Source organism: Chanos chanos, chromosome 1 (genome assembly GCF_902362185.1).
Source record: "Chanos chanos chromosome 1, fChaCha1.1, whole genome shotgun sequence".
Classification (NCBI taxonomy): domain Eukaryota; kingdom Metazoa; phylum Chordata; class Actinopteri; order Gonorynchiformes; family Chanidae; genus Chanos; species Chanos chanos.
The window spans coordinates 12,068,178-12,212,356 of record NC_044495.1 but is presented as its reverse complement, the minus strand read 5'-3'; the positions used below and the strand labels follow the sequence as shown (position 1 = coordinate 12,212,356).

The 144,179-nt window shown below is 42.2% G+C and overlaps 2 protein-coding genes across 2 annotated transcripts; both read left to right on the top strand.

The window, feature by feature from the left end:
* The first annotated feature begins 39,145 nt into the window (after window positions 1-39,145).
* On the top strand, window positions 39,146-95,084 carry dph6 (diphthamine biosynthesis 6). Its single transcript, XM_030785338.1, has 15 exons — window positions 39,146-39,168; window positions 39,409-39,503; window positions 39,620-39,804; window positions 53,352-53,425; window positions 54,620-54,738; window positions 62,158-62,219; window positions 62,474-62,568; window positions 62,833-62,935; window positions 66,919-67,057; window positions 67,418-67,543; window positions 68,784-68,913; window positions 69,163-69,343; window positions 83,538-83,783; window positions 90,055-90,451; window positions 94,833-95,084. Exons 1-15 carry the CDS (start codon window positions 39,146-39,148, stop codon window positions 94,949-94,951), a joined length of 2,094 nt encoding a protein of 697 aa, XP_030641198.1. The 3' UTR covers window positions 94,952-95,084.
* Window positions 95,085-98,018: 2,934 nt separating this feature from the next.
* Window positions 98,019-142,006, top strand: aqr (aquarius intron-binding spliceosomal factor). The gene is made up of 36 exons (XM_030785990.1): window positions 98,019-98,111; window positions 98,407-98,494; window positions 99,027-99,083; window positions 99,167-99,207; window positions 99,396-99,431; window positions 99,548-99,668; window positions 99,916-100,056; window positions 101,116-101,184; window positions 102,442-102,542; window positions 102,687-102,763; window positions 103,703-103,767; window positions 105,336-105,452; window positions 105,684-105,797; window positions 106,729-106,832; window positions 109,423-109,525; window positions 111,865-111,985; window positions 112,251-112,392; window positions 112,647-112,825; window positions 113,731-113,898; window positions 115,973-116,142; window positions 117,099-117,340; window positions 117,754-117,897; window positions 118,340-118,409; window positions 119,571-119,681; window positions 120,230-120,339; window positions 122,739-122,874; window positions 123,851-124,060; window positions 126,767-126,904; window positions 127,225-127,296; window positions 128,126-128,313; window positions 128,696-128,867; window positions 133,090-133,260; window positions 137,346-137,431; window positions 140,067-140,241; window positions 140,469-140,582; window positions 141,380-142,006. The coding sequence occupies exons 2-36, from the start codon at window positions 98,420-98,422 to the stop codon at window positions 141,650-141,652; spliced, it is 4,413 nt and encodes a 1,470-aa protein (XP_030641850.1). The 5' UTR covers window positions 98,019-98,111; window positions 98,407-98,419; the 3' UTR covers window positions 141,653-142,006.
* Window positions 142,007-144,179: the final 2,173 nt, after the last annotated feature.

Here is a 144,179-nt window from a genome sequence, read left to right as displayed (position 1 = left end):
AGTGCTGCCAAAACGTCTTTTTTTTGCCTACTCAACATGCATATTTACTGAACTCTGAACAATGCAATATTTGATCTGATGAAAAATGTAATGGCATCTGCATATTACTATAGTCTTTAAACCTGTCTTGAGAGAAGACATGTGGAAGTAAACTGAGTTGTTTGGGGGCTGCTTGTAAAAGGAAATAGAGACTTTCAGAAGTTTATCTGGTTGGAGTACTTGAGATGATCTGACACAGACACAGAGTCTGTCCTTTACTCCCTTACCCGTCTCAGTGGTGCCCTTAGCCATCTAATTGAATTTGAACCTCGCTAGAATTGTGCTTGAAAACCTTTATTTTTCAATGTTGCCTGTCTCTGAGGAAACTCTGTAAGACAGCACCCGCAATTAAACCTCACTCACTTGCTCGCCAAACCTTATTTCTTCCATTCGTTCAGTCATTTTTCACCTCGCTTTGTATTGACTGCAGGACTTGCTATCGTTCTTCTTCACCACAACAAACGCACATGATGCCCTCATTCAGCATAAGGAAGAGTTCATTTTCCCCTCTCTCTCTCTCTCTCTCTCTCTCTCTCTCTCTCTCTCTCTTTCTCTCTCTCCCTCTCTTTCTCTTTCTCTCTCTCCCTCTCTTGCTGGTGTTGCTGGCCAAACCTTAAACGCCCCCAAAGCTTTTTGTCGATATTATTGATGTAATACGTGGGCATTTTTGAGTGATCCTGCTGTCAGAGGGGCTAATGACAGAGAGCTGAGGGAGGTGATTGAATCGCGCCGACTCGGGGCCGGACGGCACGCGGCCAACGCTGCACCCATCATTGATAAAGTGTCAGGGACTTCAGCCATTTGATTAGCCCTTCGACTAATGCCATGCTAAGCAGAAACATTAATCTGCCCCCCCCCCCCCCACCCTACCCGTTTTTGCAGTAGACTAGGGAAAGGAAAGGGAAGGGAGGGAAGAGAGGAGAGAAGGGAGAGGAAAAAAAAAAAAAAAGACTCTACAGGGAAATTAACCAATGCGGATGAAATGGTGTAGCAAGGAAATTCTTGGATAAATTAACAACGCAATTACATTACATGACATGCCGCAAGATGGATGAGGAAAACTTGGCCAGTATTATGTTCTGTTTTCCAAATTGCAATTTATTTGAGGGCTTTAATGGATGCAGTATTAAAACATCTCGGGCCCCGGTCAGGTTTCATTGTGTGTCACTGAGCCATGATTGATGACCCTCTTCTCCAGCCCCCCGTACCCTCTACTCCCTTAGCCTACTCCCACCACCACCTCCACCACCACCTTGTTTCTCCTCTCCTCTGCATTCTCTGCACATTTACAGAGAATTTTAAACATTAGCTACATTTATATGGATGCAGCAGCGAGCAATTGATTTTCTTATCACTTAATTTCCCTACTCAGTCCTGCCTGCAGTCTGCTGATAAATTTCAGACCACTTGGTTCTGGGGGTCTTAACAACCCCAGTAACCCCTCCCCTTTGGTTTTCTGCATTGTAAATATCTATCGATAATTCTATTTGTCTTCCATAACATCTGGAGTCCCTCTCTATCTATTTCTCTCTCTCTCTCGCTCTCTCGCTCTCTCTCTCTATCAATCTATCTCTTTCTCCGTCTCTGATCATATGTTCATAGCTATCTTTTCATAAGATTTTGTTCCGGTCTAACTGATCACTCATGTTGATTTTTTTTCCTTCTTTAATGAAAAATATAATAGAAAGTATTTTTATTGCTGTAGCAAATGCATTAGTGTGTAAGAAACATCTGGAAGTCATCACCCACGGAGCTTGCAGAGCTATGAAAATATCAGAGCGATTGTATATTACCATTCATAATCATTTACAGGACACTCAGAGCCACATTGTCTTTTACTTTGAAGTAGGAGAAACTCCTTTTAGACAACGACACACCATAAGCCAAAAACAAACCCATCCCAAACCATTTAAAGCTTTTTGCTTAAGTCTTCTGTTTTGCTGGGATTCAGTTTGTGATGCGGCACCTTCCACAACAAGGTTAACAGCATTCAGAATAAATCTGTGCTTTTGCAAAGTCTTTGAATTACATCGGCTCCTCTCAAACCCATGTGCAATATGCATGTGTGTGTGTATGTGTGTGTGTGCGTGTGCATGTGTACGTGTGTCAGTGTTGTTGTTGTTGTTTTTTGGATGTGTGTGTGTGTATGAGATTTATGCAAACTTATAAATAATGAAGGAGTCCTCTCTGACAGAGCACATATTTCACTTAGTGGAAATTACTTTAATGCAGTCACACCGGGTTACATTCCTAATAATGGAACATCACGAACCAACATAGAGGTATGTTCACCCATTTCACGGCATACTCAACTTAGATGCTTTTCTCTTGTGTTTGATCAGTTTTAGTCTTTTAACAGCTTCTTCATCTATTACATACAATAAAAACAGATTCTGGTATTTCCTGTAAATGGCAAATTCAGTGTTCACTTCTGAAAATGTGAACATATTTTTTTTACCCAAATAATGTTATTAAAAATATATGGCATTTACGTAGTGTGATGTCGTAGTGACTGATCAAAAATATTTTCAACACACAAATGGTTTTACCAAATTCATTTGTGGTTGTATAAATATATATGATTATTTATACTATCTGAATAGCATGAAAGACAACATGACCTCATGTCCAATCAACATCCATTACATGCACTTCTGTTGAAGAATGCACATTCAGATATGCCAGTTTATAATTTTATTCAAATTTTATATTTATTTATACATCTCCAACAGAGAGGTTGTTCTCAGAGTTAATTTTAGGAGGTTTCAACAAGACTCTGTGTTTTCCCAGGTCTGAGAGAGAGTGAGAGGTTGTTTTTGGCACCCGGATGGCTTTTAGGGGGCTTTTGTCTAAACAAAGTTTGGGGTTTGTAAATAGCGGAGGTTATCTGGCCATCGTGGCCTCCAGATGGTTTGTGAAGGAGACCACCTGCTATGGGAATGCCTTTAGAGAGAGGGGGGGGGGACAGGAGGTCATTTGGATCCTTCTCTCTCATTCACTCAAAGTCTTCATGTTTAACATTTAGTGACTACAGAAGAGAGAGAGAGGGAGAGGAAACAAAAAAAGAGAAAAAAAATCTTCTGCCTTTGTTTTTCGATACAAAACTGTCCTCTTTTTATGGAAAGATACACAGTTTCTATCTCTCTCCTACACACAAGCCTGTACAAACACACACACGCATACATACGCACGCACGCGCACACACACACACACACGCACACACAACCTTTCCCTCTGGACAAAGCAGCTGGACAGAAATATAGAGGCAGGCCTTGCTGGAGGTCCAGCTTACTCCAGCACAAAAGGGGGGAAAAGTCTTTTGAAGAGGTGGAAGGGCAGAGGGTTGATATCTTGTAAAAAAGAAAAAGACAAAAAAAAAAAAAAAACAAAACCAAAAAACAAAACAACAACAACAAAAAAAAAACAAAACAAAAAAAACAAAACAAAGGTGTACTAATATGCTGGTTGCCAGTGGCCAGACAGAATGAACGGAGAGGCACAGAGGAAAGTGCTTACAATACAAAGCCCTCTTTACTACAGCCTGCAGTCCTGAGCATGAAGCATAAGCCTTTCATTTTAAAGACCATTCTCCACGGACTCTTCTCTCCACACGTCCACGCCAAGGTTCACATAAAAGTCAGAGAACAGTGGCATCGCCAAGGTAGAGATCGACCATATTCCCTGTGCTTTATAAGCTGTCTTTATATACCCTTAGAATGCAGCTGAAATGTATTTATCGTCCCTCTCTGCTCAAACGTATTGCAGAAAAGAAAGTTTGATAACCATGAAAGAATGAATGAGAAATGATACTTGCTGTCGCTGATTTTTTTTTTTTCCTCCGTGTGTTAGATGAATGTACCCCTTGTCCCTTTAGATCAGGAGAGCTTCTGTGGTTCTTGAAATGAAAACATTATGATCTTACATCGAGCCGTGGGCTGTTTTGACATTGTGCTTTGATCAATAGTGTCTCTGTTTTCGTGGTTAAGCTGACACCAGTTAGATGGTGTTGTTTGAGAGGTGGCCAATGAAGATTGGCCATGAATCAAATCAAGTTACGTTCTACTCCTCATAGTCTCTTTTGACACATGTTGGACGACACTGACCACAACAACGGACGGCCCCTTGCTTTTGATAGGCCGATCCCGTCATATTTGCTTTCACTGGTTGGCCGCACTGTCTGTCAATCATTGGTTGAGCATTTTTACTTTGAAAACCATTTAGGAGTTGTGTTAATAGATTACACCATCTTCAGAGGACATATTCAGACCAGAAGGCAGTTAGCTGCGAATGAACTTCCTTTTGGGGTTGGGAAAAGAGGATAGATTATGAATTATGGAATCAAGCGATAACTGAGTTCTATATATTAGTTACTATTCCTACATAAGTATAAAATAAATATATACATCTATAAATACAAACCTGTAGCTAGGGGCTTGGTACAGTTCACTGGCTTTGATGTTCATGTTTAAATCTTCCAACAACTATGAACTAACCAAATGATGTCATCTAACCACTAGCTAAGGACGCTAACTGTTGATACGAAACACAACCATCAAAGCCACTGGAACGCGCCAGACCTGGCTGTTTTTCAGTAAGAGGCAATGTAAACCTGAAGACTTTTTCCTGTTATGCAGGCAGCGTATAGGCATATATAAAATGGTTGCCGTCATCAGACGAGCAGGCTTTGGTGACATGGAGCCAGCGCAGGCTGTTCTCAGCTGGAGCTCAGACACCCCAGACCCCTCATCTCTCCCCTGGCCCGCCACGTTAATTAAACTTGAAAGGTTACAAAAGGTAGGAGCAAATAACAAGGCCGCATATTACATTTAAGTCGTCTCCTCTCCTTACACGCACTTAATAATTCATGCTATCAGAGCGTCTACAAGGAAATGGGGACTCTCTCTCCCTCTCCACCACAGACCGGATCATCTATCTCCTGCTTTCCATTTAGGTAAGGAAGTGTGCACGGCAATGCCTGCTTACCCAGACCAACTATAGAAATAAATATGATTATTTCTTAATGGGGTTTAAAGTTACCCCTCCCTCATTCCCTGGACACCTTCTACTGTGACCGTCCTGACATGGCAGCACGGAAGCCCTGTGAGGGAGACCAACACCAAGCTTCATTTGGAGCTATCCAGTATTAGTGAATTTTGACATTGGAATTTATTATGGTTCTTGGTGCTTTCATTGTCTTTGTATGTATGTATGTATGTATGTATGTATGTATTTATTTATTGTTTTGTTTTTAACATTTCGTTTTTGAAACAATAGCAACAGCAACAGTTGATCACTCTGTCTGAAGACATAAATGTAGATGTTGGATGATCCAAATTACGTGATGAACGTGAAATAAACGTAAAAGATTCAATAAATCTCTGTGTGATACGCATCTTTAATTTTAATACGTTCCACTGGAGCAGCGACAGAAGATATCCAAATTGAGCTCAAAAGCTAACTTTTAAACGAGATGTTCTTCCTAATCTATATTTACCTCTCCTTTTCTCTTCTAGTCCATATAAGCAGTGTTTGCCTAAAGCAATGAATGTTTTGCATGCTGTGACTTGACGCTCGTGTTTCCCAGAGATTGTTTACTGGTATTTATCTGTGTTTACATATTATAACACACCTGAAGTTACGGAGACTTTCCGTCTGAAGTGTTAAATTTGACACACAACGGCACTGAACAGATTTTGTCTGATATCAGGGGCTTATCTCTGACGCCCAATGACTGCCAGATTGGTTTCTAACGACAGTCCGTTTCTCAAATCTTAACACCACAGTTCTTCTGCAGCATGACAACAAAATGTTCAGTCAAAAATGAGTTTACAAAAGCATTTGCAGCGTGTCATTTTCCAATGAATTTACATCTTATATCCTAGAAGAATCTGCATTAAATGAGATGTGTGTTTATTTACTGACTTGTAGGGTCGTGATATCATCTGTAAAAATGCTGTGAAGTGCTGGTGGGCTGAATCTCAGGTTTTGCGACAGAACTCTTTCAGGAATGTTCACCCATTCTTGACACTAAGAATGATGCTGTTTACTGCCTCAGTTCAACTGAACATAGCACTAAGTGTTAATATAGATTCTCTTAAAGAATACCATGGGCACTTCAAATGAATGTTTCTAAATCTGGACAAAAGGCAATTTTTTAATGTGTGTTTTAATGTGTGTTTTAATGTGTGTGCGTGTGTGTGTGTGTGTGTGTGTGTCAGCCTTTTTGCTGAACACTTCCTGATCTGGAAAGCTGGATTGCATGCCTGTGTCTCCCCCTCCAGGACAGCTTGCATATGGCTCGTGTATGTGTGTGTGTGTGTGTGTGTGTTTGTGTGTGTGTGTGTGTGTGTGTGTCTGTGTATGGCTGTGTGTGTGTCTGTGTGTGTCTGTGTGTGTGTATTCACCCTCTCCACAGTCTGTGCTGATAACAAGTGAGTGAGCTCTTGCAGTGATGGATGGTAGCCCTCCATCAGTCTGTCGGGAGAGGCTGGTAAGCCATATGGAAGTGGCATATGGACCTCATGTATATGATGGCACGAGAGGAAGGCAGTGACAGAGATATACATTAAAGACTTTCCTTGCTCTTAAAAATGCAGGGTTCATCAGTTTGCTGTTCGAATATCACTCAACAATTCCTGTGTGCCACACTACACACACACACACACACACACACACACAGAAACAGATGCAGGTTAGTCCTTCTGTTGTGATATTGGGAGGGCTTTAATACCCCCCCAACACCCCCATGTTACATCTGAACGATTTCTTGGTCCTTCTAATTGGAGTGCACAAGCTGCTTTAAAAGCAATCTATTTAAATGGATGGCATACTATGGTGTCTTAACAGCTTCCTACATTCTGCCTAATGATATCTAACAGAGAATGAGATAATACAGCTACACAGAAAAAATTCAAATGTGGATATGAGTAATTTTGCTTGGCAGCACACTCATATGCTCAATACGTTTTTCTTACTATAAACATGCGGCTTTTTTTTTTTTAATTTGGAAATAATAAAAAGGAAATGAGCATGATTTCACTTTAATGGAGTACAAAACTCTTCGGAATGAAGAAACAGTTAACAAAGAAGGATCCAGCTGACCATTTTGGAAAAACTAAAACACCATCTTATCTCGTTTCCAAATATTACCTTTATTGCTTGAACTGGACAGACATTGCATTTTTGCATTGGACCAGAAGTCTCTGTCTCTTCTTGTTTAAATGGACTGTGAAATATAGCTGATAACAGTGCGGATATATTTATAGATGTGGAATTTATAATCAGTCTCTCTTTTTTTTCTCACTTGTCTTCTGGCCCATAGACTGTCTGTAGGGCCGGGGGGGTGGGGGTGGGGGGGGTGGGGAGTGTGGTTCGATTGTTTAAAGCCCCTTTTTAATTGGCTCTTTGTCTGTGCACTCCTAAATGAGCTGGGACACCCACAGAGGGGGTCCCCATTGAGACGGAGGGCCGCTTGACAGCCCCCACAGAGGGGCCTGTCCCAGAATGCCTCAAACCGCCAGGCGTGTGACAGCGACCCACGCTACACCCGTCTGCCCAATTAAAACTCAGCTGTCAGAGAGAGGGATATTATATCCAACAATGTGTGCGTGTGTGTGTGTGTGTGTGTGTGCGTGCGTGCGTGTGTGTGTATGTGTGTATATGTTTGTGTGTGTCTGTGAATGCGAAAGGGTGTGTGTGCGCATGTGTCTGCACGTGTGTCCGAGTGTGTGTGTCTTTGTGTGTGTGTGTGTGTGTGTGCCGGTGTGCACGCGTGCAATCTTTTGCATGTGTGGTGAGCACAGTGCAAGCACCTAGTATGTTCAGAATGATCACAGGTCGAGAGCTGAGATGGAGAGAGTCTTCATTTGTGTGTGTGTTTGTTTGTTTGTCATCTGCGGTGTGAGGTCCTCACGGCGGAGGATGTGGCGGATCCGCGGGCCGATCAGGGGCCGCACTGGTCTTTGCAACAGCAGTTTGGCAGGAGGCAGGAGTGAGCTGGGGGTGCCAGGGAGACTGGCTGGATAGGGTTACATGTGGAGTGATTTGTAATTCTGAGTAATCACTTAGGACAAGCCCTTACACCATTTTATCTGTACATGACTGTGGGCCAAAGTCAATACTCATAGTATAATAATGAGTCGAGGCTAACTGAGCCCTTTTATTAAAGCTCGGAGGAACAAACCTGATGCATGCCTGCTTCCCTTTGAAAGGATCTCTTTCTCTCACCCGAACAAGAAAGAAAAAAAAAAAAAAAGAAAGAAAGAAAACAAGAGTAGGACTCAAAATGGCCGGCAGCAGCTCGCAACTCCACATTGCTTTCCACCACATCCTCCTCGTTTTAGTTTCTAAACAAACAAAAACAAACAAAAGAATTCAAGAAAAAAAAATGCTACAGGTAGGATCCGTTTGAAGATTGTTTTTGCTTTTAGATGTGGTTTTCGTCCCTGTGTGTACGCGCGCGCGCGCGTGTGTGTGTGTGTGTGTGTTTGTGTTTGTGCAAGTGCAACGTATTCACAAAATTTGAGAGAACTGCGAACAAGCATTCAGTGAATTTTCTATACTAAGAAGAGTTGGAAAAATCACCTCACTTTTTTTCACAGCCAGAGAGTTCTGTTTGCCTTTAAATCCAATGACAGTGCATTCTGGTGCATGTTCCTACCTGCAATTTTCCCTGAGGCAACAAATGGGATTACTTTTCTAACATTACAGCTATTGTTCCTTTGTAAGTGTGCGCAAGTTTTAAAGTACTTTTCTGGACATATCCTTTCAGAAAATATACATTGAAAAGTCTCTATATGATATGTAAAGTGTATATTTACAAGGTGCTTATTGCAAGCTTTTGTGGATTCTTTTGCAACTTTTTCACAAATGTCATGTCACAGATATTTCTGTTGTGAATGGGTATTTCCACTGAGGGATTAAACTAACACTCCTCGGTGTAGTTTGACGTCCATGACCCAACCCAAATCTGTTATCTAAGATTTACAAGTGAGTCAAAGTTTGCAGCTAATCCTCGCCAATGGCAAAAATGCAGTTACTGACAGTTTCTCTCTTCTATATAGCTGTGTTTCAACATTACATGGAAGATCACCTCAGAGTCACAAAATCTCTTTGCCTTCTCTTTGCAGAGAGAGAAATAATCTTCCCTCAGAGCCTAAGCTCGATGGTATTTTCTCCTTTTGTTGTTGTTGTTACTGAATATCATCCATCTCTATAAGGATTCAATATGAACAGAGAACAGCAGAGCATTGTTAGGGAAGGTTTAACACCACCTATCCTGGAGGTGAGAGCTAAGAACTTTATCAGATCACAACATTCCTGAGTGCTGCACTGGATCTTATGTATGTATGTGTATCTATATCCATACCTATCTATCTATCTATCTATCTATCTATCTATCTATCTATCTATCTATCTATATCTATATATATATATATCTATATATACACATATACACACACACACACACATACATACATATATATAGATATAGATAGATAGATAGTTTATATACATATCTAAACTTTTTCTCTATGCTTTACTGTGATGCAAAAAGAATTAAAAAAAAACCTACTGTTTAACATGAAACCATATCTCTCTCTTTTTGGAATAAAATGGCCTTTTGCCGTTTACTGTCCTATGGTTTCAGACACACCACGCCCTTGACTGTTGCAGTGTGCAGAAAACATAAACAGTGAAACAGCCTTTAGAAACACCCTTTATACTGCAACATGAATCCAAAAAGTTATAACAAGAAGTTATGATCCAAAAAAAAAAAAAAGAAAGAAAGAAAAAAAATGTTGCATCTGGTTGCCCCCACCCCCAGTAATTATGAAGCAAACTCCAACATTTTGGAGCTCTTACTCAGGTATCCTAATTTATTCAGGTTCATGGTGTGTTTTTAAAAAGTTGGTAAAGGAAAAACAAACATCTTTGTTTCATTTTCACTTGAAAGTGGGTTTGGAATGGGGACAGTAATGCTTTATCTAATACCCTGTTGAACTCTGGAGGAATGAGGAGAGGAGAGCTTCTTTCTCCAGCTGAAAGGCATAAAAACCCAGGAGGCCAGCAGGACCAGAGAGGGGCTGAGTGGAGTGCACTGGGGTCCAATCAGATCATCCTACTGCTTTAAAAAGCTCATCTCCCAACAGCCCTCATTAGGAGTGCTGTCAGAGAAACCTTCTCAGTTGGCACTTGATATCCCATAACTTGCATGTGCATGTGCATGTGCATGTGTGTGTGTGTGTGTGTGTGTGTGTGTGTGTGTGTGTGCGCGTGTGCATGCGTGCGTGCATGTATGCGTGTATGTATATGTGAGTATATGTATACCACAAACACACATATTCTTGTATTCCCACATGCAACACTTGAGGCACAATTTCAGTGTTCTAATACAGATACACATATACTCTCTGTCACTCTTTCGTTGTTCATGCCGAATACTGGCCTGCATCTGGAAGCAAGTCCATGAAAAGTGGCTTCTTCCTGATAGCTGGAAACATTTTCGGCTGAGTGGAAAGCCTCTTCTGGGAGCTGGCCCTTCTCCAGGAACACTTGAGTTGTACAGCTGTCTTACAGCATTTAGAAGCAGCATATGGTACTGGAGTACCATTGTTTCGCCACTAAATACTCCTTCTTCTTCATCATTTGAGTGCAGACCTTTAACGTCAACTTTGTGGAAAAAGAACATTTTTTTTTAAACAGAGTGCTGGAAGCAAAGATATTTTTTTCTTCCTCATAATCCACAGTTAATGTTGGCAGTGATGACATTTTGATACTCAGCCTGAGAGTTTGTGAAACAGCACCATCTGTGTGCTTTTGCCTAATTAGTGTAATGGCCACAAATATTAAAGCAACTGTTTCACATGACAGGCTGCTTCACACGAATGTGTCAGTGTTGCTTTCCTCTCCATGGCTGCACACTCTGAACGCAGCATAGCGCCCTGATTGCAAATCACTTCAGATTGCTAAATAACTTTTTTTTGGGAGCTCAGAAATGCAGTAATGTTTGTAGAACACAAGTGATTAGACACGTAAGTACATCAGATCAAAACAAACAAGCACACATACAACCTGCAAAATAAATATATAAATTTTAGATACATGTTATACATTTTTTAGCTTTTCTTCTTTTGTTCTTTTTTTTTGTTGTTGTTGGGTTTTTTTTTCGGAACGAAAAAAAGACAAGACATTATCAAATAAAACTTAGTTCAATTCTCTCAGAACACATTAGAATCAGTGTAAAGGTTAATGTTTCTGCTAATTTAGAAATGTTAGATTGCTGTCAGAGCGAGGGGAAGATGCTTTTGTAAGTCCTGACATTGTAAATTAAAGCTGTCAGATCCTTTCTATGTGAATGGAGATCAGAGCATGTAGTCACCTAAAATGCCAGACAGCCCAGCAAATAGCCACAGGGAAAATCTTTCTTTTACAATTTTGCCAGCCTCAGACCTGCCTAAGCATTGTGGTTGTCTGTAAGGTAACAGTCTCACCTATGCCAATTTGGATGGGCACAGTTGAGCTTCTTACAGAGTTTATGTGATGTGGAAACATTTACCAGTGGTGGGAAATCAGTCACTGACATTCTGTAATGTAACTAACCATTTAAATTTATAGACAATGATTTACCAAAATTAGGGCACGTAGGCTGACAATCTATCCAACATATTTATCTATCTATCTATTTATCCATCTATCTATCTATCTATCTATCTATCTATCTATCTATCTGTTTGTATCTGTATCTACACCTATTTGGATAGATCTATTTTTTAAAATTGTATGTCTATTAAAGTAGAGGTCTGTGATGACAAGTTCAATAGTTACCTTAAGTAGGAAAAAAAGCATTCAATACGTTTGCCAAGTTGTCTATCGGCAGAGATGATTCCATTTATATCATAACTAAGCCTCACAGGCTGGAAAACATTAAAATCTTACAGCAAAATAAGGAAGCCAATCAAACCCAAGGCAGATAGTAATTAATAGGATTCTGAAAAAGTCCCCCTGAGGCCCTTATAACTGCTGGTCTGTTCATGCTTCGGAAATGACGAGGCCTTGACAGAAAAATAAAGATTACCTCAATGCTTGTGGTGAACTCTCACGTTAGCCCACAAAATGTCTCTTTCATTGATGGGAAATTGCTACAGACATGTGAATCATCTTCTACTTTAATCTTTGAAAACCTTTTGAGATGAAAATGCTATTGAAGCCAAAAACATTCCACCAAAACATTGTGGTATAGTCAGATTACCCAAAACCACCGATCTGAGACGCTTCCAACTCACATCTTGGTGGTTTTTAAAGTCTATGTCGTTGTTTTTCTCCATATGATATAAACATGGAATCCATTGCTTTCTCCAGTCACTCAGACCAGTTCTCATTCAGAACCACGTACGTCACGTAGACCAGTGTGTTTCACCTCCATCTTGTAAAAGGCCAGATATGTTCTCCACAAGTACATCCAGAGCGACTAGCCAAATGTTTGCACCCTCCACTCCATCACTGGTCATTACCACCGTCTGTCAGAGGCTCCTCTAATGGTGTCTCACCTGACATACTAAGAGACAGAGGTAATATCGGTAGGCTGAGCCAGAAAATGAGTTCATCCTGAAAAAAATGCAATCGATAGCGAACTCATCATGCTGTTTTTCGATGGCATGACAAAGTATCCAATTTATTAGCAAATGGCTGGTTTAAGAAGAGAAATACATAGAATAAAAGATCCCTGCTTTGCAGTCGATAGGGCCGCAGCTCTATAGGGAGGGCCCACACATCCTGGAACATGACAGGAGCCAAGATTATTGGACCTCAAGCTTGCGTAAGGGAAAAAAAAAACAATTATGACAAGGATGACACATCTATATGACATCTTCAGGCCAGTGATTTCACTGGCAGCATCGGTCCTTACAAATCGCTATGGAAGGTTAAGGCTCTATAGAGACAGGATGCTGAGTGGATTACCACTCCATGTACAATGGGAATAATGTGCATGTTCCCTTACAAGACATGATGGTTTCCTTGCAACATAATCATTTCCATACCTTTTACCTCTGTTTTGTCTTTCACCGGTGAGAAAGTTAGACAGTTTGAGATATCCATATTCCACTGTTTTAGGTATAACATGGTATGATATTCTAACATGGTATGATAACATGGTATGATAACATGATATGATAACATGGTATGATAACATGGTATGGTATTCTATGACTTTAGTGATGTTTTTGGACAACCAGGCCCAGATGTTGGCTAGAAACAACTCTGGCTGTCGCAAATGCAGGCTGGTAAAGTAAGTGCACTATTTCGTTAAAACAGGAACTCCAGAAAGGGTAACAAAGGGATGACACCATTCATCATTTAGTATCTCTCATGTGTTTCTTTTAATGCATAATCAGCTATCAACATCAACTCTCTCTTTTTTAATGCATGGATGTACAGTTGAATATGTACTATAACTGTTCATAAACACTATGTACCAGTCAAATATTTACTTTGAAGTTGCCATCCATTGAATGCCATTCTTTTCATGTACCAGTTCCTTCCAGTCGGTGCAGTTATCTCCTCTATGCAGTTGGCCTTTTATACAGTGCTGTTAGTACTTTGCTCAAGGTTTGTCTTGCTGTGTCTTTGATTTGACATTCCCTGGTTGTGTCCCATGGCTGTAATGACCCTGCGCTGAGGCTTGGAGGACCTGTGAAAGGGGCCTGAGGTGCTTTACCAGGGTGACTTATTGCAGCGCTGATGAGGCACACTCACACAGGGAAAGGCTGGAAGGTTTTACGGGGGTGGGTGGGGGGGTGGGTTAGTTGGCTAGTGTGCGGGGGGTGCGCAGTGCTACCGCGCACCTTCACGGTCACTAGTGACAACGGATGCTTGGCAGATCTACAGGATGTAATGGACGGCGGGAAATTGCCCCTGGGGGTATCAGTCGTCATGGTGAGCCCCAGCCCAGAGGCCTATAGGATGATTATGCCACAATCTCCAACAGTTTTGGAATTTAGTGAGAGAAACCTTTTATGTTCCACACTAAACATATACCTCTCCGGTCCATACAGTGACTAGCCTATGTAGTGTTAAGGGCAGGTCCAGAGTTGGAGGATTTAATGGGTGACCCTGTCTAGGCTGCTCTGCCTCCTCCTCCTCAGGTTCAACCAGCTGTAAAATGAGGTTCAGGCGGGAGCCCACTGGTAATGAGAAGTGGCATCTCGTTCAGGCTAACCTCGGGAAAATCGCTTCTATAAATACCTTCTATAAATAAAGTGTACCTTGGCCGGGCCTGCACGAGGCTTTTTGAAAAGGTCATCTCTCGCCCATCACTGACTCCCTCCTCTTGTCCTTCTCTCTCCACCCCCCCCCCCCCCCCCCCCCCCCCTTCAGTCTTCCACCATCTTTTACTCTCTCTCTCGCTCTCTCTCTCTCTCACCCCTCTCTCGCTCATGTTTATTTACCACTCATAGTTCATCTCTCCTACTCCTACTCACCTGGTGGCATGGCAGGACCTTGTCTGTTTGTTGCCTTGCCATTTGGCGCTTGAGTCCGAGTGTGACCCAAATCAGGCTGTCATTTGGTGTATGCGAGTGTAACTTGGGAATCGGAAGAAAGTAAAACCGAGCTGTGTTATCAGCAGTTCTGTGACAACTGGCTCAGTAAGTTCTTTCATCTTTATTCTCCACCCCTGACCCCACAACCAGCCCAAAGGATTCATGTCTGTTTTTAACTTATGGACATAGCTATTTCTCTTATTTGACAATAATTTGGTAAAATGTCTACCATAAATCACAGAAGCATTCATAACAACAGATTCAAAGAATATTGCTCTGCAACCACTCCAAGTATATGGTGTTCTTACTTAATGGTCCAACATAAAAAGTTAAGTGTCTGAGCAGAGTAGTTGTAAGGGATGACTCATCTTAGAGTTTGGTCATCCAGTTCCAGACTCGACGAGTTTCAGACATATCAAACTCTCAATGACTGTTTAAAATTGTTGAGCATCCTTCAGACAGGAAATTTTACATTAGTTTCTTTTTCACCCTCCTCTGTCTCCAACTGTTCCCTGTGAGGCCAGTGGTCTATTTTGTCTTAGCCCCCGCCTCAACATCCCTCCTTAACCTATCGAAAGAGAGGGGCTCCAGAGGGTAAGTCAGCATCATACCCTCAACCTTATTCTCACTGAATCCACAGGACTCTAAACCGATTAGCTTCATCCTGTGTAGACCTCAGAACTGAAATCGACGCATCAGAGAACACTTATTGATCATTATTTGTATTGATTAGGCAACCCGTGTAACCTCTGGGGGGATAGCTTTTATTGACCCGACCAAATTAGCGAGAACAAGAGAAGAGTAAATTAGTTTAGGTGCAGCACGTCAACAGGAATATGACCGCATGTTTCAATAGGTTTCTATCGCAGATTAGATTGGGAGGACATCTGTCCAGAAATTGATATACCAATACCAATTGGTTGATAAGCTCTTAATCGAGTAACTAAGAATGCCACTGGAGTAATATATATTCTCTAAGAGGAGAAGATTGCATTAGGTGGACCATGGTTGGATGTACAATAGACTTCCTGCAGAGAGAGAGAGGTTATTGGGGTTTCTGAGGCTATAGTGTCAAAATAGGATCTATTGTCCTGTGGCAGCAGCTGTCTGTTCAGTATAACCCTTTGAGACTAAGCATGTTTTTGATTCTGACCTGCCTCTGACCCATTGACCTGTTGTCTCTCCTGAGTGCAATGCACTGTTGGCCTGTGTTCCCTCACTCCAATGAAACACCATTACATCACCAACATAGCAGATCCCCCTTTTCCAGCTACCCTAGACTCTCATTAAAGTATTGGAAATCTGGGCTTTCTCCATCATCAAATATTGATGCCTTGTGCAAAACAAATGGGTAAATAAGTCATGAAAAAAACAAAACAAAACAAAGAAAACACACAACAGGATGTGAGGAGGAGCAAAACAGCAGGCTTTTTCACTACTGAACGTTCTGCACTGACTATAGTAGAAATGGAACAGGAAAAGACATAGAACCTTAACATTATTCTTCACTATAGGGGTCTAGAGAGAATATATTGTGAATATTACTTTTTTAAAAAAAAATTAATAGGTAAAGCTGAAAAGCAACCATCTTTCTGTTCAGACTATCTGTACGAAACCCTATTGACTTGCTGTAAATGGTCTGAGCTGTGCCATAAATGACGATTGGAGATTTCACTATAAAAACAGCGAATGAGACTACGCTTTTGTGTATCTGTTGGCTGCATCGGAGAAGCAGTTTGACCTAAGCCACAGTCATCCTAATATTTATAGTGCTGAAATGTATCCACAGAAAGACCAAAAGTTTGTTCCCTGACATGCACAGAGTGAAAAAATACAAGAAAATAGCCACTTCCCCTCAAATGTCCCGGGGGGTCTCATTTTGTGGACATCATTTTTTTGGGTCAGTGAGTTAATGCTAAAAATACATCCTGCCAAAAGCCCTCCATTTATCTGGGTGGGTATTCTATGTCACGCTCAGCGTGGGTAATTCTCAGTGGGACTCCCCAGCACTGTGGAAGACAAGACTTAGTGGTAAAGTTAGACATTATCTGCATTGTGATAGGCTGACTGCCTTCTCATCCTGCTGCACACGCTGCTGTCTGCAGCTGTAATTAGAAGGCCTACGTGACAGACCCCACACTTACAGCCAGCTTTGCTTTGCTTTCTTACAACGTCGCACATTATCCTTCACGTCTCTCTGTAGGTTTTTAATGACGTGCTGTGGGAGCAACCTGCAGTCTTACCGTTTACTGTGAAAAAGTTGCGAAGCGATCCATCCCGGTAAAATCTTGTACGCCTATATTTTGTTTTTCTTCTCCATTGGTCAATTTGCCGTATGTCCTGGTAAAGGCACGGGTCACTAAGTGCAGCACGCGCCAGTGCGACGGCCGTAACGTCTAAAAGAGACAGCACTAAGGTTCTTGGGTTCTTTAGCATACGGGGAATTTTTTTTTTTTACCCATCTCACCCTCCCACCCCAAAGAATTCAGAGAACTGTCAGAAGAGCGTATGGGTCAGATATGCGTTTATGGAACACAAAAGAAACATCAGCGGGAATGGGAAAGCTGTCAGTGGGATTTGCACAGTTAAAAGGCAGCGGTGGTCTGCTCTGACACGGCAGGCTCTGTGCAGGGGCTTTTAAAAGCTGACAGTGGCCATTCTCCATCACTCCCTGATGAAAGAGACAAGACCATACCCGTCACCCATATAAAACACTGCACTTATAGCGCTCATCACTGTCACACAGAGAATTAGCATTAGTGTCCTTTCTTTACCTTGCCACTTGCTTCGAAGATAAAGAAAAAAAATAGAGAATGTGTCTAAGCAATTGTTTAAAAGAAAAAAAATTCCATCAAAAATATATAAATAATTAAATTTGGGGAAAAAAAGAAAAAAAAAAAGGTCCGCAGGTTTTGCAGAATACACTAACACTAACATCTAAGAAAATGATATTTCGCTTGACAGGTTTTTTTTAGTAAACTTTCAAAAGAAAATTTAAGATCGCAGGTGGTGTTTTGAGCCCCCTGTGGAAAAAGCTACAAGGTCATTTCGTATAAAAACAGATATTCGCGTTACCGCCTTCAGTTGCCTCCGTCTTATCCATTCGGAGCGTCCTGACGGTAGAGGCCATTAAAATATCTTTGAGCGTTCTTGATGCCTTTCGGGAAGGTCCTGGCACAGAACGCTGATGAGAGGAGAGGAGGGACAAATTCCTCCCACTCCCCACTGCCACTACCTTTATCTGCTGGCCTATTAACAACTGTTACTGGGGTTTTAATTACACCCCTGTGATCTTGGGAGAGTGGCGGCTGCGTGTCATCTCCCTCCCGGGGGATGGCGTGTAATTACATGCATCCATCCGAGGAGCCCAGTCTGCGGCTGCCCCGCTCCTCCTCCGACGCCGTTGCGATAATCACGCCATCTCCACCAACATCTGTTCGCTTGAACGACGAGTCCAAAAAGGCTCAGGCCTGTCAAATCTGGGTGCATCTTCACCTTTGACCCCTACAAACACTGTCCCAGCTAATTTGTTTACTCATCTGGTTGTGGGGAGAAAAGGTATAATCTCAAACACATCACGAACAACATGAATTAAAAAAAAAAAAAAAAAAATCTGTTTTTGTAATGTAACAAAGAGCTGCTTTTTTTTGTTTTGTTTTGTTTACACAAATCTTTTCTATCTGTTTGAAGATAGACTGGCCAATGAATTGTGCATTAAAAGTAGAATTTCAAAATTTCAGCAAAATTAATAAACAAATCAGAAAAACATAGGGCAAAGGATTAAATAGAAATGCAATATTTTAACTTCTATTCAGTTTTTAAATGTTTTTATTTGTGTGTGTGTGTGTGTGTTGCACTGCTTTTTCCACTTCTCTCTTCCTCTCCTGCACCAAGCCCACCTTTTATGTTGGCCTCAGTTGCCAATGCATGGTAAGCACCCTGGCAGCTTTTTTTTTTTTTTTTAAAGCATTATATTCACTAGATGGATCATACCCAGGTACCACAACTTGAGAGTCCACTGATTTATTCATGTCATATCAGCTCCATAACCTTCAGCAAAGCTGATGCTTCCATGATTGACAGCTCTCTCTATGAGAGCCTATTGATTTCTGCAAAATACAAGTGATTCAAAAAAGTTTTCCCAGTAAAATATCATAATAAATAAAGGAGAGAGCAGACCAAAAGAGCAATATAAAACACTGATAAAGAATGCATGAGATCTCTCAAAGAGTTCCAGTCCTGGAACTTTTAGAATTAGGAGCCAATACGAGAAACATAACACGGAAAAGCCATTTTTAAAGTAAAAGCAACCACTGTTTTACATAGAGAGAAGACAGGAGCCATTTCACATTAGACAGATGGGAAGAAAGCCACAAGGCTTCTGAGACACTCATATTGGCAAGAGAAATGTGAATAAAGCGACATTGGGCCCATCTTCATTTGGAATGGGAACGGGTTGGGAGGTTAAGGCTTTCTAAATGAGGGTCTGTTCTTATCAGAGAGCTCCAGAGACAGCTCCGTCTGATCTGCTGACATTGGTGCACTTTATATTCTTCAGCTTCACGCTGCTGAAAATTTACACATTTGTCTCACATGAAGTCTCATCTCAATTCAGCGTTTTTGTTCATTTCTTCTCTGACAACTACTTTCGCCTTCTCCTCTTCCTCTTCTCCCTTTTCTTCTTCTTCTTCTTCTTCTTCTTCTTCTTCATCTCCTTCTTCTTCTTCTGTTTCAACCTTTTCTTGTTTTTCTTTTGGCAAGCTGTTGTCTCGCCAGTATAAACTCAGGAGAACATTGCAGTGCCTGAATTGTGCTGGCAGAGTAATTGACATAAATCTCTCATCTCATCAGAGTCTCCGCCAGCCCTTCCTTTATGTTCACTTGTGTTTTTTTTTTTGTTTTTTTTGTTTTTGATGTGGATTTAGTGAAGAGAGCTTAGAATGACTCACCCAAGACTCAACTTCAGATGTGACTCCCAGGTCTCCCGTGTTTGGGCTTTATCCATTTCAGACGTCTCCATGAAAAGAGAAACTTGTCTCACTCCATCCATGTCGTCTCGTCTCAACTCCCTCTCTCCTCCCTGTATCTTTTCTTTTCTTTTCTTTCTTTTTTTTTTCACCATGACTTAAGACCCTGGGCCAAGATTTCATGGGAAGCGAAGAGGCAGCAGGCGAGCGAAAAGCTGAATTAAGGAGTAATCAGCGCTCAAATCTGTAGAGACCATAAAGTCATTTCCCCCTTTTCTCCACTGATGAGATACAGGAGGCGTTCTCAGAGCTTTCTCGTAATGAGAACACTGAACGTTTTCTGACCACATTCTGAACATCGAAGCACTTAAGGAACACGGGCGGACGAAAGAAGGGGTAAATAAAGATATAGCTTGCATTTTTATCTCTGACAAGGAAGAAAAAAAAAACTATGAACAAAAGCAGCTTCAAAAAAGAGAGGAAATACTTTTGATCAAAGGGATTGTGGAGGAAATGTCATGCATTAAGCAGGTCGGACTTTTTAAAAGCGGTTTTATTTATTCAGTTTTCTTTCTTTTTTTTCTTTTTTTTAAGAAAGTCACAGACCACCATTTGGCAGCTATGACATTAACGAGCAATGTATTAGAGGGGGGAAAAGTCATAAATATGCATAGAGATATTAGGACGGTGTTAACGGTAAGCACCTGTCTACTTAACACTGACAGGAAATCTGTGAGTGACTTTCTGAAACCACCCCCCCACCACCCTCCCTGCCGCCCTCACCCCCCCTTCCCAAAGCCACATGTGTCCTTATTTAATGTCCCATGTCTTCCTCTGAGACAGCAGCACTGACAGTCTGCTTTTCAAATATATATGCAATTTTCCCCCTTTTTTCTCTTTTCTTTTCTTTTCTTTTTTTTAGCATCAGTTGTTCAAGGTCGTGGTAACCTGTTTGTTTGTTTCTTTCTGGCAAAGAATGCAATACAGTTGCAATGTTAATAATGCATTTTCCTTGTTTTTGAGACTTTTGTATTTCCTGATCTATAGGCTATGTCAACCTCTAAATCCACTGAAACTCTACATGTCAAAGGATGTGCATTCATTTGAGGTTTTTTTGGGAGGGGAAGCTGTCTTTTGGTATTAGCTTTGACTGAACATATTATTTTGTATGTGGCACATGCATAATTTTATAAGACGTTTGTGAAAAGGGGGTTAATCTGGAGATTTCCCCAGTATAATCTTTCCTTAAGTTCATACTTTAGATTAAGTTTTGCATCCAAATATATATATATATATATATATATATATATATATATATATATATATATATTTTTTTTTTTTTTTTTTTGATAAAATATTTGATGAATATTAAGATCTTTGGTACAATGTAACTTCAGCACAGGTTTTTAGAGGAACAAATTTCTGTCACAGTTTCACAATTTCATGTAATCAAAACTGCTGGTGTTTGTGGAGCTACATCACAAACACAAGTACTTAACATTTTTAGTCTGTTAGTGACCAGCTATGAAAATATCCACAAATATGATTATGCGGCAAAATTATTCAGTCCACAAATTTTGTCTTATTATACTTGCAAAAAACCGCATGTAGTTACATTGTTATAACATGGTTATCTGTTATGTGTTATAACAACCCTTTTGTCAAATTCATTCAGTCAGTCATTCATTTTCCTAACCTCTTATCCTTATTAGGGTCATGGGGTCATTTCTTAAATGTGATGCTAAATTTCAAACATCATACGACTCTGAAAAAGAGGGGAGAATGCTTTGTTATCCAATGCATATAGTGAAATATTCCAGCTATGCATCTGAGTGTGGTTGCTCTGAACTGTTTGAGAGTGTGGTTTGGTTGACTGAAGACTGAGTTTGTCCTTGGACAGGGTGAGGGTGACTGGGACATTCCCTGCTGTTTGTTTGCAGAATGCCATGACTTTACAGCAGTCTGCCTGTCACACCCCAGGAGTCCAGGCCCAGACAGCAGCCAGACCAAAGGTGCTGTTGTTTACCATAGTCTTCCCTCTTCTAACCCTTTCTCCGCTGTTTCTCTCACCGCAAGGCAGTCAGACCTCCTTCTGTTCCTGAGTCATCACTCCCAGTGATCTATATGGGGGTGGGGGGGTGGATTAAGGGGAGACAAGTGCTTTTGGGATGGGGGGAATGGGGGGGTGGGGAGGCAGGGTCGAAACACAACAAGCTGTGCAGAGAACAAGGTGTTCAAGGATGCTGAGCAGGATTCAGGTTCAGTCGAGGTGGTGGCTACAGTCCACTCTCTCCACCTCATGGAGAGTAGCATGCAAACACACACACACACACACACACACGCGTAAACTAAAACAAGCTCAAGACATGTCTTTAAAATGCCTTTGAAGACTTGTGCCGCAGCAGTCCCTTGGGTTGTCGAGTAAACAGCACAGCGACCAGCTCTGATGATGAAAACAGCTCTTCTCACCATTGGCACCAAGCATGTGTGGATCTCCTCCTGGGACTCCCTCAACGCATATCTGAATCGTTTGAGTTGGGAAGTTTCAAAGATAATACGAAAGATATTAATTTTGAAATATTTCCCATTTACTGTTTTGGAAAATCTTTATGCTCCTACTGATGAGAGAGAGAGAGAGAGAGCAAGAGAGGGAGAGAGAGAGAGAGAGAGATGGAGAGACTATCCATTTTCCTTCACCCAATACGCATACATCTGACATGACCAGGTCAGTTTGGGTTTGTTTAGACCCTTCAGCTGCTCACACTCTGTTCTTCCATTTTCTTTTCATTTTTAGCCACAGGCATACTTGGTCACAGATTGGAGCTGTGATGGGCCCACAAACTCAGGCTTTTGAGCAAACTTCACATGCAGTCAGCCGGCTTTTATTGTCTTAATCTCACCTTAATCTGTGTGTCTCTGGTAAAACCACTTCCAGTTTTGTTCAAACACAGTTTTTAATCTGGCCTAAAGTGTCTATTGAGCAATGCACAAGAATTCTTAAGGGAAGAAAAAATATATTCACATGAAAATTAAATACATTTTTCAGAACTAAGTTGAAATGAACGGTTAACATGTTTAAAAATCAAATGTTGTGGATAAATTCTGATTACAGTAATATATCTGATGTGTCATACCAAACTTATTGGATAAAATGTAAATCGCATCTTGTGACACTAACATTTTGATGGAATTTGTTTTTTTTATATTCTGTACTTTAAAATCACATTATGTCTGATTCAGTCTCACAGAGTAAGTGATCATCCAGTCATGAGCCTGCTTTTGTGCCTGAGGGGTAGATACACTGTATTGAATCTGTGATGTCTTTTCTTTTCTTTTCTTTTCTTTTCTTTTCTTTTCTTTTCTTTTCTTTGCTTTGCTTTGCTTTTCTTTTCTTTTCTTTTCTTTCCTTTTCCTTCTTATGAAGAGAAGAAAATCCATCCCGTCCCCGTGGGCTCATCCCAAAACACGGTCAGCACAGCATGTGCTCGGTTTGAGATCAGATCGCACGATATTTCCTAATGGAATTTTCTAATGGCATAAAACAATAAATCTGAGCTTAAATGTGTGTAAGGTCTTTTGTGAAAAGGGAAACAGGCCAGCCATATTTCCACATAATCACACAGTACACATCCCTCATCCCTTTCTTCCCTTAGCATTAGTAGAGATGACAAATAGCCAGACATGAATCTCTACACTGATTCACTGATGACAAAGTCTTGATTCACCAAAAACTTAACTGAGGGGAGTTTGGGAGGCTTCCGCCATAAAGAGAACCTGCATGATGCCCCCAGCTAAAAGATTTGAAGTCTGAAGATGGATGGAACCACTCCCTTTCTCCCTTTCCATCCGTCGGAGGTCAATGATTTCCCTTCCCATGTCAGAGGAGAAATAAACAGCAGGACGTTAGGGAGGAGGAGGAGGAGGAGGAGGAGGAGGAGGGTTTGGGGGGGGGGGGGGGGGGGGCTATTTCTGGTGCATGTCTGGGTTTATGAACTCTGTTGTGAGCTTCAGATCTCTATCTCAGAGAGAACCCCCCCTTACCCCCCCCCCCCCCTTTCTACCTTCATTGCATATTTTTTTGTTTATGCTTGGGTGCAGCCATGGCTGCTCCTGATAGTTTCGGGTCAGACATGACTGGCTATGGGTTACTCTAAATAAATACACAGGGACTAGCACAGGAAGGAGCGGGTAAACTGCACTTTGCCGCTGGATCGCCCTTGATTAATCAGCAGGCAGATTCGGGGTGACTGTTTGTGTACACACACACCAAGTCCCTGAGTAGGGGGGACAGAATGGGGCTAGCTTGGAATGACTGGACTCAGGGACTGGTTGACCGGGTGTGTGTACTTGTTTACTGGCCGTGAGTGGACCGGGATCTTTGGAACACTTGATCTGCCGCCATAGGAGGGAGAGAGGCAGGCTGAAACACATGGCCTGTTGTTGGGCATAGGCTGAGAACGTAATGCACAACGGAAAAGTGTGTGTGTGTGTGTGTGTGTGTGTGTGTGTGTGTGTGTGTGTGTGTGTGTCGTTGCCTGTCTGTCTGCTTCTCTTTTTCATATTTTTGCTCATGGGAAAATACAAAACTATGGGAGAAGCATTTAATCATATTGAGGAAGACTGAAAACCTGACCTTTCTATCAGATAATGTAAACTAATACAGAAAGAAATTCAGCCCTGTCATTTCATCACAGCCACATCTCTTCACACGACTGCACTCTAAAAATAACCCACTACCAAAATATCTTAAATTACCAAATCTGGCCTTTCATATGAGTAGTGTTTTGATAGACCACCTCTCCTTTCTGAATCCACTTCTCAGCAGTTCACAGTCACACGTGTCCAAATTCGTGATCTTCTGAAGCTGAAGGGCAACTTCCTCCCACTGCTTAGAAAACCCAAAGCCTCACGGTATATTGCCCTGGTTTATGGATTCCATCGGTCTGTTCTCTTCTCTCCCGCTCATCTCTTCTTGTTTGGTTGTGTCCATCCCTCCACCCAACCCTGGGGCAGTTATCATTAGAACCGTGAGTGGCCTCTCACCTGTCAGCTTCAGTCTGGTTGGGGTCGCTATAAAGTCCGTTGGCCAGGGACCTTGAGCCTGCCTGGCCCTGGGCAGCACCGCTCCTATCCTCAGGCAATGTGTGGCCCCATGTGGTGCCTCTGCCCAGCAAAAAGCTTATCTACTCTGATTGCAGCAATAGACTTCAACCTCAACCTACCACCCCTGAGGAGAAGAGAAGAGGTGCATAGTTGGAGGAAGAGAGGAAGACAGAGAGAGAGAGAGCGCACAAAGGGGTAAGGTCTATGAAGTAAATAGTGATACCGAAAGAGCGAGAGCGAGAGAGAGAGAGAGAGAGAGAGAGAGAGAGAAAGGGAGGAGGGGGTCTTGCCTGGAGCATGAGCTGAGGCAAAGTGCATCTCTCAAACGCGTTATGCAGTGAGAGACCACCGCAGGCACATTTCCCCCTGCAGGACTCTCACAAGCCAAAGCCTTTCATACTGCACATGTGCCAAACAAAAACCAGCAAGCACTCTCTCTTCACAACTAACAACCTGAATATGATGTCTTTCACACGCCGGGCCCTGATCTTCCACTCTACTGCAGGTTAGTGGACAAACCCAGGTTTACGCTCTTCTATTCTTATTGCTTTTGATTACATTTAATTTCATTGCATTTAAATGTAATTGAATTGAAATGAATGTAATTTATTTCGCATGTTTATATCACATCTCACTTTCTTTTCTTTTTTCTTTTTTTTTTACCTTTGCAATTATATGCTTTCAGCCTCTGTGTGTGCACTGTGTCTCATATTGTGATAGATTTGATTTCTCTGCTATAATACAACGTGGAAGACAAGGCCATATGCCACCAATTGCAGCTAATTGCTCCGGATAGAGATTATCGACATTAAAAAAACAGCCAGCATTTGAAGCGTCATTAATTTTCCTTGCATGTTTTTTTTTTCTGTTTTGTGATGAAATTGCTTGGCACAGACTGGTCCAACTTCTTATCATCATTACAGACACACTGCAATCACAATTCCATAATCACAGCTTCCCGCAGCGGAATGGACTTGGGGCTGTGGCCAAACAGACGTTAATGTGGGCCTCAACGGGCCACTACATTGCCGACAAACCGGGCCAAACAGATGGGAGTCAGCTATGAAACATGGACACACCAGAACACAGTTTTCTGGCCAGAGAAAACAGCATATCAGCTACACACACTCATGAGGACACACTTCTGTATTCTGCTATAGAATCACCGAAACACCAATGAGCAGGTCTGGAAACCCTTGAAAAACAAGATTGCAATCAGTTGACTGATTGCAGCTCTGCTGACTGCTCTTTAAAACAATTAGCCTAAAAGTCTCTCAGTAGAATGAAAACATTGTTGTTGACAGTGCTATGAAACAATGGAGAGGGCTTTATCGATCTAACTGATTTTGGGAAATCATGGCAGGGTCAGCCTCATTACAAAAGCCCTCAAAACCATTTCATTTCTAAAGTCCTGTGTAATCTAAGATGGGTGTAACGAAACACCTCCCAAAGAAACTCAAGAGTCTTGATCTTGTATGTGTAATGTTTGCATTTCTCGCTCCATGGTGATGAAGAGGTTCCATTTCCAGTTCCGTTTTCCCTCGTCGTTGTCCTAGTTCTAGATGAATCGTCCGATCATCCGTTTCTGAATTTTCAGTGTTCATGTCTTTGATGGAACGTGAGGAGATAGGTGGACCTTCCTTCTTTTCTCTCATGCCTATTCTTCCTATATGTTTCTCCACTGGTTATTAAAGCCTTTGGTCAAATCATTCTGCCCCCCCCCCCTGCCCATACCTCCACCCACCCCTCCCCATCCTTTATTCTCAGTATTCATGCTATATGGACACAAGTGTTTCCTCTCTCTTTTCCTGACTGGAACACTGCTCCGGAACGGGACAGGAATGCCTCTCTGTCAACACCGTCTCCACATCTCCGTCTGTCTCTGCGAAGACTTGACTATTGAGTGATAACTTTTTTTTTTTTTTTCCACAGAATATCAGCATGGTAAGAGCTCTAGCCTACACAAATTTCCCACACAAGGTAGTAAATAGAGTGCATGTTCGCCCTTCGGAAATAGGAAAAAAAAAAAAAAACACAACAGATGGAGAGAAAACCAATGAGGACCTCTGACTCCACGCTTAGGAATATACCTGATCTTACTGTTCCCTCTCAAAGACCAGTAGAGAGTGATTGGACCCTTCAGTTTTAAAAATAGCATCTGCAACGGGATCGTAAATCTGTCCTATGTGCTCTTGGCTTTTGTGTTTTCTCCTCTCTAATTGTTCGGTGTCTTTGTGCCGTAAATCTTTCTGAGGAGAGCTATTAGCTAAACTGTTTGGCTGGGACCGAACACACAGTGGCTCAGTGAAAAACCAGAGGGTGTCCAAAGTCACACGACCTGAACAAGGAGTGTGTCAAGAGTCAGAGCCAAAGACGTCATTTCACCGTATTACACTTCCTACACTGAAAGTGACTAGACATTTTGTAGTTACATTTCCACAAAGTTGAAATTTGAATAGGATGCCAGAGATCATGAGTCTTCTGGTCCTACATTTTGAAAAAAAATACATTCTGCTACGTGTAATTCTGGTTGTTTGCTTAAATTACCATTTGATGAGCAGGCCTACTCATAACTGGTCACTATCATTTGCATTTTTAGATGAAAAAAAAATTTGGGGTTTCCCAGAAATTCCCAACCCCAGGACTGTTGAGTCAGGAGTCATCCCAAGATCCCCCTAAATATATATATATAAATATATATATATAAATATATATATATATATATATATATATTTAAGAAGTCCCCATATCTTGGATTTATTCATCATGCATTACCATTTTATCACATATGTTTTGTGAATAGGTAGATATTAACAGCTCATCTTAACAGAGGCTGGAAAGACCTTAAGGTTGTATAGTAGCAGTTATGTGTAATCCCCTGAACCTGTACTGTACGCTGCTGCGGAGACCACTAAGTAGACTTAAATGTACCATGACTGTGTTACTTTTAAACACTGTAATTACTGGATACAAACTGAACCCAGTGCCTTGGTGCATTATATGTAACATTCTTCCACCGGTTTCTCTCTCTTTCTTCTGTCCTCTCTCAAATTCCAGTCATTCCTCTTCAAATCTTTCAAGTTCAGTGCCAAACTGGAGAATAATAGCATCATTTCTGTGATCATTATCATGTTAAGAGCTTCTACGCACACTGGGTTTGAGAAGATATTATAAGTGTTGTAAATTTATGACTAATCTATATAAAAAGCTGTAGTAATGTACCCTATTATGGCCATGAATCAGATCAACGCTGGGACCAGAGGTGCAAATGACCTTAACCGTTTAATTAAATGTAATTGAATTGAATTTATTTTAAAGTCATCCTTTCTGTGTCATTTTTTTATGACCCGGGATGAGATTGGTAACCATGCTGTTTCCTCTCACTGTTAAACACATAGAGTGTAGTGTATTGCTGGGTTAATGGGACAGATAATTGACAGAGGGCCATAGGAGGTTAGTAATAGACATTTAATTGACTTCTATCAATTTGTTACACCCAGAGAATCTCTGCCTGTCTGTTCTCATTCACACAAGGGCCTAATTTAGTCCTCAAACTGGGCTTACACACTCTCACAGCAAACACAGTGAAAGACAGACTTTACGCACTAATTTGCTGATTTAATGGGAAAGTAAGGGATGAGACTATCTGACAAAACAATATGAAAGGTTTCGAATTATGCTAAACAACAAGAAAAATCACTAGAATGAACAGAAGTAAAGCAACTGACATATTTCTGGCAAGTGCAAGGACTGAGAAAGAGTTTAGATTAGAAGGATTCAGTTCAGATTTTGTGAAAAGGTATATGAGCGTGTGCAGAGACTAAATACATAACAGTGTACAGAACCACAGCAAAAACAAGTGAAGAAAGTATTAAAGGTGAACTTTTTTTTAAACGGGCAAGTTAAAGTCTCCTGTCCGCCCAGAACATACACTTGCTCTTTAATTGATGGTAATTGTATGCACAAGAATTTGACAGAATGTAAATAGTGTGGATTGAGGATGGCAGTGGGACATTTATCACTCGGATGACTTTGACTGCTTAAAGAGAGAGAGAGAGAGAGAGAGAGAGAGAGAGAGAGAGAGAGAGAGAGAGCGAGATGACAGATGAAGTTTGTACGAAGATGGGGGCCGGACGTGGAGAGGTGTTAGAAGGTTGAAGATATTTCTCACAGGCAATTATTGAAAGTGTTTTCCGCTGACATCATAGTCTAAGCCTCATATATCAACGCTGCAATGCAACACGCATATGAAATACTGGTCAGGCTTCAGTGGAAAACATTGAGCCATAAAAATTAGTGGATTATTTATGAGATGAGATGAGATATTTCATCACATTTACCTGTTCTCAACCTTTTTTTTTTCCCTGGATCTTTTCTCAAACTCTTGTCTGAATTTGTCCAGCTCTTCATGCTTCCTGTTATTAGCTGTAGTCATTATTGTAACTTAAGCTCATGGTACAATCATCTCAATAACTAAATTTGTCAAAGGGAATAGTAAATGAAACATTACACAGTAGATGACACTGGAATCACACTCCTTAGCTCAAATAAAAACCTCAGAGATTCAGACAGAGAGAGATGAAACATGAAACAGACAGAGGGTTATACATGTAAAGTTTAAAACTCACGGGAGAGTTTTGTCTGGGATAAGAAGTCTCTCTCTCTCTCTCTCTCTTTCTGTGTGTGTGTGTGTGTGTGTGTGTGCATGTGTGAGTGTGTTTGTGTGTGTGTGTGTGTGTGTGTGTGTGTTTGTATGTGAGTGTGTGTGGGTGTGGGCATTTGTGTATGAGACCCCTGTGCATGGTGTAGCTTTGTCCTGCTGCAGGAAATGGCGGATACAGAGCTCTTGAATCAGCTATCTCAGAGCCAACCGCCTCCTTCCCCGTGAGGATAGTGTGGTGTAGCGTGGACAGGCTTCGGGGAGGGGGGGTGATGGTGGGAGGAGGTTTGGATCATCTGGCCAGGCTGACGCTTACACAGACACACACAAGCGCACCAGTGCTGGTACGGGAAGGACTTTCTGTAAATCTCCAAATTCCTATCAGGAGCAGCAAGAGGAAGAGGTCCTCTCTGTATCCACCAAACCCAGACAACACAGATCGTCCTCTCCTATTATGGATGTGGGATCGAAGAAGCAGTTGACCTCTTTTATGTGCTGGAGGCACTCTTGAATCCCACCTCTTCTCTTACTCACTCTCCCCCTTTCTCTCTCTCTCTCTCTCTCTCTCTCTCTCTCTCCAGCTGGGTTCTCTCACAGTAAGCCCTTTGACAGTAATGTCCGAAATAACAGAACTCTCATACATGGGACATCTGTGGAGATGTTGGATAACATCCCTCCTCCCTACCTCGTACGTTTGCATAAACAAAATTGGAATCTTCCCTCTTGGAAGCTCTTGAGAACATCAGAGGGCCTTGGTTTCATCTGTTTGTCCTCCGCGCTCTCTCTTTAGGCACATGTCCACATGGCCTGGCCATGAACTATGACTAAAAGAGGTTAGCCAAGGGCTAATGGTAAGGACGGGGAGGGTGTGGTGTGGTGGTGACGGTGTGTGTGTGTCTGCGTGTGTGTGTGTGTTTTTGCGTGTGATGTCGTGTGTGTGTGATAAACACAGGGCAGAGGAAAGCCGATCAGGATGTGTCTTTTATAGCCACCCCTGTACTTAAGGTATCAGACCTGCTTTTAGCCAACAGATGAATCCTGCATTGACGGAAATGACGGGGGGTCATCGGGGGGTAGGTCAGGGTTTGGAAGAGGTTACATGGAGGTCAATCGCTGGGCCACGGCCGTTGCTTGGGCACCTCATATCCAGTCTAACCCCGGGGCCAGAACAGACAAATCCTTCCCCTCTCCACCCCCTTGGCTGTGAACAGTCACCCCCCCCCACCCCGTACCTCCCCACCCCAAACACTGTCTCAGACCTTGTTTCATTTTCATTAGGCTTCTCCTGCTGGGGTCTGAACTTGTTGCCCCGTCTGAACTGGCGTGACAGCTCAGTAAATCAGGGCGCTTTAGTGGAGTAGCTTCTCTTTTTTTATACAGTTTAATCACAGGACTCCCGCCGCAACCAAGATTAGGCCAGCGTGTGGAATTCGCCAATAAAACAGTCAGCGAGCGAGGAGAGACACTGATGTGGGGCTTCTCATGGTGAAATTGCTGATAGAACATGTTCTATTTCTTACTGAAGCATTGTCAGGACATGGCATGGAAGATGGGCTTTTTTTTCTGCTGCCTACAATCAATCGCTTGGGAGCAACAGGTCTAAGGCTGTAAAGTTGAGGTCAAATCCTGAGTTGTATATGGTTTCTCATCTGGGGTGGGGACATTAAAGCATCAGCCAAAGAGCTTGGTGAAGGCCTTGGCTTTTTTGTTTTTATTTATGGTTAGTCACAGGCTGGGAATTGTTTGAAATGATCAGATGCCAAGTCTCACAAAAAGCACTGTCGCTTTTAAAAAAAAAAAGTTAACTCTTTCATCACACTGACACACGTGTCTACATTCACAAACACACAGATTCGCAAGATTCTTTGTGAGGTGAAAAATATCACCTTGTGAAAGTTTCCAGAAAAGTGAGAACATTGGTCAGTCTTTTCATAATGTGTTTTAAAGCTAAAATGTTCGTGCTTTTCTCATACAAGCTGTTACATCAGTTTATCAGAAAAAAAGTTATCACTAGTTCAAGGTTATGTGTAAACTGATTTATATGAACCATGCAGCTGTTGCAACTGTGCATGCATGCAACCATTTCAACATATCAAAATGGAAACAAAGGGGAGGGCAGGAAGTGTCACGATTCACCGCCAGCAACAAAAACCTCCACCGACCAATCATATCCCACAATCCGCTCACCTCTTAATCATTCAAATATTGTTTATTACAATAAAAATCTTACCATTCATTTCAGTACAGTACTCAGGCTCTCACAGTGGTCTATTACACTACACACTTCTTCCTTTAGAGTATTTTCTCTGCTCTCGGGAAAGAAGCAGACCACTGAGAAAGATGTAAAGAGAAGCATACTGTGGGTGAGAAAATGAGTGTTTGGGATACGACTGGACTGAAACCTGGCCTTTATCGAGAAGGACAAGCATATGTGGATGTTTCTTTAAAAAAAAAATGGAGAGGCTGGAGATGAGACAGCTGTAGCAGAACACAGCATAAAATTACAATTCTGAATGGGCCAAAGATTAGAGACATCAAGACAATGTGAATGTGAAAATAAATGTCTTTTTTAACTCAAACATCTGGGCTTGGTTAGATTTTTCAAGGCCAGAACTTGGAATGGGATCGTTCCAGCGGGGTAATGTTAACTTTCCAGTCCAACACATCAAAACTTACCGTAACAAACATTACACACATACAGTATTTTGGGTGCGATTATACCATTTCCTACAGAAAACAGGCCTGTCTTACTTGGACTGGCTGCCTCAGACCACTCTTCAAAGCTCCTAAGGGTGGTGAGTCAGACGGATAATAACTCTGATTGGAGGAAATAATCTTTCCCATGTGGCTTTGGTGGTTTCCCAGCTCACTGAGAAGTGTACTTGCCCTCATCCTTTGACTGACCCAGGATGTGTGCAAGTATTCAATCACCTAGTCTTGTCTTTGCAGATAAGGAATTTTCTCTCTCTATCTCACACTCTCTCACTTTCTCCCTCAGTTTGTCTATCTGAAGTTCTCACTCTACAATATCTTTCGCTCTCACTTTCTCTCTCTCTCACTCTCTCTCTCTCTCTTGTCTCCCCCTCTCTCCCTCCCTATCCCTCCATATTCTCCTTGCTGCGCCTCCTCTGCTGAGGCCAGTGTGTGCATTGTGGAGGATATTTATAGAATCTCTGTTGACACTGGACGGCATGTGGAGAAATAGCCGCAGCTCAAAACCACAAGACAAACGACCACTCTGCCTGCCTCTGTTTTCCTGATGAGCGGGCCTGGCCTGGATGAGTGGGAGCCTAGGTGACGTCTTACTGTGGCTGGGCTTGGAAGTGAGAGAGCAACCTTAAGAACAGCCCATCACATTAGTCAGTAGTATAAAGACCACAGAGGCACTGAGTGTCGACAGTTATTTCAAGCTTTTCATCAGCAAGCTTTATTTACTTTGGTTTCTGTACAAAAAGACCTTACAACCTCTGTAATCCTATTCTTTCTCTCTCTCTCTCTCACTCTCTCTCTCTCTCTCTCACTTTCTATCTATCTCTCTCTTTGTATTCTTTTGGTGTGTAGTGATTACATCTCTGATTGCAGAGACCTTACTTTTAGTCGTGCGAAGGTAAGCGTTCACCCAGTGAGCGAGACATTCAGAGTTTTACAGCAGTTGGAGTCCATTAGCCGCAATAAGAGAACGTGGATGGGATGCAGATGCAAACTACTGTGGACGAAAGTGGGCAGAAACTCCTGAATCCGTACGTCCCTTCAAAGAAGCACCCCTTCACCCACCCCAACCAAACCATAGACACCCCCCCCACCCACCCACCGCCCCAAGCCCGCCTCACACCAGTGACCCACCGTCGGGAGGGCAGGTGGTGTATGTGATTAGAGAGCTTTATTACATCATCTGAGACACAACCCGGCAACCAGACATACAAACACATACACACACACACACACACACACACACACAGATACAGAGCCCCACTCTGAAAACAGACAAGCTTACTTGGCATTGGGCAGGATAGGGTGATCCAAGAAAAGCAATGCAAACCCACAAGAGAACTGGGGCTTTTGTGTTTGCAGAGTGTCACACTTCATCACGAAGGAAAGCCATAACAGAGCCTGGAGGAGCTTTGAAGCCCAGGCAGGGTGTGCGGGGATCGCCTCTGTGGCTACCTCTGATGTCAGATCCAATATTCTGATTGCGAGCTATTTCCCGGATTAAGATTGTGTTTGTCGGGTGAGAGTGAAACCGTCCGCGTATAGGATATCAGAGAGCAGACATTCTAATTACTTCATCCCACTTCGGTTAGCAGACAAAAGGTAAAAAAAAAAAAAAAAAACGAAAGAAAGAAAGAAAAAAAAAGATGAGGAAGAATAGAGTTCTCTCATGTACCCACAGATCCAATCTACTGACTCTAACATATAGCACTGTAAGGGGTCTTTATACAGACCGGAGAGAAAATAAAGAAAAGCAGAGGACATTTTGATCATTTCAACTTCTGCCGCATGCGTGAGGCCTAATTTGCTTCGCTGTTCTACTCTAGCAACTTAAAATTCATTATCACAAAATATGCTTCAATGTCATCAGTTCACCGCATTGGTAACTCGAACTTCTTCAGTTGAGATCATCTCCACATCTCCCTAATTCTTGCAAGCTCGAAATTCACAAAATGTCACCAAATCATTGAATCATCATAACGCAAACTCTTCAACACAAATAGTGCTGTACAAACATGACATGTCATAAATAAAGTCCTCTTTAACTAACGTAGCATCCAATGCTCTGATCAGATCTCTGAGAAAAAAAACCCAACAACTTAAAATTAAAGATCAGTATAGGAATAATAGGGGCCTGTGTTGATTCCCCCTACTCCTAATAATTATGACCTTGGATTATATAGAACGTAGGTCTCTGTAAAATGTTGAAATGCTTGAGTATGAGATTGTGTTTGGCTGAGCTGTGGAGTCAGGTGACAGCAGCGTGGACTGCTTCTTTTCTGGGCTGTTTTATAATTAAGGGGATCTTGTACTCTAATGAACCACATCCTTTTGGCTGTGACTTCACAGAAGGTTAGAAAAAAAGAAATAAAAGAGAGTAATTTGATTCTGGGATTTTTATGAGTAAATCAAAGCACTTTCAAATCAAGAAAGAATTCTGATAGTTTTGGGAAATAGCATTTGTTCTTCATTGGTGCCCCCAAAACATCCCAAAAGGCAACTCTGTTGATTCTTTGGAATTCAGTAACAGTTCTATTAATAAAAGTATGATAATCAGCACTGATAGTCAGACACAGGAAGTCCCAAACTGAAAAGAGAGGAGAGAAGCAAGACAGAACATGCAGAAGTTTTATAGAAAAGATGAAAAGCAAGTGACTTTGTTAACTGGTGTGATTTCATCTACCCCGTTACCCAGTTTTAAAACAAACACATTTTATCTGCTTTTTCTGGCAAGTAAAATGATGGTAAGAGGCCAGAATTTTCTAGGCAAATATAATACATCCTCTGTCATTATTAGCCAACTGACAACATCGTGGTGCAATGTAGGGATCAAGCTTAATTTGAATCAAATCTAGTTTCATTTAGTACATGTCTCCTAAAACTTCCAATCAAGGTTCAGTTAGCCAGAGACATTAATGGCCCTGCTAATCCATTTAGAGCCCCTCACAATAACAGTTAATTGTCTGTAAAAATGCGTACAGATGTCTGCTTGGTTTGTTTACAAATGGCCTTGGATGTGGTTAGGCTGCAAAGAGCCCTCATTAAGAAGATGGTGCTCAGAAAAATGAGGTTCTGAATTGTGAGAGGACAGGGAATTGCACTGTTGGTTTAAATCAATGAAGTCAATGACCAGTTATTAAATATTAATAAAAAGAATAATCAATAATCTCCATATTAGTTGGATTTGAGATGTCGAAAGGACTTAAGTTCTTCTCTGTGGTCTAATTATATCCAGAGGTACAGAGATGAGCGACAGACCTGGCTCTTGACAAGTCAGCATTATGAGTTACGGCCTGTTGCTTAAAGAGTGCTAATTTAAAACACTGGCATAAACATTTGGGCACTCTTTCCAAGTGGAGAAGATACACTGACAGTGTATATATGTTAGAGGGAATAAATACACCTCTTGACTTAGCACGGCTGGCTCTTGTGAAAGCCATTTCCCTTTAGAGGGAGTAACACAGTATCCCGGCAACATCATCAAAGGATATCAAAACAAACCAAGTATCTCTGAGGTAATGTTGAACTTCATCATTAGGCAATCCCATGAAAAGAAAATGCAGAACTTTAAGATCAAGGTTCCAGAAGAAACTCATCGTGCTACACTGCTACAGTGAAGAGATACACAGATAGGAGTAATCATTGATTGTTCTTCATAACAAAAGAAGGAATAAGAAAGGGGAAGAAGAGAGAGGATAAAACTGAAATAAAGGCTTTGCAGTCTCTTTGAAAATGCTGAAACAAGTACAACAAATACAATTTTTTATACAAAATTTAAATATTAAGAGAATTTAAAGATTTATTCACAAAACTTTTTTTTCACACCACACATTCTTTTATTTAAAAAAAAGAAAAGAAAAGAAAAGAAAAAAGCAGAAGAGCACATTTTAAAAGTTGTTTACAAAATTCTACAAGAAAAACTTGTGGATGCCAAACAACCAGCACTACAATGTCCTTTAGGGAGCATTGGCAGCGATATTAGTGACAGGAAGGAGCGTGTTGTTTGTATTGTGGAGAACTGAGATAATATCCTGTTGGATCCATGACAGTCAGGTGTGCTAAAAGTGTGTTGAGGTTGAAAGAGTGGACACAGGGCAGAGTATTCCGGGTGCTGCAGGTTTCCCATTCTCCAAGGAATGTTTTAGCACTGAAACACATCAAATACCAAACCGGTCGACAAATCATAGGAAAGATCTGTTCTTTGTCTACGGCCAATATGAAGAATGAGAACCCAAACTGAGTTCTGCTGTGAGTCAGAGTCAGGATTCTAAAGTAGTTTGAAAACCAACAGAACCAACTGGTTTAAGCTTAACCGCAAATACAGTTTCATCAGGACGGAAATACTTATCACATGACGTAGGTGCACTTCCAGTAGTTGCAGCTCTGCTGTTTTGTAATTGTTGGAAAACTGCAAACGGTCCTTTTAAAACTGAGTAAAACAAGTTCATAGAGCCTGCATTCTCTTGTGATTGTACTGTACATTCCTGGTCTGACTGTGTCCCAGTGCAAGATCCAAACATAGGCCAGTTCTTCTTAGGAACATTTGACATTAAACATGTATTGTTTTATCACTCAAAAATACCTAGAACAAACAATACAGATGGTGGCAATTTATTCAGTTGCTATGTATCTTAAAGGTAATTGCCTTCCTCTCTAATCCAAAAACTTTGGGTAATTCCAAAATATGTTTTTTTTGTTGTTGTTGTTGCAAAATGTTCTACAGACTGACCCTCCACATCACAGTGAATAGATTCTGTACAGGTCGTCCTTTAAAAAGATAGATGGGAAAAGGGAAAAGGCAGCATGTGACGACTCTTTCCTCATGCTGTCTCCAACCTTGACTGGACTGTCCAAGTGCTCAATATATCTACCCATGATTTCAGACCTTACTTTCTCATTACACCCAAAGTTTTTGTGTCCTTGTGCTACAAAAATTAGTTTGTGTATCTGTGTAAATCAACTGTCATATGCACACGCTCTTTTAAGGAAAAGGCCAAGGGTGTCGTTCGATTTCCTCTGCCTTGCCTCCATATTTATGCGTCTCATATTCACTTCATTGCCTGTGCCTCAGTAATGCTATCCATCAACACTTTTATTCCCTCGATGTCAACAAAAGGACATAAAATTCTCTTTTAAACCGACGGAGCACCAAAACAGATAACAACAAACAACGAAGTTCTTTATTAAAGCTTTCAACAAAAAGAGGCACATAATAAAATAATATTGCTAAGTATGGTCATTTAGTGCAGACAGGATCAATGTTTTTTAATTACAAAAAAACAGCATTAGCTACATGTAGTATTAAGTACCAGATGGAAATTAAGTCAATGGCTAGTGCCTAGTACTACAAACTCTATCTTAAGATTTAATCTTTATGTATTTAGGTTACCAAGGGAGGGACAATCAAAGCACAGCTGGTTATTTTCACTAAATGTTGTTTTTTCTAAAGAAATGTCTGTGGTTCTTCAACACACACAGAGGGAAAATTATATTCTCATAATGAAGTAAGCAATTATTGTAGGGGTGAATCATACAGCTTTATGGTAACTGAGTGTCATAAGATGTCATGCTGTCAATCAAACATAAACATAATATTTCATACTTTACCGAAAACAAAAATCCAATGTAAGGCTGCATATCCACTGGGGGACAAATACTGGCACTGGCGTAAAAAATAAGCAGTTAAACAATTCTTTTATTAAGTCACAAACAGAAAGCACTCCATATGTATGTATATTACACATACGTAGTTTAGGCTACTCTGGACTCTGGTATATACACAGAGATTGCTAAACCATAGTCTGCCTAACCAAGTATTGTTGAGTTTTCAAAAAAAAAAAAGAGAGAGAGAGAGAGAGAGAGAAAAGAACATCTGAAAAAAAGAAAAAAAAAAAGGTTGAGAAAATGTCTCTTTCAATTTTGTACATTCAGACAAAATCAGTTGCCTTTGGCCTGCTTAGGGGCACAAAAGGTGAGGAAGGCAAAAGAAGGCAATGCAATTATTCTGTTCTGGCACAACAACGAAGAGCTAAAGGAGCTTCAAAGGTTTACCTCTAAGCCACAGTGCTTTCTCAGAGGAACATTTCTACCTGTGTGAACACCACAGCTTGGTCTTCGCCTGTCTCTCTAAGGCTACAAACATAAGGGCTGGATGGATTTTTCTCTACTGGTTAAGGAGCCGGCAACTTACCTCCACTAACAAATATTTGATTGTTATTTGTACATAATTCATAACATTTACCCCAAACAATGTTTCTAAAATATGTGTGAGATAACCTTCATGATTACCGCTGATGTGAAAGACACATCAGTTCAGCAGCTGACAAACCATTCAGTGCATTGTAATAATTTGCCTACAATAAATTATGCTAATGTATATCATTCTATTAAAGTCGTCACAAGAGTACCAGGTAAATTCAAAAGAACTGACTTCTGCAGTTGTTGAAGCGACTGCGGTATATCTGACGTCGAAAATAACTTTTAACTTTTAGTCAGCATTTCAAACGAAACAAAAATAGTTATATTTTACAAGAGGGGTACTGAAGCCTACATTTCCATCTGTTCCTGCCGTAATCCAAGATTTATACCAGTGTTCAACGATTAAACAAGCTATTATGTATTTGATAATATACAGTTAATATGGGTGTATGTGATTCTTCGAAAGACGGTCGTAATTCTCTGTCATGACAAGTATCTGCACATGGAAACTCCGCAAAGAGCGCTGACAGTGGACTCATGAGACTCAGCCTTCTTAAACACGCTTAAACAGAGTCCTGAAAATAATTCGAAGAATATATCCATTTACATCGTCTGTTTGAGTACCATACAAATTAAAGTTATCAGTACATGTTGCTACATGATGTGTACATGAATAACATCTAACTGTGCTTAAAAGTACCAATAAATGCCGCTGCTTTTCAAACAGGCATAGGCAGAGGCAGCCTCAGTTGCGGGTCCTGTCTCCTCCCGGTAAAAACTTGATCCACGTTTCGGCAGGGAAACATCTTGTTGTGGAACGATAATCGTGTCCTGTGCTGCCTAACTCTGATACATTTGGCCTCAAGGCTATGTTTAAGGCCACTAAATATTGTTCTGCATTGTTCGTGGGGCAGTTTTGAATAAAGAAAATGAAAGTTGTGGCGTTAATAAGGTAATTTGTCTCTGCTCTTGGAATGTAACGTAGCCTACGCTACGTCAACATACTGGCTGTCATCACCTCGATTCCTTCTGTAAAATATGAACTATAACGTCTGTCACAAGCACATTTCACTCTCAGAACAAGCAAATAAATAATACAAATAACATACAAACTAAGCAATGTGAAACACCGAAGCAGTACAGGTGACCGTGTTACTGTAGTAACCCTCTTTGTCGTTTCTGTCATCTCCAGCGGTGGTAAAGACAGTTGTTACAACATGATGCAGTGCGTGGCCGCCGGGCATTCAGTTGTCGCTCTTGCCAACCTGCGCCCAGCTCACAATACAGGTAAGAATACCCAAGTCCTGATACAACACAAAGCACAATACATATAAAACGCTGTCTAAATATTAACATGGCGACTGATAAAAGTTAACAAACATTTCTCTTCTTTTTTTTACTAGATGAATTAGACAGTTACATGTATCAGACTGTTGGCTTTCAGGCCATTGACCTGTATGCAGAGGCTATGGGTCTTCCTCTCTACAGGCGGACCATAGAAGGTCACAGTTTGGATACTGAGAAAGAGTACACTCCCACAGAAGGGGATGAGGTAGAAGACCTGTATCATCTTCTGAAGCTGGTCAAGGTAATCTTAAGATCATCTCTTTGATGCCCCTATGTAATTCAGCAAGCATATACTATAATACTCTTCATATAGGGGTGGGAGTGTGTGTATGTGTGTGTACCAAGTTTGTTCCCTGAACATTTATGTGTATATTGCTGCAGCAAAATAACCAATTTTATAGAACTGAGACCGATTTAAATTCCAATTTCAATGATGAAAAATGCTGTTTTCTTCTACCGTAATATGCACTGTTTTCTACAGCTGTGGCATATCTTTCACACTTTCAGAGAGGCACATTCTCCCTAAAATGCCACTTCTCTTCCTGTCACACTAGGGCATACAATGAACATTTGTGTCATTTTTCCTTTACGCGTTTATAATTTCACATTTATGAACACATCCATTCCAGGCATTCATTTTTTGAGGAGGCAAACTTATTTTAATGTAGTAATAATTAATTTTTCTGCCCCTCAAAATCATTGTTACTGAATCACTGTTAAAATTGTGCCACTCAGACAAGTGTTGTGGAATTTTGCCCTCTAGACAAGTATTCTCTAAAGTAGCTCTTGCATATGCATCTATATATATATGGGCTCAGTTTAACTGCCTTTCGGCTTGTCAGCTGTGGAATCTATACCCTCTTTGTACTTTTTGATATAGTGGAAAAACAACCTGACATTAATATAGTATTAAATGTTTTATCAGAGAGGTTAGAAAATATTCATTTTGGAAGGGTCAAATAATTGATGAAGCTGTTGTTAGAGAGGAATCTTCTGACAGCTTTTTTCTTGAACTTTCTGTGTGTGTGTGTGTGTGTGTGTGTGTTTGTGTTTGTGTTTCACACCTTTGGCACCCAGAACATAGCCAACCGAGATCTTCCTCACACCTCATTTCAAGTGCTCTCTCAGTATCCACCTCTCTCTCTTTCTCTCTCTCTCTCTCTCTCTCCCTCTCCGTCTCTCTCTCTCTCCCTCTCCCTCTCTCACCCTCTCTCTCACTCTTTGACAGAGTGAACAAACTCCCCTCTTCCTGCATTTCAGGGTACTGTGAATCTTTTCCTCTCATTTTTACATCACAACAGCAAGCATCAAATTTTAAGGGCTTGTTACTTTGGGGGTGGGTAGGTGTGTCAGATGTCTTGACATGGTGTAAACAGGAAGGGGAGGGAGTGTATGATCTCCCTGTAGGTCTATGTGCAAACATGTTCATTCAGCACTGGGCCTTCAGTGGACATGTCCAATATGAGACATCCAGAGGCTGATGGAAAAGGCTTGTGAACCTCAGCCTGCCTCAAGCCCTTCTCACTTATTCTTTCTCTCCATATTTCACTTGTTTCTAACTTTCTCTGTCGCAGCCTACCCCCACTACCTCTCTCTTCTTCTCTCTTCCCTCTCCTTTGTCTATCACCCTCCTCCTTCTCTCATTCTACCTTTTACCTCCTGGTCTGCCTCCTTCTCCTTCCATTTCTCTCATTTTCTCCCTCTCCCTCTCTCTCTCTCTCTGCCATTTTATTTTATTTTTATTTTTTTTTAAGCTCTAATAGTCTCCAGAAAGCCCTCCCTCCACCCTCCTGTGTTTTCTCTGTCCCTGGTATCACCTCAGACTCAGTGATTGCTGAGTTTCCCTAATTTCCCATTTCCAGGGTTGTAGTGGCGTGACCTCCCTTGTCCTCCTCAGCCTCGTATGGGCCCACAGGCCGCTGTGCTGGAGCCGTCCTCAGATTGTTTACCACAGTCACGATGATCTGTGGACTCGCAGCAGTGTTTGATAAACACACATTTCCCCTCTTTATCAGGAACACGACTGAAAGCGTGGTTTCACCCTCCCCCACCCCTCGTCTCTCTCTCTCGCTCTCTCTCTGTCTCTCTCTCTCTCTCTCTCTCTGTTTCCTTTAGGAAGGAGAACTTTTGTAATTGATGAAGACTCATTGTTGAGCCTCAGTCTGAACTTTTCATTAAACATACTCTGAACTTTTTATTTTCCTCAGTTTTTGCTTTAATTTCTCAGCCAAAATAAAGTTAGATGTTCTTAAGCTGAGTGAGAATTCACTAGCTTCACCATCATAAGCAACTTTTTTCCTTTTAAGAAGACTGAATGTGTAAAGGCTCTGAATTTATTCTTCTCAGGTTTGGCTCATTGTTTGATTTGTGTTGAAGAATTTAAAAAAAAAAAAAAAAAAAAAAAAAAAGCTCTCCGATAATTAGCTGTAAAATCGCCCTCACAGGAAAAGAACATTTCTAGCATCAAAAATGTGTTCTGTTTGGGAAATGTGATATTTTGAAAGATTCAAGCTAGCAGTGTGAATTAATTAGATGTTATTAAAATCTATTTGGCAAATGACACTTGAACATAGATGAAAGAATTTTTTTTTTCAGTGCTCTGTTGAAGCTGTGCGGATCAGTTCCCCCCTCCCTTTTTTTCCACTTTTTTTTTTTTTTCGAGTCGGAGTTTGTCGACTTTGCTCAGACCATGGGGCAACAGTGCCACCTATAGCCGTTTTCTTGAAACGCACCTCTTTGTCTCAGAAACTCATTTTGTTGCTTCAAAGAATCTGTCGGCCCATTCAGAGATCAAAAGAATGTACCATCCTCTCTGGCAGTATTGTTAATGAAAAAATGTAAAAAAAAAAACAACCAAAAAACAAAAAAACTCAAATCAAAACAAAAAAATGTAGTTCTTCATTTAGTTCTTCTTTATATATTAGTGGCGATAATCTCATAATGACAGTGTGGCCTTGCCCTCAGTCGCTCCATCATCCTTGGTGACTGTCGATCTTTTTAAATCCTTTTTGATGTGTGTAATCTGAGAGACAGGAGTCACAGCATACCTCATGCAAGGGATGACGAGGCTGACCTTTGAACTTGATTTTTTTCGAAAGAGAAATAACTGTTTTGTCAGCAGCACAAGGGATCTTTCGTTTTTCTTTTTTTTTTTCTCCTTTTTATTTAACGTCAGCATTGATTGCAGGGATATGGCCAGAGATTGATGTGCTCTTTTCTTTAAGTATCTCATAAATCAACCAAGAGATTGAATGTCAGCTTTATCTTACTTGTGTGGAAGGATTAAACATTCTGAAAAGAAGAAATAAGAAAAAAAAAAGGAAAAAATGGCCTTGCTTGGCATCTTGATGGCAGTTCAGGAATGATTTTTTTTCTTTTTTTACAGGCACATTTAGCTCTCTCTCTCACACACACACACACACACACACACACACACACACACACACACACACACACACACTTTCCTTTGGGTCTCTTGAAACCCAGCATGTTTATCAAGAATATGTATCAAGATGCAAAAGAAATTGATATTGAATATGTCAAATCAAATTAAGGTGGTATTTGTGTTCTGTCCTTTTGCTTGCCCATACACTCAGTACAGCAGAATAGTTCTGCCAGTGATTCAGATTAGCACTGTCAGTCACCTCTGGCTGAAACGTCAGCTGCCTAAGGCTACTCAGAAGGTTAATATTAGTCATTTAAAATCTTTCCTGTGTCTCATTGTCTCTACAGTCTATGAAAGGAACAGGAGCTCTCTGTGTGTCTGTGTGCATGTGTGCACGGGCGTGTGTGTGTGTGTGTGTGTGTGTGAGGGCATGCGTATTTGCGTGCTCTTTTCTTCAAAGGTCAAGTCAGAGGCCTTCTGGTACAAGATAACAAGTTCACGTCTGCTTCCTTTGCTCCCCTGAGTTGAAAACAGAACTCTTCACGTATTTTTCCATATCTTCTTGATGAGCTCATGTTTAGAAATTACAACTGTACTCCACAGACATAGCTTCAAACAATGTGAAAACATATTTCCATGGTGCCGCGTAACTAGGCTGTGAGAATTGCTGACCACTAGCATTTGCTGATCTCCTGTGGAGTTCTCGGAGACTAGGCTCTGTTCTTACCGGAGAGTGATTTATTTTTTTTTTAATTTTCCTTGAGAAAAACAATTATGGATTTTTAGGACTTTGCTCTGTGAATTTCGTGCAACACATTGTACTCTCTATTTTACGTGCTGCTGTTTTGTCAGTATTAATGTAGAAGGGAGTAAAACTTCAAACCTTCCACTGTATGGTTAGTTTTAGATTGTCTGTGCAAACTTATTGAGCAAATTTGCCGAGAGCGTTGAGTTTTGTTAGGCAAATAATGGGGTATTCATGATGGTATCTGCAAAGTAAGCCTGGGAAAATGCAAAAACTTGACATTTCTGTCAAATTTTGGTCCCAGGTGTGATAGAGTACAAATATTAAATGATTCAAACTTTTCCCTCATCTGTAACTCATCACACCTTTTTAAGAAAACAGTAAAAAGAATATTACTATTTTGATAAGTCATATCCTGGGGCAGTGTAGATCCCCCTCTCTTTCTGTTTTTCTCTCTTTCTCTCTTTTCCTCTTCTCTCTCTGTCTCTTCATGTCATAGAAACAGGTTGAAGAGCAATGCATTGCCTTTTTAGATGTTGAAACATTTCCCTCCCTCTGTGTGTGTAGATCTTATCCATGTCTTAAACACTCTCTGCATTCCCTAGACACTCTTTCCGCACCATTATCGACATAAGCAGACAAGCTCCTTTCACCTGAGACTAGGGTCCATCAGGCTAGTCCAAACACACGTTTGTTTTCTTTCTTTTTTTTTTTGGGTCTCTAGACTCTATTGGACGTTGTAACTTTTATCTGGAGCCTTTAGAAGGTGTCCGTAGCCAGTGCTGCATGTGCCCTTCTGGAGGTTTCCAGCTGTGAGGGCATGAGCCGAGACACAGAGCTGGGAACCAGTGAGCCACGCTGATCGATCAAGCTCACAGTGGTGTCGGAAACCCCCGCACAACGGTGCAGAAAAAAAAGAAAAAGAAAGAAAATCCGTCTCTGATTGCCGCCACGTTACAGCGCCAAAAAAGAAAAGAGCTAAACAAGAATGAATACCATCAGACCTGCTCACTCTGAAAACCCTGACACTGTAGGTCAGTCCCATGGCACATTGGATCAATAGAAAATCTAACATGAGAAAAGTGCTCTCTATTTGGAGGCCCGTGTAAGCAGGTACAACACGCTGTGCGTTAGCCAGAGTAAACACCCTATAGCCCGAATTTTCTGTTAGTGGGCTGATTGTTAATTTTTAATTTAGTGACTGGTATGGCTAGCCAAAGCCTTTAGTGTCAATTTGTACTGGCTTGGATTTTCTGTGTGCTGTGTATTTTTAGCATTCGAAATTATTACACCTGCACTAATGTCTTTTTTCCTTTTTTGGCGGGGGTTTTGGGGAGGGAGAGATTTATGCGGGCTTTAAATACAGTCAAAGTCTCGTCTTTACTGGAAAGAATGGGCGCGTTTGCTTGTTTTCCGCATGAGGAAGGCCACCAGAACCGCTCTGATAATGGTTACTCGCATTGTTTTCTGGCCGTGTGGAAGTGGCAGGACAGGATCTATTTAGACCCAAGCACATTCCCCCCCCCCACCCCTACCGTTAACAGTCACACAAACATTAGATAAAGAGCCTTGCCTAAAGCCTTTGTAATTTGTTTGTATTTTTCTGCCTAATGTACTTTGTTCAATCTTGTTTAGAGATGATTGCAAAGATAGCCTTATCGTGGCTTGCCAAGGGCATGAGCAGCTTACACTGGTCGTTCCAATGGAGAATGTTATTTTATTTTTTATTTTTTTTTTAAATCCATGAAGCTTGGCCGCCAAGGCAAATTGTAGACATAGCTCGGAGTTATTTGCATCAAATCTCTGTAAACCAGGTCCAAGCATTACTCTTTTTTTGAATACACTTTGAGGGATAGTTCCAGCTGAGATAGTGTCGCTGTCTTGATTGACCCACTGCTGCTGCGAGTTTGATACAGTCTATTTGTGCTCGCGGAAACTAAAGAACAATGTTTGAGAGAAAAGCCCCCGACGCAAATTATTCTGCGCTCGTATTCGTAAAATGTGTCAGGGCTGCTGCAAGGAATCACATTAAAAGCAAATTTCGGAGTAATATCACTTCTGCCGCAGAGTAGAGAGTGATGTTGGAAGAAAATGCTAATGTACGCATGTGGTTGAAACATTTGTTCACTGTAATTAAGTCTGTGACAAACTGTATTTTTTCTCTGTAAGAACTACACCTGTTCAATATTGCTGCTCGAACTGCAGATCTTTCTTTTCATGAAAGGTCTTGAAAAGCCACTGTCTTACTGATACTATGCCAATTTCTAAGCGCAAATTTTAGCTCCTTTAGAAGTTCTTTTAAGCTATAAAGCTCCTCATAAAGAGCTTTTATTCCAAAGTTTAAAACTACATACAAAGTTCTCCAGAAAGCCTAGGTAATTAGTTCTCTAAGATACTGTATGAAAACCCATACTGAACAAAGTGCTTGACAGCGTCTGATGTTTAGATGGTGTACAGGGTTTTTGTCGGGTTCTCTCTTAGACCTCACCGACAGAAATGAAACTGAGGATTCCAAAGATGTCGGGAGTTTCTACTGTTTATTCATAAATAAAGCTGGGGAAGGTTTCCTATTCGGTCTGTAGTTTTGAATCGAACTTTTTACCACTTTTTCTTCACCAATAAAACATTTTGAACTGGAGACAGTCCAAGAACAACAACACGGTTTTACCAAGCCAGAAATGTCAAGTGAGAGGGGCTCCTTCGCTCTGCATGGACTGTATTCCTCTGGCATGAACTCCTGAGAGAAAGAAGACATTTTACCTTTTTTATATGGGAATATGTCATTGGCACGGCTGGAATATGTCTGCTTCTTCTCATCTGGCCACATAGCTGAGGGATCACTATCAGTCTTGTACCCACAAATATTCAGATGACTTCTCTGTTTGGCTCTAGTGAGGTACATTCCTCAAGAGGGTTATTTGTGGCGGGCTTTATACCCCCTGTAGATTAGGCTATAACCAACAAAAGAAAAACAGGGTCTGGAGCCTGGGCAGCGTGTTAGACCTGTGGCTGCTCCCACCCTGTCGGCCAGAGAGGGAAGAAGGGGGAAGGCTTGCGAAGATGTCTGAGGCTCAAAAGTTGTTGACAGTGAAAGGGAGATGGTTCCCCTCTGTTTTTAGTGCCTTCTTCTTTAATAAGGTCCTCTGGAACAGCTCCGAAGTAGTAAAGGTTTTTGTTTTTGTTTTTTTTTTAAGCTTTCACTGAAGTGGTCGGTGTTGTTGTAGGAATGTGTGAATAGCAGATGACACACTGGCGTGGTGTAGTTTACTCTCCATGTCAGTCTGTTAGATATTGGCCAGTGCAGGGTATGGGAGCGAAGCCCAGTTTCTACCTGTTTATGCCTTTTGACAGAAGTCATGTCAGGACAAGGGTTTGCTGTTTTATTCTTTGCTTGTGGATGCAGAGTGTCAAATATCACAGGCTTCAACAACGCCAGACACTGACAAGTACTCCTAACTTCTTGTAAGACTGAAGTACTTTCTTCCCCTTCTAAATTATCAAAGTGATTAAAACGAATGGACTTTGTGCTACTTCCCAGCTAGGCTGTATTTCAGCTTTTAGTTTTTCCATAAATGTTGATATGGAAAATCTTTTTTTTTTTTTTTTTTTAAACGTACTCTGAATTTGTTCTGTAACCAGCCCTTTGTGCTTGGCTTGGCTCAGCTTTCGGCTTTGGCCTGTCTTGACGTCTGGCAGCCCTGTTTACGTAACCGTATATATTTAAGAGAGAACTCGTGAAACGTTAATCTCTCTCTACTTTTTAAACCTGATGAATTTCTACGTTTTCCAGCTGTGTGGCATGGCATATTTATGTGCGAGTCCATCTACGAAAACAGCTCTGTCAGTCCCGATGAATCACAGCTAGAGTTGTGTGTATACTGCAGGCCATAAGACTCCACACAAATAACCAAGGTGGCTTCTTTACAAAAAAAAAAAAAGACTCACTTTTTTCCAGATAGAAGAGTTGAAACTTTCTTCTTCTTTTTTTTTTTTTATTCTGTGCTGATAGGATGTAAGGCAGAAGGACAATCTAGGTGGGAAGGTCATGATTTTGTGGCTTGCATACTGTAAAGTTGCTCATTATGGTTAGATAGAATGATTTATACGCTTTGCAGTGTCCCCATGAAATATATATATTTTTCACCATAAAAAATAAATTTAACCTGCTCTCTCTTCTGTAAAGACAGTCAAGTGTGTTTAAGCTCTCACCGGTTTGTGTCTTGTTGCCGAGAATCATCCCTCTGTTCGCTTTAGAAAGAGAGGCAAAGAGTAAATCATAGTTAAAGAGACGTTTCGAAAGGACAGTACCAAAAAGGAGAGTACCTCCAAGGCACAGCTCTGGTCAAAGAACATTAACCGCCTGTGAGTTCACAACACATGACTATACGCTGATGTTATGTTAAAAGTCAAGAGAGTTACAGTATAATCAGTACAACATATTTCCCACAGATGGGTTTAATATTTAGTTGCCTAAGGTGGCATTTGTTTTTACCTGAATAACAAATATTAAAGGCATTTCATAAAATTATCATTTTCTATGTTTACTCTTATCATGTTCATCTTGTGTTAGAGTAACACTTATCTTAGTCCTTGATGTCAACGGTTTATTTAGTTGTCATATATATATAAAAAAATTTTTAATATATGCTTCACAACAGTGGTTGGTACAAATGAAAAATGAATTTAAAAAAGGAAGAAATAAAATGACTGTCAGTTTCTGACCTTAGAACGTAGGACGGTTTCTGTCTCTTTCTCAAGCAGCTGTTGAGTGTGTTTGGAGTTAAATGACATGCCCTGTGAGTGTTTGGAGATTTTATTAAGCACAAATTACTTGACCCAGCATGTATCATCACTACAGGGTCCCCCAGCCGCTCCAGCAGGGCTCCTGTGTGGCACAGAGCAATCCTATTACAACTGGGTGGAGAGCTGATGTAATGGAGGGGCCCCATTAAAATCATGTTGGGTCCAGTCACTCACTGATGGATCCTGGAGAGGGGTGGGATAAGGGTGTGTGTGTGTGTGTGTGTGTGTGTGTGTGTGTGTGTCAGAATGACAGCGAGGATGTGCCTCGGCGTGTGCTGGTCCTGACTGCCCTTGAGCAAACTGTCATTCAAAGCACTTCAATTAATTTCTTAGCTGTCTTCCAGACTCGTCATGCCACGGGCAGAGGGCACAATGAGCACAAAATTATGTAAACAGTATGCAGCAAGACTGAGACTTGACCCGCTACATTTATTTGTTATGTTTTTGATCAGTTAGGTAGCTGGTTGAACTTAAGGGGAAGTTCTACACATGTTTTCATTTTCTAAGCATCATGTTCTTACCTCAAAAGAACTCCGTAAATGCATGACTTAGTAACAGTTAACACCCTTATATGGAAACAGTTTGAGTACAATAAGGGAAACAGAAATTTAGCTTGTTTTAAGGAAAGAACACCAAAGTGATAAGATGAAACACTGGCAGACTTTTCCTTAAAATGTTTTTTTTTTTTTTTTATTTTAGGTTTATGTCTGTTTTCTGTCTACATGTCACTCTTCTCTGGCTCTACCATTTTAAGTCATACTATGCAGAACCTCCCCTGCCTGGAGTCCCTGCCTGTGAAGAAAAGAGAGAAGAAACTGCTCTTTGCTTTAATGCTGTATTACTAACCTCATGTTTATGACTTGGAGAGATGAGTTATGGAAACATGGAAATAACACCTTCAAGTACTATTTCGAATGATTCTTAGCCATGAATTCACTTGTCATGGTAATAAGACACCAGTTTATCTTTCAGTTCATTTTTTCTTTTGTGTGTGTGTGCATTCGGTTGTCCACACAGACAGTTCTTTCTAGACCTCTGCTCAAGTCGGTTTCCGGCACCTTCTACCGCTTGACGCTCGCGGGCTATCCGGACGATCCGAACAAATAGATCCCGTGGATCTTTGTCCTGCGCTTCGTAACGACACCACATCACATTTGGGACTTCGAAAGTGGGATTGGATAATTGTTTCTTTTTGTAGTTCACGTCTCCGCTTTAATCATCTCCACTCTAACATCTTAATCATCCAGCCAAGTACATACATTTTCATAAGAGACATTAGGGGCTTAGATTTAATGAATTCAGCAATTAGTAGCACACATTAATGAGTGGAAAGGGGGATAAGCAGCTCCACTGACAGGCGTGTGTGTGTGTGTGTGTGTGTGTGTGTGTGTGTGTGTGTGCGTGCGTGCGTGCGCTTCCCGGCCCTGACGCTCCCAGTCATCCCTCTTCATTTATCCTCTTATGCTCAGAGCTTTGTAAATAAAAGAAAGAGAGAGAGAGAGAGACTTTTAACCTTTAATAGCTCTTTATTCCAAACCCCTCAGAACTCCAACAAGGGCATGAAAAGGCAAAAGAAGCAGTAGTAGCTGTGCTAACCGTGGTCCACTCTCGAAGCGGTAGCACCGAAAGAGAGGGGGGAAGAAAAGCTAACGAGATGATTTAGGGGCCAGGGCGATTTTGACAAACCGCGACCGTACGCCAGGTCCCGTTTTCACAAGCTTTTATATTCTGGGCCAAGGGGTTACTCGCTATTTGTACTAGTGCGTATTCTGCGCATGAATATTTTTTTTACGCGTTTGATAGGGTTACTTTTATAAGTATCGTGGTAATACTTTCACTTCTAAAAGTTGTTTTTCATCGAGATATTCATGATCCGGCTCAGTCTTTTTTTTTTTCCTGAAAGTTATTAAAAACACGGATAAATATTTCACACAGCGTGAAATCTAAATTTATGTTTTTATAATGTAATGAAGACATGGAACAATTCTGCAATATCCATTTCTCTAGATCGTATGTCTTTGGCCCCCACTGATGCCGTCACCACCCCTTCTCGACCGACAATAATTCCTCCCGCTTTTTCCCACATAGGATGAGAAAATATGCCCAGAATTTGTGAAATCTGAGCGGCTCAGTTTGTTCAGGCTCCCCGTTTGTCGTTTTGCGAGCGAAACTAGTCCTTCTCTCATTCCTGTCAGTCTCACAGCAATGACTAGAACAGCATGAAAAAACAAAGCGGCATCCAAAAATAACCTCTTTCTCCAGGCCCTCTCACTCCGTTTTGTTTATAAACGGTCTAGGGCTGAAAATGGACATTAGACAGAAATGGGTGTGAGAATGTCTCTTCTCCTGTCCCCACAACATTGGAAGGAACGGGCAGTGAGGGGCTATTATTATCGTGTGATGCTGTCCGTCTATTATTGTAATTCATGTCTTAGCATGGAGCTAGCTGAAAGCCTAAATCCATTGTTATCATAGTCTCTCTCTCTCTGTCTCTGTCTCTGTCTCTCGCTCCCTCTCACTCTTTCTTTCTCTCTCTCACTCCCTCTGTGTCTGTTTGACTGTTTGTTGCTCCCTATCTCTCTGTCTCTGTCTCTGTCTCTCTCTCTCTCTCTCTCTCTCTCTCTATCTCTCTATCAAATGTGCAGGACCAAGGCCTAACTGCTTTGTGCACTGTTGTAAACCTCGCAGAGAAGCGACTGCCGTCTTGCAGTTGCTTTGCTCTCATAGAAACTGACAGACATTTTTTAGGCGGGGAAATTGCATTAAAAAAGATTTTTCCGCCCCGAGGCTCTCTTAAATATAGCAGTGATCACATCTGAATTAGCACTGAAACTCCTTACTCCCAGTCTGACAGTCAGAGTCATGTAGCCTTTCCAGTGCCGTGCAGCCAGAGAGGCAGGAGTCCAGATTTACTGTCCGCTTCATGTAGGCGCTGCCTGAGTGGAGAGTGGAGGGCCATGCTGATGAACACTGTGTGTTGTGTTGTGACTGGTGTTGATACAGTGTTAGTCATCGACTTGGGATGTTTCTTTATGGCATGTTATGCTACTGTCTGCCAGTGTGATACTACTGGGAAAGTACTGAATGATTTTTATATTGTTAAACATCCTCCGTCTACGTAATGTACTCGCCCTGTCCCCAGTTAGATGAACCAAGTGTGTAAGAGAGTGTGTATGTGTGTGTATGTGTGTGTCTGTGTGTGTCTGTGTTTGTGAGTGAGAGAGAGACTAGAGACTGGACACAGTGTCTGTCTCCCTTTCTATTACACTCCTGCCTGAGGCTGCTGTATAACCATGTCTCTCATACACACACACACACACACACACACACACACGCACACGCACACACACACACACAGACACACAAAGAGAGAGATATATTTATACATATATGTTCATTATCAGATTAGCTGACACATAATGGTGGAAACAGCATTGGTCCCTGAGGCAGTGCATGGATTTCATTTAAAAAGTATCAAAGGTTTACACAGGCGCCTGTTTTAATCAGCATGTTGATCAGACAGAGAGAAATTGCGGGAGAAGACTACGGGGAGGGGGAGGTTATCTTAAGGACCAGTAGCCTGGGAAATTGATAATGCTACGAGGTAATTTACTGACAACTTGTGCATCCCCTGAGTGTACAACTGGACCCCAATTCTAATTACAGCACATGTAATGTCCTAATGAAGCAGTGTGTGTGTGTGCGCGCGCGTGTGCATGAGTGTGTGTGTGTGTGTGCATGCGTGCATGTGCGCACACGAAGGACGTACACATGCACATGTGTGCACATGAGGGCCCTTCCGATCTGTCCTCTTTTCCTGGGACTAAATACAAACTCTTCGCAGCCTTCAATGCAAATGTCAGTCTCCCTCTGGAACATGTGGATATCAGTGTATATACAGTTGATAGAATAAAATACATATGCTCTTAACAGAATCAAACATTTAATTATCTCAACACTACAAAGCAAATAAACAAATGCACATTAGGAGTATCTAAAGCCCAAGTTATATACACAGTTGTTGAGCAGTAGTTTGTGCTCTCCATCTCAGCCTTCACTCAGTGGCCTGTACTATGGAGCAGCAGTTCATGTTAGTCAAAGTAGCCGTGTGTAGTCTATTTGGTAAAGGTTTCAAGCATGGCCCTTAAGCCTGCCGCTGAGTGCTGGAGTGGGCTTTGGTTGTGTTAGTGTGACAGAGGGAGTTTGGGGCACAGAAGCAGTTTGTGTGAATGGGAATTGGAAGGCCTTGGTGCTTTTGTTTAGAGAGACAGTTACAGATGTGAAAGGCTGGATTGAGGGTTAGTGTTTGTGGATGGACAGCACTAAGGGTCAGTGCAAGGAGGTTGCTGATAAGAAAGGGAGAGCAAATGTGAAGAAGTCAAGACTAGGGTGGGCTGTGTGTGTGTGTGTGTGTGTGTTTCTAGGGGATGTGCGCAGAGGTCAGGAAGACCATGATAACTTTGCTGTGTAAACATCCCCTTCTCTCTATCTGATGAAGGAAAAGGCTTGCTATTGAGCTTGCTGTTTTCTCAGTCTTGCTGTGTGTGTGTTTTTGTGTGTGCGTGTGTGTGAACGTAACTGAGGTTTTTTTTTTTTTTTTTCGCTCTCTTTCCCTAAAAGCCATCGTATACCTCAGTCTCTCCTTAAAGGAAGAGTTACTTAATTATCATTTTTAGATTTAAAAACAGTCTCAAACAGTGACTCAGAAACTCCATCTGCCTGTGAGAAACTTTTCGTCATGACAATGAGCCTGAAGTTTCTTACAACATTAGCACTGTTGATAGAGCCACAGAGGGAAAATTTTGCTTGAAACTCTTTTATGATGTATTTTTCCCTCTCTCTTCCTGTTCTCCAGGAAAAGGAGGGAGTAGAAGCTGTGTCAGTTGGGGCCATTTTGTCTGACTACCAAAGAGTTCGTGTGGAAAATGTGTAAGTTGTCCATCTTTTTTTTTCAGTGTTTCAAAATGAGACTCTCCTCACTTTATCACCAGAACGGTTTCAATACGTGGTGGGGGGGGGGGTGCCGTAACCTAAAAACACTGCCCTTCCCTTAGGTAAACAGCAGGAATTGAATATTGCTTCAAAGTGTAATCAAAAATGCAACATGTTAGGTTAAAACAGTCGACTTTTTGGGTGAGGTGACACTTCAAGCGTGACTGTTAAACATGTTGATAGCCTACACACCTCTACAAAATTTTACACACTATTTTCTGTCCCACACGTCCGTATCTGGCATTTGGAGTGGAACAGCCTCTCTCACTCTCTCGCTGGCCTCCTTCTCTGCCAGTGATGAAGGCCCCTGGGCTGGGGCCCCATCGCTCTCACCTCTGCCTGCCCTGTCGCTTTACTAAAGTCTTGTCTGTCTCTCACACATTCCAGCACAAGGCTCTTTCAGCTAGTGTTCCTCAGCGTTGCCTCTCTCTCTCTCTCTCTCTCTCTCTCTCTATCTCTCTCTCTCTCCCTCCCTCTCTCTCTCCCTCTCTCTCTCTCCCTCTCGCCCTGTCGACAAATACCACTGTCACTCAGTCATTGTTCCAGTCCCCCCTCACCCCGGGCAAACAGACGCACACAGCCGCATGGTTTCGGCTCCGGTTACCTGTGCCATCACGCTACCTGACAGGCAGAGACGTTACAGGGTGGCGTGGCCTTATTGTAATTACACTTTTAATTTACACCCTCCACTGCGTCTAAGCCAGCGGCTTTGAAATGGCCGTCCATGCGTGTGCCATTGGAGCACAGCAGTGGCACCGAGCCCAGACAGGGAAAGTTAAGCTAAGTGCCTTTGAAGTAGTTGAGGTTGTGGCAAGTGTCTCCTTGAGTACCTTGCTCTCTCTCTCTCTCTCTCTCTCTCTCTCTCTCTCTCTCTCTCTCTCTCTCTCTCTGTCTCTCTCTCTCTCTCTCTCTCTCTCTCTCTCTCTCTCTCTTTCTCTCTCCCTCTCTTCCTTTCTTTCTGTCACTCTCTCGTTCTCCCTGCCTTTCTCTGCTTATTTCCCTGTCTTTGTCTCCCTTTCTTTCTTTCTTTCTTTCTTTCTTTCTTTCTTTCTCTCTGTCTTTCTTTCTTTTTTTCTTTGTGGGCCTTACCATGTTTATCATACTCTTGTTTTCCCTCTCTCTCTCTCACAGGTGCTGTAGGCTAAGGCTCCAGCCTCTTGCCTACCTGTGGCGCCGGGATCAGGCGGAGCTGTTGTCGGAGATGATATCGAGTGACATCCACGCCCTCCTCATCAAAGTGGCCGCTTTCGGTGGGTGAACAGGCAGCGACAGAGCAGTCCGGTGACCACACCCTGCTATTGTCGGCTTAGAGCTCTTCTCTTTTACTCTTGAACCCTCTCTCTGTTGGGTCGTCCAGGGAGGGGGATTAGAGGGGTGGAGGGGGGCAGTGTAACCAAAGAGAGATTAAACCTGAAATAACCAATCTGAGCTTTGTAGACATGTTGAGATTTGAGCCACCAATGGACTCAGTGGAGCAGAGAACAATATGAAAAAGAGAGAGAGAGAGAGAGAGAGAGAGAGAGAGAGATGAAGTGGAAGAAAGATCACACAGATGATTACATGTCACATTAATGAAACCCGTTAATTATTGCGTGCTACTGCTGAGGCATTGTTCTTGTTTTGTTTTTTTTTTGTTGGTTTTTTTTTCCCCTTCGGAAAAGCTGAGACACATTTCTGAGTCCTGGCATATCTCACAACACACGGGGCGTAATTTAAGTTTGGATTAAGTATCTCACATCTCATTTTAAAACCTCTAAAATGGCAGCGTGACAGAGAAGAGAGGTTGGTGCCTTGACACCTGTTTTTGTCTTTCTCACTCACTGTGATGCCCTGAGAGAGATATGGATCAGGTTGCTGACTAAGAGAATTAAAAAAACACACACACTCACTCACACAAAACCAAGTTGTTATTTTTTTTTTGTTTTTTTTTTTTTGGTTCCTGCGGCTTGTTCCCTGTATGAAGACAGAGATGTGTATCTGCTTGTCGTATGCAGAAAGAAGAAAATGATAAATGATAATATGGCTTGCAAATGGGTTCCTTTCTTCATTCTCAAGCTACTTGTAGTAATAAATCATCGTTTGAAAACTGTTTACTTGCTCCTAAGTGACTGACATTGCCTTCGATCCTAATCATTGGAGAAGTGGCGTAGCCTGACTGCTACTTTGAAAGACCTGTTCGCATGAACATTTTCATCTGAGAGAACATTTATTACATGTGTCTACAATTGGAATGAAGTTTAGGTCGGGCTGAAAAAAACGGTCTGGCAGCATACCGTAAAAAAAAAGAACAAAAATGTGTCCAAGCTATACTCAGGGCCTTTTTTTAATCCCTTGTGTGTGGTTGTTCATTTTTTTTTTTTTTTGTTTACATGATTATCCTATTTGACCCTAAATATTATAGCAGGTATAAGAGTATGAAATAGCCTTATTTATGTAAGAACTGGAGTGAACTTTGTTCATTATTTCTTTGTACTTTTCCAATGTAGAAATAGAGGGGTTTTTTAGTCCTGTGTTTATTTATTTATTTGAGACAGTACAGTATATTAGGAGCTTGTTCTTTTGGTTTAATACTAGTGCTCACGCTGGTCCTTTTTTAAACTTGGTAGAAGAAGTAGCAGTCTAACTAGAGAGGAGCTAATTTTGCTAATTACCTTCCCCCTTCTAAACAACATCTTCGTTTGCTGTGGAATACAAAGGCCCTTTGTATGTGTGTTAGGAATGCTTCTCTGACAGACCCTTGAGAAACCTTTCAAACCCCCCCCCAAAGCAAACCGCAATGTCAGAACACAGCAAAACTCAAAGTCCTCCGGCCTTACCAGGGAAGCCATGACCTGCTCTTGACAAATAGCTCTCTAAAAGCAAATTTTCTGCATTTCTGGAGGATTATAATTAGAAAGGAAAACCACCAGAGGTGTGTGTATGTGCGTATGTGTGCGCGCCGCGTGTGTGTACGTGTGCATCTGTGTGTCTGTGTTTTTCTCCTTAGCTACAGGTAGAGAGGCAAGATCTTATCAACGCTGACTCCTCCCCCGTCCCCAGGCGTCAGTAATTAGGAATGAGAGAGTGGAATCAGTGTGCAGTGCCTGGGGCTGGTTAGAGACAGAGCTGAAATAAGTGCAGCTTTCATCTGAGCAGGTTGGAGCAGCTCTGTGTGTGTTAGGGGAAAGTATAGGGTAACAGAAGAGAGGCTGTACGTGAGTGGAAGGTAGAGGTTTACCCATACAGACCCCAGATGGAGGTAAACACTCCCCTCCCACTGAAGGGGTCATGGCTGGATTTGAAACGACAAATGTCTGGATGCGGTTTTTGTGTGTGTGTGTGTGTGTGTGTGTGTGTGTGTGTGTGTGTGTGTGTCTGTCTGTGTCTTTCTGTGTGTGTGTGTGTGTGTGTGTGTGTGTGTGCTTTTAGGGTGGGTGGTAGCTGAATTTAAAGTCTCTTTAATAATAGTGCCTGAAAAGACAAGTGAGAACACTTGATAAAGAACAAGGAGTAACAGTGATGGGCGGAAATTTATTCAAACATGTATTTTAGCATTTCAAATCACTGTCCACCTGTTAATAAAAAGCACATTTTTAGGGTCTTAAGTAATGTCAGAGCAACTTTTAACTTTCTATGCTAACATTATAATTAATTATGTAACTAACTAATAATTAACTAACTTTCTGAGAGTTTCAAACAGATTATGTAAATCAAGAGACATACGATTTTCAGGTTATAACCTCCAAAAGGGCTGCTAACTATCTAGCCAAAGCAGTAGCAGTATCAACTATTTTTGTGAGTAGCCCATTGGTTAATTCATTTTAGGTTGTCATACCTTTTACTTGTGTCTGTGATCGCCATAAGATAATGCTTCCCTAATTAGGGAGCACATTATTCCTCATCAAATTTTCATTGTTCATCCTACAACAAACAATGAGGCAACAACCCTATGTTTTCTCTCCGTAAGGTGTTTTTTTATTATTATTAATTAAGGTACTTAATGTATATTTAATCTATATACTTAATGTATAAGGTACTTTATGCATATTTTAGGGTTTTTGTTTTTTTAGAAGGAATAACTCTTTTACATTTTAAGTCCCAGGCCAAGGGAAGGGAAAGATTGTCTTAGTATTGAACTGTGACAATAATAGTAAAGTTCAAATGACAAGTTTATCTGGCCTCAAGTTTTCCATTTACTCCAACAGATATCTTAAAGCTGCTTCTAGCTATTACACAGGAAGTCAGCTTTCATTGCCTTTTCACTGGCTGCAGCCAAATTAGTCTGGAGAGTCGTATCGTAATTTGCTGTTGACATTTGTTGCACTGCTAGCAGTAAACCACTGTGATAGATACAATTAGTGTGAGTTTCACACAGTGACAGTAAATGGAAAAATAAGCCCTTAGGTTTCTCTGGCTAACCTTGACTGGGGTCGTATGTTTCCCAGGTTGCTTAGGATAAGTTTCTAAGCTCTGCAAAACAAAACAAAGTCAAGAATTTTGACATTTTCTTACAAGACATCCCCACAAAATCTTTCTTTTTTTTTTTTTTTTTGAAAGTTTTACCATTACCTTTTTCAAAAACCCTTCAAATAAACCCCTCAACACGCAAGTCTGTGCGTTAATTAATAATCTTCACCTATATGAAGCTTATGTTTAGTCAGGTTAGAGTAAAATCATTTGTTGTGTAGATTTTCTCCTTCTGCACATGTCTCGTGTTAAAACGGTAAAAAAAAAAAGGGATAAAGTCTCTGTGAGAAGACTAGATAATGATCAGATGAGGTTATAATTACGTGCGTTCACTTTATTTCATTCGCCGGCTAAAAAGATTACAGCCCTGACTGAATCACGTTTAGTAGCTTCACTGGTATTCCATGCACAGGCATTGAATTTTAGATACCGTCTCAAACAAATTTCACATGTACCTTAATCTTCTCATCTGACGTTTTTTTTTTCTTTTTTTTTTCGTACCTACCCTCCCTCTCACCCCTCTGTGCCTCTCACTCTTTCTCTCTTTCTTTCTTACAGATGGGCTGATACCGAACAGGCGATTGTTTTCAGTAAGGTCTTTTAGAACATTGTTCAAAAGAAGGAGAAGCTCACCTGCCAGAAAGAAATGCTTATTTCAGGCGTTTAAAAAGCTAATATGTTGCACATCGTGAATCTAGTTTTCTCTTCTTTTCTCTTAGAAAGCGGGGATTAAAGCCAAGCTGTCAGTTGAAGTGCCAGATTGTAAGACAACCTGTGCGTGCCTGATACTTTTTACCGCGGGCAATAGCTCAAAGCCCTTAGACTTTAATTTAGATTTATGCTCAGACGGAGAGGAAAAGGTCCTTAGCTGATTTCATTTCAATTGAATAAGTAACAAAGGCAAAGGAGCTCTTCTTTTTTTTTTCCTTCGGTTGATATAAGTAAATAGGACCGTGAATGAGAGCTGATGTAAAAGCTATGTACTGCATTAATCCTAAATCTGATTGATAAGCATCTTAATTGTCTGCTGTGGAGGACATATGCAATCCCTTGATTTATACATTTATTCAGTGTATAATAGATAGGGATCCAGCTTTGTCTGAGTGTTCTGAATAGTTTAGTCAGTACTCAGACCTGCCTGTCCATCTTTCAAACAGCTATATTGTGGGTCGTATCTTTTGTATTTAGTCCTGGTCTGTATAATTGATACACGTTAACCAAAGCAATGTCGAAACTGTGCTAACTTTCTGCATGCCACGATGCAATTTTTCCCCTTATTTTGAGGTAATTTAGTTTAAGGCAGGGCCTTGAAATCCATTTCCATGTTGCTCGATGGTCCTGTTTGAAAGTTCACTGACTTTAATTGCTGTTTTATAGGATAATACGGACTGTAATCCTTTTAAAGGCGAGCCATTCTTTTTGGTTTCGCTAGAACCTTGTCTGTGTAAAGTGCACAGAGGCTGCACTGGAAAGCAGACGAATGGCAGTGTGGAGTGGGACTCTTTGGCTTTAATACGGCGTAATGAGGTTAGATAATTGGGTTTAGGTCAGGTAGTAAAACAGGTAGAGAGGAGACTGAGATGTGAAACTCATGTAAATGAATGCTGAAGCTCACTATTAAAATAGCTCAGCTCCAATGCAGACCAGTCATGTTCATCTCGCACACATTTTCCTTGTATGTTTTCCTATAATGCTGGTGCAGGTCTGTTTTTATTTGATATCCAGTTAATATAATGTGAACGGACTGGCATCTTGACTAATTTGCTGAATACATTTTTTCAGTTCATCTTGTTTAGCAACTGAATTTCTGGAAACACGTCACATTTTAGACTCCTCTGGTGTTACGAGATTAGTAAAAATATAAATTGATTATTCTTTGATTACAGGATGAGTTTATCCTTGTTGTGTGAAGTAATCACTTCTCATTTATGTAGTATCGTGAAAAGTTGTTGTCAAAAGAAATATGACATTATATTGCATAGTTCTTTTTCTACCTCCTGTGTGACACTATTGCATGTAAATATCAAATCACATATCATATTTTATTTAAGAGAATCACGTTAATGAAGATAGAAAGGGGGCGGGGGGGGGGGCTTAACTCTCAAAGCAAATTGAACTCAACCATTGAAACGTGTTAAAAGGCATAACTAATTAAAACAGATATTTAAATGGAATTGAATTTTAATGGCTATTCTCTGCATTACCTTTGTGTGTGGGGTTAAGATGAGAGGATCTGGAGATTAGATATTCTCACACTAATTACAGACGTCATTCCCTTGGGTGGAGGAAATGAGGCCCGTTCCTTCTTCCCTGCCCAGAATCCCGCGCTTCCCTGCAGCTCCGAAAGAGGCTGAACCAAGTGTGGAATTACGAGCGGCTCTGCTGGTAACCTCCTTTTTGAAGAGCATGTCTCCCTCAGGGGCTTAGCAGATAGGACCTTGACCTTTGAGGTTGTCAAGGGGAAAAAAAAAACACAGAAACTTGAAGAATAGATAATGTGTGATTTTTCTTCCAGAAAGTTACAGCTAAATCTGATCTGTCAATTAAGCTGAAGAACTCGGTCCGCATTTCCATAAGCTCACGCGCTTTGCGGATCGAACGGATAGACCAAGACACGCTTTTTATTGCCGGCTTGCAAAAATGTTAGACTCATTGGATTTTTTCCTTTAATTTCAAATCACAATTCAATAATGAAACATTCTGATTAACTGTTGTCGGTCAGTCAGCTTTCAAACACGCCTGCTACCCTTTCCTAAACAAGCCTTTCCATCCTTCACAAACCAGAAAAACCTTGCAGATGTTGAGAACTTGGTGTTTGGCTAGGCTACATGACAGCGGGTGTTGCTAGGCTTCAGATAATTCCAGTGGGACCATTCCCAGGCAGAAGTCTGAGCAAAAGCAGGCGTCTGGGGCCAGAGGAAGAGTCTCTTATGGCCGCTCTCAGCTTTATTTGGAGGTTTTGAGGAGATGGCTCTGCAGAGCAGCCAGTGTGTTTAGATTTCTCACAGAGCTAAGTCCTCTCACAGGCCCTGCCATGAGCTGAGCCTGGACTTTTGCAGTCATAGGTAATGACATGAGCGCCTTTTGTGTTTGTTTATGAAGAAAGGGAGACGAAAAGGTTTTGTTTACTGGGAAAACCGGATCAGAACCAGGTGGAGTTGGAGTTGGTACGAGTTAGCGGGAGTGATTGGGAATCAGTGGCAGCTAACGGGGGGGTTAGTGAGGGGGTGTGTCTGTTTCAAGCAAAGCGTGATGATGATGATGATCATCATCATCACAATGGTGATGATGATGATGATGATGATGATGATGATGATGATGACGACGACGAAGACTCTGGGAGAGTGAAGAGTCAGTTGTGACATGCTGGAAGTGGTTTGCGATAAGTTGACCCTGCGTGTTAATGGAAATTAGTAATACTGGAATGTGTTTGTCCTGAAAGATGCTTATCAGTCAGGTGATGTATGAGCATGGACTTCAGAAGAACGGGTGTCGTAGAGAGGAAGGAGGAGGGAATGAGAGAAGAGTGAGACATAAGAAAGAGAGGGAGAGAGGGCAGGAGATATATGTATATGTCAGTGACTGTTGGGAGTGTTCTTTAGAAATTGGAAACTCACTTATCACATTCTCCTCTTCTCCCTTTTCCTGTGTGTTTTTTTTTAGCACTCTTTCACCCTCCTCCTGCTCCCTGTCTCTTCTTTCTGTCTCTGTATTCTCTCTCTCTCTCTCTCTCTCTCTCTCTCTCTCTCTCTCTCTCTCTCTCTCTGCGTACCATCCTCTCGTGTATTGAGCACATCTGTGGTGCCTGACTCACTTCCCCAATGCCATTTAAGGGGAGAAAGCCAAATAAACAGGATCTCCCTAGTTTATGTTCACGAAGGAACCAAGCAGGGGCTTGCTTTTCAGCACGACTGAAAACTGTTAACCTTACCCCAGAGAGATTTGTGTACACAATTTGCAAAGTCAAATAAATATGAAACCAGGCCAAGTTCTGTGTGTGTGTGTGTGTGTGTGTGTGTGTGTGTGTGTGTGTGTGTGTGTGTGTGCACGCGTGTGCGTGTATGTGTGTGTGGGTGCGTCTGTGTGATGGACAACACGGCCGTCCTCTTGCTGTCATCCTCAATTGCTGTGCTGTGTCTCTGATCAGGGCCCTCCTCGGGCTCTCTCTCTCTTTCTCTCTCTCTCTCTCTCTCTCTCTCTCTCCCTGTGTGTGTGTCTGGCAGGCCTTGATCCTGAGAAGCATCTTGGAAAATCTCTGGCCCAGATGGAAGACTATCTGAAACAGGTCAGAATCTTTCTCTCTGTCATAGACTTCAAGTCTTAATCTGAACCTACTGGCTATCCCTGTTTTTCACCTCAGATGAACTTACAGGTTCTTATCAGTCAAACTAACATTGATGTCTACCCTTCCGTTATTCAGTCAGCTCCCTCAATTAAGAACAAAAATAAGCTTGGCATGGTAAAACAAGACACCAGGCAAATAAGAAGAAAAGAAATATTTACGAATTATTGTGTCATTTCATCTCATCTCTCTGGCAGCTTTCTGAGAAATACGGAGTTCATATATGTGGAGAGGGAGGAGAGTATGAGACGTTTACCACAGACTGTCCTCTATTCAAGAAAAGGATTGTCATGTGAGTTACATTCAGGCACTGGAGGGCAGCTTTTCTGTAATTAAAGGCCCAAACCCTGACCTTTAAAGGGAAATCTGGAAACTCCAAAGTTTTTTTTCTGCATTCAAATCAGATCCAGATGGAAGGCCGGGATAACTGGAATGCTGTGGCTACACATAAATGTGATGTTTGTTTATTTCATGTAATTAGAAATGTTTCAGCCTTTCTTTTTTTTTTTTTTTTTTTTTTTTTTCTTTTGTGACAATGTTGTTGCTGTTGTTCTAGTGATTCCATGGAGACGGTTATCCACTCCGCAGATGCCTTTGCCCCCGTTGGTTACCTGCGTCTCACACAGATGCATACGGAGGACAAAAGCAGCGTGAGTGCTGTGAAGTGATTCGCAGGTCCATTATGTAGCAGGCCCATTTGCATACACACACACACGCGCACACACACAGACACCCCCATCCCCAGACCTTCAGTAATGTCCCAAGCATCTTGTGGCACATGAACAAGAATTTCTCTTAAGCACCGGTCGCAGCGGAAGCAAGCAAAATAAGTCACTCGTCAAAAAAAGGGTTGTCGGAAAGAGAATAAACACATTAGATCCCTGTGGTATTTTGGTTTGCCTTTGCATTTCAATACAAAAAGTTGACCTCGCAAACCTTTGACTTGGAACGACCAGAAGAATACTAACTTCTAGCTAACAAATGTTATCATTATCTGGTGAACTTGCACATCAGCGTGATCACTGGATATGTTATTTTTAAATTGCTTAGACCATTACATGATTACTGCTGTTGTTAGATATTTTATGATTTTGTGTATGGCGATGTGTAGTCGTATGCGCAAACATATGACCCCTTGGCCCTTATAGTTCTTACTTACAATTTTGTAAAATGTTAATTACCAGAATGAAAACGTGACCACAGATGCTTACCAAATCCAGGTATACCGATAGCTACACCTGAGAAGTCTTAAATCATGCCAATATGTAGCCAACTACCATGATCCACTGTAGAATCATGCCAGATTGTGAAGCTGTCGAGACTTTGTTACCCTATATGGACTTGACCTTAGTTAAGAAAGCCAAAAAAAAGTGAAGTTTACTAGCAGTTATTTTAACGCGTTATGTGCTGCACTAGTTTGCCAGACTGGCAGCATATTACGTCTATTATATGACAATAAGCATTACACATTGACCTCTGATCTCATGACAAACCGCATATTTCATATTTTACTCTTGGGAATGTTAAAACAAAGTGAATTTCAGGGTTAATCACAACACTTGGAGCTGAAATGAATTTGATTGGCTCGTGCGGGTTCCCATCTAAAGTTTCTACTGTGACGTCATCGTCTTTTTCAGTTTATTCTCCTTGTTTGGTGGTGTTGTCATCCCATTTATTTAAAAGGCACATGCACACACCCTTACATTTAACTTTGTCTCCATTTGAAATCAGCCATAATTATGTGAATTTATTTACGTGAATTGTATAAAATAGTTTGTATTTAGGACATTTTATCATTTGTATATATATGTAATTGCCATTTTATATTTCTGGCCCAGAGGAAGCACTGAGTACGCAGGGAAATTGCCCGTATTAAATTAAGTCAGAGCGGAGAGTGTTTGTATAATCCACTCTTGGAAGCAACGATTATGTAAACACTTTTTTAGTGTTAATATAAATCAACACTCGGCAGAGTAAATGCGGTCGTGAAATTACTGCAGAACAGTGCCCTCCTCCAGATAGTTGTAACACTTAAGGTGTTAATGGACATAAAACCTCTCTAAAATCAGCTCTGCGCAAGTCTGGGACATTTTATACTGGAGAATCAACACTTGCAAATGTGCTGTGTGGCCACAGCTTTAGTTCAAAGTCCTCCCTTGGCTCAGAACAGAACTGTAATATTCTCAGCGTTCACCATCGTCCATGTGGTTTGCAGCTTTCGTGGCTTTGATGCTGCAACGAGTCCCGATATTTTTGGAAAAAGAGGATAATCCATTAAAGGATTTTCATTTTCCCGTTGTCATCATTGCAGCAAGTTGAGAGTTTTACAGTCCAACTTGTCATCAAATACAGTATTTATTTTGCTGCAGTTGGATCTCTGTGGCCCACTAATGCATTTTGATGTGGCTTTCGACTTTATTCTTTTTCCACGTCTTGATTTCTCATGTAGACATCATCAAAAAGAAAACTTGGAGTGAACTGAAATTGTATTTTAACCTTGGCTCGTAAACATATTTACTTCAGCATGAGCACAACAAGCAGAGAAACTGAATGAGATGCTGTTGATGCTACAGTGAAACCGAACCCTAGAGTGAATGAGAAGTTTGTTGAAGCTCTCTTCTCTCTGGTTTTGACATGGAAAAGAGGAAAGCACTTTTAAGAGCTGATGAGAACTGTTCTCTAGAGGCTTTTCTCTTTTTTTCCCCCTCTCTCTCCCTCCATCTCTCTCTCTCTCTCTCTCTCTCTCTCTCTCTCGCTCGGCCTACTTTGACGTTTGCAATATTCGTTCCTGCCTGAAACTTGGCCTGGTTTAATAAACATGTCTGCTCTCATTAAGGCACATTCTGTTCAGGTAGGTGGAGGGAACAAGGCAGGGAAAAGCACGCTGGCTTCGCCCAAATAGCTGCCACCAGAGAGGGGGCCAGAAAACCAGAGAAAGTGTGAGAGAACACACACAGAGGAAGGTTATTGTTGCCCTAAAGTCTACATAGACCATGTCAATATGAGGCCAAACATAGTTGTTTTTTTTGTTTTTTTTTTTATATATTTGTTTATTTTGCATCCTCTCCCTTCTTAGTCTCCCTCTCTGCATCTGTCAATGAGAGCTCTGTCTGTCCATAGGTTTGGTGTTGGAGGCTTGTTTTGATGGGTGAAGTGAGTTAAGCCCTGTTTAGCCCTCTGGGTTTATGCTGGGTGGGCAGACTCAATCTAAACCCACAGTCTTCACCCGCCACACCTGGACCTGCGGTGACCTCACAAAGCTGAACTAGAACTCCAGCATGGCTTAGAGACATCAGCCCTATCTCTTTAATTGTATTATATCCACACACAGGTTTAAAAGAGCAAGGGCCAGTTAAAGGCTTGGCTCTACTGGGACAAGACTGATTATCACACAGCCTGTCAGACTGTTGGTATATAAGCATGTATTAGTTATAGTTATACCTGGTGTATGTGTTTGAAGTTGGCGTTTATGTAAAGTGAAATTTAAAGTGGTCGTGCAGCAGTGGAGGGCCAGAGGTTCCAACAGGCTGCAGCTTCTTCTCTCAACGCTGTTGGCAGTGTGTGTGTTTTGGGTCACCATCAGGGTAGGGAACAGGCTGCTTGCGGCCCAGAGAGAAGAGAGGATTTATTGTTTGTGTGTATGTGTGTGTGTTGGGGAGCATATACTCTTTGCGTTGCATATGGGGTGGGCTAGCTGTTCTAAGTTCCGGGGGGGGGGGGGGGGTGGGGGGGGTTTGAAAAAAACATAGCCTGTAAACCTAACCCCCCCCCCTAGCCAGTGAGCCCAAAGCCCATCCTGTGTCGCCTACCTCTCCGCCCCCCCTCCCCCCCCAGGTTGACGAGGGAAGAATAGGGAGGTTCCAGGGCTTGGTCCAGGGGAGAAGCTCCCCTCATCCAGCAGTCCAAAGCTCTCTCCATCAACCTGACGGATTCACACTGACACCAGCTCCAGAGCAAATGGCAGCGGGCAGGGCTCTCCTAAGAGGGGGGGAGGGGGGGCGCATTTGCCTTGAGTTAATGCTAGTCATGCTCTTCTCTAAGCACCGCACAGGGGCTGCAGTATAATTAATTTGATTATCATATGGCCAACTGACGCCGACAGCAGGGGATTCAAGAGATATGAAATATTTATTAAAGTGTAGAGTACTCTCTGAGGACTTTGTCAGGTAATATGTATTCCTTTTGAGATTCCTCTTTTTTCATTTTGGTTGTCCGAAAAGAGAGAGAGAGAGAGAGAGAGAGAGAGAATTGTAAATAAACAGGTGGGAAAAAAAAGAACAAAAAGAGATCTGTTATGTCTCAAACATGTCATGCATCAAGTGGTGGGTGAGTTTTGAGTGACAGTTGAAATGATTGCATTTACAGTATCAAAAAAAAAGCAACCCCAACTAGATGTAATTCATGAATATATTAACATGATTTTCATATGCATCCACCTTCAAGTCATTTTTTGTTGTTTTTGAACATGTCAAGAAAAAGAGTGAAATGTCTGACATGCATACTGTATTAGTGAAAAAACTAATTATGGCTTCAGCTTTTTTGGCCCAGCTTTCCTCTATTTTTCAGCATTTGTGTGTAGTTGTTTTTTGTTTTTTTTTCCTGATTTATTCCTGTCTGGGTTTCTTTGCAGGGATGTAGAGAGAATACTCTACCCCTTGATACTTGTCCTTGCCAAAGCGCTATTGACAAGGTGACTGAAGAGGCAGAATATGCTGATAAGACCCGAGACGTCCAGGAAGAATTTACATCAGCTGCTGACCTTACTTGTCAACAGGGCCATGGTGAGGGGTTTGCATGCATGTGTGTGTGTGTGTGTGTATATATGCAAGTGTGTTTGCGTAGGCATGCAGGTTTATCTGTTGTTTTTTATGTATTTTATGCATTATTTGGATATAATAGCTATTGTCAGTGTGTGTTTATGCATATTAAGTGTGTGCGTGTGTGTGCGTGCGCGCGTGTATGTGCGTATGTAAGTATGTATGTATATACTTATGTATGTATGTATTTATATATGTATTCAGTAGCACAATTTTAGTGTTTGTTGTTTAATGACAAAAATGTTACAGTTGTCACGAAAAATTAGAACATTTCAGTCCAACATGTTTTCACCCATTTAATCATTTTCTTATGTGGTGTTTAAGAATGCCAGCCTTCTAGCTCACCCAGAAGCTCACTGGGCTATCAGTGGCTGGCCGGCATTAGCGGCCTACAGTGTGAAAAACCAGACATCCAGATCCAAACCCGGCAGGCCTTTCAAACGCTGCAAGGTAAGAGGCTACAAAGCAGAAGATCAGAGCACCCAAAAAGACTTTAACAGATCTCATCTCAGAAAAACAAGAAACAGCTTTGAAATCCTTTTTTTGCCTTTTTCTTTGTATCGTAGCCGCCTCAGACACTCACAGCACAGCGCCGTAGCTTCTGTAATCTGCAGCGGCTGAAACGCGGATAGAGCATAAAAATTCCCCCATGATGGCTAAAATGTGGATAGACACTGAAATCTCCCAAGAGAAGCCCGTTTGGGATTCGGTTTACCAGAGGTGATATGCAGGGTAGACGATAAATAAATAGGAAAGATGTTGAAATGGATGCGCTTCTGGGAACTTTGGTGCACTTGAAGCCTTTGTTTTGTTTTTTTTTCTCGAAGATTCACTGCCTAAAACAGCCTATTTAGAGCACAGACAGCAAATAGTCCTTTTGTTCCAAAGACCGCTTTTTTTAGTTCTCCTTGTTGTGTTAGCAAAATGCACTTTTAAAAGGCATGGTGGGGGCATAAGGGGGTTCTTTATTCAGGGATGCTCTTTTCAAGTCGGGGGTGCAAGCGGCACATGTCAGGGACCCTGTCCATCACGACGATGGGATCGCAAGCTCGCAAAACAAGGACAGACACTTCAAATTAAACTGGGAGAACGATGCTGCCGCTTCAAAACATACACACGCTTGTGCACACGCGTGCTCTGCCTTTTTTTTTTTTTTTTTTTTGCCCGCAGAACTTTTTTAAAGTGCGGGCTTTACAAAAGATGCTGTTCGTTTTTTTTTTTTTGTAAAGAAAGAGAGGCCCAAGATGAAAAGCATATTTAATGTTTATCGTCTTACTTTGCCGTACAGCCTTCACAGCTCTGAGACAATGCGAAGCAAGTTAATATTTCATGAACAGCCGCTTTGTATGAGTGTACTGTGTGAAGTGCGCCGAAAAGCCAGTGTCTGCAAAGGAAAAACAAACTAGACATCGCACGAGACGAGAACGGAAGAGAGAGAGAGAGAGAGAGAGAGAGGCCTTGCTTGGAGACTAGCATTCAGCCATTCTCATCCCTAGTGTCCCGTTGTGTTGGTGACAAATTTCAATAGTTGCGCATATCAGTATTGCTGTTATCAGCAGTCTAAATTTTCATGTGTGCAAGACCAAAACTTTTAGAAAATTGATGACGTTGTTTTTTGGGGGGTTTTTTTGTATATATTTGTGTATTTGTGGGTTTTTTTTAAAAGAGTATACATCATGCTTGTCATCAGGTATGCTGAAGGAAAGAGGATTTGAGCTAAAGCACGTGGTCCTGGTTCACCTTTACGTGAGAGACATGGAACATTTCAGTAAAGTGAACTCTGTCTACAGCTCCTTCTTTGGTCACAACCCACCTGCCAGGTAAAACCTTCATCAGCTTCACTATCTGAACGACCAGGACCCGAGCAAAAAAAAACCAGACCAAACTCATAAACTCAGGGGAACAAACAAACAAATAAAAGTATTAAGAAGGAGATCGCTTAAATCAAAACGTATAAAAGTCAGTACACATCTTTGAGAAATATCCCTTCCTCCTACTACTCTGCCTTTCTCACGCAGATGTCCTCACGTGTCTCCTTGCCCTCTCGCTGTATGTGTGTATCCCTGCAGGGTGTGTGTTCAGGCCCCATTGCCTCCTGGGCAGCTCCTTCAGATGGACTGCTTGCTCCATGACTGGACCCAGGGTATCCAGGAGGAGGACATGAGCCAGAGGAGGAGAGAAACTCTCCATGTTCAGAGCCTTTCTCATTGGGCCCCAGCCAACACAGGGCCCTACAGCCAAGCCGTACGGGTAAGTCCACAACAGTCTATATCACTTAGCTTCCCGATGACAAACTCACACAGTAGATGGGCGGGAAACTGCGAGTTAAACATTGAAAGAAAAGAAAAAGTGTAAGTTATTTAATGAGTTTTAGAACGTGTTAACTTTTGTGTTTACCTCGTGAAATGTTTGAACCTGGGAAAGAAGAAAAAAAAAAAAAAAAAAAGAAGAAATCTGGACAATTGAAACGCGTCAGGTGGCATCAATCAGTGACGCAAATGTGTGTGTGTGTGTGTGTCCATGTACACTTGTGTGGGTATATTAGATTTGTTTTGTGTAAAGTCTGTTGTGAAAACAAACAGCTAATGCAATTCCAGAGCGCGACAGGGCCGGTTTAATATGGCGATTCCTTGCGTGACTGCTGGCGTTGTTTACACAGTCAGAAAAGGGATTATACTTGTCAAGTTACTGTCAACAACACAAGTGTCCATCTCTTCCTCTCTCCATTGATCTCTCCTTCAGATTTTCCCTGTGAATGAAAACATGTGTGGAAGAGCTTTAACATGCCACACTCTCTCTCTTTCAGTCATACATTTTTTTTCCAGAGATTAGACTGTCAAATTATTTGCGCAAACATGAAATTTAAGGTCTTTTTGTATTTCTCTTACTTTCCCCTGCGTTCCTTTGCTATGAGTCTTTGGAAATAAGGTTTGTGAATGTGGGGTTTGTTAAGAATCGAAGATTTTTTTCTTTGCCGTTGCTCTGCCGCGCGTACCGAGACAATACGGTATGTGATGATTATTGCCATCATTTTAATAATGGTGAAGTAACATTGAGTCATTACTATACCTACCGCCCTGCAATTCCACTCAGAGCACTGCGTTGTCGAATTTGATTGAATTCTCACACAGATTAATCTCTGTTGAATTAGCCAGCATAATAACACAAATATTCCGTATCAGTCACTTGCTCTTGTGACGTCGTCATGTTAAGGCCTATTTTGGATCAGCGCTTGACGCCTTCATGTTGAATTCATTAGGTCGGAAAAGTATATTAACAATGTTTTAATGCGCTAGACAGTTCCCCATATTGATACAATTACCCCCTCGCTGTGCCGATGCGTAAGTGTTGCCCCCCACGACTCGATCTTAATGAGAAAGTGTGTTTTGGGGCTGATGGTGAAGCCACGTACCCAGAGAATGGGCTCTTTGCCATTCAGTACTGTAGAGGGGCTCACAGGGAATCGCACACAAATCCCCTCCCTCTCTCTCTCTCTCTCTCTCTCTCTCTCTCTCTCTCTCTGTCTCTCTCTCTCTCTCTCTCTCTCTGTCTCTCTCTCTTTTTCTCAGAGAAATAATTAGTGATTAATTGTTAAATCCCATTAAAAGCAGAGAATGGTTTAATTTAGCATGAGTGCTTTTTGGGCATCTTAATTATTTCCTTGAAATTACCGTCTCTCTCGACCGTTGTTCCGGCGTTCTTTTTTTTTCTTTTTTTTTTTTTATTCTGAAATCTTTTTGGGCATTAACGCAGGAATTGCACCACAAACGTTCGATATCATTACTGGATGTACATGGAAGTCCTCTAATTGCCTTAAATGTGTAAATGTATTCAGTGTAGTGGTATAAAACAGGGAACAGTTGAGTCTAGTATGTGCAGGTTTTTAGTCTTCTAGATGGAGCATGCAGACAGCTTGCCCGGTATGTCACTTACCTCTGGGGATTTTGAAGATAGTTTGGGATATCTGTCATAGAGTGAGCTTGATGTGTTCTGTCTGCTCAACCTTTATTCCGCTTTCCAGAGAATCTGCTGAGATTCTTTGGCTCTGTGACAGATTCTTATCGGCGTTGATTTACAGAATTAGTTAACCTTTACGCTGTTGTTGTAGGTTGCTCTAGGCCCTTCAATATGTTTTGCGATCATTTCGGTGAAATCAACCGGGAGGCACAGAAATGATAATTTAATTTGTGTGTTGATTATGCCTATTTCTATCAGTTATACCCTTGATTGGGTTCTGGTTTGGGGTCATGTTTAGCATAATAATTCCGTTACAGTTAATGAGGAATTTTGGGTGCGTGACAGATTTTATTTTGATCATTGTGCTGCCTTGAGATACGATTCAAGAGGTCAGAGTTCTTCCAACCAATTTGTTTTTGTTTTGTTATTTTGATAGTTATTGCTGATTTAATGTGCCTCATGGTGACTTGAATTTGTCACAATTTGCATAATTTGTTTATCAAGTATAAAGGAATTACAATAGCGTCTATAACTCCTTTAATGACTAGCTGGTTACACTTGTAAACACGCTCAGAAGAATTAACTCACGCACTGTTTTAAAAGATCCATGAAGCTTTCTTCTTCACCCCTCCTTAAAGATTTACAGTCCTCATCAGTTGTTCTCTTCTTCAAACAAGAAAAAAAAAAGGGGGGGGGGGGGCGGTGGGGGAGGGAGAGCGGGGAGAGAAATTTTCTTTGTGAAGAAAATCAATTTTCTTTCATAACAGACGATTAGGCATGCATGTTGGCAGATGGTTAGAGATGACCCTTCATTAACCAAAGTCATACTTAACAGCACGAGGTCCAAAACGCCCAACGCTGCACACCTTCGCTATTTGATGCGGCCCGTTCGCTCTCGTTTCCTAGCCGCGGAAAAGAACTTGCTTGATTTCATAACAATAATATGATTTAGGATCCTCCCAGTCCCCCCCCCCCCCCCAACCTTTTTCTAAATAAATAAATAAGCTACAGAAACACTATTGACTGCTAAACAACAGATCCCTTGTTAAATTAAGATAAATACTTTACCCATGAGACATTTGGCTGTAAATTCTATTTACAGATTAAATTTTCAGGGCTTGTTGGGGGCTTACTGCAGTGATATTCCCAGGTTTGGGAATACTCCCCACTCCCCTCTCTTCCCAATGGGAATCGGGGGCTTATTTTGTGGAAACCTCATGTGGGATCTGGAATTGGATTTGCATTGGATTTGGGAAATTGTCAAATGGACAATCGAGCAGTGGGGAAAGTGGATCTGACGCTCACAATTAGCATCAGCAGGAGGAGCAGACTGTTCCAGCTGCAGCAGAATTTAGATCATCTTCCTCACGGGGCCTAAATGTGTTAAAACAATGAGCTAGGCTGTGGCTCAGTCTCTCATTGGTGGGTTCTTAGGTTAAGTTCAGGCAGCAGTTTCTGTGTGTCTGTGTGTGTGTGTGTGTGTGTGTGTGTGTGTGTGTGTGTGTGTGTGTGTGTGTGTCTGTGTGTGTGCCTGTGTCTGCGTCTGTATATTTGTGTGTGTGTGTGTGTGTGTGTGTGTGTGTGTGCTTTTACACTTAGTTCTGACATGAGTCTCCTCTTGAAATTACAGCACCAGAGGACTGTGGCGTGAATTGACATGGTTTAAGGCTGTGCCAATGGCTTTTTATAAAACTGTCTTTGATTCACAACAGTTTTCTTATGGAGAGAAAAAAAAAAAAAAAACTCAAACATAATCCTATAATTAAGTGCACACATATATTTTTTTTTTCCATGGTACTCTTTTCCCTCTAAATGTATCATAAAGAGAAGAAGAGGAGAGAAATGATTTGAAAGCTTTACTCTTTCCCCTTATGAAGTTATTCAGCACACTCTGCCAAAGGAGGCAGCATCCACCTCAATTACTACAGGATGGCAATTAACCAAAAAGCAAAGCCCCTAAAACTCACGGAGGCCACATGGGTCTTATACATGACGGGGGGAGGAGGATATACAGGGTGTACAGATTAATTAGGACGTTTAACTTCATTTTTAATACAACAAAATTAATACTATAAAAGTACGAGATCTCGAAGGAGGCATCTTGTCAGACATTTGACGATCTCCCCTTCGCCGTAATCTATTAAAACCGCTCTTTTATCTCACCTCGCCCCTGTCATATTTTATGGATTTTTTCATAAACACAGCCTATACTTCATAAATGTCTCAATTTTCTAGTCTATTAACATTACTTCAGAAGCAGTTGATAAAAGAGGCAGGCATGCGTGAAATAATGCGGCAATAATATGAAGTGCTGGAGGCTAGAACTGTGGGATGGATCTCCAGCGATGAGGCTGAAACAATGCAGGGATGCTATCAGCTCTAATAAAAGAACAAATGATCACTTTTGAGAGAGAGAGAGAGAGAGAGAGAGAGCGAGGGAGAAAGAGAGAGAGAGAGAAAGAGAGAGAGAGCAGTTGTGGAGCAATTGAGCACAAGAAAAATGGGGCTTCTGAGCCGCGTGTTTGATCAAACCTCACAACACACTTCTCGCGCGTATCATCTACAGACTCTGCTGCCTGCAGAAGTATTTTGATCTGTTTCTTTTATTTGCTGCTCCGATCTGAACGCGTGCAAATGTACGAGCTGATTGCCTCATACAAGTTTCGAGAGCGTGAACTACCACTTGTAAAAAAAAAGCCATTCGACCGCTGGTTATGTTAAGAGTGAACGTAAAAACTGTATTTTGACAGACGAGGTAAGACTTTTTTTTGGTCAGCCGCACCCTCTTACTCGGGCCCGTCATGGACGAGGACATCACCATACTCATTCTAGAAGGATCAGACTGATGGATCTTATTCAAACCTGTCTTTTCAGTTTTCCCTGTAAGTTCGGAGTCAACCGGACTCACTTGAACCTGCCGAATACGCCTCCCATCTTTCCAAGTCCGTTTTGTTTTCTATGAGTGGAATGTGGTTGTGGGATCCCTGAAGGGGGGGTTGGGGTGGGATGGGGATTTGAGAAACACACACCTGTTTACTCCCACGCTGCCCCTTGTACCTGGACCCCAGCTATATCACCCAAAAGTCAGGTTTGACCTGGATGAGTCACTTGTGACAAGCCCCAGCTTTGATAGATGACTGACAGCCGGAGAGCGGCACATGCCGCGTGGCAGCAGTGTGTTGCATGGAGAACAGGCCTCGTAACGTTTGTCTTTCAGGTTTTTTCCCGCTCTCTGTCTCATCTGTGAAGTGAATCACATCTCCCCCCTGCTTTCTCTCCTCCCTCTCTGTTTGTACGCTAGCTGGATGGTCAGAGTTGTATGGCAGATTTAACTGGACAATGATAACTGAGCCACAGACACACACACACACTCCTGTTCTCGTCCTTTCTGTACGCACAAGCATTTGTGCGTTGACACAAGTGCTTTGCCCATGACTGGCTGCCCTTTGAGCTTACCAGACCGCGGCACACGCTGAGATGTAGGACAGGGCGCGCACACGCACGCGCACGCGCGCTTGTGTGTGTGTGTGTGTGTGTGTGTGTCAGAGTGTGTGGACGTGAGGTCATCTGTGATACAATGAGGGGGTGGTTTATATGGGGGTGGTGGACAGCAGGGTGTGTGTGTGTGTGTTATATGCAGGGAGGGGTAATTATTTCTCTTCCCTCTACCGCCCTCCCCCTGCCCCCCCCCCCCCCCTTCCACCCGTGCCCACATGGAGCCTGACCTGCAGTGGCAGCAGTCATTTTCCGGAATCATCTCCCACGTTAGGTGCATTATCTGCCGTCGCACAACGCAGCCGGGGCCGGTATTAGCTTGTACCGGGCAGAGGACACGAGGAGGACTGGATCTGTCATAGTGAATCTGGTTCCTGGAGCCCTGTACCGCTGCTTTCTGTGGCCTCAGTCCCACACACTCCTTCATTAATGGCCCAAGCCTTGACAACTGATCCTAATTACCTCTGAATGGCTCTTCATGTATTATTGGTGCCTGACTGCCTTGGTTCATGTCAACAAGCCACAGGAAGGAGGACACACACGCACACACACACACACATAGACACACACACACACACACGCTCAGCCAAACAATGCAGCAATAGCCGTGACCACAAACCCACCTAACCTCACTGAAGATGTCTTAAGATCGCGTTTTGCGTTAGAGCGTCATACAACACTGGTGAACTCTCCCTCCATTTTCCATTTTAATTCACTACAGTCAGTACAATGCATCTTGTGTTTCTTTTTCTTCCTCAACTACTGCAGGAACATCCTGTATATTGCATTGCAGCCATAAGCAGAGTTTTTTTTTTCAGTTTTTAATTTAAGCTTTGCAATCTGTCTCGAGAGTGATTTAAATAACTTTGAGAGCACTTAAAGTTTGCTTACTCAGTGATAGCAGCGACAAGCATTACTAAGTATCGTTGTGTAATTCTTTTAAGGATGATACACTCCCCAAAAACATTTGACTAATGCACTCATTCAGTGAGTGGTGGAATGAATCAGAGGTTTTGTGTAAAATACCATCAATACTTTAAAACCCATCAAATCTAAAGATCCTTGTTTTTCTTTCTTTTTTTTCCCTTCTTTCTTTATTTCTTTATTTCTTTTTGGAGAGAGGCGACATAGGTAAATAACTGAAAAGCAAATGCATATATAAAAGGAGGAAACAACGAGCGCTGTCCGTTTTCATCACCGTCTCAAAGAGAAGAGATGTATAACCGTTCTATTACTATGGTAACAAGTCCTTCTATTCCTGCATGCCAGTGTGCGTCTGTGTGTGTGCGCCTGCAGTGATGTGAGGCCAGAACTGACAGGACAGGCGGGGGCAGAGAGAGAGAGAGAGAGAGAGAGAGAGAGAGGGATGGGGGTGAAAGAGAGGGATTCTCTGATGTTCAGTTGTAGATAAATTGAGCTAGATTTGAATGGTAATCAGAGAGAATTATTACCCAGGTGGTCTGTCTTTAATGTGTGGCTTAAAGGGGAAAATTTTGCATTGAGTTTTTGTCTCAGCAACTATTTTTAGCTTGTTTTTTTGACCTTTTTTTTTAAATGGTTGAAATGGTGTAATTCCTTCATGTGGATGATGAGGGCAGGTGCCTAAAGTAAAATATGATTATCGCGTATTCACGTGATGACAGCTGGCTGCGACTTTTTTTTCTTAATTTATCAGGAGGCGACAGTTCGGTTTTAGTGACTGTGGCCGAAACTGATAGCGTGGTGGTATTAACATTTATGTTTCATTTACTTTTCAGCCCCTCACTTTGTCATTCATTTCTCATGGAGACCTTCCTCAGAGTGGTAACTTTTAACCTGAGTCATTCATTTTTTATCAGCCATTGTCATTCTGGTTCATTCCGCACATATGAAAGCATAACAGATAAATTATAGACTGTGTTCCTGTTTCAACAAGCCTCTGTGACTGGACACACTGTATTCAGGTTTAGTCCTATTTATTATTCATTTGAGTGTATTTTGTAAATGTGAGTGGAATTTTGTGAATGTTCGTCCTGAAACTCTTGATGGTAAAGAAAAATGTGAACTGAACCAAAAGGTTCAAGGTGAGAAGCAGAAAATTCTTATATAAAAGAGAGTGTCTAAAGAGACAAAAACAGAAATCTTTTACGTTTTGCGGAGACAAAACTTGCACAGACAAGAAGACGTACTTTTTTTTTTTTCAACTTCTATATTAGAGTAAAATCCTATTAAAAAATCTTATTAAAAGATGGGAAGCTATGATGTGCTATGCTCACACTAAAGAGAAACAGTATAAACCCTGAATGTCTTATCGATCCCCCCCCCAAAAGCATCTTGATTTACAAAGGCTTTCAATTTAGCTATCAACGAATATTGATTTTAATGATGTAGTGTTCTGTTTTTTATGCCGTTTTAATGACGTAAATAGCACTGATGTATTTTTTTTTTTTTTTTTAAACTGTTTCCAATTAAAGCGGGGCTAGTTTTTGTATGCTGTGGAAAACTGTAGGAGAGGACATGAGACATCTGAAACCTGAGCCAGAGAGAGGAGCACAGAGTGATGTCTTTGATGCAGTCATACTGCCATCTTTTGAATAGAAACAGAACTGCAGTGACAGTCAAGGAGCTTCTCTCTCTCTCGCTCTCTCTCTCTCTCTCTCTCTCTCTCTCTCTCTCTCTCTCTCTCTCTCTCACACACACACACACACACACACAGTGGCGTTTTGATATTTTTTTTTTCCCTGGCTTATATTTATAGCTGTCTTCTTCAGGTTGTCCATTCCCTCTAAGCAGTGCTCTCTTGGTAACCTTGGTATGTCCGAAGGCTTGTGTGCTACCTGCTAAATGATTGTCTCACAGGCAGAGACAGGCTGACTGTCCCATCTGGAACCACTGCTTCCCCAATGTGACAGGGCTGACAAGAGACAGGGAAACAGGGAGGACAAAAGTCTCCATCTCACACAGTATGGCCGCTCCACCCACCCCCACGCACACACACACACACACACACACACGCATTTATTACAGACATACCATCCTAAATACACAAATGAAAGCCACAGAAAGTTTGTTCCATCATTTGTTCAGACGATGTCTTCTTCTTCTTCTTTTTTTTTTATTGACCGTCCAGTCCCAGGTCCAGATGGCCACTGATTTTGATATGCGCCACATACACTGGGAATTTGACATTAAGAAAAAGGTTGTGTTGACCATGAAACCAAACAAACAAACAAAAATCTAGAAAAGAAAGAAAGCGGTGGTCGCAGCTGGAAGTAGAGAATGAACGGTGGTGGGGGGGGGCAGTGTGGGGTGTGGGGGGGGCAGTGTGGGGTGTGGGGGGGGGGGGGCGTGGGGGTGGCGGTGGACGACGGGGATGCTGCTTCAGCATCATTCAATCAGACAACATGCCCCTCAGCTGAAATGGCGATTCCCCTCGCCCAGTCCCTCGAATTAGAGAGATTAGCAAGAAAGCGCATAACGCGGGATGATGGAATTTGTCATAATTTGCATTGTCCTGGAAAGATGCAGTTTGATAGAGCGATGAATCGAAAAGCTTGTCATGTCCCACGGGCAGGTCATAGAGGAAGCTTGGCAGAAATGATTTTTGCGATATGTGCATCAGTCGTAAACGCCTCACAACCAATTTGTCAAAAAAGCAGAGGGCCAGACAGTTGACGGCGGCAGGGCAGTTTGTGCCCCCTAACGCAAAGAGAAAAACATGCCCCCTTCATCATTGCCCCTTAGTACACTAGTGTTCATCGTTTTTCAACCGACATTGTGACTCCCTCATTCTGCTACAATCATATGATTTTATTTTTCATTCAAAACATATCTTCTTGCGATATTTTTATATGTTAATAAATCATTTATTTAACATGTGCTGGAGGGAATCATGTAATTAAATTAAACACACACACACACACAAAATACACTGAAGTGAAAACATAACAGTGAAAACTGGTTTGATAGACAGGCATATTTTCCAGTCTTGTTTATTCTGGTGTGTGTGTGAAGTGGGTATCTTTTTTTGCAGTCTCTCCTGACCTTGCTTACACTCTCAAACAGCCCCATGGAGCAGAGTAATCAGCATAAAGTTGACAAAAGCCGACGTGACAGTGTTACTTATCCACGCGGGCGTCTCTGGCAATGGGCTTGTCGGGGTCAGACAGCCAGGGATGCTGGGTATTTGCGGCTGAGTGAAGGGAACAGAGAAAAGAGGCCAGTGCCCGTGCAAAATGGTCCCGTTTTCATTTCCTCACCAGCTCATCATTCCTACATTTCTGTCCGACGCTCTGAGATTTGCCGTTATGATCATGAGGTGTTTTTTTTTTTTTTTTTTTTTAACAAATATGTCTGTAATTGTGTTATCTTTCCCACCCCCAACCCCCCCGTCAATATGCACCCAGAGACCCAGAGCCTGTTCTAAGAGGCTCCTTGTATATCAGCTGTCCTTTGTGCGTTTCGCTATTCGGCTATTTATGTCGCTCTTAAAGTTACACTGATTTTGTGTGACAGTTGAGCATATATGAGCAAGGCTTTAAGTAGAACACAAGCACAACAAAACAAAACACACACACACACACGCAAAAAAAAAAAAAAAAACAAAACACTAAAACAAAACTAATTTTTATCTATTTCTTTATTTATTTCCTTCTCTCTGAGTGGTGATGACTGTTGTCTTTAACAAAGCCGGTAGAAAAGGAAAGCAATTTTTTTTTTTTTTTTTTTTTTGGCGGTTGTGCTGAACATTTTCTCCGTGTAGAAATGAGGTGTCAGAGCAGGAGATTTTACCTTAGGGCGTAGCGCTGTGTGAGCCCATCTCTTAACATCTCTCATAGTCAGACGTGATTGGCTCTGAGCACACTAATGGTGAAAGAGCTCAAAGACCTGAAGCAAGCCGAAAATGCAGTCACAGCGCAGAAAGCCCGACAAACCCGACTCCTTATCAAATACACTAAATAATCAAGGTACACGCTGCCCACAACAAACGCCTCTCAAGACTTTAAACGACTCCAAAAAGGATAGCTCAGCGCATGCATGAGATACGTGCAAAACTCTTCTCGCTGAAGCGTGTTCATGTTCGGTCTTGAAAATGAATGTTTGTTATTATGGGAGCTGAATTATTCGATGTGATAAAGTAATGCAATAACTCCCCCTCTCTGTAGTACGTAGTACTACAAGTTCTACATCCAACAGTTACATCCAACAAATTCTGTCCTCTCTTATCTATCACCAATGCAACGAAATACTAAATCAAAGCCTCTAAAAAAAAAAAAAAAAAAAAAAAGGGAAGAAAAAAAACAATACTTAGACCAGCTTTTCACATTTCACTGTAAACGTTTGTGTCATTGTCTGTGTGTACATATATGCTTCCGTTCTCTTGCTGTCATTATGTATGAGGATTCGGTGAGAGAAATATGACCATTATCATGTCTGACAGGACTCTGAGCTGATTTTTCTGACCATGTCTTTGGACAGAGAGCTGAAGCTGTCTCCTCACAAACAGCAGGCAACTTTACACAAGCTCTTGTCCCACACCTTGAGCTGTCTAAAAGCCTTACCGGTGTCCATCATGTCATCTCCACTCACCTGCCTTGCTTCTCAAGACAAACACCGATATGTACAGTTGGTCATGTAATGCAGATTTCTATTAAACTGCTTTCCCTGTAGTGAAGAGTGGAGAGGTGTCATAGCCAGCTTCAGCATTGCCACCCCCACCCGCACCCCCAGCCCAACCCCACCCCGCCCCACGCCTGTCTGAGTGGAACATTTACATACACGTAAAAACGTGGAACCCGACAGAGACCTTGAGGCTGGCTGACCTTTTGACAGGTCATTGACTTTATGAAAAATGATGGTGTTTAAGTCGCGAAATAAAGGTCAATAAAGCGTGAAGCCAAAACACGCATTTAATTAATGCTTAAGAGGCAAAGCATGCTGGGGTCTAGCCGTAGACATACTGAGGTTTGAAGAGTTCTGCTACTTGGGTTTTTAATTTGGAAGCTATTTAGAAATGACTTGAGTCTCTGAGATGCGCTGGTACCATATTAACAAAAATCCTGCATTTCAGAAATGAACTTCTGTGTGACTCAGTCGTGAGTAATTAGTGTAAAATGCCCAATTCAAAGACTCAAGGATCTCAGCTTACCCTGTCTCAAAAAGAGTTCATATGGATCTTCTCAGAAATTGTAGCCATTTAAGTTGATTCTTGGGGGAAAAAAATAAACAATAAACAAAAAAAGTCTTTGTTGGTTAAAGGAAGTTAAACGAAATATGGCATTGTTTGACCCCTATGAATATTAATGAGTCTCTCTCTCTGCTCCATTAAAAATGCATGGAGTATTGTGGCTGTTGATCAGGTTTTGGACGCACATGCAAATTGGACTGTCTTCCCTGTCAGCGCCGAGTATGAATAATGGAGTTGTGTTGTATGTTCAGGGACACACCATTGACAGTCAATTAACAAGTTTGATTGGTGTGTGAACTCATTCTTTTGAACTGTTAATTTTATGTAAATAGTATTCACCAATTTTTCTCCCACTTGCAGGTTCACAGTAAAAAGCCACGGTCCTAACCCCCCTCCACACACACACACACACACACACACACACACACATACACACACAGTAATGTGAGAGAGCCCCTTAATAATTGATCACCATACACCTGCTTTCCAAAGCTATGGGAGTTTTTCAGGTTAACAGTAGAAGGGGGCCCTTGCTGTGGTTTCTTTTGATATTCAAATCACAAATAATGGCCCAATAAAAAAAAAAAAGAAAGCGGTGTGCTTTTTTGATGGCTCTCTCGTTAGGAGTTTTTCCTGGTGCCGGATTCCGCGGGTAAGATCCGAGGGCATTTGAAGGCTCGCGCCGGTGACGGTCGGTTGTTGACGGTTTGCTGTTGATGTTGCATTTAGATTATGCTGACTTGTATGACACCGCTCGTGCTTGACCAAATAAGACTCCCAGGTAAATGATCCACTGATTGATCCAGTCGTAAGAAAGCCCTGAGCGCCCCTCCTCCCTCTCCCCGCCCATCCTCTACACGTCTCCTTGTCTCTGCTGCCGTACTGGTAATTTGGAGGCAGCGGAGACAGATGCTGAAGATTCATCAAAGTTGACAAGTCAGCCCAGGAGCAAGGAATCATGGGAAACGCGTATGATTATGAGAGTAGATGTGACTGACTACCCCTCCAGCAAAAGCGCTTATTGTTGATCTGATATTCTCAAAACATGTTCTACAAAGCACTGATATTAATATGAAGGGGGGGGGGGGGGCTTGTTAGAGCAGAATGCTAAAAACAAAAAAAAATGCGTTCAGAAAAGGAGACAGAGTATCTGTCTCTAACTTTCTTAACATGTAGTCAAACATGTAGTCCCTTTAAATATCATTCTCATTTTCATGTTTCGTGCAGTATTGACCTGACCAGAAAGCTGTCTGTGCCTGTAGACATTAAATTAAGACAAGAGGGAGAGGTGACGTGGGACATTATGCTGTTAGTAATATCGGGGGTCTGTATTTAGCCTGGTAATCCAGTCTGGAAATGCAACACCCATTTGAGTATGCTAATCAGTTAAAAACGTTGCTGTTAACACCACACATCAATTGATTAAATAGGCTCTGATCCCTTACAAGGTCATCATGCTAACGGGCCAGGATCTTCTGCGGTGAAAAGTCTTTGCCAGAGACCCAATTAACACCGTGTCACCCATAGCTATTTACCCTGGCCATGGTGCACCGGTGAGAGTTTGATCTTTTCAGTGTAATGGTCACCCCTAGAGGTCTCCCAGGACCTGACCTCTCAAATGTCAAACAGTGACACGCATATCTGATGGAATTAATCGTATAGATTTTTACCGCCAAGATTATCGAGTGGACAAACTTCCTGGAGAGAGCGTTTGTCTTGGATTCCCGGCTAATTATCAAATTGCTAATTATGCTTATGAAGCACACACGTGAACGATGCACACTTTTTAAACACCCATCTGTGTAGAGGTGCTGTGCTTTCATTGGCAGTGTGAACCGTGTATTAAAGGTGCTAAAATAACATAGAGGGTGTAATCTTTTAATTGATGTTTCCATATTCAAACACAGACCTTTTATAGATGGTAATTTGAGGCCCATTTCTCAGATGTTAAACTAGGACTAATGTTCAGAATATTCAAGACTGATATTCTCTGTCCTATGGAGAACGACAAAGCTGCAGTGAATACAATCTCCCAGAAAACCATACCTGCAACAACGGGCCTATTAAAAATCTCTCTGAAGCTGAAATTTTGTTTTGTGCAATTCCCATGTCTTGCCTCGCATGCAGAGGTCGTCGTGAAATCAAATCACGGAGTTGGCGTCATTTGATTTTCGGAACAGTCCAATGTCGTCACAGGCCATTTTTCTGTTCAAAAGCAGAAAATCTTTTATCATTTTTGACATGTTTCCCAACCTGCTGCAGTGGTATAGCCGCCTGCAGCTCGCTGGGAGTACGTAATCGTGTTTCAAGCAATAGATTGATTTTGAAGAGGAATTTATTTCCAGAAACCAGCTATGCTTACGTTGGCCTTATGGCTAGCCAAATAGATGTATTAGAAACATCTAAAAAGTAATATCAACCCAAGGGAAAGATTGTGTTCGCTATGGCAGAGTCAAATGATGAATTAAGAGTAACTTGAATATTTAGAACATTACTCTTGAAAAAAAAAAGTAATTCTATCACATTGAACTTTTCACTGATTTTGTCATAGTTTTAATTGGTAGCGATACAGATTTCTATCCATTATAATAGTGATGACTTACACACATGTTTTTAGGGATGAAATATAAAACTAGACTCCACTTGATAATTGCTTGAACTCTAGCAGTCCGTGGGGTTAGAGTAAGTCTTTGTCTTAAATGTAGTTATTTAGTTACTTATTGATTGACTGATTGATCTTGAAATCCATTTAAAAATAGAATTAATCTAACTTTGCTGTGTGTTTTTATATTTTTACGTTTGTGTGTGTGTGTGTGTGTGTGACAGGTGGAGGAGAGCGTGTTCTGCGCTGGTCAGATCGCCCTTATTCCCTGCACCATGAAGCTTCTGGATGGAGGCGCGGGCAGTCAGAGTCAGCTCTGCTTTAGCCACATGGAGAAAGTTCTGGAAGTGATGGGGTCTCACCTGACCCTGGCCCATGCCCTGCAAGCCCACTGCTATGTCACCCACAGCAGACACATCCCCACCGTCACTGCTGCCTGGAACAAGAAACTACGGGAAATCCACACCGAGGTGAGCCTCCGACACCCAGCTGTCTTACGTTCAAACTGAACCATTTTGTAATCCTTTCACCATTGTGCTTTTACTGTTAATCAGTTCTGTTGACGGGACTTTAATGCACTCCACGGGATGTGATGATAGCTGGATTTTGATTTTAAAGGCTGAAGGCTTTGAGATTTTAAACCTTTAGCCTCATATTCTTCCTTTATTTGCAGTTAAGGATGGCTATGGTATAAAGAGATGTGAATGAAATACTTGAGATGGTCGTGTAAGACTTTATAGTCTTTACCAATCAAATGATAGTGTTTTACATGTTAAAACTATAGAGGACAGCACTCATTGTACATGATGTCAGATAGTTAAATTCTTAAACAAAAATAGTGGAATTGAAACACTGAAACGCTACTCATGGCTCTCCCTTGCCTCCTTACCCCGTCTAAAGAAAAAAAAAAAAAAGAGGGGGGGGGGGGGGGGGAAAAGGCAAAGCCAGGAAGAGGTTGGTATTTACCAGCACTTGCCCTCATGAAAAGTTGATGTTGTGGGAAACGCTGGTGTCTTTGATAATATGAAGCTTGGCACAGAGGCAGATGTCTTCCTTAGAGCCTCCCTAATCCTTTACCCCACTCCACCACCTCTTAGAGCTTTCCTGGAAACCTCAGAGCAGCTTAAACCTCCCCTCCGCCCCACCCTCCCAAAAAAAAAACAAAAAAAAAAAAAAACAGCCTCCTCAGAGAGCCCAAACTGCACATGGCTAATAAGGGCAGCAGGTTTCCCCCAGCCTGGCTGCTCCCTCTCCAGTAATCCGCTGATCTCTGGCAGGAGAGGTGGCATAAACTCATCCCTCCACATGGAGAGATGAGATGATTGGAGGCGACTGACACTATAGCTTGGCCTCTTCCCAGGCTCCCTAAACAGGTTTGGAGATGATGTCGAGTGCAGAGGAAGGAGGGAGATCACCTCCGTGGTCTCCACAGATGGTTTTTTGTCGTTTTAGGAACTTTGCATATCGCGGGACGGGTTCGCTAAGGGACAAAATGCGTCAGAGACGTCCGAGATTCAGTCAGAGGGCCAAGGCTAAAAGTCATCCAAGTTTGTCAACATCAGCCACCTGTTTAGAAATCTCTGCTGATCCGTCATCCTCTGAATCAGATTAAAGATTTGCGGGTTGTTTTTATTTGTGTGGACTTTGACTCCAAAAACCTCTGATACGCTAAAAGTCATCTCGTCATAATCTGGATCGTTGTGAAAGAAAGAATAGGTTGTCAAGATGTAGAAAAAAAAAAATCGCGTTTTAGAGTCTCTCACTGGAATCTCTCGTGTGTGTGTGTGTGTGTGTGTGTGTGTCTGTGTGCGTCTTTGTGTGTGTGTGTGTGTGTGTGTCTGTGAGCTTTTAATGGATATAGTAACTGTGTTGGGGATTGTGTTGAGTCAGGTTTGTGTACTACTGCACACTCTGTCTGTTTTATCCATTCCTTATTGAACTGGTTCTCCCTTGGGGGAGTGGGTGGGGGGGGGTTTAGGTGAATGGCCTGCGCTCATTTGAAGTGAGTGTAATGAGAATATTTAACACAGGTCAGACCCAGATAACACAGCCCCCTTGGAGAGAAAGAGGGAATATCTTCCCCACCTGCCTGTTTCCCAGTTGTGCCAACACTCCTTCAGTTACAAAGGGCAACTCAGAGAGAGCAGTGAACAGTGTTCTATGATGGAATAATTCAGGGACAAAGAAAAACTGCTGAATGCAGACATCAGTTATCTAATCTGGTACAAGGACTGGCAGTTAAATTTTCCTTTATGGGACTTGATAATGCAGTGATTTTATTCATTCAGGACACCTCAGATACCAGTGGAAAAAGTACAGTGATTCACAAATGCTGTCTCACCAGTAAGTCACTTTTGTGACTGAAATGGAGTATCACAAAACAAACAAAAAACAAACAAAGGCTGGAAGGCACAGTGTAATGCCAGTCAGCTCCAATACCATTTTTATGTGATGTGTAATAAATATGAATAAATTGTTAAAAACAGCAAAGCGTAACAGAAATATTCTTTTGTGTTGCTTACAAATAAGTGTTTCTAGGTCCTTTTGGATTGTAAAAAAATATGTCAAATGGGATCAAGCAGTTCAGTCTTTGCTTTTCAAACAAATGTAGTTTAATTTGACATATTCAAGAGAAGAAATTAGATTTTTTCCATTTTGTTCAAGTTGCCAGAGCGGTCCGAACCAACCGGCTCCATGTTCTAGTTCTAATGTTCCATTCAAGCTCATTTTCTGAGTAATTACAGTGTTTCCACTTACAGAGCCTTAGCTGCTTGGATCTAGGCCTCGGGAAATGTGACGTAATAAACGAGAGCGCAAGAGCTCCCAGAAATTTGGTAAATCTGTCTACTTTGTTTTGTTTTTTTACTCTCAGTCATTACTCTTAAATTAACACATTTAGCAGACTGGACTGCACTTTACTCCAAACGATTTCTTCGGTGACTTGTTTCAGGCGGAGAGAGAAAACCGATCGTTATTTTTGCCGTCGCCAGTCCTGGACTGATCGTTAATAATTGTTTACGTGTCACACGTCCTGTCTTGTTTGTTTCGATGATTTAGGACAAAAGATGTGTTGGCAGACCTGTGCTACAGTATCCGATACGCTCAAGTGACACGACTCAAACCTGTCTCTCTGTTGTTTTCTTTTTTCTTTTTTTTTTTCCTTCGTTTTTTTTTTTTTGTACTTTAATAGCGTAGCATTTATCGCGTGGACCTTGGGCACAGCTTGGGAATGCCCCGGTAATGGGAGTGGTGCTGAGGGGAAATGGGGGGTGCTGGGGTGGAAGGATCTTTAATAGAAACACGAGAACAGTTCTGCTTCAGACGCCATGGACGCCCGGGCTGTTGCCGTGCGTTGATAATTTCTCTAATCAAGTGGATGAAAAAGCTTGCAGGGTTAATTGGGAGCACAGGGAGAATGCAGTGCCTGTGTGTATGTGAAATAATATTTATAAAGTGGTGCGATTGGAGGACCACCAGTGCGTGTGTTTATATGTATATTTTGGGTGTGTGTTTTTGCGTGTGTGTTTGTGTTTTTGTGTGTCATTGTGTGTGATGAAGTTTCTCTATTATTATACAATACTATCTTTCACTACGTTGTTCCAGAATTTTTGATACCTTTTTTTTTAACATGAAAATACAGAATGTCACACATATTGTATATTGAATACTGAGAACCATACTACAATCAAAGACCAGGAACACGGTTGACCAAAATCTACTCATATTGTCCCATTCAGCTGCTTCCAGCGGGGGGGTAGTTATTTTGTTTGGTGTATTGTGATGGGTCACAGTATACAGTAGTAATTTTCCTCATGGTCTCTAAGCTAGAACAGGCAGGCCAGTATTTGTATGACATTTGGAGAGTAGTATCAGGCACTGAGGACAATGGAGGCCAATCTCATTTTATTGTGAGATCTTCATGTTGTAGTCATGACAACTTCAACTGCTCTTTGGTTGTTTATTTTTGTCCTTTCTTTGCCCTCCACAAGTCTTCAGTCTTTAGCTTCACGCATCCACCTTTGGCCTGGTCCAATGCCATTCCCCCAGGCATCATGATGTATTCACCTTTAGTATAAGTGTGTATATATATGTATGTGTGTGTGTGTGTGTGTGTGTACACACACACACACACACACACACACACACATATATATATGTATATATATATATATTGGTTTTCTTTGTTTTGTACTCAGTTTATGTACTCAGGTGCTACTCTACAGACATCTTGTAAAGTTGAGTCTTGATGCTTTGTGTTCGATACTGCTAAACAGATTCATTTGACACTGCGAATGCTCTGCATCCCACTTAACGGCACAATTCCTAAAAATGTTGGATAACTCAAAATACTTTAGGAAACCCATCACAGATTAAGGAATCTGTTCACTGAGACTTTGTTGAAAGTTCTGCATGGTATTACTTGTGTTTATATGAATCAGTCCGCTCTAGCTTCTTTGAGTATTCCTGTCTTATCTGGGTTTTATTGTGACATGTCTCTGAATATTCAGGCAACTTTTTAAGTTTGGTCGGAGTAGTTTTGCAGGGCGGTGCTAGGATGGTAGTCGCAGCCTGCTGCGGCAGCGCGGGTCTCGGTTTAAACCCGTGGTTTATTCCCATGTAAGGAGAGAAAAAGCAGGAAAGCAGTGGCCCAAACCAAGGCCACAGCGTCCAGTCGATGAAGGCTTCACGCTGGGCAGGAAATGTAGGGGAACTGCCTAAACATCCAGGGCACATCAGCTCCCTGCTGTTCAGCCGGCTTTACACCACTTCCTTATTATGGTGTTTACCGTTCGGCTTTCACGCCTACAACCGCCCCCCCCCCCCCCCCCCGGTCCTCCCCTTCCACCACCGCACCCCCTCAGAGACTGTAGTTCACACGCGCGCCTAGTGCTTGAAGAGGGAGAGAGAGAGGGAAGAAAAAAGAAGAGGTCAGATAGGGAGACAGAGAGTGCAGGAAGAGAGAGAGAGAGAGGGAGAGGGATAGAGAGTTGGAGGAGGAAGACGAGGTTTAAAGAAAAACAAACAGAAATAGAAGGAGCTTGTGGAAGCATTGAGAACACAGCTGGTTTACCTTGTTCTCCTCTGGTCTTGTGAACGTGCCTGCTGGTTGCCTCGCCATGAAGGGGGACCCTAATGACACCGGTGGATCGCATCAAAAGACCCCCAACTGTCCCCAACTCACTGCCAGCTTCACGGACGGTCCGCAGCCTTCGCCGTATATCAACCAACATCACCTTTTTCTTTTATTGGATGAATCTAGTAAATGTATTCTTGTCAAGTGGGAATTTGGCAGTGTGGCAGAGAGTGTTTTAAGTGCTCACTACAGATATCTTGATAAAGTGTCTGTGGTGCACTCTAGACCAGTGGAGACAAATTCACCATCTTATTCTCCGATTCTCGGTCTGTTTACCTTCTCTCGACTAAAATTGAAGTGTGAAAAAAAGAGAAAATGGGGTGGGTTGTTGATTTAACCGTCTTTGACAAGTCATGGAAAAAAAAGAATGATGAAGTTTGTTTTTTCTTTTTTTTAAATGGAGCCTGACCTGAGAGCTCTCTCTCTCTCTCTCTCTCTCTCTCTCTCTCTCTGCGTCAGTAGTGGTACAGAACCATGGGGCTGGCCTTTAAGCCTGGCTGAGCAGTCTCCTACGTCCCCATGTCACTGTGCCCTCAACCCCCAATGACTATTGACAAGTGAAGGGCTCATCCCCTCCAGGGGAATACCTTATGTCCACTAAGTGCTAATCTAACATTTATCAAAGCAGGAACCTTATATGAATCCTGTCATAGCACTTGGAGCAAATGGGTTCCTCAGCACACAAACACACACACACACACACAAACACACACGCACACACACAAATGCATTCACCCATCCTCCATTGTTCATGTTGTCCTCTGTTTTCATGTTGTCATAGACTCTTTAAGGCAAACAGGAGAGGTGGTTTGCTGGTTGATTCACAATTAGACCTTTCACAAAAGTTTAATCTGGAGGTAGAAATGCTGGGTTGGTGTAAATGGCAGATTGAGTCAGATATAGGGGCTCTGACTGGAACGGGGACAAAGCAGCACTCCTGCCTCAGTCAGTGATTTTCTATCTCTCTCTCTCTCTTTTTTTTTGTGCGAATTTCAAAATAAAGTGTATATAACCTGTCATTATTCTGCACTCACGAAGTGGGGTGTAAGTGGATGAAAATTGATCCAGTAAATTGAAAAGGGGGTTAAGTGTTTTTGCCCTATCGACTCCAGACAAAATGACTGTTTTATAAAACTCTCATTTTGCCCCATTAGCAGATGAGGCCCTGTGTGTGCAGTATTATTTGAGGGGCACACATTACACAGGGAGAGCGGTCCAAAGACATTTCAGAGGTGATAATGGCCTGCACACATAGACACAGAGGGAAAAAAAAAAAAAAAAAAGAAAAGATTTTAACTCTACAGAAGGCCTCGTTTAAACCCATCACGGCGCTTTGCTAATAAACGCGTGGCATCGTGAAATGGCTCGAAATAGCTAAAACAGTTCTAGAATCTTCTGCCTTGAAATGATACCTTTGTAAACATTTCTTTTTTCACTCAGTCCTGTCAAGAAATGCACTTAAAACGTCTTGCCTTTTTTATCGTGATGGAGAAAGGCTTTCTTTTCCTCCCAAATGCGAACGTAACGTCAAAAAATCCGTAATGAAATTTCATCTCGATGTTTATATAAGGTTAAGGGACAATTTCTTTGATGGTGTTCCCTTACAGGAGAATTCTTACGGTGAAACGGAGATGCAGACGGGTCCCCTGGTGGTTTCTGTAGTCCCGTCCTTACCCAGAGGTGCGTCAGTAGAGCTGCACGTCATCGCCGCCCACGACGATCCCAGAGACAGGACTTCCTTTCACATGAGCGCCGAAGTCCCGGGCTGCTCCGTCGACTGGCAGGTCATACAGTCAAGCAGCTGCCAGTGTGGCACTTTGTCTCTGCACGTGTCCCCGTGTGGGCCCACCCTAGTCCCAGACATCCAGACTGCAGACCCTGTTCTCGCATCGCTGGCCTCCGCGTTCCAGGACACAGCGCAGAAGATGGAGGGTCGTCTCTTGCTGCTGTGTGCCAGGGTTTTCTACAGGAGCAGTAATGCTCTGGCCAGAGAGATTGCAACAAGTAAGTGCTTTCCCCCACTTAACCCCCCACTGCAGTCATGTTCCCCAGTACACCCCCAAGTGCCATCATTCAATTCAGTTACGTTTAGAATATCATTTCCCAATTACACACAAAAAAATAGAATTAAAAAAAAAAGCTGCAAAGAGCTCTAGCATCATAGGGCATGCTTCTTTATGACAATTTAAGTGATCCATTGCTTTTGTTTGTTGGACTATATGTACAAGGGTTATTCAGATAGAAAAGTTTAAAATAAGTATAATTTATTAAGAAAAAAAGACGTATTTTTTCATTCCGCTCTAAGCATAACACTTAGAGGTGCCAATTGCTTCAAGAACGCCCAGTTACCAAGGCAATGTAATCACGTTACATGTAGACTTGGGAATGTTATGCTAGTTTGGTTATTTTGATTCATCCTCAGATTTGATGTAGTCTGTTGTCACTCATGTGGTTTGCTTGCTGTTCCACGCTCACACACACACAAAAAAAGAACTCAGGGTGTTCCCTCGTAAAGAAGAGAACTTTTTTTTTTTCTCTCGTCCCCAGCGAGCCATCACATCTCTAGAAAAGAAGAAGCCAGACATTAGTCACCCCGACACTGTTGTTGTCTCTCTTTCAAACGATCAATTAGAGCTTTATAATGCAGGCCAAAGCCTGGGATTATACTGTCCTGTTTTGTCTGTCTCATCAAAGCCTGTTATTGTGGGAAATGAAATGATGGTCATAGATGATGAATAGGAGTGTAAATTGTCTTATGACTGGGTGTCTGGACCACACTGCTATGAGTTATGTTTTGTTTAATGTGATGCTAATTTGGAACACGTTGTACATGGGGACATGGTCGCTTTTTCAGAAAGGCAGAATTCAGTTTTCAAAGCTGCTGAGGCCTGTCGGTTCAGCGTGTTGTCTTAAATCTTGTTGTCTGACTAAACAAGAAATACTAAGCAATACAAGAAATCTAAATAAATAAATAAAACGGAAGCCAGAGATAATCCATACATATGACAGATGGTTAGCTTGTGCTTACAGCGCGACTGCAGTAGTCGAACAAATTTGAGCGAAAAAAAAGACACCACTGAGACGTCTCAGACGGCTGGCACATAAAGTGGGCCATATGACACGATCATATAACATATGTGCACACGTGTATTGACTTTTGGGTGAAGTGGAGTCTGTTACTGTCTCCTGGTAGACGTCCTCATGCCCTTAGAGACCGCCACGGGCCGGGTTTCACGGGTCAGAGCCGTGCTTCGGCGGGCAAAAAAAAAAAAAAAAAAAAAGGGGTATACTGTGCCTCTGGTGTCTAATGTACAAACAAAGAAAGAGAGAAAAAAGAAAGCAGTTTAATGTAAGAAAGACAGACAAGAAGGAAGCAAGGATTTTTTTAAAAAAAATAAGGAGAGTGCAATCAAACAAATGTAGGCATTTTGGTTTGGTCCTGAGCTTGGCACTGATGCTGAGAGTAGAGCTAAAACACCAGTTTTACAATGGGATACAGCTCTTACAGCTTCCCAAATCACAGAGGTTCACAGCTTTAAGATTAAGGACCGTTCTTGGAAATTCATTTATTTGTCACACACACACAGCCATACACAGTACAACGTGCAGTGAAATGCTTACTGTCCGAATGATAAAAAGAGCAAGACAGAGATAAGGATAAAAAAAAAAAAAGAAACAGAATAAACGGAACATTAATAGAATGTAAACTGAATATAAAGAATGTAATATAGGGGGAGAATTGAAAAACACAGTATAAAATATATAAGAGAAGGTAAGAAACAGGAGTAAAGTGCAGATATGTTTAGTTTATGTGCAAGGTAGTGCGCTGTGAAATATCAACATCAACATCAACATCAGGCTGAGCTAGTTTGGTAAACAAGATGAGATGAGATGATTAGCAGGTAAATGAGATGAGATGAATAGCAGAGCGTCCAACCTTATGCTCCTGACCTTCAGTAACGTTCTCCATTAACAGTCTTTTGACAATATACCCAGTAGTTGCTGCGAGATACAAAGAACCAACAGTCTGGCCTGTAGTCGGGCGGCCCCCCCTTTTTTTGAAAAGCACTAGCGTGCAGTCTAAGTTTATCTGTCTTTGGCGTCCTGTAGCGCACAGAGAAACGCCGCTGAGCTCCTTTGGCCTTCCAGCCACGTTGTTCACTCACCTCGGCCCTAAACGAAGCATTTTCATGAGCCAATGCCTGCTAATTACGCACTCGTTTGCCGGCTAATTTGAAACAGTTTGAGATTCACTCTAGCACAACAAAACGGCTCACTGAGGGCTCCCCCCCCCCCTCGCTAAAAGCCCTGTGGGTCCGCGCAAGAGTCAACCATTTCACATAAACACTCTCTCCACGCCCGCCCTGCCAATACCTCATTACATTTCGCTTTTATACTCAAAGAGAAGCGACGTTTAGACGCCAAATGAAACCGAATCAAGGTTCCAGATGAAAAAAAAGTACGTCCCTTTTAATAAAGTTTTAGTCATTGCTTTAGAGAATATGCAATGATTTATGATAAGCGGTGATTTTTTTTTTTCTTTTTTTCTTTTTTTTTTCCAGTTTGCTGTGAAGCAGAATAATAGCTGCTACCCTTGGGTTGATGGTTTAGTTCCATGCCAGTGCTAATGTGATTGCTTTTAAGATGGGTGTAATGGTCTCAAACCACTTCCTCCCTCTGGGGCAGTACACCATGCAGGCTGGCTTAGGGGAGGCAGTGGGGGGGGGGGGGGGGGGGGGGGATCACACATCCTGGAAATCCAACAGAATTGTGGACCGAGCCACAAACACGCTCCATCACACAATCAGTCAAGTTGTCCTGGTCACCTTACTTCACCTTCAATCTTGTAACAATGTATAATGGCCTATCTTTGAGCTCAAAGACAAAATAAATAGATAAAATAAAAAAAACCTACAACAAAGTCTGACATGAAACAGTGCTCTTTTTTTTTTTTTTGGAGCTACGATAAAGACACCTTTTGTCCTAATGTTAGCATTGTTTCCCTGTGATCTCTCTGGTAATCTGTGTCATTCACAATTCATCTCGGGAGGATTTCTACATCCAGGGGTGAACATCACGCTAAGATAAGAGAGCACTATTTTTCTTTTATGGAATACACCCGCCCACCCACCACCTAAAAAAAAAAAAATCTCTCTTTTCATCTGCTCTGTTTTTAGTCAAAGTACATAGCAGCTAATTACACAGTTTGAGATCTTTGAGGTTGCGTTTGAGGCGCTGTGTCAGCTCTCGGTGAAAACGATCGCGCCACCGCCACGAACAGAGCAATAACCTTTCTGTCCCAATTTTCCCTTCGCAAGTTCGCATTTGTCATTTAGACCTCTCCTTTCCAGCCTCACGGATACGCCGTCGGCTTGTGGCAGTTTGAATGAATGCAGAGTGCAAAAATGCGCATTGACCTCATCTTCAAACACTGTACACGTTAAAAATACACGGGGCAGGCGCACTGTCGGAGGTATTGGGACATGCGAAGGCCTTAGATATGAACTATCATATCCAAAGGGAAGGATGCAATGCAGAGAACATGTTGACACTATCCCCCTAAACAAAGTTAACAACCAGTGACATCCAGCTAACCAATGGGAGCACTGTTCTCCAATTAGTGTGGGAGAGATGGAGCGGCAGCCCCTCAGCTAGTGAACAGACTGCCATAAAAAGGCCACGGCCGGCCGACCGGGGTCTCAGATATCCAACAACTTTTCATCCCCGACAACCTCATGACCACCTCCCATCGCCGCCTCCCCTGAGCAAATGACGCCCCCCCCCCCCCCCCCCCCCCCCCGATACTTTGTGCCTTTAACACTGATGAAGGGATTTCAGATCAATTCTACAAGATCTCCATAACAAGCTGCTAATTTGTCCTTAATGACACTGCCCAAAAGCTTTGCGTTTCCTATAAGTGTGTGTGTGTGTGTGTGTGTGTGCGTGTGCGTGTGTGTGTGTTAAAGAAGCAGCGCAGTGGGGGTGTAGAGCTTAGTGTCCATCCTCTCTTTGTCCATATGTTTGCACTGCAGGGACTTGAGAAGAGGGCTCAGCAGTCTGCCAGGCATTCTGAGGTCGTCAATAATTTCAGAATAGTTGATGTGCTCGGCGGTCGAAGGGTTAAGTGTAGCCTTTCTCTCTCGGGGCACGTCCAGTGGGACGGCCATCTCTGGGCCCGGTGTTGGTGCCCCAATGCTACTTTACAAGACTAGAACCTTTGACTTTGAATGAGAGAACTTTGGACTTATTTGTGCGTGCACGTGTGTGTCTGTGTGTGTGTGTGTGCGTGCGTGTGTGTGTGTGTGTGTGTGTGTGTGTGTGTGTGTGCGTGTGTCCGTGTGTGTTTGTTTGTATGCATGTGTGTATGTTTGGTTTCTTTCCTCAGGGCTCGCAGGCTGTCTGAAGACTGTTCTGGGCCAGAGGACTCCGGCCGTGGTGCTGGTTCCGGTTTGGGACCTGCCAGACAGACGCCTCCTCCACGTCTCCTGCTGGCTTAGCGCGTAATGAAGTATGGACCGCAGAGGCGTTAAGCATCAGTGGACTCAGGCTATTTCTGTGGGACAGAACACTCCAGGACCTCCTGCTGCCCACTCCAGACTGCCGCACAGATGACCTCACACCCATGAGTGGAAGTTTTCTTTCTTTCTGAGAACCACTGATTGTCCAACAGACATTTCACACTTAGCTACCCCAACTACCAACCCTCTGAGACACCATTGCTATCAATCAGCCAAACTAGGTTCATGAAACAGGAAGAGAGAGAGTGTGTGTTTAATGTCTTAATTTTTAGTTCTCTATAGTTTATATGTACATGCGGTTGTGTATTTATGTGTGATCCAGTTTGTCATCTCCACCTCTTTCTACTATAACACAACCCACAGTGAACAGTGAAGTGGTATACAGAGGCTCTAGTGTGTCTCTCCAGCTCAGATTTGGACCTGTAGTCCTTAATCTACCTCTCTCTGTCTCTCTCTCTCTCTCCATCTGAATTTTACAAAGTCTTACACAGAAGGTCAGGACCTGGGTGAAAGCAGCCTTGCTGTAATTGATGAGTGGTGTGTTTGGATTTGCTCTCTGACTCAGACAGATGAGAGACTTGTTTGTTTGTCCCTCATGCTTCACCAGTCAGAAATGTGTTATTATTGTGTAATGGGCAGTCAGAGCAAAACACCTGAAAAAGATTCAAGCTCTTTATATTCCATATTGATTCTCTAAGAGTGCGGTCATAAGGAAAGTGCTCTTCTTAACTGGGTAGGTTTCCATACTGAGCATGCCAAGTGTGTGTGTGAGTGTGAGTGTGAGTGTGTGTGTGTGTGTGTGTGTGTGTCATTAACCGTTTCTCCTGGAACAGATCTTTTTCTCTAAAGATCATGAGCCGTATCGATGTATTCAATTGAACTTGAATTCGTCTCTACTCGAGCTCCTCTCCTCATTCTGCCTGACGTGGTCGTACCCTCACCGCCAATCGATCTGCACCCCTCTCTTTCTGTCATTTCTTTTCTTTTTTTTTTTTTTTCTTTTAATCAGTTGTGAAAAATAAAATCGAAGAGACAAACACACCCTGTAGATTTCATGGAAAAATTAAAAAGCAAACAACCAGCTGTCAGCGAAAATAAAGAAAGGTCCAGACCTCAGTTCTCTCTTTAATATGTTTGATCGTCCTCATAACTGTAACTTGTACCCTTATGAGCATAATAACAGCAGTCTAGTGGTTTGTTTTGTTTTGTCTTGTCTGTCTGTGCGAGTGTGTGTTTACACACATGCATCTACCATGTAATTATCATCTACACTTAGTAAATTAAAAAAAAAATGATGTGACTCTCTTTCTGGTTTGTTTTATGGGCAACTCTCTGTAACTGTCACCAGACTCTTTAGAGACATCACACACGCTGTATACGTTTATATACAGGCTGTGTTGTCAAATAATGTGTAAAGTCACAGCTCATCTTCTCAGAGGGTAAGTTTTTAAAATTTATTTTTTTCATCATCTCACATGCTCTGCATTTCACAACACCCACAAGCGTTACCACACAATACCAGACAACTGCCAGTGACACCAGCATCAGCATAAACCCCGAGTTTCACTCATACTCACACACAAACACACACACAAACAAACTGAGACTTCATGTCTGCATTCACAAACCCCTGTCAGTTTTATTTGAGGGTTTTTTGAGATGCCAAACCATGTGCCAAATTGTGAGGTTCTCCTTCATAGTTAAAATATGAGTTACAACTGATTCCACAAGTTTTTTTTCTTCCATTTTTAATATTCTGTCCTTCATACTGGGGTCAAGAGAAACAGCCATGTAAAGACATAGTTTGCTTCTTTGTGTGTGACAAACTAAGCCATGAGGTTCCGTGTAACTGATGTGACTGTGTAATTTATCTGAAGGTTACAGTACATATAGTAAGCAGCAATAGCTGTGTGCTCCCGTCTGGATCTGTGTCTACACCTGTTTATGAAATACACTTTGTGCTGTCACTTGTCAGAAGAGAAGTTACGTGGTCCAACAAACGAGTCAACGTTTCAGAAACTCTTTCTGATGATCGGTTACAGTGTTGTGCTGTTCGTTCAAATAACCGAGGTTTCTTGGTACATTTAGTGGTGTTTAGCTCCCCCTTGTGGCGTGATTAGACAATGCTTTATTACTGGGAAGGTTACATAGCCGTATCAAGGGGACTCCGTTTAGATTGGAATGTTTTTCCAGAAATATAACTCGACCCAAGAAAATACTCATGACATTTTTTATGTCAAAATGAATTGACATGAATGTAAAGTATTATAACTTATAGCTCATACATATAAAGTCAAATTCTTGTGTGTGTGTGTGCTTCAGTGACTACACAAATACATTTACATTTACATTCACATTAATTCATTTCGCAGGCGATTTTATCCAAAGCGACTTCCATTACAGATAGAGTACAAAACCGAGCAAATGGCCACTGAGGAGCTGATTTTTGCGTAAGTGCCGCCGCTAAATTCATTATCAGGCTAGATACGCACGTAAGTATACTTGTAGCTCACTTGTAGCTTAAAGTTAGGAGAATAATAGAGTGAGCTACAAGTGGGTCAAAGGGCCCCCGTGATAGAAACTATTGCGTGCCGAGTATCGCACTTAGAAGCTCGCTCGCAGGGGAAAGGAACAAAAAGGAACCAAACAGTGCACGCATGCAAAATACACTTAACCATACGATCGAAATGTTCCTGCACAGTCCAGTCTTGAATACGGTACTGTTCCAATGCTTTCAAAGTTTTTACAGAGAACTGAAACAGTACATTGTACATTTTGAAGTTTGGGGGAATTTTTAACATTTGTCAGATGTTAAGCCGTGTCAGAAATGTAAGTTATATGTGTTAAGTACACCTAGGGAGTAAAAACTAATAACTTGTGACGGTATCTCTGTACATTACTATTCCATTTAAGGTCTCATCTTCTCAAAACAACAGTAGTATCGTAACAGTGATAGGAACGAATGACTGGGTCTTGTGTCCCACCGGATAGGGGGAAATTTAAAAAGTGTGTACCGGAAATGTGTCGCAGTTTAATCGTTTCCCCGGACGCTCATGCGTGTGGCTAGCTGAGTTAGCTGCTTGCGTTAATTGTGCGAAGACGCCAACAGACGGCTACGTTTGAATGACGTTCTGATATTAATAAAGGTTGGTCGAGTCTTTATATTGTTCAGATAGTAACAGGAGAAGGAAACTTATGTATGCTCACGATAAAATACTTTTCAATTTTTAATTTGGTGAAAATATCAGTGCCGCTAATTAGAGCCATTCAAAGTAACTTACAAGGTAGCTGAATGAATGTTATCAACGACAAAGTTACACAGTCTAGCTGCATCCCGAGGCACGGTTTGTTTTCCCTTGGTTACAGTCCTGTGTTAAGCTTTGTGTTTTGTACTGTGCGAGCCGTAACTTGATTGTATGGGTTTGTTTTGATTTCCTGTAGTGAGGTAAACACGATGGAGAAAGACGCGCGGGTGAAGAAGACATCAGCACCATCCGTGTCACAGATTAATGCTGAATATGTCACACAGGTAACCAGAACTCAGGTTGGACATTTCAGTGCAAGGCGTCACGTCAAAGCAAAGACGCAAGTGGTATACGTCTGATATCTACTCGTTGCATCTAAGTCCAAGAATATCATTTCGATATGATACTCATTGCTTCACTATTTATATAAGCAAAACATATGAGGTGGTAATCAAAGTAAGTTTCCGTTACCGTTACTTCTTAAATCAGTATGAGCATTTAGCCGTTAGTGGACTTCTTAATTTGTAGATAGTATTCATGTTTACCTTTTTTGTTGACAAATACAAAGTTGATACTTTGATGTAGTTAACAACGGGAGATATTGGCGTGAGGTGCACCGGTCTACATGCGAGACGAGATATTTTCACTTGTGTGAAATAAGCTGAATATCGCCTCGACAAAGAGTTGAACTTCATCCTGCTCTTAAGAGTTTTTGGACTTACTATGGAGCAGACAACAATACTTACAACAGTAGGTATTGTTGTACTCTTTCCAACAGTATGATCATTTGAACCTGCCTTTGTCCCCATTCTCTAGGTGTCCAACAAGTACTGGGCCCCCCATGTGAAAAATAAACTGCCATTTGACCCAAAGGTGAGTCTCTCCCATTGTTTGAGAAAATGAGTTTCTTTGGATAACAGTCATTCTGAATTATCTCCCTGTGTTCTCGCCCTTAGCTCATAGAGGACATCTACCAGAATGAGATCCTCAAATCCAAGTAAGTGAATATTACTGAACATCAGAATGAATCTGCTTTTATGTCACTAGAGATTGATCTCTGTCTATAGGCATTATCCCTGTTGAACTGCTGTGTTTAACTGTGTCTCACTCATAACAGAGAAGTGTTCAGATCACTAACCTGAGTTTGCTGTTGTTGTTTTTTTGTTTGTTTGTTTGTTTTTCCAGATTTGCCATCAGAAAAATCATGTTGTTGGAATTCAGGTGAGTTAGCTATTTACAGAATGTGTGGTTTGTATATTTCATGTTACCTCGATGTGTACGGGTCCTTGATTTGTTGTGTAATATGTTTTTATTTCTTTGTGTTTAACGCCTTGCAGTCAGTACCTGGAGAATTACCTGTGGGTGAACTATACACCTGAAGTGTCCAGCAATAGTTACCTCATGTCCATCTGCTGCATCGTCAATGAGAAATTCAGAGAAAATGTACCTGCATGGGAGGTGAGTGTCTACATCCACAGAAACATTCAAGAAAATCAAGTTTGTTTTTGACATTAAGATTGCATCAGTTTCAAAGTTAAAGTGGATACGGATTCAACAAAACAAAAAGTTCAGTTCAAAGGACTTCTTTGCATCATGTGTATATATATATATATATATATATATATATATATTCACGTTTCCTTTGGTTGTTTTCTGTCTCTGCCTCCCTCTCTCTCTCACTTACATTTTTTCCTTTGTTTTGCAGGTGTTTAAAAAAGAGCCCACTCATTTCCCATACTTCTTTAAGTGTGTGATGGAGGCGTGTTTGGCAGGAGAGGAGCTCGGTCTGTCTCTACGGGAACAGACAGTACTGCTCCTCTTCCTCGATCACTGTTTCAACAGTCTGGTACGTCCGTCTCAAGCGACCAACAGCTCATTCAGCACATTATTCATTTGAGTTGAACCTTTTTTTGTTTATGTGTCGATTCGTCCCAGTTACTTATTTTGTAAATCCATTAATTCCCTCTTATTCACGTACACACTCTGAGACCAAGTAGATATTACATGTCTTTCTGCTCGTTAAATGTTCTTGAAAGTGTTGTGAAGTCAGGAGAAACCTGTTAGAAATGTTTGAAGAATTTGACGACTGAGTAGGTTTGTGGATTATAGCTGCAATAGACATGTACTCTTTACTTTTCTCATACTTTGATACTGTCTTTTCTCAGTTCTTTTTCCACAACAGTGTAAATTCATTCAATTTTTGCGGTTACTAAGTTATATGAATACACCACATGTCCAGCCATAAGCCTATGCTGTATGTCTCACTGTAACAGAACTGGACTTAATCTCTAGTGTATGACAGAGTGTTTTAAGATAATGTTTGCCACAATCGGACGATGACAGCATTTTAAAAAGTCTATCTGATCCATCTAGAGTATATGTGTAAAAACCCCCATCACCATTGAAACACCACATTGTTGCTAGTTGGATGTACCCCAGCCGTTACTTAGTCGGATGGTCAGGTTTCAGTAATCAATCAAGTGGGAAAGTCCGTCTCAACTCCCACAGTTGGAATTTGGGAAGAATTTATGTAGTATTTGCCTGACCTCTCACTCAGTACTATAATTCATGTATTTATTCATATATTACTATATTTCGTTCAGCACTAGAAAACATCAGTCTGAAATCCAGATCAAGCTTTCTGTTATATCACCTAGCACCCATTAGGTGGCAGTGTTGCCCTGTAGTTGCATTTTACAGGCCAGATTGCGACAAGGTTTGAGTGATTCCTTGTAAATGAGCCATGTGTGTCTTGGTGAATTCTTGTGCTGTTCCACACCCTTCCTTTTTGGCTGCCTCCCACAGAATCTGTACAGTCTCATCACACGTATAGCTGCAGCATGTTGAAGTTGCTGTGGGATTGAGGTGGGGTTGTGATGCTGTTGCGTGTATGTCTCTGTTGCAGGAGGTGGATCTGATACGTGAGGAGGTGCAGCAGCTCATCTCTCTGCCCATGTGGATGTGTCTCCTCCCAGTAAGCTCCGCAGTCTAGACCACACCTTCCACAGTCCCTCACACTGCATCTCTTCCCCGTCACTGTCTTTACACACCAAAGCTCACACACCTTTATCTTTACCCTGTCTTATATCTATACACACCAAACCTCACACACCTTTATCTTTACCCTGTATCTGTCTATACACACCAAACCTCACACACCTTTATCTTACCCTGTCTTATATCTATACACACCAAACCTCACACACCTTTATCTTTACCCTGTCTCTGTCTATACACACCAAACCTCACACACCTTTATCTTTACCCTGTCTTATATCTATACACACCAAACCTCACACACCTTTATCTTTACCCTGTCTCTGTCTATACACACCAAACCTCACACACCTTTATCTTTACCCTGTCTCTGTCTATACACACCAAACCTCACACACCTTTATCTTTACCCTGTCTTATATCTATACACACCAAACCTCACACACCTTTATCTTTACCCTGTCTCTGTCTATACACACCAAACCTCACACACCTTTATCTTTACCCTGTCTTATATCTATACACACCAAACCTCACACACCTTTATCTTTACCCTGTCTCTGTCTATACACACCAAACCTCACACACCTTTATCTTTACCCTGTCTCTGTCTATACACACCAAACCTCACACACCTTTATCTTTACCCTGTATCTGTCTATACACACCAAACCTCACACACCTTTATCTTTACCCTGTCTTATATCTATACACACCAAACCTCACACACCTTTATCTTTACCCTGTCTCTGTCTATACACACCAACGTTAAACACATTTATCTCTGAACTCGTTTTCTTACACTTCTCTCTTTCCTATTAGAGTGTAAATGTTCTGGTTATTCCTGAGTGGGAAATCAAAGAGTAATGCATAGTAAATCGACCCCCCCCCCCCTCTGTACAGATATTACAGATATACAGATACTTTTGGAAACATGCTAATATGCCGTTATATTTTTCACAATAATTATGCAGCCAATTCTAGGTTTCTGCACAACAGCATTTTGGTTTCAGAAATACACACCAAATTTTCTGTTTTACACTGGGGGAAAAAATAAAAAGGGCAGAACGTAATATGCAGTAGTCCAATGAGTAATTTTTGTTTTAAAGCTGTACACCTTAGTTACTAACACACAATCATCAGTCCCTCCTCTGATCCGGCATTGAAAGGTGTTACAGATTTACCCAGTCATCGATATTCGAGACCGAACTTCTGCTGTTCCGTTTTATTACAGTCGAGACTCCAACACGAGATGAAGAAAGTTCCCAAACTGCAGAAGTTCTGGAATCTCATCAAGAAGAATTACGACAAAATGGATTCCAAGGCCGCGGAGCAGTAAGACACGTTTCCAGTCTTCTCTGCTCTCCTCTGGCTGTCAGTGACATTTTAGCACAATTAATCCTGTGCCAGTGTTATGTACCACTCATCATATGTCTCCGTTTTTTTCTCTCTTTTTTTTTTTCTTCTTCTTCCCCTCAGAGCCAAGAAAGAGCGAACATTCCTTTCATCTCTCATTAAAAAATTCCTCGGAGTTCTGATGTCCATTCCTCCATCCGGTAATCATCCTTATTCACGAGGGCTGTTTAACAGAAACATTTTTATGGATATGACATGCCGTAAATCCCGCTATTCTTCTCCCAAATGAAAGTCCCATGTCACTAAACTGATTTTAAGCACTCCCAGTCTTCAGAGCATCCATTTTCCTGGACACGCCGTCATTTCTCAGAAGTTTTAGAAAGGAACGAGCCGCCCCAAAGAAGCAGAAGTTAAACGAGTTATCAGAGAGGATACAGTTTTATAATGGACCACCCTTTTCTTCTCCCTCTGCCCTTTTATGTTAAAACCATGTCAGAGACTCTGCTGGTCCTTTACGGTCTGTTCGGGTGCAGACGCGCACGAGTCTGTTTTAGTTTGTCTCCGTGCATTTTCACGATGCGACCCACCTCTGAAAGAGGAGCAGTCGTCCCAGCTGCTTCCGACCCCCGCGTTGTTGATCCTCGCCGACACGAGCCGTCCACCGACCGGCCGAGTGGGCCGAGTGGCAGTCCAAATCAGAAGGGGTCAGCACACACCTCAGGGTTAGGCAGGGGTGCCCCCTCCCCAACTCTGGAGGAGAGCCTAATTCTACCTGTCAGCCCCTGCCATGCACTCCACCCCCCCCCCCCCCCAATTCACCTAAAAATTCCCCTAATCTCTTGGAGACAACGGGGTTGTCCGTTCGGGTTACATACAGCGTGCTGTAGTCTTGGTAGACACGTGTTTTGAACACTAAAATCTCCCACGAGGCTGGCTTACCTGTGTCTTCGCCCTGTGTTTTGAACACTAAAATCTCCCACGAGGCTGGCATACCTGTGTCTTCGCCCTGTGTTTTGAACACTAAAATCTCCCACGAGGCTGGCTTACCTGTGTCTTCGCCCTGTGGTGGACACGTTTTGTGGGTAAACACGTTTATTGCTGAAAGTAATTGTCTCTCTCTCTCTCTCTCTCCCTCCCAGGTCCCCTGTCCATGGAGAAAGTACACTACTGTGAGAGGTTTATAGAGCTGATGATTGACCTGGAGGTAAGAGATTTGAAACATATAAACTGTGAATGATGTCACCTTTTTGTTCTGTTTTTTTTCTTTTCTCTTTCCAGACTCAACGTTTTTTTTTATTGTGGAAGGTGGTTTTTAGAAAATCGAAAATGAAACGTTGTAGAGAACAGAGATCAATAAGGCTGGCGGCCAAGAGCACCAGTCACTGTTCTTCCTCAACCAGTTCCTCTTGTGTTTCCACAAAGCCTCAGGTTCGACTGGTCTATGGGCACCACCTGCATGCTCACCCCTGGGCTTTTAGTATTTACAGTGCACAAGAAGAGCTTGAACTTTTCCAGAAGTTTCTCTGCTTAGGTGTAATTGAACCCATATCATTTTCGAGTTTGAGCTGTCTGTGAGGCATCTCATTAAAACCGCGCGGCCACTGGACAGCCTCTAATTATTCCTTCAGAAAAACCATCCCTGTTACAGAGTGTACTTAGATATTTATTGCATTCTTACAAGGGGCCAAATGGAAGTGAAGAGTTATACAGTATCCTGTGATGTCAAGTGGTGACGACCTGTCCTTTCTGTCTAAGTTCACTGCCGTCTTAACTCCCTCTGACATGTCCCAGAGAAACTCTGACTGACTGGGCACTTACACAATCAGTGCCTTAATATGACTCTCCTGTCTTCTAGATTTTTCTGCCCCCCCCCTCCAAAAAAAAAACACCAGCTGTTCCAGTCTTCCATTCTAATGACCTGCTGGTTTTGTGACAATGTTTGTTGTGTAATGAACTACACAGATAAAAAATGAAATTGATTCGAGTTTAGATGACAGCTTCTCGCTTCCTGTGCTTTGGATGACAGGACAGATACACACAGTAAAAACTACATACAGCCTCGGTCTCAAAGCTCAGGTGTCAGGTCACATAGGGGCTTTCTTTGTGTCGGTTATCGGATTCATTTTTTTTTTTTTTTTTACCAATGTGGTGGATTGTTCTTTTTCTGGAAGGAGAACTTGTGTCTCTGTGAATTGATCTTATGTGACACACTATCGCTTTACTTCCTGGCAGTAGGACAACTGTTTGTCCCTTGAGAAAGGTTCATCTCGCTATTCTTTTCCAAAGCCACGTCTGAAATCCATATTGTATCTGCAGATGGAAGGGAGAGATTGAAACCTCTATTTTGTGAAATTGAAGAAAGGAGTTTGTCTTGGTCATTGTCTTCCTTCATCAGTCTTAGTTTCCCTTCTTTTTTCACACGTCACTAGGGCACTATTCTGCCCTCCGTTTCTCTTACTCTTTTTCCATCTGTTTGCATCCTCTTTCTCTCTCTCTCTCTCTCTCCATCCTTCCTTTCCCCTCACAGTCAGTGTCATCTCTCCATATAGTTACACCTTTTAATGGAGTGAATATAAAATACATTATACTAAATAACCTAGTAGAATTTCCATTAATAACTATCAGGAGGATTAAAACGGAGGTAAAAGAAAATACAATCAAACGGTAACAGGTTGTTGTTGTTTTTTTTTTTTCATGCGAACGAGACTGGCGTGATTTTCGCCATCGCTGTGAGATGAGAATGTTGGGTTTGACCGTGGTCTCTTTTGGCAGGCGCTCCTACCCACTCGACGTTGGTTTAACACCGTTCTGGATGATTCTCACCTGGTGGTCAACTGCCACCTGTCCAGCCTCACGGAGAGAGAGAAGGAAGGTCACCTTTTCTGTCAGGTAGGAGCAAACGGCACTGAGAGGCAGGATTAGAGAGGAGAATATAGACACGGACAGTTGTCCTTCACAACAGGAACCTTTCTCACAGCATTAAACAGATGTGTGGAAAAGTTATTTGCCTCCGTTTGGTGTTTTGATTTGATAAAAATGGTGTATGCCATCATAAACCAACTCTCTGTCTGTACATCTGTGTCTTTTTTTGATTGTTTGTTTGTAATCCCTCTCTTCCAGTTGCTGGACATGCTGAAGTTCTACACTGGCTTTGAAATTAATGACCAAACGGGTAACGCTCTCACCGAGAAGGAGATGACCACCCTCCATTATGACAGAATTACCTCTCTGCAGGTAAATACACACACACACCTACACATACACACACACACACACACACACACCAGCACGCGTAGCAAGCTGAGGAGCTCTCTGTTCTCTGACTGTACTGCTAGGATCTCTCACTCTGGCTTTGTCACAGTGGGAGGAGCAACGCTGAAATCAATGAATGGGTCCGGCAGTCACATTTATTAGTTGTAATTCGTTTAGCGCGAGTCTTTTACGTATTAATAATGTAATAGCTCCCCGTCCGTGTCTTTTACCTCACACTTGGAGAATTCATCAGAAACACATAAGGTCGTTTGAGTCAGAGTGACTCTTCAGCCAATTAAACGTAAATTCCGTGAAAACCTCGCTAACATCTTGACTTAGACAGTCATCGTCATTGTTTATTTCCAACTCAGATGCTCAAAGAATCTTAAGAAAATCCCAAGAATCCCACCTAACCTAACTGCGACACCAGTTTTTCAAGTTCCGTGCTCTTTAAAATCTTCGCCGAAGAACTTTTCCTCAGCCTGGTAGAGGTAACCTGAGGACTCTCTTACAGAATTCTCCTTTACCTTGTCTCCTGTACTGCCCAGTATACATCAGTACACACCGTTCAGATTTCTCCTTCATCTGGCTCCGGATCTGTGCTCCTCTCTCCTTAATCACCAGTACAAAGAGACTGCAAAGAGATGAAAGAGAGAGTGCAGGGAGACTTGAGGTTTTAAATAAATTCACTTTGTAAAAATCAGAACAGTTTGTGACTCGGTCTGGCGTGTGATGGCTTACTCTCCGTGCAACTGCCTGCATCCGCGTAGAGAACGGAGTCAGGTGGGCGAAGGAAGCTCTGATTGGATCCTCTGAGCTTCCTTAGATGAATTTTGCTGTTTATTGACAGAACACAGAGAAGCTACTGAATTTGATATCCTTTTTTTTTTTTTTTTTTTTCTGTCCCCCTCAGAGAGCTGCCTTTGCCCATTTCCCAGAGCTGAATGACTTTGCCCTGTCTAACGTGGCAACTGTAGACACGCGAGAATCCCTCACCAAACACTTTGGTCATCTGAGGTAAGAGAAGACAAATGAAGTGTTCCTTCATGAAAGGACACAAAGCGTGTGTGTTTGTGTGTGAGTGAGTGTGTGTGTGTGCGTGCGTGCGTGCGTGTGTATTTGTTCTGATCTGAGGTTCATCTTTAACATTGCCATAGTCAATTAAAAACGTACTTAACATCCATATCAAGCTGTCATGTTTTCAAAGCGCCGTATAATAAAACGTCAGTAGGCGCAGTTGAAGTGCTTTGAAGACTGTTATCTAAAGTCATTACTATACATCTGCCTGAACCCTACATCACAGTGCAACTGAACTGCATCAGAGTCAATGGAGCATGTAGCGTTAGCAGTGTTATCCCACATGCTAAGTGACAGAAGGCGAGACCTCAAGCCCACACGCTCTGCAGATAAATGTTGCGTTACTCATTTAATCAATTTGCAAGAGCTTGAAAATAAACTCTTTGAACAGCTGTGTTTGTCAGATCTTATTAACAGGGGCATTCTGGAAAAGCCCACTCTGCCCTAATAGAGGCCTGTGTGTGTGTGTGTGTGTGAGAAAGAGAGAGATTCTTCTTGCCTGCCTGGGTTTGAAATGTTTTCGTATTGCTTGAGGTGGCACACTGATCACTCAGCATAGTCTCTGACTCTTCTGGGGTGTGTGTGTGTGTGTGTGTGTGTGTGTGTGTGTGTGGACACGCGCAACGGCTATTGCCTGGCACAGCACTCGTTACTGTCTCTCAAGATTCCTCTGCTCCCAAACTGTCAGTCCTAGGTTTTGGGCTGTGAGCTGACAGAGTGCTTGCTTCAGTCAAATCAAACACACACTATCAGTCTGCACAGTCTTTGTGTGGATTTTCTCTCCCTCTTTCTGCCCTCTCTCTCTCTCTCTCTCTCTCTCTCTCTCTCTCTCTCTCTCTCTCTCTCTCTGTACCAGTGGATAGAGCAAACACACTGCTGTCACACAGTAGCTCTCCTCTTAGTAGCCAAAGCTGCTTTTGGCAAACTCCAGTTTTGCTGATAAGTGTTTAACTCTGCACTTTTTCGCTCAGAGCCCTCTAATGCTGGATTTTTAAAGCATTGTCCAAACTAAGCCGGTTGTTTCCCACCATTTAAAATTGATCCATTAAGTCCTCAAAATACACAAGTGCCATGTTATCATTTCCACACAAGTCTCACTATTTTTTTCTTTTTTCCCCCTAAATTGATGTTGGAGTGTTAAGCTGTTGGTGGGAGCAGCACAGGGCTTTGAGTCTTATGAACACCAAAGTTACAGCTGTTTGTCTATTACTTCAACTCCGGCCATTTAAACATCACTGACTCTAGAGAAGCATCCGGAAGCCCTTTCTGCAAGTTTCAGCAGCAGAATTCTTAATTCAGAGTGAATTAGTGGCTTACTATGGAAAAGGCTGCAGTCAGTTGACCTTTTATCATCCGGTACAGAGTCTGGAGAGATTCTGACATTCATAGTAACGTCCCAGTTCTGAGCTCTAGAATGGACTGTTATTTTATTGGCTCCTTATGCAAATTGTTGCTTAGCGACAAAACTAAACCACACCTCTCGTGTTCCGCTGTGATAGTTTTTGGTTTGAAATCATGCCCCGGAATTTCAGACATTGCCAGTAAACGTGTGTGATTCAGTGGAGAAAAAAAAAAACATGTCGATTAGTCACCCTTAACTGAGGGTTGAACGTGATGTTTGTGCTAAGTGTCCAGGCGACAATTGGACTGGAGCCTCACTGGTTTGTGTAATCAGCATTCAGAGGTCGGGCAGAGCCTGGGTTCTACATTTCATTGATGAAAGCCTCTGTAAGTGGGTGACCCCTTGTGCCCGTGTCTGCACAGAATCCCAGTCAGGAGATCAGATTATAGAAACATCACGTAAGCATTAGGGAAATTCAGTATTAATGCTATGTTTTTGTCTTGCCTTGAGAAAGGTAAAAGCTGTCATGAGTAAATATAATACATAGTGCAGGAGAAAGGGGTTTTGTTGTTGTGTGGAAGCCTAAACCAAAGGCTTTACTGAAGGGGAATCATTGCCTCCAGCAGCACAATAAATCCAGCATTAAAGACAGGGAGGTGCTTTTAAAAAGCCCACCACACAGGGACCATGTTGACATACCTTCTGAAAGAGATGGAGAGAGAGAGAGGTTTGATTTTCATAGCCCTCTTTTATTGATGCGGACACGTCAACGTGCTGACTGCGCAAAACAATGGCGTGAGAGGAGTAAAGCAGAGAGGAGAAGGTGTGGTCGACCAGCAGGGGGCTGGATTGATCCATCCTGAATGTATGGCTTTGGGTACCAAACTGGTCTTCTGCACATATCCCTGACAGAAACTGCGAGCATACTACTGAACTCCGTTCATATAATTACTTCATCTTATCTCGTTTTTTTCCATCAAACTTTTCCTTTTTTTTTTTTTTTTTTTTTTTTTTTTTTTTAAAGGTCAAAATGCCACGCTATTTTGAACTACTGCCCTTTTGATGCAATGAGCTTTGTGTGTTTGTTTGAGAGATATGAGGGCTTAGAAGAAAGGACCTTTTAAGCTTCAAATCCTTCCTCTTTCCATCTCTCTCTCTCTCTCTCTCTCTCTCTCTCTCTCTCTGTAGTCCCAACACACTCCATCGGGTGGCCTCGTACCTGTGTCTTCTGCCCGAGCTGCCAGAGGGGACGGATACAACCCATGACAAGGAATTCCTCCTGGAACTGTTGGTAGGTGCTAAAAAAAAAAAAAACAGAGAAGGAGGTAGCATTTTTCAAACATCAGGAGACTCAAGAAGTACTCAACCAGCTTCAGAATTTGACTTTTCGTCAAAAGGTGACTGACTGTTCAACACGAAGTGCAGGTTGGCATGGCACGGCGAAAGCCATTAATGGAAGATGCTGACCTTGAAATGCAGATTCAGATCTCCTTATGGGCATCTCGTTGTTAAATCCAATTAGCATTTGAAGTTGGTTGTTGGTCTTGGCAGTGATTGGGGTGTGTGTGTGTGTGTGTGTGTGTGTGTGTGTTGTAAGTGGAGTGGGTAGGATTCAAGGATTCTACCAGACCTTTCTCTAATTGCCCCCTGTACGCCCTGTGTTCTCTACATGAAGCTTCTCTTTAAATTCTCCAGCAGTCAAACCTCCTCTCAATGCAGTCATCAGTGGCCCCAGCTCTTAATGACTCTCTCCAAAGTCTCCTCCAAAAGGGGTTAGGAGAAGCTCCTACATAATTAACCGGTAGTATTGTTGAGAGCCAACGTCAGGCAGCTAATTTGCGTGTCCTGGGTTGCCCCGAGCAACTAGCGAATCTCAAAGGCGTTGGGTCCTTTGGTGAATACGTGTGACATAGGCAGCCAAAGGGAAGCAGAGCAGGTCACCAAACAAGATACAAACACTTTAATTAAGCTTTAAACACTTAATTAAGTTTCCTGCCTCAGATGCGTGGAGATATGAATTGTCTTCTAGAAAAGTTGCGCTTGTTAGGAGTAGCCTCCCTTTGGAAACACAGTGTTATCGCTTGAATTCCAATCTCCAGTAGTTCCACAGCTTATCTTAATTGGCAAAAAAACAGTGACTCTCAAACATAAACATAGTCATTTCAACCTTAGTAATAAAAAGTTACAAAACAAGTTTTATGACTGGTTTTATATGGAGTTTCCAGAAGTGATACTTTTTGTCACACTTTACATTTTCTTATATTTGACAGCTCAGCAAGTGCCAAGTTCAACAGTATTTTTTTTTCCCAGAAGGCATTGCACTTCCTGCAGAGCTGAGATCAGAGGAGTGAGAATTTCTAAGGTGTCACCGAGTGAATGCACTCACCGTCGCGATGCGAGTTTTACAGATTGGATTCGACTCTCAATCCTCGTGTATATTTTCCCCTTGTATGTTTAATCAGATTGAAATAAGTTGTTGATAGAATGCTCCACGGGTCCCTGCTACCTCTGCTGGTGTTTTCTTTTAGGTGTGTATATGTGTGGGGGTTTTTTTTGTCTTACCACTTCTGCTTAGATGATTTCTTTTGAAACCGAGGGTTTCAAGCAGTTAGAGCTGTTTCTCGGGTTTTCCCCTCACACAACCAGCTTCACACTTTGTTGTCTTTCACCTGCCTTCACACAATTTTTTATTTTTTTTTTTTATTTCTAAGAATGCAGGAACACCAAGAGGGAGCGCTAGGTTTCTCTCTTCATCAGATACTCTCTCGACAGAATGCGCTGTGCCCAGAGAAATGGGATTGTTTTTGGAGTCATCGCGGTACTCTGACATGTCAAAATCTAGGAGGCAGTTAAGGCTTGGCTTTGTTTAGAGGAGGCTATGCATTGATATAGCAGAAAGACGGTGTTCTTTTTCTGACAGGCCCTAGAATAAGGCTAGTCCAGTCTTTCCATACATGTTGTACCCCTGTAAGACTTTTCTGTCCAATTCTTAGCCATCCTAACTGTCTCTACATCTCAGTAGCGCACGTAGACGTGGATCTGCTGAATCAGCTGTTTTGTGAAGCGGTTGAAGCCAAAGCCTACATACCCATGCAGGTGTCTTTTCTCCAAGCTGAGAAAAGAGCCAAACAGACAAACCGTCACTGCCTAGGGACAGTTTCTCTATTGTTCATTTGAGAATAGTTAAGAGCTTGGCATGAATATAACCCCTACCAACCCTGGCTTTATCACCAAACTCAAGAGCTGGAGAGACTCCACTCTGTCATGATGTTCAGCTCTTCCCCTTTTAGGGCAGCAACTCTGTTTTAGGTCAGATGTTGGCTGAAATATTGTCTCTCTAAGTCATGTAAGTGCTGCTCTTTGGCTCTCTGCCATCTTTTAAGAAGTAAATAGTCCCAAAACTGAGCGTTGATAATGGTTTTCCACAGGCAGATGATAACGTATGTGACCAGCTTTGACCTGATTTTTGTAAAGCTGGGCCTGTAACTCCCACTGTGACCTGTTTATTTAGAGTAGATAAGCCGGGGAAAGGCGTGTTGGAGCAGCAGATTCATTAACCCAATTTCTCTCTCTCTCTCTTTCTCTTTCTCTCTCTTTCTTTCCCTCCCTATCTCTTTCTCAAACGCCCAGGTGTCCCGCCACGAAAGAAGAATCTCCCAGATCGAACAGTTAAACCAGATGCCTCTTTATCCAACTGAGAAGATTATCTGGGATGAAAATATTGTTCCGACTGAGTACTATTCAGGCGAAGGTGGGGATTCCTGTAGATTGTAATCCTTTCCTGCTTAGTCAGTCACACAAACTTTCTCTCTCACAACTTTCCCGGTTTACGTGAAAAATGAAGGAAATTTTATTGGAAACGATTTCCATTAGCTTCCTAATTTCCATTAGCTGTTAGTAGTCTCTGTCCCATTAGCTGTTAGCAGTTAGAAGCATACACACTCAAGTCTAACTGAAAAGACTGGCAACCGAGTTTGGGCGTAAAATCGACTTAAAAGTGTTCTTTGACATTTTAGGTTGTTTGGCTCTTCCAAAGCTGAATTTGCAGTTCCTCACTCTCCATGATTACCTTTTGCGAAACTTCAACCTGTTCCGTTTGGAGTCTACCTATGAGATCAGACAAGATATTGAGGATGTCGTATCTCGAATGAAGCCATGGTAAGAAACATCCGCTTGACAGAGAGCAAAATGTCTCTCGTGTTTCTATGATATGAAATTCATTTTTGAGATTTTCATCCAACTAAATTCCATCAAGCACCTGACAACTTACAGCTTTGTACAAATTCTGAACCAGTGGCCACTAGCATGTTGGTGGTATACTGCATCTTTTTGAACCATTGAAATGGCAAGATGTTCTGAAAGAGTAGAGTTTTACAATCTATTCTCTCTCTCTCTCTCTCTCTCTCTCTCAGGCAGTCTGAGTATGGGGGTGTTGTGTTTGGCGGCTGGGCTAGGATGGCCCAGACTATTGTGTCATTTTCAATAGTGGAGGTGGCCAAGCCCAACATCGGTGAGAACTGGCCTGCTCGAGTCCGAGCTGACGTCACAGTCAACCTGAACATACGGGACCAGATCAAATCTGAGTGGGAGGGTGAGTCTTTCTGGATCTTTCCGTCGCCTCTCCTTTTCTTCATTCCTGTACTTATTCACTCTCTCACACAGACACAAACACACACATCGTCTCTCTCTCTCTTTTTCCTCTGCTGACGAAATTGTCCCTGTGACCCCAGAGAACGCTGTTTTTCACGTCTTCAGTCTGCTTCTTCATTTTATTTGTTTCATCTTTGACTCGAAGCAAGTCTTACGGGTTCAGTTTTATTCAATATCTAAATGCTAAAGTCTGCTCAAAGCACCGTAGTGATTTGCATTCATTTATTTGGGGTAAATACACAACATATTCCCATCATAGTGTAAACACTATCAGAAATAATTCCAAGGCCATTGAACAGGCATTGTACGATGGGTGTGTAAAGAAATTCTGACAAGAACAAATATGCTAATGGTCTTGTCCTCTGGGAAAGCTTAGGAAAGGATGTCTTGCATAGCATTAGTGAAATGAATACATGCCCAGGGTATTAATCAGACTCCCAGCTCTCATTACCTTAAAACAATAGCGCTTCATAGGGGATGCTATTGAGAATACCCTGGTGCTGGATATGAGCGTGGTTCTGCATCTCTTTTTTTTTTTTTTGTATTCAAAATCATACATTCTTTTTTTTTTTCTTTTACTCTCTCTCTCTCTCTTTGTCTTTGAGTCGTGGATTTGGCTCTAGCAGTAGGTGCCTTCTCTCTTGCTACTATGTCTGTATAATTAGGACCTTATGTTTTAAAGATTAGCTGATGCTGACGGAGCAATTTTTGGATCTCTCTTTCTCTCTCTCTCTCTCTCTCTTTCTCTTCTCCTATTCTGCTTCCTCTCACCCCCCCCCTCTCTATCTCTCTCTCTCTCGCTCTCGCTCTCTCTCTCTTTCCCTCTCTTTCCGTCCTCTTCGCCAGGTCTGCGGAAACACGATGTTTGCTTTCTGATCACGGTGCGGCCCAACCTGCCTTACGGAACACGGTTTGACCGCAGACAGCCCTTTGTGGAGCAGGCTGGGCTGGTGTACGTGAGGGGTTGTGAAGTGCAAGGGATGCTGGATGACAAGGGACGCGTCATCGAAGAAGGTAGACCACACCCACAAAACATGACCACCTGTTTCCATGACCACATCCATCGAAACTGAAGAAGAGTTTCACCCCTCCCTTTTTTTTCTGCTGTGCTCTTACTGGAGAATTATTCTCCGATGGGTTTTGATGGGTTTCAGTGGCTCAGATGGAATATTCTAGCAATTTTGAAGCAATTAGCTGGCAGTCAGCAATTCGCTTGAAAAAAACAGGACTATGCGAGCCTGTGGTTTGCGCGAGCCCTGTCACATGTGTGTTTTAAAAATGGAAATGTGATTTTGACAATATGGAACTATTGATGTTTTTTTTTTTTTAATCATTACTCACTTTTTGACACCTAAATCAACTTTTTTCATTTAGCATTAAACTGAACATAAATGAACCAATATCTAAATATTAGTTTGTGGGATGTTTTATTTCAAATTTGTTTTTATTTAAATAATAATTCATTTTCATGACTTTTTGATTATCGTTAATATATTCTTTGGGATCTTTGTCAGACTTATCATACACTGTTCCAAATATAGTCTGAGGCCTGAGAACAAAAGGCTTTTATGTTTACCAGTTAAGAGGATATTAACTTCATTTAAGCAAACTATTAATCAAAATTGTTCGTCACCGTCACAGCCTCTGTATGGTTGTTTTGTGATTAGCGCTAGCTCCTATTTTTTTTTTTTGTTTTGTTTTGTTTTGGTTTTTTTTATTCGCCTTGAGAAGTTCACGATAAGGTCATAAACAAGGTCGTGGTGATTTGTAGTAAAACACATCACTAAGAGGCTTTGTTTTTTTTCTGCCAGCCGTGTGTTTTGGGGGTTTTTTTTCAGTCATGGTGTTTGTTCAGTGGAAATGTGGTGGTGTAGTGCTTTAGCACTGTTTCTACCATTTCCCTGCCTCTCTCACCCTCATTCTGTCACCATGCTCTCTTGCCAGATTTTACCCAATTACAAGTGTAAGGAAAGAAGGCTGCATGCTAACTGAACTGGGGAGTGTGTGTGTGTGTGTCTGTATGTGTATGTCTGTGTGTCTATATGTGTGTGTGTTTTTCTTTGTGTGTGTGTGTGTTTGTGTCTGCCCCTTAAAATGTGGAGGGGCTCCTTTGGTCTGTGTAACGTGTACTTAAGGCTGTTTAATCCCGCACCACTCTGTTCTCCTCCACCTCCCAGAGCTGGTCACTCAGTGTCCATACTCCCCTTCTAGTCACTTTAATCCTCATGTGTTTTGCTCCGAGGTTGTAACATGTGTCTGTGTGCCCAAAAAAAAAGCCCCGTGGCCTTCCTCCTGCTCATGCCGTCCCATTAAAAATGCAGGCTTTTTCTCCGCAGGGACATGCACGAGCAACAAACAGGCTCCGATTAAACTTTCACGTCCCCGAGGGGAGGGCGGAGTAGACTCAGAGGCGATGATGTCATCCCTGTCTGTCTACGGCGCGGCAGGTCACGCAGAGGAAATTCCCAGAATCCTCTTTTTGGGATGTTGGGGGGGGGGGGGGGCAGCACTGGTCCTCAACCCCTATGTAGCCCTCCCACTACGAAACAAAACAAAAAAAAAAGATAGGGGATTTGCAAGGGACCAAATGTGGGAGGCCGAGGAGTAGAATTTCACCTGCAGGATCTTCTTAACAACTGCACGTCAATGTCCCCTTTGACATCCCATTACCCACCCCCCCACCAGCCCCACGAACACCAGGTCTAAGCCTTTGCCCAGGGAGAGGTATTAGTGAAACATGTTATGCGAATCATTTATCTTTGGATGGGATTACAGCCTCAAGCTTTTGCTTGGCATCAATGCCAAGGTATTCTGGAAACAACGGGGAGAGGTCCCGCGTCTTTATATTACAAGCGTAGGGCATTTCTCTGAATGCTGTGTGATCAGTCGGATTTTAAATACAGAAACGAAAGAATTCGTGAGAGGTTTTTTTTTTTCGTTAAATCTGTTGTGTGGGCCACGAGTGTTAAATTCATATGTGCTGTGGTTAATTTTGTCTGGTCTGTTTTGGTTGCTGTTACTTTTAGCCTACCCATTGCACACTCTAGGTCCCATGTATCTCCTTACTCTCTCGGTGTTGTCATTCAAGGTCCGGAGCCAAAGCCCAAGTTGAGGGGTGATACCAGGACATTCCGTGTGTGGCTCGACCCAAACCAGTACCAGCAAGATATGACAAGCACCATCCAACACGGGGCCGAGGACCCGTATGAAACATTCAACATTATCATGAGGCGCAAACCAAAGGAGAACAACTTCAAGGTCAGTGAGCACTGACCACAGTCTCACACACACACACACACACACACATCCCCCTGAAACCTTGTACTCTCTTCACTACACCAGCCACACATCATCAATCACTCACAGCTCCAGAGTCTGATCCTGAGAGAATTGGGATAACCACACACACACACACACACACAAAAACACCTCCCGCTTCCCTCAGTTCCACTCTGTACCTCTCCAACAGTTTTTGCTGTAGACCAACCCCTTGTACCTTTGATCTGTCTTTCTGTCTGTCTATTAAAACTGCAGTAGCATATATAGTCTGTAATGAACTGTCTGAATCGCCCACTAATACATTCAGAGCCTGACAAAGGCATGAGAATCACATACAAGCTCATAGATTTATCTTTTTACACAAAATCTATAATCCTGTCATTTTTAAAGAGTGGAGTTCTTTTTTTTTTTTGCAAATCTTTGGTGTTTTATTGAATAACATAAAGCCATTGAGGTCACACATTCTGCTCTCATCTTCATTAGGCTCATTTCTAATGGATTAGTTGAAGAACCAGAACGGTTTCTGTAACAGCCGTCTAAGATGATGAGAAAATAAATTTCTTCGTCATCGTCGTCACGCACAAGAAATGTCTTAAAGGGATTTAATTCATTCTAAGTTAATTGAATTGGATGGCTCATTAGGAGTTGTCATCTCAACATCAGCAGTTATAGTTAGTTATACACTTATGGGTAGTTTGTTTCCCTTGGGCATAAAGCTGCTTCCATCAAATATCTCTCCTCACCCTCCTATCTCTCAGCTTTACTGTAGCAGAGAGGAACAGTGGAGTATTTTTGAAAGAGAAGAAGTGTTTAGGTTCTCCAGTTTGTCATTATGAGTTTTTCTACATCTTTTCAATGCTTTGAATGTGTGCGCACCATCTCAGAAATCCCGGTAGACTGAGGAGACGTCTGTGGTTGTCGTTTTTGGCGTTTAGGCTGTTCTGGAGACCATCCGTAACCTGATGAACACGGAGTGTGTGGTTCCGGACTGGCTGCATGACATCATTCTCGGCTATGGTGACCCAGGCAGTGCCCATTACTCCAAGATGCCCAATCAGATCTCTACGCTCGACTTCAATGACACCTTCCTGTCCATCGAGCACCTGAAATCATGTTTCCCTGGTTACACAGTGAAAGTCACAGAAGATGACTCTGCCCGCCAAATCCCACCCTTCAGGTCAGGGTCCAAGCTCATCTGTCATACATATATTTTACACATACATTCATACATACACACATACACATATATATTTATATGTGGATATACATATATATATATATAGAGAGAGAGAGAGAAGTAGGTTGACAATATAAAATCCAATATAGTAACACCACCCGCTGATGTATGACATATGTATATCTATGAAAACAGAGTAGACTGTGAGCAATATTTGCTGTGTGACTGTGGAAATCCTCTGCAAATTTTATGTAACACGAAGAAAATCAAATTGCAAAAACATACAAAAACGCGATATTCATCAGACAAAATGAATAAAAATGAAAACTCACATTTTTAGACTGAGGCATGTGCTATTTTGAGATGCATACATGCATGTAATTTTATGTATGTAAATGTTTTCAATTCTGTAGGATCAAGTTCCCTGTGCAGAACGTGAAAGGAAAGAAACGGAAGGCAGATGAGGAAGAGGAGGAGAAGGAAGAAGATCGTACGCTGGTGGTGGAGCCTCACGTCATCCCCAACAGAGGCCCATACCCTTACAACCAGCCCAAACGGTAAGGGCGGGGGGCAGGGGCACAGGGGCTTTGGCCTTGGGGCCTAGGTCACTGTAAAGGTCAAAACCCTGGAGCCGAGTAAAACTTAGCCAGGGGCTGAGGTCAGGCATTCGCCCTCTCTGCGGCCAATTAAAGCACCTAGCTTTTGTTTAGGCTCAGGGCAAAGCTGCTGTGTTTGGCCTCTGAATGCTTACGGCCAAGTTTAGACTACCTATGAGTCAGCCTCACCAGGGCAGAGATGGCAAATCAGCCACATTAACTTTTCAATATTGTTATTATACTCGCTCGTAATGGATATGTTGTGTACTTTGACCTGTTTATCCTTCCTTGATGTGCATTCAAATGCGCAGAATAATGATCTTTTGAATTCCCATGGTGGTATTATATTATATTAGATGTTATATGTAATTGTTGTTTGTGATGCTGTTTTTGGCTTCAACAGAAATACCATCCAGTTCACACCAACTCAGATCGAGGCTATCCGCGCCGGGATGCAGCCCGGCCTCACTATGGTAAGAGAAACTCCTTTTTCTAGCATCTCAGTCTCACATAGTTCTCTTGACACTGCGTTTGTAATATCAACTTACCAGTTACCGTCATTTTACCGCGACCCACTTCCCTAGACATTATAAGAAGTTGTCAGATGTTCAGTAATTCTTCATGTGCAGTTTGACTGATAAACGAGAGTGTCCCCTCAGTAAACAGGGTGGAATTCTTTCTCTTAAAGACACACCACACATGCAAATCTCAGCTGAGTGATGGTAATGCGTTCCCTTTAAAGGCCGTGTGTAAATTATGTGAAGCGTCGGCACTGTGGTCTGCTCCTTTGCTTAAGAGAGATTTGAGGGATTGAGGGGGGCTTTGCGTGGCTGCTGATTGGTGGCTGGCACAAAGCGCTGGCCGTTATTTATCACCCTCGTGCCTGAGAGTGAAGATGGCAGGTCGTCCATCGACAGGCTCGTTAAACAAGTCAGCGCGGTTGTATGTGTGTGTGTTCGTTCGCTCGTCAGTCCCTGGCATGTGTGGAAGCTTTTAGTAGCCAACACACTAGTCCATGGACATCCTCAAAACACACACACACACCCTCCCTCTCTCTCTCTCTCCCTCTCTCTCTCTCTCTCTCTATTCTATTTCTGTTGAAGCCAAATCCAATCCGTGCTGGCGCTCTGTCTGTGTTTGATGTCTGAAATCTGCTCTCTTTTAGCATTCTGCCATAGAGCAGCTCAGGTAAAGGGATGAATGTTTTATAGGTGAACCTAAAGAAAGTTCTGCTCTTTCAGCATTCAGGCTAAGCCTTATCAGCACTGAAACACACACACACACACACACACACACACACACACACACACAGGGGCTAAGAATGTCTCTTGAACCTCTACAAATATGTCCTGCATTGAGTGCAGGATTAAAATTGTAAAAAGTCTAGTTAGATGTTCAAACAGACGCCATCGAGTTTGCTTCTGTTTTTATGCCTGTTGTCCTTGAGCTTGTTCTCAGTGAACTCAAATCACCTTAGTACTCTCATAAAAGTTTCCAATCCATTTCCTTAGAGGGAGACACACGGGGAAAACAGATCTTTGAACAAACACAAATGTCAGAACCGGTATATATCCAAAAACCATTTAGAACCTTAGCGTCCTGTTTACCGTCTTCTTCCTCCTCTGTTTTTCTAGGTTGTCGGACCTCCAGGTACAGGAAAAACGGACGTGGCCGTACAGATTATCTCCAATCTTTACCACAACTTTCCTGAGCAGAGAACACTCATCGTAACTCATTCCAATCAAGTAAGGGCTTCCAACTCCATCTTACAGGCAGCATTAATCTCTGTCAGGTCACTGAAGCTCAAAACCAGCAGCCACAAAGATTTTCATGTTTGACATGACCCGAAACGCTCTGTTCTAAGCCTCTCTAAGCACCAGTTGCTAGGGAAACTTTACAAATCTGAGATACTGCGGCCATAAAAAAATAAATCAGAATGTTTTAAAAATGGCCAAAACGGAGGTTAAAACTGGTAGGGATTTCTTTGTTATCTTACCAAATAGCCTGTCCAAGAATCCCAAGGGATTTTCAGCATGCTAATAATAGTTTTAAGTCTACAGTAATGCTAACTGGATTCTGAAACAATACATTTACAGGACCTCTTTTAATATCTCCACTCTGCCTGGTTTCATCCCAGATGCTGTTTGATTTCAATCAGCATGCAATGTAACACTCTCATCTGAGCTAAACAAATATTCATTTTGCAGCCATTTTACTTTTCAAATGTAACTCGATGACACCTATCCTTTATACATGGAGAGTGCATATAATCATGTGTGTGTGTGTGGTCCAGGCTCTGAACCAACTGTTTGAGAAGATCATGGCATTAGACATCGATGAACGTCACCTTCTCCGTCTGGGCCATGGAGAGGAGGAACTGGAAACAGAGAAAGACTTCAGCAGGTGAGAGCAGACTTAAGTTTTTCTGTAGGTCTTTCTCTCACACACACACACACACACATCCCACTGTCCAAACACAAACCTATCAGAGGCATTTGACCTTGAAGTTTTTACAAAATTCTGTAGGATCTGTCACGCAACTTTGATTGAGTAATGTCAAAAGAGTGTGTGTGTGAGTGTGTGCACGCGCGTGCATTTGTGTGTGTGCGTGCGTATATGTGGCAATGCCTTTGTTACTGTGCATGTGTGTCATGCATCTGCATGAATGTATGTTCTTCATCGTGGTGTTTGTGTGTTTTTATGGGCCTTTGTCTAGGGAAGTGTGTGTGCGTGCATGTGTGCGTGTTTGCGACCTGTAGTGATTTCAGCATTAGATATGCAACACAGGCTGTGTGTACATTCTCTCTACAGCCACACATTGGCTGTTTAATGGAAAACAGAGCCGTCTGCAGACATAAGATCACTGATGATGAATGTGTGTGACTGAGCGTGTTCCACAGAAACACGATTACATTATGCAGATAGGAGCAGGCACACACACGGAGAGAGAGAGAGAGAGAGAGAGAGAGGATTCCTCAAATTCCTCTGCTCTCTTTTCCAGCCCAGTGGCGAGAGGGGAGGAGAGGGAGAAGAGAATTTAATTAAGGCTGTAGAAAATGAAAAATGAAAGGCTTCTCCCTCTACCTCCAAAACACAGCCAGCAAAACTTCACAACAGCGTCAAAACACCCACCCCCTATTTAAAAAGCCTCCCTTCATAATTGAAAGTTTTAATAAGTTATTAAAGATATCCGTGACGACGGCAAACCTTGAAACTTTGACGATCTTAATTGCGATGAGGTCTGACTTCGTTTTTTCTCCAGCACAAAGAAAGAACCCGAAAGAGAGCTGTTGTAGTCTGAATGCAAAACATAGTCTCACATAAACACACACACACACACACACTGATTAATTTTAGAGAGTAATACTGTTTATGATTTATCTCCTGAGGAGATTATGGTTCTCTAATAATAGTTGTACCTGAGTTTACTCCTCTCACCTGAGCGTAACCACCGTGGTGCATGGCTCGTCCTGACACCACCTCTTAATCGGCTCTCTCCATCGGTTCACCCCCGGGCCGGTTCTCCACAGACACCAGCCGATGCCAGTCAGACACGCTCGCCATCAAACATCAGACGCATTGCTTTTATATTTGTCATATAGTTTTTTTGGTTTGGTTTTTTTTGTTTTGTTTTTTTGGGCGGGCGGGAGGGGGTAGTTACATTTAATGTTCTTGCATGATGAAATCTAAGTGGTTTTAGGTAAATCCTTTAAATGTAAATGTAAATCTATAGTACCTTTGCGGTGAAATGTTTTGTTTATGATTTTCTTGTCAAAAATACTTAGAGTTATTTGATCTGTGATTCTGTTTCTGGGGAATTTGAAACATTAGTCTCTCTGAAGAGCACCTTTTTTGACATTTTCATTTTGTTCATGAAGCACTCCTCTTATTTCTCTGAATATAAACTTTTTTTTTTTTTTAATATTTTGAAGCAATCTTCCCTCATTATACTGATAATTCGGCACAAATAAAATCACGTCCTTCAACATTTATAAGTTATAAATCACTCTTAATAGCCAATATAACATCTGATTAAACGGTACATTGCAATGTGCAATGTATTTGCCATGCTTTTCCCCAACCAAGAATCAAATATGACCGTGTCTGATGGTTGATCGTGCCTTCAGCCACTCTGCTGGTGTTAAATAATTAAGAAAGAAAAGAAGACTTGTGTCGTACCCGCAGGCGGTGAGATCACAGGTTTGGTCAGAGTTTAGTCATATGTGACATTTTCCCCCAGTGAAAAATGTGTTTCCTGACTAAACGCTCAAGACTCAAGTTTTCCTCCTCACCTGTGTGGCAAACAGTGACCACAGGGCTAATGTGTGAAGCACATCTGTTTAGTGCCAGACACACACATACACACACACACACACACACACAACCCCTGCACACGCACACGCGCACACACACACACACACACACACACACAAACACATACACACAAATACTTACTCATGTCACCTGTATGTAGGCATATGGGTCTACCTGCTTTGGGATATAGCTAGATTTGCATTGTGACAACGTTGAAAAGGGTTTGGATCCACAGAACCTGTAGGTTTTCTAAATACACATGCTTTTCTCTCACAGGTATCTTAAACCTATGCCCAAGGGATGAGAAATAGGTGTCTAGGCATCTGGTGTGTTATTTGGATGGAGGCAGGCGGTCTTTCTCTCGGGCACGGCGCTCTTGTCGGGTTCCGTGCAGGCTTTCCCTGTGTGGCACCTGGATTAGGATTAGCTGAATCAGGTGTGTTTGTCCTGTCAGGGGTTTTGACCTCTCACTCTAACTCCGTTTTCAGGTACGGGAGAGTGAACTACGTGCTGGCGCGGAGGCTGGAGCTCCTGGGAGAGGTGGCACGCCTGCAGGAAAGCCTGGACGTCCCAGGAGACGTGTCATACACGTGTGAGACCGCCGGACACTTCTACCTCTACCAGGTACAAACGCGCGCAAAAAAAAAAAACCCTCTCATTTTTTGCAGCATCAACAGACACTTTTTTTTTCTTTTTTTTTTTTAAATTTAATCCACTAACCAGATCCTAACAAATCCCTCTGCTAAAGGAAAAAAAAAAGGCCCAAAAAAGCCTTACTCCATTGTCTGTTTATTCTGGGCTGTATAATTATTGTAAACAGACCAGGGGCAAAAAATGCCAGATCAGACAACCCCCCCCCCCCCCCCCCCCCCCCCCTTTTTTTTCACATCGCATCAGCAGCACAGACCAAAAATAGAACAGCTTCTCAGAGGGGTGAAACAGCAGTAACCAAGCTGTCACTGAGAGAGAGGAAGAGAGAGAGAGAAAGAGAAGGAGAAAGAGAGGGAGGGAGGGCGGAAGGGGGTTGCAGAGAGACACCTAGAGTCACTAGGATGGGGAAAACTAGAGAGGAGAGGGGGAGTCTGGAGGAGAGGGAGGTGATCTTGTCAGGGAGGAGAGATGTTTGTCTTACGGAGCGGTCATGACGGTCTTTGGTTTTGTCAGAGATACTATGAACTGCCTCCATACACCTTCCTATTCTTTATGGTCCAAACCAGCTCATCAGTCTTAAATCTGCTCTTTTAAGCATGTCCCATGCTGTTTTCTCTCTCTCTCTCTCTCTCTCTCTCTCTGTCTCTGTCTCTCTCTTTTAAGAACAGCATTGCTTTTTTTCTTTTTAGTCTTGGTTGTACCCTACCTTCGTCCTAGGTCCTCTTATCAATTTGCCGTCTCTGTGGTCTGTAGATTTCTCTCATCATCTCATGGATGAGTATGGCCCATTAACATTGATGTGGTTTGCACTGATACATGTACAGTTCTAATTTAGTTCACTGTCACACTGTCAACCAGCTCTGTGGACCATTATCTCATTATAGCTGCATATGAAAGTTCCAGTGGGTGATTGTACTGAAGAAGAGGCCTTGCGTTTGTCTGTCTCTAGGTGATGTCTCGTTGGGAGGAGTACATGAGTAAAGTCGGACCTAAATCCGGACGGCAGGTGGGCGTGGAGGAAGTGGCCTCTCATTTTCCCTTCCCTAAGTACTTTTCCAACGCCCCCCAGCCTGTGTTTAAAGGCAGAACGTACGAGGAAGACATGGACATCGCCGAAGGCTGTTACAGACACATCCGCAAAATCTTCACTCAGCTTGAGGTACAAGCATTCTCTCTGTCTGGTGTGTCTGTGTGTGTGTGTGTGTGTGTGTATGCATGTGTTTGTGTGTTTGTGTGTCCTTGGAATGGTGAAGAGGATTATACGCACAATCATTCAAGCTCTTGCCCTTGCATGTGTGCGAGTGTGTCCGTGTATCTGTGTGTACTCGAAAACGAGATTCCAGGATTATGCATCGACATACATCGGCTTAATGTGAATATACATAACTGAAGCATACTTCATTCATTGAACTGTCACTAAACTCTCTTATGTAATTGTTTATTTGTCCAACAAACATCACTCCATATAATGAAATCTTTCTTCACCAATGAGCCATACACAATTCCTTTGTTCCTTTGTTTGGGAAGAATTATTCCATTTTATCCTAAAATTCATATTTTTTAAAGAACACACACCAGTCTCTATCTCATTCAAAGGAAGCACAGCCTGTTGAATTTGTCTCATTTTCTTTCTCATTCTCTCTGTCCTCCTGTTGGAGTGTGACATGACTGTCCTTAACTTGATGATTGGTGGCATGTCAACTGTCTTCTCCCCATCCAAACACAAAACACACACACGCACACGCACACCACATATATGCATGCCGCCCAACACACATCAGCCGTTCCAGCCCAGTCTCTGAGAGCACGTTACCCAGGGTCAAAGTCAGTTTTCATCCAGAGATAACAATAACATTAGGGATTTATGACAGCTCTCTGAAGGCCTCTGAGAGTAATACGAGAGTTATTGGGAGTCGGTATCTGCCCAAGGCGCATACGTTTGCCTTGATTTACTGTGTCTGTGATTCTTATCAAAGCATTGCCAAAGCTTCTCCTCTTCGTCTAACCATGCCCGCGTTATCTCGCTCATCTCTAGATATGTCTCTCTGTTTCTCTATCAGAAAACAGTCGAAATGAAAGTATGAGCTACGACCCCCCCCCCCCCTCTCTCTCTCTCTCTCTCCCTCTCTCTCTCTCTCTTTCTCTCGCTCACTCTTTCTCTCTCTCAGTCTTTCTCACTTTCTCTCTCGCACAGTGCATTCTTATTTGAAACATTGGGGAGATGGCTTCTGGATTTTGCATATACCACTGTAGTGTTTTGTTTGTTTGTATTTTTACATTCCTCCTAGGAGACTATATTTCACCTCTGCTCCACGAAGGAGCTTGATGCTAAAAATAGGCACATTAATATTGTATGTTTTTCATCGGTTGTAGGATGAACTCATGCTTTAATGTTAAAATAGCAGTGTATGAAATATGTATGATCACAGCACCCTGAGAGGGGGCTGACCTGAAACACCAGTACGACATTTAAAAAAAAAAGCTCCCTGCTTCACCTCTATTTTCAGCAAAAAAACATGTTTATTATACTCAACTGGTTCAAAACCATTAAACCATCTTTATTATACTGGACTGGTTCAAAACCATTAAACCATGTTTATTATACTCAACTGGTTCAAAGCCATTAAACCATGTTTATTATACTCAACTGGTTCAAAACCATTAAACCATGTTTATTTTACTGGACTGGTTTAAAGCCATTAAACCATGTTTGTCATACTGGACTGGTTTAAAACCATTAAACCATGTTTGTCATACTGGACTGGTTTAAAACCATTAAACCATGTTTTTCAGACTGGACTGATTTAAGACCATTAAACCATGTTTGGTCGTACTGGACTGGTTTAAAGCCACTAAACTATGTTTGTCGCACTGGTTTGGCTGAAAGTCACTAACCTGTAGAACTGTTCACACATGCACACATATCCAGGCAAACTGACACACCGAGATTTAAAATACCACTGAAAGGAGATCAGCTTGCTGGTGTTTGGTTAAGCCTTTAACAGTACTGAGTGTATCTCGGTTAAGGGCGCGTGAATTAGCCCAACACGTTTCCGCTGCGTTGACCCACGGGAAAGATCAGCGAAGGCTCACTGTGAGAGCATAGTGCCTGTGTTCTGTTCTCGGCCCTGTCATTCACACTCTTCATTAACAGTGAACCATGTTCTCCTGTCTGCTGTGCGTGAACCTGCGTGACTGGAAAGCCATGGCTTCTCCTGCAATGACAGGCGTTTCCACTCGCTTCTCCTTCCAGCCAGAAGGTTGTGTCTTCGCTCTGAGTAATGGATTTTATCATGTCGAGTGTCACCTGACGGCTCGTAATTTATTTTTCTTTGCCCTGCCCTTTATTTACTTGTAAACACAGTCCTTTGCTCTTCCTCTTGTGATGGTTATGTTTTACCTTTTATTTATATATATATATATATATATATATATATATTTATATATATATATATATATCTCCCTGTGCATGCTCCCTTTCCCTGCTATAGCAAACTGTATTCACCAGTTAAAATACATAAAGCGCTTTGTCGCCACAGTACTGGTGCCCACAGGAAAAAAAAAAAATGATGGAAGGAAACATGGGAGAGAAATGATGTTTGAGGTCAGAATCACAGATTGTCCAAATGGGCCATAACTGGCTTGTTTCCCCTCACTGTCCTTGATCAGAATAAATGTTATATTATAGTGTTGCTATGCAGATGATGAGGAAATCTCTTTTTAACACAGTGTTTGGCCATTTTCCTCTCTTAATGCGCTCTGGCTGTGCTGAGAGATGCTAGGTTTGGAGTTGGTTATTATTAAAATGGTGGCTATTTCTCTCTCTCTCTCTCTCTCTCTCTCTCTCTCTCTCTCTCTCTCACAGGAGTTCCGAGCCTTTGAGCTGTTGCGTAGCGGCCTGGATCGCTCAAAATACCTTTTGGTGAAAGAAGCCAAAATCATCGCCATGACTTGCACGCACGCTGCACTCAAACGTCATGACCTAGTAGAGCTGGGCTTCAAGGTAAGATTTCAGCCCATGTCCCTCGTTATTCTTTTGCTGTTCAAGACAAACAACACACGTTGTTTTCCTTTTTAATGCCCACACACACACACACACACACACACACTTTTTATGTTCAGTGACATACAGTACTTCAGATGATCTCATGTTTAGAAAGCTCTTGTGTGAGACATGTGTTTGTGCCTGTCAGTCCTGGACTGAAATTTATTCAGTCCAAATTTATTTAGTCTTGGTTATAGATGGGGTTTAATCTAGTACTAATCTTAAGCCGTATCTGAGAACCTGGTCCATTGTGTTTACATTGCTCTGTCTGGTTTTAGTATGACAACATCCTGATGGAAGAAGCAGCTCAGATCCTGGAGATTGAAACTTTTATTCCACTCCTGCTGCAGGTGAAGTACACCCTAATCCTTCTCTTCTTATTCCTCACTCATTACTGACATGCGCATGCGCACACACACACACACACACACACACACAGATTAAGTGGACTACATTGTGAAAGAGTTCAGTAGGGTCCACTAAGCATGTTTGAAATGTAGATCAGCTGGACTTTTTGAAACTTAGAGAAAGAATGAATGTGTGTGTGTGTATGTGTGTGTGTGTGTAGATAAAACATAAGTCTAGTCACTGTGGGTGGCTTGTGTGCTGAGAGGCTCTGGAAGCTTGGGCGCCTTCTCAGACTGTAACATGTTGTCAGAACAGACTCCCTGCTCCTCTATGGCCACCTGTCTCTCTGTCTCTTCTCAGCAAGGGGCCAAAAATGCCACGGGATGCACCCCCTCAGGGCGCGCACACACACACACACACACACACACACACACACAGCAAAAAACACCAACTCCATCAAAGCAGCATCCAGTGTTTTCCAAAGTTTTACAAGTTCTGCTTTTTGTTGTTGTTGTTGTTGTTGTTGTTGTTATTTGTGGGGGGTTTTGTTTGTTTGTTTTTACAGCACATAATATCTGCCTAGAGTATTGTCAGATTATCAAGACAGTGACAGTTTGTTAGTGCTCTATGCATGGAGAACACATTGAGATCCTTTTGATATTTTTATCCATCTCGTACTAAAAAAGAAATCTTGTATTATCTACAAGTAAGAAAATGATAAATAGATCAGATAGATGAGACATTCATTTGACTGGCACCATTCAATTTCAAACTTAAAATTGTCTGTCTCTCTCCTGCTCTCTCTCCCTTTTTTTAACGTTCCGGCGACAGAACCCGGAGGACGGCTACAGTCGGCTTAAACGCTGGATTATGATTGGTGATCATCACCAGCTGCCCCCTGTCATTAAGAACATGGCCTTCCAAAAGTACTCCAACATGGAGCAGTCTCTCTTCACTCGTTTTGTGCGTCTGGGCGTGCCCACTGTGGACTTAGACGCACAGGGTCGAGCTCGGGCCAGGTCAGTCTGTTCATAAACACTCCCTTTTTACAGTATTATACAGCCCATGTAGCTGTGTTTAGCCTTTAATTACCATACTTAAAAATTTGAATTTTTTTTTTTTCCTTTTTTGTTGTATTCTTGTAACATGTTTGAGTTATTTGTGATTTGTCAATTATTTGTCTAGATGGTTTAATGAATTTTTTTTTTAAAAAAAAAAGGAAGACATAGCTCCACTTTACACTGACTCTCTTCTCAAGAAGTTAGTCTCAGTCTAGATCTAGTTAGTCTCAGTCTAGATCTAGTTAGTCTTAGTCTAAATTTGTTTTTCCTCTGCCCTAATGCTGAGGGTGTGTCAATAATCCTCTCTGTCTCTCTCTCTCCCTCTCCCCCACACACACAGTTTGTGTAACCTTTACAACTGGCGTTATAAGCAGTTAGGAAATCTGCCCCACGTTCAGCTTCAGCCTGAGTTCCAGCATCCTAACCCTGGCTTGACCTTTGACTTCCAGCTCATAAATGTTGAAGACTTCAATGGTGTGGGTGAAACTGAGCCCAACCCTTACTTTTACCAGGTCAGTATTTCTGTTCCCTCAGCCCCTGTGAGCTCTGACAAACTGGATTGTGTGTAGTGTAGAATCAGAGGATGAAATTGTCCCTCTGCAGTCAGAATTCATGTATGAACATATTCTTATGATATATTTATAATGGAGCAATACTAGTCTCAAAATGTCCAAATGCCATAGTACACAGACAAGGCTTTGTTTGCCACACAGCAAATACTCTCTGTGTATATGTGTGTGTGTGTGTGTGTGTGTGTCGGTCTGTGTGCACACTGAGTCTCTCGTTGTGTCTTAAGTGATGACCATGGGTCTGTGTAGCATCATGTGGCTCTTTAGGTCACGAGTCCCACTACATTTGCCTGATACTATTTTCACACACACACACACACACACAGTGCTGTGAGAAGTGATGGCTTGAGGAGCAATAGTGAAGCTCCTAGTTTGCCCCAGTAAGTGCATGCAGCAGCTGAACAAACACTTGCCCTCTGTGTGCCATTTTGCACTCATGGCCATGTGTTCCATAAAGCTTCCAGGCTGTCTCCCCCGACAACCTTTTCCAAGCCACTCCATCACGGCTCATTTACTAAAATACATCTCCCCCGACATCTTTACACGAAGAACGGATATGTTTGCTTTACGTCCACCGCCGCTCCGCGTATGCTTTTGTTTATTATTATTATAACATTATTCACCTTAAAGGTGAAGGGTCTACAGTTTTCTGTCTTTTCTAACGTAAGCGTTTTAACCTTCAAGTTCAAAACTTTAAACCAAACATACGCTGGGTGTTTGGGTGGGTTGATTTTAAGCAACTCACTGCGGTAGCTGGATGTTTTAAAGTAAGAACATGACAGAAAAGATGAAAAATCAGCTACGCTTGCTATTAATCTTGGTTTGTCTGATCTCCCTGTTTCTTTGAGTGGCTGTACCGATTGGTGTGAGGACTGGTTAATAAGATGTCTTGAGGGTGAACATTTTTCAGGCTAAATTTGTTCATTTAGAGTGGTGGTTGCATGGTATGCGAGTCATTGATCTTTTTGAATAAAAAAAAGACCTAACTGCTTTGGGCAATTTAGTGCCTGATTGACTCCTAAATGTTTGATTCCACTGGGTTAGTGCACAAAAATTGGGAGAGAGTGAAACCCTGTAAAATTGGTTAAACATGGGTCTGTGGAAACACTGTGTCACAGCAAGAGTGTGTTTTTGTGTGCCTTCCCATAATGCTCATGTTACTGTGACTGATCTGACACCACAGTTTAACCCTGATCCCAGAGAGAGAGGCACAGTGTCTCTCTCTCTCTCTCTCCCTCTCTCTCTCTCTCTCTCTCTCTCTCTTTCTGTCCCTCCCTCATCCTTTCAGTCCTCGGCTGTTGAGCTGAAAGTGAGGCCATGGTTTGAGGCTACACTGTTGCCATAGTTACAGGGGTCTGTGGAGTTGCGGCATATTAGATCACATTTGTATAAAGACATGAAACAGAACCGGATGAAAAAAAAAAAGTGGACAGGCAAGGGTAATGTTAGTTCTTCTGTTCGCACGCTGTGTGCATATAAGACCGAGAGCGAGAGTTTGCAACCATCTTTTCTGCAATAATGAGAAACAGTAGAGTAGAGATTCTTACAAGATACTCTGTCTTGTCAAGTCTGAATGAAATATGCACCGTTTAACATCATGGAACTTTAAAGAGATAAAAAAGAGAGAAAAGAAAAAGGAGAAAGAGAAGTTAATCATTTTTGTTTCTCCCCTCCATTATGTTTTCACACTCAAGCAGCTTTAAATTGGGATTTAATACATACAGCTAGTTTCAGTAGCTACGTTTCAGCTCCCAAGTTTTTTACTCAGGAAAACTTAAAGTGTGCACGGCCTAGAAATTGGTGAACCTCTCCTATAACGTCGACGTGCATTAAAAACCCTTTTCCAAAGCCCCGTATTTAAGCTTCTCTCTGAAACAAGGATCAATATTAATGAGGTTCTTTTCATACTGAGCCTAGGCAAGGGAGATATGGGCCCAAAGTGCCGTTGTTGTGTTTTGATGTAACAATTATATCTCGTTTTATCACAAAGAAAACTGGCTTTTGAAATCATCTCTCCCAGTGCGATAGGGAAAGCATTAGCAAGCATTAATAAAAAAAAAAAAAAAAAATTGAATAATGTATGTTTTCTGTGCTTTTGAAAAAATGGGTTGGTTTATTTGGGGGGATATTTTGTGACATTTGGAAGGGGGAGGGGGTCATTTTTTTTTTTTCCTTTGTTTTTTTCATTGCCGCTGGCATACGCGATGAGATGGAGTGGGGTTGACACGCGACCTTTTCCCTTTAACCATAACGTCTTTTAAAACCGGAGCAAAATATGAGCTTTTGGTTTTGACACTTTGCATCCCTCATCTGTTTGCCTCATGCCCTCATTCTCTCGCTGAGCAAAAAAAAAAAACAAAACAAACAAATCAGAGTTTCAGGCCCTATTTTCCACACTGTCTCATTTAAAAAAAATTTATGTATGGCAGTTTTGTGATCCTTAAATGATCTTATTGTTTCCAGCTAAAGTTATTAAATGTTAGAATTTTATCTGTGAAGATATCAGAGCTACCAAAGTGAAACCCACATCTGTGGGAAAAAAAAAAAAATTGGTAAACCACAAAATTGTGCTCCAGAGATTAAAACTTGATCCTAGTTTAGCGATACAGTACATGGTTATCTGTGGGATTTAACTTCTCAGAAATGACCCCCCCCCCCTCGTGCTAGTGTAGACTATAGCAGACATGGCAGTCGTTTGTAGAGGGGGAAGATGAAGGACGTTAAAAAAGCTCTTTTTATTCATGCATCTACACCTGCATTTCAGACCAGACACAGGAGCGACTGCCTCCCTCTCTCTCTCTTCATCTCTCTTTCTCTTTATCCCTCTCTCCCTGGATTTTAATCATCCTGTTTGGAACGCCCTTCTGTGAGCATCCTCAAGGACGGGAAAAGGAAACTCATCAAACCTTAAAGTTTCTCTTTCCTGTTTGCTGTGAAACTTTCAGTCTTTTTAACCACGTGGGGAGGCGACTTTCTCCATCCACCCACCCGCTGAGTCACCCAGCCCAGCCCAGCCCGTCAACACTGCGTTTGCATTCTCATTGAGAAATCAGATCGCTGTTCCTAATGAAATGAGTCTTTGTGCCGGATAAAAATAGACTTGAGCGAGTGAGAGAAGCACCAACCACTGCAGCTGGTTTTGGACACAAATGGTCTTATTTGATTATGGAAATTGTTGTGGCCTATATTATTATTATGATTTTCAAAGCCTTTTGTCTATATTCACGCAGTCGGAGTAGAGCTGTTGAGAGGACCCCAATGACTCCATTGCACTGTGTGTGTGTGTGTGTGTGTGTGTGTATGAGGAGGAATAGACGCATTCATTTTTCTCAGTCTTAATTGTCAGTGACTGAGAAATGTAATCTCTGCCTTCATTGTGACGGTATGTTTGAACATCAGGCCAGTGAGCTGATGCATTTGGGGGAAAAGCTCTTGCTATGATGCCAGATGCTCTGAATGGTAATTTGCTTATGCTGTAATGTTGGACTATTCAAATCAGTGGCCCCTAAGACTCAGCAATCTGCCTCATTAATTATTGCTCTAGGAATATTCTTAATCACCCCCCAAAAAAAGCTTATTTCTCCCCATTAATTTGTCAAATGATATGTATTACCGTTTGTCTTACCTTCTTATTAAAAACATTTAAAAAAAGGGATAGGTGGAAATTATGTGATAATAATGTTTCATATTATATGTGTTTTTTAATTATATAAAACAATGAGGGAGCATCTCATTTTTGCAGGAAAACATCAGTTTATCGTAATCATGCCAACAATATTAAATTAATTATCATATAGGCCTAGACATGAATACCGCTCTTACAGCTGTGAAGACACAGGAAAAAGAATTCCTCTGTAGAAAGCTCTTTTGTCTCTTCATTTCATAATGAATTCACTTCCTTCTCACTCAGAGTGGTGCTTCTCTGAAAGTGTGAAGAACTTGCCTTTTGCATACAATGTAATCACACAAGTAAGCTAATCCAAATTATGCCCCCTCTCGCTGTTGTTTTTGGGTTGTGTGTTTTTTTTGTTGTTTTGTTTTGTTTTTTTTTGGGGGGGGGGGGGGGGGGGGGGGGGGGTGACAGAGGTCAGAGAGGATGTGAATGAATCCTAACTCATGTGACCTTTGAACTTTTTCCCCTGTGTGTGTGTGTGTGTGTTTTCAGAACCTGGCTGAGGCAGAGTATTCGGTCGCCCTGTACATGTTCATGCGTCTGTTGGGCTATCCATCCGATCGCATCAGCATCCTCACTACCTACAACGGCCAGAAACATCTCATACGTGACGTGATCAACCAACGCTGTGCCAGGAACCCCTTCTTCGGTCAGCCTAACAAGGTATGGGCGCTCTCCCCTTCAAAGCGCTATGCACTTGTTTGTGCGTGCGCATGCAGGTATGTGTGTAGGGTACCATGTAATTTCCATCTGTGAGTGTGTGTGTGTGTGTGTGTGTGTGTGTGTGTGTGTGTGTGTGTGTGTGTGTGCTGATAAAAACTATGCCGAAATGTGTTTTTGTGGTTTGAGTGGTGAGTTGAAGCAGTCACTCCATGGCAGAGTTTGTGCATTTGGAGACATTCCTGTTCAAATTTGATTTGACTGGGAGAATGGCTGTGCTGTAGTTTGAAAGAGGTGGAAAAAAAGGGAATGTGCACTCTCAACATATTAATACACAGCCTTACGCTCGTAATTATAGCATTGCTGAGTAAAAGCCATTTCTCTCTCTCTCTCGCTCTCTCTCTCTCTCTTATATCATGCTGTCTTTTACCCCTCTATGCTGTTGTTCTACTGTAACATCATCATGTTTCTCTCTGTCTCCATTTCTCTCCCTCATTAAGATGTGCATATGAGTTAGGTGTAATGTATTCTTCTGCGCGTGTGTGTGTGTGCGTGAGAGAGAGAGAGAGACAGAGGCAGTGGAAAGTGCTGGGCTGTGTAAAGGTCACTCTGTCCGTTGCATTGCCAGAACATAGCTGACAGTTTGTCAGAACCGCTAAAGCAAAACAAATGTCAGTTCAAGAAGTAGACTGCTGTGAGGTTTTTAATTACACACAGAAAAGAAAAAAAAAACACAATTGCTCTAACTCCACCAAACATCCAAACAAAGGGGAGGAGTTCTCGATGCATACTGTATACACCTCCAGTGGAATAAACAAATCATTTACATATGCAAATTCTGTGTTACCATGGAGAGACATTTAGATTCATATTAGCCTATTACCTTTCAAATTGTTTCTTTTTCTATAGCATACCAAAACTCCTCACTTTGGACAAGAAGCGTTTTGATTTGTATGATATTGAAAAATACAAACTAGATTTGAAACGATAACCTCTCTTGCAAAGGGTTAGGCTTATATTAGATTGACATTGATAGAATCCTCTTTGAAAGCCCATAAGGTTAATCTGGCCTCGTCTAGTTTGTATTCACAGCAACACCAACAGAGGTGAAGAGACAGGGAGTGAGGGATGGAGTGATGTTGGAACGGACGAGTGTAATCCGTTCAGATGAAACCAATCCCTTTTTCACCTCCCATAGGAGCCGTACCAAACTGGACACTGCTATTTCAATCACGAGACCAGCACTCACACTCACGTGTGCTCTCCATCTCTCCCATGCAAAAATTTATGCTCACTTCAGTTTACACTTAATGTAAATACAATGTAAATATCATCAAAGAAGAGGGCATTTTATTCTACTCTACTTTTTTCAGAGTTTCTTCTTCTTCTTCTTCCTCTTCTTCTTTTTCTTCCTCTTGTTTTCTTCCAGTTCCCTCTATGCACACCATGTCTCACTGGTGTGAAGGATGGGTAGTAACCGTGTTACCCGTAATGGAGAAGTAGAGATGCAGGTAGCTACGCTCAAAGTCAGAGCCTTTACCCGGGTTTAGAAGTCCCTCTGGGCCTCTCTGTGTATTTCTCCTATAAAACTAGTCTGAGAGCCATGTGGAGAAACAACAGGACAGTCGAAACATTTACAGTCAGAGAATCAGAGAATTGGGCGGCACGGTGGTGCAGTGGGTAGCGCTGTCATCTCACAGCAAGAAGGTTCCGGGTTCAATTCGCCAGGCGACCAGGGTCCTTTCTGTGTGGAGTTTGCATGTTTTCCCTGATTTTCTCCCTCAGTCCAAAGACATGCAGGTTAGGTGAATTGGAGACGCTAAATTGCCCCTGGGAATGAATGTGTGTGTGAGTGTGTCTGTTTGTCTGCCCTGCGATGGACTGGTGACCTGTCCAAGGTGTTTCCCTGCCTTTCACCCTGTTAGCGCTGGGATAGGCTCCAGCACCCCCCTCGACCCTGATTAGGATAAGCGGCTTAGATAAGGGGTGAGAGTGAGTGAATGAGAGAATTGCCAACACTGATACATTCCTGATACCATGACTTGACATTTCTAACACCATAGACTGTCTGATGTTATACAGCTAGTGGCCTCAGTGAATGAGGCCTGAGAAAGGGAAGGGCTGACCAAAAAGTTCACCGGTTCGCTCAGTCAAAAGAGCCGAATGTTTAAGGTCCTTACCATTAAAAACAGTGAAGTAGGCCTATTTAAAGCTTCAGCCCCAGCTTCAGCCCCGGCTGTGAACTCCTGTGGTTTCCAGCAATAAGGATTCTGGAATTATGAAACCTCACTATCTCATCCACTGTCATAGTAAAGAAACTGCGTCATAGAAATGGTGAATTTGTCCTTAAGCCGCCTCCTATCACGCGAATGCAATGTTTACGGTACGGCCCCGCGGCCCATTGGTTAGCAGGTTACATTTACTTCAGCATAGAGAGAGAACGCATTCTAAAATTTGTACTTTATTCTAAAAAGGTCACCAACACGCTGGCTTTTTTTTTTTTTTTTTGCTCTCAGGAACTGCGAACATACAGTCACGCCCTAACCTCTGCGACCAACCCCCCTCCCAACTCGAATTCCCATAAATTATTCATAAAAGGGCAAACAACGCTGAGGCAGAAACGCCAAACTCATCAGAGGAGCTTGAAATAAACTGCTTTGCCATGTTTCTTTGGACCGGTGGCCAGGGAGGGCTGACAACAAAACCTTTTGGATGAAAATCATGTAACATATTTAGGCCCCATTCGATATCGTCAGGGACTAGGCCTCCTGAGTGGAAAATGGGCCTTTTTGGCATGGCTTCGGGGCGCGGAGACGGGGGGGGGGGGGGGGGTTGGGGTGGGGGCTGAGGCAGGGGAACTGGAGAGCACTTGGTCGGGGTTTAACTTGTGAGGGCGATGCTAGTGCTATCCTAATCCCTGTGAGATCACGCCATTTTGAAGTGACATATTGTTGCTCCTGGTCTTGCACCTGTTCTGGGTAGCAACAAGAGGCTGTAAATAAATATTATACTGTATCCACGCATGTCTCTCTCACTCTTTCTGTCTTTTTTTTCCCCCCACTGCGAAGACTTGGTAAGGTTTTGCTTTATTGGCTTTAACCAGAGTCATCAGTTTTTCATGTGCCATTGTGTTCTTACCCTTAAACAACTCTATCAGTGGGGAACTGATGTATTCCATTGGCTGGGATAGCTGAGTTTCAGTTTCCTAAAACTTGGAAGTATATGAAGCCACAGTTCGGTTAGTTCAGATCTCTGTCTCTTCATTCCTATTGATTTTAACTGTAGGAATTCTCATGTTAAGCATCTTGAAATTTACAGCTAGTGGTATTCATAAATTGGTATAATAGTGAAAAAATGTAAATAAATGCTAGTAACCTGTCCTTCAAAGCCATGAGAACATTAAACCTGCCATGAGAAAATTTTAGTTAAATAAGTGTGAAATTTTAAAGGTGATGCCCCTCGGTCAAAATAGAATATGTGTGTACTTGTGTTGAATTTTCGAAATTTCATGTCTAACAGGACATGGTCTTATTGTTTAGATAATGACCACTTAACAGACTCATCAGATCACTGCTGTTCTTACAGCATCAGTGCCACACACACACACACACACTCTCATCTCTGCTTTCAGACTTGTTATATGGCTCACAGTGTTCTGCTCATAACAATTGCATTGAAAAGAGGGTCCGTGAACCTTCTTGACATGTACAAAAAACAGTGTTCAAAAACATGGCTTCAGTTTTTCTTAAACTTGAAACTTGGCTGAAAAAGCTGTATGTGTAGCACATGTTGCATGACTATTTCTTAAGAACTCAGGTAAGCTGATAGGCAACTGTCTTCCAAAGCCCTTTTCTACCGCCTCTCTCTTTCTCTCTCTCTCTCTCTCTCTCTCTGCCTGCCACTTTTGCTTCAGCACGATAAGAGGGACAACAATCCTTCACAGTTGCCAGCCAAGCACACCATTTACACATTTTCAACTAAATCCTCTTTTAAAAAAGCGAAAAGAAAAAAAAAACTGGGTGGTAAGTATAGTTTAAGCCCTGAGGCCAAGAGCGTTTTATGAAATAATGGATGTTCTCTTTCACTAGGTGACAACAGTGGACAGGTTTCAGGGTCAGCAAAATGACTACATCATCCTCTCTCTTGTCCGTACCAAAGCCGTGGGACACTTGAGGTAAGCACTATTTTCCCCCCCCATGCATTTTGAAAACCTTTTTTTTTTTTAAGTAGACCACCCCTCAAGTCTTTCAGTCCCCCCCCTCTCTCTCTCTCTCTCTCTGTCTCACTCACTCTCAGTCCAAATAGTTATCTCACTAAGCAGGGGCTGTGCATCTGTAACAGTAGAATAAAGTGAATTCTGAAGCTGCTGTTAAAACTAGACGGGCAACTCGTTTTGTATTTTTGTCGGCGTTGAGCTAACGCATTGTACAGGATAATTGCGGTGAAAGTGCTGAACAAAGAGCAGCTTCGTGATCAAAAGCGACTCTTTGAAGCCAGCTATTACCAGCTTTAAAAGCTGTGTTCATAACGCCACGCTTATGTATATATATGTGTGCGTGTAGAGAGAGAGAGAGAGAGAGAGTTTGCAGTCTCAGCAGTGTGTGTTGTTAATACCGCCCGAAAAGGTTTTTCGTTTCCCTTTTGGCTTGGCGATAGAGAGGCATCCCATATTTCGATGCGCGGCATATTTAATCGCTTGCTAAATAGAGAGACGGTATTTTAACGCAGCTCAACTTTGCTTTTTTTACTCTGATAAATGCCCAGTCTTTGGTTTTTAAAGCGTGTTTTATTTGGGCGGGTTTTTTTTCTCCCCCCAGATTCCGTCTGGCAAACAGACCTGTTCAGCCCGCACATATAGTAGGGGCCTTTATGAATAAGTTATCCCTTTGTATTGCCGCCCCTCTGCCTTAACGTCTCTAAAAGCCGCAATGCCCTCACAGAGCACAGCTAAGTCTCGTTGTCAGAAGTAATCACGGAAATGTGAATTGATGGCAGGTGGGGCATGACAGACGATAAAACACACTCATCTAGACCTCTTCCTCTCCATTCCTTCCTTTGTGATAATATAATTTGGTCCTAATTTAATCCAGGGCCTCCTTTTGAAATGCGACATATAATTTGTATTGCGGGTTAATTGTACATATGGGTTGATGAAGATGGTCGACTTTCCTGTACGTACCAACGGTCGTCCTCCAATCGAATTATGCTGAAGGAACATTAGTCAGGGGTACCATAAAAGACATGGCTTGTTTTCACGGCCACTTAAATGAGTTTACAGAGCTTCTTGCCGTTTAAATGACCCTTATATTGCCAGACGAGGGAAGAGGAAGCCACGGTGAAGCCCGTTGAGAAGAGGCCCTGTCTGTTTTGTTCATAGTACACTGACCTTTTCCCTTCGCTGCTGTAAATGATTTTGAAAAGCAGTGATTCGTTGTGAAATCTTTTGGCAGTGTGACCCTCGTTTTTATACACACACACACACACACACACACACACACACACACAGAGACAATTGTTTAGTATAACGTCACAACACTTGCCACCCACAGATTTAACAACATGGTAGGTTTAAAATGATCACACAGTAAGCTTTCCCTGATGCTGTCAGGACTAAACCCCCCACAGAGAGAAACACAAACTAAAGCTCCGGTTTGGATCTCTGATTCACAACTGTGGCTCATGCAGTGCTTGCATTTCATTGGCTGTTCCTTTACCAACCACAGCACCCCCAACCACAGAACCCCTGTCAAAAATGTCCATATACTTGTTATCGCACCATTTTGTCTTTCCATCACATTTGCTTTCCTGTCTTTGACTCTTCTGGGTTTGTACTCTGTTTTGACACTCAAAGTGAGAAACTGTGCCTAGTAACATTATTACATTAATATTGAGTGAAGTGTGTATTAGAATCTCAGTGTCTAAGACAAAACTGCTTCAAGAGGTTGGTGCATCGTTCAGATGAGAGTAACTGAAAACATCACTTGCAGTAGCATTGTGGTAGATTTGTATACATGACCAGCTCAGGACTACTTTTCTAAAATAAAAAAGGCAGCTAGATCATTCCCATTAGACTCCCTCTCTGGAGCTGTTTAAGTATTTTTTTAATGTCATTTTAAAGAAGAAAAAGCTGGTTGCTTTGTCTGTACACCCCCCCCCCCCCCCCCCCCACCACCAGCACCACCCTCTCTCTCTGTTTCTGTGTGGGTGTGTGGTTGTAGTAATGATGTAGTGCTGATGTGATGAAACAGGCAGGTTTTCTGTTTGAGACCCTGGTTAAAGGCTTAAAGAGGAGAAGTCATTTCAGAAGTGAGGAGGAGGAGGAGGCTTATCTGTCTGTTGAAATGAAAGGAATTGGCTTCATTATAACGGCTCTGCCTATGGAGACTGGCCCAATCTGCCTGTATAATATCTTTCATTAAAGCCAGCACTCTCATTTGGAAATGGGGGTGTATTCCTGACCAGAGGAAAAAAAAAAAACAGCAGCTTCTAATCCTTTAATTCCTGCAAATGGAAACCAGTGTAACCCATCTCTGTTTTCTCTCCCCCTCCCCCTCCCTCTCTCTCTCTGTCTCTCTCTCTCTCTCTCTCTCTCTCTCTCTCTCTCTCTCTCCACCTCTGCCCTTTGCCTTTTTCCTCCCGCACGGCTTCTCTCTATTTATATATTTCTCTCTCACCCTCTCTGGATCTTTCTCTTTAACCCCCTCTATCTTTCACGGTTTCATCCTTGACTCTGTCACTCTGCTTGCTTTTGTTACCCCCCCCCCCCTTTTCCTCCATCACCCCCCCCCCCCCCTTCTCTCTCTCTGTAGGGACGTGAGGCGGTTGGTTGTGGCCATGTCCAGAGCCAGGTTGGGTCTGTATATTTTTGCGCGAGTCTCTCTCTTCCAGAACTGCTTTGAGCTGACACCAGCCTTCAACCAGCTCACCGGCCGCCCACTGCAGCTCCACATCAGGCCAGAGGAGTACTACGGCCAGACATGCACGGTGAGTGGGAGGAGAAGGGTTGGCATAAGAAAACACAGGTGCCCTGGACCATGGTTTCCATAGGCAAACATACGTGTTCCCCCGGGCCTGACTGTCTCCCTCTCTTTTTTTTTTTTTTTTTTTTTTTTTTTTTTTAATAAAGCGAGCTTCCTCAAAGAGAAAGCTAGCGCCACAACAAGGAAAATGTATAAATTTCTCCGTCTGTCTCTCTCTCCTGTCCCCCCCAGGCCGAAGAGCGTTCCACACGGCCAGACCAAGTGGTTAAGAGCATGCCGGAAATGGCCAACCTGGTCTACAACATGTACATGCATATGATCCGGAGCACCCAGCAGTACAGACAGGTGCGTGCGCGCGCAGGTGTTTGTAGGTTTGTAAGCAAATATTAGACATGTCTTTAAACCGCCCCCCCCCCCCCTTTTTTTTTTTTTTTTTTGTACAAAACCCACTCCATTATTTATCTGAGAAAGCAGCCTTTTACAAAAGATAAAATATTCCCTTTTTGAGGTTTAAATTTTAATGCAGAACTAAAAATAGGTCAAATGGAAGAGAATTAGTTTACATGTGCATGCTAAAAGCTAACATGCCGTGAATGTTAACATTTTGGTGAAGTGTAAGAAGCTGCTGATTTAATGCTATAGAGATCTTTTTTGTCCTTTAGCAAAGGGGGTGTGTGCGTGTGCGTGTGCGTGTGTGTGCGTGTGTGTGTGTGTGTGTGTGTGTGCGTGCGTGTGTGTGTGTGTCCGCGTGCGTGCATGCATGTGCGCGTGTTCGTGTGCTTGTGCATAGAGGTGCAGCTTCAGCCCCATCACATCAAGCAGACATTAAATGTCATAAGTGCATGCCATGGTGCTTTTGTTTCCCAAACACTGAAACTGCTCAGCAATTGAGCTCCCCTATCAAACCCCACACACACACACACATTCACACTCACAAAACCCCCCAGAGCACTAGAGTGTAGGATCTAGTTCTAATGAGCACTAGACTAGACTGCATTGCATTATCTTCTCTTTCACTCTCTCCCTCTCTCCCTGTCTCGGTCTCTCTCTCTCTCTCTCTTTCTCTCCTTCTCGCTCTCTCTCTCTCTGTCTCTCTCTCTCTCTCTCTCCCTGTCTCTCTCTCTCTCTCTCTCTCTCTGCAGCAGCAACAGCAGCTCCTCCCTCCCCCTCAGCAGGTGATTGAAGCAGCAGCAGACAATGGATCTGCTGCCTCAGAGGAGGAAAAGGAGGCCCAGGCTGGAAAGGAGCAGACTGGAGATGAGGATCACGGTAAGGAAGACGAGGGTCCCACGAAGATGGAAGAAGAGCCCTCAGAGGAGACGGCGGACGAACGGCACGCCAAGATGCCCGAGCACCCTGGCCGAGACAGCGACAGCGGAGACAGCGAGAAAGACGACAATGAAGAGGGACCGTAAAAACAAGACACGCACCCCCCACCCCCCCCCGCGGTCCTCTGTCTTCTCACAGCAGGAGCAGGGCATTTAAGGTTCCTTTCCTCTTCAGGAGGTCCCTTAAAACCTCCCTCCAGGACACAGGTGCCTCCCTCTTAAGGAGAGATCTCAATGCCTGCCTCCAACCCCCACAGACTCCTCCCAGCTCCTGCTTTTACACTCTTCTCTCACCGTTCATTGCATTCAGACACACCTCTGTCATCCAGGTCCAATTCCTTACAGAATTTATACTTTTTGAGTGTTTTTATTAAAAGGACTGTGGAAAAAGTTGTGATTCAGTTCGTTGACAAAAGGCTTTGTGACAAAATTTTTGTAACACGTTACCTTTTTTTTTATAATAAAATTGAAATCAAATGGTGAAGTGACCTGCATCTGTGACGTTTCTTATATGTTTCCTCTGAACATTGTGTTTTGTTTAAAGTCATTGCTCCTGGTCTGACATTTTAATCGAAAGCACTGAAGCTGCACTAATCACAGCAAGACAAACAGCATACATTATTAAACACGTCCCTGCGCTGACTGTCTTTTACATTTCAACAAATAAACACAACCCTCTTTATTCTTTAAATAGTAACAGTCATTTTAGCCCATCTTAAACCTACACTCTGATATTCATCTGTTTCGTGTTCTTAACATGTATGATTTCTAAAAGAAGAACATTTTTTTTCATCTGTTGTGTCATGAGGAACTTTTTTTTAGGATGGCTGCTTGAAGTTGGGCACACAGTTGAGGTTGTGCTGTCTGCACAGATGAGACATTTCTCTTTCCACCCATTAAGTGAAGTGATTGAACATGTTAGAGTTGAGCCATTTACAGGGAATGTGCATATTGTGCAATTTATCTCCGGAAGGCTTTCATACACTGATACACTCTACACTGAAACCAAACCTCCTCCCCATGACTGTGTGTGTATGTTTGTATGTGTGTGTGTGTGTGTGTGTGTGTGTGTGTGTGTGTGTGTCATGGTACCTCATTGTAGGAAGTTAGCAGTTTCAGGGAGGAATTTGGCTCCAGTCGCGAAGTCAGTATCATTCCATCTCACAGCAGAAACTGGGGCAGACAGAAAAAGAGACCTTGAATGCAGTGAATATAACTTACTTTCAAAAAGACAAACAACTCTAAAACTCTGCAACAGGACTGGAACTTCTCTTTTCTTTTTTCACAACATAGGACAGCTCCCTGTAGGTTTGTATCGTGTTTTTTTTTCTCTCTACTTATATTCTGTCGAACTTTACTAACACTTTCCAACACTAACATGAAGTCTCTCAACAGTCAGTTCGCTTAGTGTTTGCGAAACTACCATCGTCTAAAGACAATTCAATAAAATTTGTAGTGCAGATTAGTAAACATGACAAGATTGCTCTGAGTTACATTAAACTGTCTGTCTTCTTTCAGTTGCTGTTCTTTTCTCTCTTTATTTTTTATTTCCCTGTTGAATTTCTTTGAGAATCTTTCAAGTCCCAAGTGACAGATTCATATTTGTCGTTATTAGCTTAAGGACTGTAAAATTCCTTAGAAGTTTAGGGTGTTATTCGCTATTCTTTTTTTACCCCTCTTTCCTTGTACTGCATAGCAGAGGGTGTTTCTCTGAAGCACGAGCTAACCTCGAGATTAACAGCGTGGGGTTCAGATCACACTGCTACGGTGAGGAATTACTTAAAGAGACAGAACATCTGTGTGTGTGTGTGTGTGTGTGTGTGTATGAGGAGAAGGAGACTTCAAAGTCCACTAAATATTTCATATAGTCACAAGACACTGAGAGCATAGGTCACGTTGAGAGAAAAATGAAGAAGTGATCTATTGCATAATATTCTGTCTTTTATTAATTTTGTTCTTCAGCTCACAGGACAGCTGGACAGATGAATGAAAACATTGTTTTGTTCCTCAAACTATGATTCAAATACTTGATTTTCAAAAAAAATCAAATGGGCAGGCTTCTGCATGTTTAAATTTTAGTTAATGTACATGTGCTTGTCTGGCAGTGTTTTACCGAAGCCTAGATTCTCACAGTACAGCAGTAAAAGAATTGCCATTTCTATTGTAATCTACATTCGTAACACCCTACGTTTTGGTACACTGAGAACAGGAGAACAATTGTTCACTAAACAACTGCACATGATTTTGGATAGTAAGTGGTCCATAGTCCTAAAGTGGACAGTCTTACGTTCCTGCAGATTCAGTGTAACGTCTTTAAGTGCTGGTGAATGGAGCGGAAGCTGTCAGCCCTTGTCAAGGCCAACCATAAATCCAACCAAATCCATCACGTTCAAGTCATTAAGAGAGCCATCCTTATGTCCAGTCATTTTTCATCTTGACTGTCCGTATCTGACCTATCTCAGCGAACACCAGAGTCAATGTTCTCTCAAACACTCACGCCTATAAAGCTCTCCAAAGCTCCGTCATCTGTCTTAACATTCACTCACATTAACATCATTTCTGCTCTTCGTGATTTATAGTGAATAAAATAAGTGTTCTGCCATCTTAATCTGTA

Bases quoted from the DNA above. Each gene is read 5' to 3' on its own strand.
- dph6 (XM_030785338.1), top strand. From the start codon at position 39,146: ATGAAAGTTGTGGCGTTAATAAG. The intron at 69,344-83,537 runs GTAAGTCCACAA...TGTGTGTGACAG, and splicing joins CCTACAGCCAAGCCGTACGG to GTGGAGGAGAGCGTGTTCTG. The intron at 90,452-94,832 runs GTAAGTGCTTTC...TTCTTTCCTCAG, and splicing joins GGCCAGAGAGATTGCAACAA to GGCTCGCAGGCTGTCTGAAG.
- aqr (XM_030785990.1), top strand. From the start codon at position 98,420: ATGGAGAAAGACGCGCGGGTGAAGAAGACATCAGCACCATCCGTGTCA. The intron at 100,057-101,115 runs GTACGTCCGTCT...TCTCTGTTGCAG, and splicing joins ATCACTGTTTCAACAGTCTG to GAGGTGGATCTGATACGTGA. The intron at 117,341-117,753 runs GTCAGGGTCCAA...TCAATTCTGTAG, and splicing joins CGCCAAATCCCACCCTTCAG to GATCAAGTTCCCTGTGCAGA.